Source organism: Manis javanica, chromosome 5 (assembly GCF_040802235.1).
Source record: "Manis javanica isolate MJ-LG chromosome 5, MJ_LKY, whole genome shotgun sequence".
Taxonomy (NCBI): Eukaryota; Metazoa; Chordata; class Mammalia; order Pholidota; family Manidae; genus Manis; species Manis javanica.
This window is the reverse complement of record NC_133160.1, coordinates 163121429-163265607: the sequence shown is the minus strand read 5'-3', so window position 1 is coordinate 163265607 and position 144179 is coordinate 163121429. Positions and strand designations below refer to the sequence as shown.

Genomic DNA, 144179 nt, shown 5'->3' with positions numbered 1-144179 from the left:
CCAGCAACTGTCAGGGTGGTGACAATCACAGCTGGGAGCCCCACCAACTTATGTCCTTGCCAGTATACACACGGGGTGTACAGATCACGTTTCCCGTAGTAAACTTGGTGGGCAGGGTCTGGCCCTTGGGCAAGAGGGGTCACATGGCAAAGCAAAAAGGCCTCAGGCATTGAAATCAGACCCCAGATTGAACCCTACCTTCCTTATCTGGGGAGTCCAGGAAAGTTATTTTTTCTCCTCAAAGGAACCTTTATGTCCTTATCTGTGAAATAAGGTCAATAATACTTATCCTTAAAGGTTTTTATATGGATTTTAAAAAATGTCAAATATCTAGTGCCTAACAGGTGCTCATTGAAGTACCTACCATTATTCTTATATCTAGGCACCTAAAATGAATAACCTTTAAGTAGTTTACTAATTAATACATAGAGCAACTTCAGATTAGACTTCTCTGTTGTCCTTTTCCTGTGGCCTTTGTTAAACATGAAGATGTGAGAGGAGACTAGATGCCATGCATGTATACACATCCATTTTAGCATCTCCTATTGCCAAATTAATGTTTATTGACCAAATGCTAGAAAAAAATGGCATCAGGTAGGCATAGAAAGATACAGATAACCTACCTAAGAGCTTTTAGTGGGTTGAGATTTATGCTCCTGCTGCTACGGGACCTAATCCAGTTATGGGAGATAATCGGAAAGGTTTTGTCGTTCCAAATGATTTCTTCCTCTCATTCAATAACCACTCCTCAAGACAGATTTTGTGAGGCTTCCCTCACCTAATTTAAAAAGAAAAGGTTTTTTCATTAAATTTTCATTAATTTTATCATTAACCTCATGTGAGACACAGTCAGATGGAAGTCCTGGGAGGACACTTTATAGACACTTAATGTCAATGTCCAGAAATGAAGCCAGTTTCTCTTCTAGTGGCTCTTACTCTGAAGTATGCCTCCACCTCAGAGGCCTCATTTCCATTTCTTTATGGCCTTTCCATGCTTAGGACATGTACCAATTTGGTTGGATTTCCTGAAACTGAAAAATGGTGAAGATAAAGAGAGCCCCTCTTGCTGGGTGGAGAGAGCTTAGACAGCCTGGGTACAGAGCTGGTTGTACTGCTCACTAATTAGTCACGAGAACATGGGTGAGTTCTCTTTCCTCTCTGAACTTTTAAAATGGGAATGATACTCTCTCATGCCTCTGGATGCTGTGAGGATTAAGAGAGACCCAGGGAGAAAGGTGTATAGCCAGTTAGTTACCCAACACATACCAAGCATTTTGAGGCATGTCTTTTTCAATTGCAAGTGACAGAAATCTAATTCAAGCCATGTTAATACAAGGTGGAATTGATTTCATGTGGCTCTCATAACCAACAATCAGTCCAAAGGTGGTTTCTCTAGAAGGCTTCAAATGAGTCTTGCCTGATAAAGTCGGTGCTCAAGGGAGGAAGCCGAGGCTGTGCCTTCACTCCATCGCTTAGCTCTACTTGCCTCTACTTGGTTTCACTTCAACAAGGTCCTCTTCACATGACTGGTAAGATGTTCTGACAGAGCCCTGGCCCCACAGCCTTCCAACTTACACATGCTGGGGGAAAGAGGACTTCTCTTTCCTAATGCCCACAGAAGAATGGCAATAAAGACCCTGATTGGCCCTGCTTGGCTCATATGTCCATCTCTGAACCAATCATCATGGCCAGAGAAATTTGGTACTTTGAATGGCCAGCATGAAACAGATTGACACCTCTGAGTAAAGGGCAGGATACCCATACCATGGAGTAGGAATGGGTGATTTCCAAAAGGAAAGGACATTTTACCTTTAAAGGAGAATGGATGCATAGTAGACAAAACTCTAGAACACAGTCCCCTTCCCTAAATAGGTGAAAGAAGCCATTAACTGAGAAAGATTTCCCCCTCCCTCTTTACCCCCTATACACTTCAAATCCCACCTGTAAGAGTGAGTTAAATAAAGTAAATTCATGGAGCATGAGCCACTACCCCCAGACCAAACATAATTCCCAATACAAGATTTGCTGGTAGATTGTCTTGCAATTTTCTAAGCAGCTAAATACAATTTCTTCAGTGACTTGGGGGTTATAACTAGAAAAGCAGGTTGCATTTAGCCAAAGAAAAGATAGGGTTTTCTTTTTCTCAATATTTGAAAAGGAGTGACATGTAATAGTCTTGGCCCACAATCTTATGGAAATTCACGTAACAGTTTCTTTCCTCTCATAAGCAATTTCCTTCCTGACAAGCTTAAATGGATGAGCAATTGTATCCATGCTGTCTTCTTGAGGATCTGAGTGAAAAGTGCCGTGGAACAAGTACTGCAGTCTAAAAATGTTGTCTGCTCGGACAAATTGCAAAGACTTAAAGTCAGTCTCTGATGCAAACCTTTACCAAAAAATGTAAGGCTCCTTAATCTACAATTCAGGCCCTGAGTAAAAGTGTAGTTACAGCTGAGTGGACAAAGGGATTATCAAGTTTATTATGACTAGCTTTCAAGAAATTACATAAGGAAAGCAACATGATACTTTGAGCCTCAAGACGGGCTGCTGGGTGTTCCCTGGCAGGTGAGGCCCAAGGATGCTGCAGGGAAGAAGTACCTGTGAGAGTGGCGGGCGGTGGGTGTTCCCAAGGACTTAGTTAGCGCTCAGCTTTTTCTAGGAGGTCTGGGATGAAAATGAAGGCTGAACCACACCCTAGAGGGGTGACCTGAGTATGTCACCAAGGAGGACGCACACACGTTCTCTGTAGGAGGGGAACATTGTGCCAGTAGGAATGATCGTGCATCTCATTTCCTGGGATGCATGTAGAGATGACGCCCTGAGACCAGTCCCTCAAAATGAAAGGTCCAGACAGGGAGGAGGGAGTGTGTGTCTCATATCGCCCACAGCTTTGTCCATGACGACAAGTCCCAGATTAGTTTTCTCATGATTCTTTTGTGCCCCAACAGCTCTTTGGCATGAGCCTAACTTTACTGAAATAGAAAACTAGGGCTCAGGAAACCAGCCTGGGCTGTCAGTTTTGACTGATGGCTTAGAAAGAATTTTGTATTATCCAGGTTACTGTTGTAATTGAATAAAAAGCAAAAGGCATAGATGGCGTCATTTGGGGCCTGAATTCCCTTCCATAAGTGAACGCCAAGCCACAGATCAAGTGAGAAAAAAGATTTCAAGATAATTTAGATTAAAAAAAATAACATAATGGCAATGATTCAGGGCCTAGAAAATGTCCTTGTACTTGAGGTAGTTTGCGTATGTTCATTAGAGAAGTAATGGAGTGTTGATCTCTTCCCTTTGATATCATACAGTGTCCCAGAATCACAAAATATTTTTGGATTTAAATGAACTGGCCTTTAACAACATCCTTATGGGGTGCCGAAAAGGGCCTATGAAATCCTTTCCTCCTGATAGTTGAGGAATCTGAGATATGAAGAAGTTAAGTGACTTAAAGATAACATTTAATAAATCCTGGATGAGGTAGAGAGAAAACATATCTCAAACTTCCTGCTTCCCCTCGAGAGAATATTCCCATTCTCTCATTTTTTCCACCAGCTTGCTGCTTAAAGACACTCCATGGTACAATAATGCTGCTGATAACCTGGACCTTCAAATGGTGACCTGGAGCAGGGCCTCTCAGCCCATTTAGGGATGGTGCCAGGAGAAGTTTCCTTCCATGTTTTTCGTAAATCGAAACTTCCTCCTATGCCTTCTTTGGAGATTGTTGCATCCCTGATAAAAATTCCTACCAACCTGGCAACTTAGAATGGATTCCTGGCTCAGCCAGGTATGCTGAGCAAAGGCCAGAACTCACCAGTCTAGTCCAGGAACAACCACCTCCCACTCCACACCCTGGATCTGCATTGTATGACCCAAAGAAAGGAGGCAAACAGGGATCACCTGAGGGAAAGAGTCAGGGACTTCAAGAAGACCAGCAGTAGGTGTGACCTCAGGCCTCCCTGCCCAACCCCACTTTCTGCAGACAAGCAAAAGGAGTCTGAAGAGAGGGGAAATGAAGCAACCTCCCACCATGTCTGAAATCATGTCCTGAGCATCCAGCTCACCAAAGGACCCTAGGCATCTCCAGATTCACAGAGATGGCACTTCTGGGGAGCGGTTAGTCATTCCATGGTGGAACTGGTTTCCTTGGGCTGCTTGCTTTGTGAACTTGGACACGTCAGTCTCCCTCTTTGTAGTTGACATGGAGTGGACATCCAGATTAAATGAAGGATGCCAATCTATGATTTAAAATGGAAGCAGCCAAGGGTTTAGCTCTTAAAAGAAAGACTTGGAGAAGAAAAGGAGTGAAGAGAGGGTCTTCTTTATTGTTATAGCAATATTAAACTAATAATTTTTTTCAGCAATTTATTTACTATGGCTAGTGCAATGGTTGCAGTTGGCCTCATGCCAAACAATTGCTCCACCTTGGAAATTTAAGAAGCTCTAGACAAAATAGACATTTCCAAAATCCTTTGGTTCAAAAACATATTAGCTGCATGAGTTTGGGCACATGGATTCAGAGTCTGTATTGCTTCATCTGAAATACGATCTTTTGAGTTTCCTAGGTTTGTTTGAGGATTAAATGAATCAGGTTTGCACAGAGCTAAACATGGTGCTTGGCACACATAAAGTTTCTAAGAGAAGCTGACTGTATTTCTCTTCCATGTCCAGCTGAATTCTTTTCCTTCAGATCTGGTCTTGGGAGAGGTCTGTTCCTCATAATACTCCCCGGTTGCTGTGCAATGAGAGCAAGTCAGCCCCTCTTTGAGCCCTGTTTTCCTTCTTCATAATGACAGGATGAAAACAGGTGGTCTCTGAAATCTCGATGACCTGTGCTGTTTTGATTCTCCCCAGAAAAGATGTATCCCCTGCAATGGTTCCTCATCAGTTTCTGTTCCTTCCCAGGTCTACTCTTGTCCCTCCACATGTGAGGGATGGCAGTGGTTTTTTTTTAACACCTGTGGCCATGGTACTGGCTTTTTTGTCTACAAGGCACAAGAAGGGACCACACTGGCATCTCTTCTTCACTGTATGACCACACAGGACCTCAAGCTGATACTGAGAAAGGGGTCCTGGACTTCAGCTCTCATCTCCAAGGGCATGCAGAGATACAGAAGAAGCTACATTGCTATCAATCCAAGTGCAGAAAACCACTCACCCATTATTTCATTTATATTTGATGAAAATATTTATACCCTATATCATGTCTGGGGCCATAGACCAGAACTGCAACCTTCCAACTGTTCAGCTTTGAGCAAGTTACCTAATCTCTCTGTGCCTCAGTGACCACAAGTGTAAAACAGGCAGTATAAGAGAACTTGCCTCCTAGGGTTACTTTATAGATGTAAAGAGCTTCCGGTAGTCCCTGGCAGGTGGTAGACATGCTCGCTGTTGTGTTTGTTATTCCTTTTGTTTTTACTGTTTCATGCCAGAGCCTTTGCTGTTGAATAGCCAGCAGCTATAAAATCGCTATAGTCCCTACTCTTAAAGAACTTGAAGGCTCACAAGACAGACAGCCCAGTGCATGGCTTACTCCGGTGTGTGACCAGTCTGCCAGTCTGTTCTAGAGTTCTCACCATGTGTCGAGTACTCTGCTGAGTGATCGGGACACAAAGATGGACACTTTACGGACACTGACCCTATGGAGTCTATGGAGTCAGGGGAGTCCTGGGGAGGCCCATGTGTAGTCGTACCGCCTTGACTTGAATCTAAAGTGCCAGTTGCTAACAATGTGTGTGACCTTAAACAAGTTCCTTAATCTCTGCAATCTTTCATTTCCTCATCTGTATGATGAACAGGCCAATGGCACTCACCTTGAGCTTTGCATGAGATCCTATGCGTCAAACCCTGGTAGAGGACACAACCCAAGCAAACCAAAGAAGCTCCCACTGGGTACTGAGAGCAAAGGGTAGAAATGCCATGAAGGCAACAGACCCCAGATGTCATGAGGGCTCAGAGGAGGAACAACCAATTCGTACAGGGACGGGAGGAACCAATGAGGCTTTCTGCAGGAGGAGGTCCTTGGGCTAACTGCTGAAGAGCAAGCCAGCGCTGACCAACTATAGCGCTGGTGAACATTCCAAGAAAAGAAATAATGAGATCCAGAAAATGCAGTGCAGACAAGTTCGTTGTAGTTCTCTCACTGTGGGGATACCTGTGGGGTAAAACAGCTCTCCTGCCTAGTTCAGGTCAAAGGAAGTTGAATCTTGAAGTTTAAAAATGTGATCTTGAAGTAATCACTCATGTGGGACCAGTCTAGCTCCAACTGCTGAGCCAAATCCCCCAGATTTATGTATGACACTGGAACTTAGTGGAGAAGATGGAAGGTCGTCCCTAGAGTGTCATCACCCCTTGCCACCTGCACTCAGTGTGAAGTTCCACATGAAGCAGAGACCTAGCTTGGCAAAGCTAGTTCTGCATGGTTGAGAATTGAGCTGGACCATATCCCTCTGTGCTGCTCCTCAGAAGAACAAAATTGGCTTAGCTAGGACACAGCATGACGAAGGTCAGCACATCCCCCACCTAAGAAATTATCAGAGCTGAAAATTCTGGCAGCCTCTCCCCAGGCCCAGGGGAATCACAAGGATAGACTACAATGCTGAAAGCACTTACATTGTGCAGACATCTACTGCAGGGGGAAAGGCCACTGTGCAACGTGCTTAGGACATCCTTGAAAACAGAAAATAAGTTTTCTGCTACGAATGACCCCAGGAAACAAAGTTACCCCCCATACTCCTAGCCTCTGCAGCTTTAAACTGGAAGTCAGATTTGGGGAGGGTACTTGGGGGTGCCAGTGGGAATACAAGCCCGGGTTCTCCAAGGGCTTACTGGACAAACTCAAGAAAACATGGAGAACTCGAAAAGAATGCCCACTGAAGGAAAAATCTTCGGTTGCTCTTTTCTCAGCCTTAGGGATCCCCCTGCTTAGACAAAAGATAGGATCTGCATTCACACAAGAGCTTTGTTTTATTTTATTTGTTTGTCTGTTTGAGCACTTATCTCTGCATCCTCTCACTGGTTCCTTGGTGAATTCAGCTATGTGGGGTGAGGTGGCCCAGGAAAAACCCCAGCATAGCAGCTACTTTCCTTGGAAGTAGCTCTGCACAGATGAAAACCATAAGTATCATATATAAATTTAGAGAGGAAAAACATTAGAATGTGCAGTTTTCACCCAAAGGTTGGTCTCTACCAATGCGGGTTTCACTAACTTCTCATTCTCCATCAGATTTGCAAATGCTGCAGTTGTCCCAGAATCAGGCCTGGGCAGTCTTTCTAATTTCTTTGGCTTCTTTCCCCAGGTAAATCCCCCACCTTCACAGCTTTAACATATCTCTTCCATACCTGTCAGCAAGGGTTGGGATATGCTGCGATAACAAACAATCCCCCAAATCTCAGAGGCTTAAAGCAACAAAGGCTTGTTTATCTTTCATGAAAAGTGCACTTGGGTCTGGATGACTCCCTGGGCTGGCTATCGCTATCCTCCGTGTGATGCCGCAACGTCACCCATGATGGCTGGGGGAGGAGAAAATTGTGTACTTAAATCTCACACAAGCTGTTAGTCAATTTTCCCAGTAGTAACATGTAGCACTTCTGTTCACATGTGACCTCCCAGGTCCAAGCATATGTTCCTACATCATGTTTGCCCTTCCATCCTCACTCTTTTCTCATTTTTGTCATGCCAGGCTCTGAGAATCTCCAAAAAGGGCTGCATACCGCTGAGGACTGCCCGGGGTGAGGCTGACTCTTGCTGACACTGTCCCCCAGTGATTCACATCTCCCTGTTCTCACTCCCTCAGGCCCCTGTCACACTGATTTTGAGCTTGACCATGTGAGTTGCTTCAACCACAAGACAAAAAGTGTGGCATAAGCAGATACTGGTTCATGGGGACTCTCTCTCTCTTACTGCCCTGTGGGACCTTGGGACCACCATGTGGAGAAGCCTTAACTAGGACAACTTCCTGCTCCCCAAATCTATTCTTTCTCTTTCTCCTCCATCCAACAGCCCCTCCCCACGCTTCCACCAGCAGATTGCCCACAGCATACACACTGTTTCTGTCATTATTGGCTTTATCGCTTATTTCCCCCTTCCTCCCCTCCCCTTATATCATCATATATCACAAATGGAACAACTTGCAGAGGAAAGAAGACCTTCCCAGAAGAGGCCAAGGTGTGCCTGAAGGTGAGAAGCAACTGATGTAGGAGCAGGATGGAGACTGGAGCAACATCTAACTCCCACAGGGATTTACTTGTTAGGCTGGAATCAAAGGTTCGTGTTTGGAGAGCAGTAGGTGTTTGGGAAGCAGTGAGTAGGAAAGGAAGGCTGTGGTCAAACTGTGCTGGGCCTTGAGTAACAGGCTGAGACATTGAGATTTCTAGCCTGAAGGCATCGGGGAGCGTCTGAAGACTTTTCACCAGGTGATCCTGTGCAATGCTTGCTGGAAGGGATAGGGGGTCACACAGGGCACTGGTGTAGACTGCGTGTCACTGGAACCAAGGAAGCTCTTAGCAGAATGAGCACCAGATGAAGGGACCAAGGAAGAATTGAAGAGTGACCCTCGGACGTAAGTGAGGCTGGTTGTACTCTGATCACACGTCAGCTGTCACATAGTGAATGTCGAACAATGGCATAAGATCTTTACACATGTTCTCTCATTTAAACCTCACAATAGCTATGTGAGTTCAATATTATTAAAGGACTAGACATTTAGAGAGTTCATGAATGAGCAAGGTCACACACTGGTGAGGGATGGGACTGGGGTTCACATCGACACTCATTCTACACTGGAATACAACAGGAGCGCCCGTCCAGGCCCCTTAGCAAAGAAGCCTGGCCCTTAGGGGTGCCACACAGCCCTAATTAAGAAAGCTCTTCCTTGTCTGTTCACATAGGAATGTGCGAGGATAGCGTCCATCGGCAATCTCATGTCAAAATGAATTTTTATTTTCTTCATCTCCTTCTTTTGCATTCTAACCTATCTGTCCTTAGTTTTTAATTTTAGAATGACCGCAGGAGGCTCCTCCGCCAGGGCCTCCTCTCTCCTTTTGAACCTTGACTGTGTTGATTTACTGGTTGGGGCCTCCCTGCTGAGAGGAGAGGTGACCTGCCTTCTGGTCCATTAACACCAGGTTATGGAGCCAAACGCAGTTGCGTCCCTCCCAGGATGCTCGCTCTCCCGCACACCTGCAACCACTTTCTCATCCTGTCTGGCCGTGTCTGTCCTTCAGGCGCCCTCTGACCTCCCCTCCATCCATCTGCAGCCAGTCCCCAAGCTTGCCCCCTAGCGAGGATTCCCCCCCACACCCGCACAGCTCTCTCGCTTGGCGCCTGCTCCCAATTTCTCACTCACTTTCTGACATGAGTGTCCAGACTGTCCACTTGCAAGCCCAGCTGCCTCTATTTCCTCTCACACCTGGATCTTCACCATTTCTCCCAGTTGCCCCCTGTGACTTCCTGACACTTCACATGTTGTCACTCAATGAGATTGACAGAATAATGGTACCCCAGAGATATCCACAACTTAATCCCCAAGAAAAAGGATTTTGCAAATGTGATTGAATTAGGGACCTTGAGAAAGGAAGATTAACGTGGATTTTCTGAGTTGGCCCAACGTAATCACAAGAACCCTTAGAAACAGAAGAGAGAGGCAGAAAAGGGGTGACAGTGATGCGAGGTAGAAAGATCCCAGCTGTTGCTGCTGGCTTTGGACATGCTGAAAAGTGGCCTTAGCCGAGGAAAGTGGAGAGCCCTTAAGAAACGAACCCTCTTCTAGAGCCTCCAGAATGGAATGCAGTCAGTCCCGCCGACAGCTTGATTTCAGTCCAGCGACCCTGTGTCAGATTGCCACACCGTAGGACTGTGGAATAGCAAACTTGTGTTGTTTAAGCTACATGTTTGTGGTATTTTGTCATAGCAGCTGTAGAAAACCAATGTGCTCCCTCAGGAAGTCTTTTCAGAGGGGAAATTAGAGCCTGAACCAGCTGAAATTATTCCAGAAGGGGGAACTTGGGGTGTCCTCTGATTAACTGACGCTTTTTACAGAAAATCCTTTTTTAGTGGAAACCTTTCAAGAAATATTCCAGGAATATTGTTTCTCCACACAGTCTACCTTCTTGCTACTCAGTATGGTCCATGGACCAGCAGCCTTGGCAGCACCAGGGAAAGTTCTAGGAAGTAAAAAGTGACAAGGTGCCTACTGACTCACACTGCATTTTCAGTAAGATGATTCAGATGGACATTAAAGTTTGAGGTGTACTGCAGCTCCCCACAATTGAAAATTATTCTAAAATAATGATATTGATTACTTTCTTGCAGTCAGTCAGCATCTGTTTATACTGGTAGAAGAATTCATCAAGCCAAGAGCTGAATAGCAACTTGAAGATCATCTCATCTGGCAGCTTTCAAACATATTCACCAGAAGACCTTCATTTTAAAAGAAATGCTCTCAGAAGCCCAATGTATAAAGGAGCTGAAAGTTCAGCCTGTCAATTAGGGGAAGCGTATGGATCCCCAGAACCTCCCTGCCCCTATCCCTCTACCACCAGCCCTAGAATTACCTCTGAGGCATCTCCTTGGAAACTTAAGGGGTCCACCTCACACAGTTTGAAAAACACAGACTTTAAGCTAAGTACCTCTTGATATGTGTGGGAAAACTAAGACTTGGATAGTAGATACTTGTCCAGGGTCACTGGTATAATTATGAAGTTGCAAAGGTGGACCTAGAAGGTCTAGAAGCTTCTCAAAATGATAGATTTGCTTGTAAGCACACCAGCCTTTGCACAACCACATGAATGTTTTCTCTTTCTAAATGGTCTCTCTGGGTAGCTGAACACTCCTACTGAGGAATGATCCTTCCACCCCTACAAATGTACTTAGAATGCGTCTGTTATCTTCATTAAAGTTCCACCGCTTGTGCTGAGTCTGCTCATTACCAGAAGAGCTTGAAACTCAGTGGGCAAAAGGAGCTCTTTCATCTCTGGAAATCATTGAAATAAGTCACAGCTAAATTCCTGAATTCATCAGTGATTATCACATACTCTGCTCTTCCAAATATCAAGTAGGACTGAAGTCTGATTGATACTGATGAATACGCCATCAGGAGGGAGGTGGCCTCATTGAGCACCTGCTCTCCACCATGATTCCCCAGGATATGTTCACATACTTTGTCTCATTTGGTCTTGACAGCAACCCAGTGAGGGAGGGTCTATGTCCACTGCAGTTGTGGTAGTTTCCATGTTAGTGGTAAAGAAACTGAGGCCAAAGATCACATGGACAATAGAGGAAGAGGGTAGATCTTGGCTCCAAAGCCCACGTTCTTTCTATTAAACCTTACTCCTCTGGGAGGCTTGCTGCTGGGCTTCTCAGAGAAGTAGAAAGCCTTAGGTCTTCTGAGGATCCTTTGTTAAGTGCAAATGCCTCTTCTTGTTGTATTAATATACTATCAATAACTCTTTGCATGTCTGCCTCCCCAGCTCCGGGTGAATTTCTGCATCCTCAAGGCTTAGCACAAGGTTTAGCTCAATAACAGTTGACTGGATAAATTAGTAATGGTAACAGCCAATGGCTAATGCAAGTTCACTATACGCCAAGCATTGCCCACTTTACCTTTCATGGTCTCTATCTCCTGTTTTATAAAATAATGGGTGGATGGATGGACAAGTGGATGGATGAATAGACAGACCGAAGGATAGAGAAATATTTCAATGGATGGTGAGATACTCAGATAATGGGAAATATATCTTAATACCTAGATTTTTCACCAATAGTGAATCTGGATGCAATTCCTCTCCCCTGTGTAACTGTAAACACAATAAGCTGAGTATAGAAGCTGGAAATGCTCTTTGAATGGTCTTGATTCAACCATTCTGGGAATTAAGGAGTTCTTGCCATAAAATACTTCAAAAATGCAGCTAAAGGAAGTTTCATAATGAAATAATAACTGAATTGCTGGAATCTCTCACAGTATATGCTTGCCTTTCTTTTAGGGCTTTTTAAAGTTTTTTTTTTTGTTCAATTTTGTAGGTTTTTTTTAAGTTTATTACGTAGATGACTGGTTTTCTTAATAGCTCTAAGCAAGTAGATTACAAAGATAATATTGTATGCATCCTCCTATTTTTTACTATGATGCATAGAATCTGAAATATATTGTGTTTCAATAAATACTGAATAAATGAGTGAATGAATGAACTTTATTACTATCAACACACATTTGAACAGTGAGATTTTATAGATTTGTCACTCTCTCAACCAATGCTAATAAAATCCTGCTGTCCCCAAGGCCCTCTCCTGGTCCCCCTGAGGGATGCAAGGTGAATGCAACACTTTCAGGGCAGACACTACTTCACCAGGGTGGTGGGGAAACTGAGAAATCAGTTCACTGAGTGAACAGGTCCATTCGTGCAACAAATGTCTGTTGACCACTGACAACGTGCCAGTGTATCATGGCTACCTTGTGAAGGGCCTGGAATACTGTGTCATCGAGTTTAGGCATTATGCAGGAACTATCAAAGGGATTTGCATAAGGTGTTCAAATCAGAGATGAGCTACAAAAAGAAATAGAAAAGAATATGCTACTATCAAACTGAAAAGTAGCTGGGCATTTTCTCCCATAAATGCTGTGTGTCTGCATTGTCTCTGTTGAGTTCAGTTTGGCCTTTTAAATCTCAAAGATAAGAATTTTGCATAGCAGTACTGCATGGTCATGAAGAATATGAAACCTGATGTCAAACAGATCTGATTTTGAGCCCTGGCTGTGCCTCTTCCAAAGTATGATCTTGGACAAGTAAGAATCTCTCTGGGCCTCAGTGTCCACATCTGCAAAATGGGAGAAATAATAGTGCCATTTGTATGGAGTTACAGTGAGAAAAGAAGTAATAAGCATAAAACACCTAGCTCTATGCATGACATACAGTAAACACTCTACAAACACCAGATAACCAGAGCACAGTAGACATTGGGGTGAATGGAACTAGCCAACTTTTTGGACACCTAATTTAAGTCAAGTATGCTACTAGATGTTGGAGCATGCATTTATTGAATGAGCTTTATTAAGCCTCTACTAGGGACCAGGCACTATTCTAAGGGTTGGGGCCACAGTAGTGAAAAAGCAGAAGAGAAACAAAATCCTTACCTCCAGGAAGAGTCCATTGTAGTGACGCTGCTTCAGCCTCGTCATGCTCCTCAGGTTCATCACTTGTGAGACGGTAGTAAGAGCTGACTTTGGTCACAGGATAGAAAAGGAAACTCAACTATTAAATATGAAGCACTTCAAACAGTACCTGCAGCAAAGCAGGTACTGAATCTCATTCGAACAGTGAGATTTTATAAATTTATCACCCTCTCAACCAATGCTAATAAAATCCTGCTGTCCCCAAGAGTCACCCTGAGGGATGCGAGGTGAATGCTGGCATCAGCACCGCCATCATCATCGTCACTGTGGCCGCTGTTATCATAGGAACTGTCATCTACGTCTTCTGCCTCTGGCACCAGCTACAGAAATAATTGTAGGGATTATTACCTGTCTTTTACGAAGAGGTTGAGTAGTTTTATTAAAATCACACAAGCCGTAAAGGCAGAGCCAGAACTTAAACAAAGATCTGTCTCCAAAATTGACATTTTTACCCACTACAAACATTCCCCAGCTCTCTCTCCACCCACCCTTGAGAAAAAGTTATTTTATATACACTGACTAGTATAAACAATTATATCATATGCTTCCTTTCCCAGAGTCATTGAAGCTCTTGATAAATGGGTTGTTCTGATTTTGCAGTGATGAATGAGAAAATTAGCAGCGCTTTGGGAATTTCTACTCCCAGGCTGACCTCATTAGCCTTGTTTATAGACCAGGCAGGGCAGACAATGTTTCGTCCTGTAAAACAAAGAAGGAAGGCCTTATAGGTTGGGGCAGCTTGCTTTGATTACCACTTTTGGACCACGAAAGCCCATACAGTAGTGGTTTTTACTGTGCTTTAATACAAACCAGTGAGATAACTTTGGAGTTACAAAATTCAAGCAGGGATGGCTTTTCTTTCCTTTTTTTTTTTTTTTGAAAAGTGACTTTCAAAAGTCTGCAAATTGGTTGTTCTTTCTTTCTTCTGGTAATGAATATTCTGCACCTTTTGTCTAAAGACAACTTGCAATCCTTTTTAATCTACAGATTAACACCTAGTCAGAAATTACATTCTTTTCTGATAAAAGGGACAAATAAAACAAAGATCGATCTTCTGGGTGGTGGTAATTCTCGAAGAGATAAGTTCAAAGTTAAAGCTGAAAACTTCAGGGGGAAAATATGCAAAGTACATGAGAAGAAAGTTGAATGATAATGAAGAAAAAAAAAGGATTAATAAAATCTATGCCAGGACAGGAAATCAACCTAGACATATTTTATTTAAGCCTTTTGACTTTCTGTTTGGGTTGCATTCCAATGGCTTTGAACTTTTCAAAAAACATCTAAAGATATTTCTTCCTGACAGCGGAAGCTTCAGTGAGATCCGCTAATTATTTTAGCTCCTGAAGTTCTTGTTAAAGTGTCTAGATTCTTCTGGTGAATGAGACTCTCCTGTTCTTTAGAACGCCCCTGAGAAGCTTATTAAAACTACAGGTTCCCTGATCGTATCTAAATTCTACTGAATTAGAAGCCCAGGTGCAGGGCTGGGTGGGAGGAGTACATATTTTCAACAAGACCGTGGGTGACCCTGAAATAGGTCAGGACACTGTATTCCAATCTTTCTTCATTCATCTGGTGAACCATTTTGTGGATGAGAAAACTAAGAACCAAGGAAGGGAAGTAACTCAGCCCTGAACTTTTATTTTTTATGGTAAAATATTCACAATATAAAATTTACTATTTTAACCACTTCTAAGTGTGCAATTCAGTGACATTAAGTACATTCACATTGCTGTGCAACCATTCCCACCATCCACCTCCAGAGCTTTTTTCATCATCGCCAACTGAAATTCCACACTCACTCAATAGTAACTCCCCATTTACCATTCCCGTGGCCCCATACCGTTATTCTGCTTTCTGTCTCTGTGAATTCGACTTTTCTAAGCACCATGTATAAGTGGGTTCATACAATACTTATCCTCGTGTATTTGGCTTCTTCTACTTTGCATAATGTCTTCAAGATTCATCCATGCTGCAGCCTGTATCCAAATTTCATTCCTTTTTAAAGCTGAATAAAATTCCATTGTATATTTATACCATATTTTGTTTATTCAGTGGACATTAATTTTTGATTTTTAACCGTCTTGGACCAAGGACATGACATTTCACTTAGAAATCTTCATTCTTCCATCCCCATCATAGGGTTGCAAGATTTAACAAATGCACAGATGAATTTCAGACATGAAAAAATACATTTTTAGTGTAAATATACCCTCTGCAATATTTGAGACATACTTATGCTAAAAAATTATTCATTGTTTATCTGAAATTCAAATATAACTGTGTGCCTTGTAGTTTATCTGGCAACCTATGGTCCACACTCAGTAAAACCACAAGTAAGGAGATTCCTATCTACGCAGAACCTTAAGTTACCAGAATTTTTGTTTTTGAACCGTATCTTAATCAAGATTAACATAAAGCAAGCAAAAGCATGGTATAAACAAGCAGCATCTGTACACTTCTTCTCCAGGTGAAACCTTTATCTGATATGTTGCACCTCACCCCCTCCTCACCCTGCTACTACCACCTCTGTTTTCTAGATAAGGAAACGGAGGCTCGCACATGGAGATTACCTAAACTGATACAGGCAGTAAGAATCAAAGGTTTGGCTCAAATCCTAGACTCTGTGATTTCAGATTCAGTCTTTTCTTTTTTTAATTGTTTACTTAAAGTATAGAAATGTGGCAGGCTGTGGGGGAGCAGTTACCCTCACTTAATGCTGGAAGGGATGCAAAATGACACAACTCCTGGAGAGGGAACTATGGCAACACCTGGCAAAACAACCTAAGCATGAAGCATTTATCCATCAATCAACAACCCCTTGCCTAGGAATTTATCCCAAACATATGTTTTCAACAGTATAAAAATATATATTCATGTGGTTATTCAATGCTTTATTTCTGAATGAAAAATACTGGAAAGGACTTAGATGTCTGAATATAGATTATTGGTTTAATAAACTATAATATACACAATGGAATACTATGCAGCTGAACAAAAGAATAAGGAGGCGCTTGAAGAATTGATACAGAATGATTTCCAGAAAATGTTAAATGATGAAAGCAACATGCAGAAAGTCTGCATTTTGTGCAAAAAGGAGTAAGAAACAAACATATATCTGCCCATCTTTACAAAAAGAAACAAAAGGATAAACTAGAAAATACTGAAGCTGGGGAAGGGAAAGCAGGGTGGAGGGGACATGAGAATGAGTGGCATTTCTCTGAGTACATCTTTTTCATAGATTTGACTATCAGAAGTTCATATTCTATATATCTTTTTAATAATCTTGAATCAACAAGAGTGAGATGGAGGAAAGAAAACCTAAAACAGAAAACAAACTAAAATAAATAAACCCAAATATTTTAAAAGTGAATACAAAAACCACACTTATGGGGAAGGGGTGGGTAATTAACCCAAGTATCTAGAACACAGTATGTCACTGTGCACCCTTAATCTTGAGTCAGGTGGGGACTGGACACCTGAATTCCTTTTAGTGGGGTTGTTTTGTCCCAGTGGTATGGGTGACGCAATTTTAAAACTACTTTAGATGTAAAATAGGACTGAGCAAATGAATAATATGTCATTAATGTTGTTGAGATCCAGGATTGTCACAAAGGAAGATGATGGGAAACTTAAATATGGAAAAGGGGAAGGCAAGATCAACCACCCAGATTGGACTTAGGGGTTTTAGTCAGTGTCACTCATGATTCCCAAAGCTTACATACCAAAGTGTGCACTATAGGTGCACATGTGTGTGGCATGCTAGAGACAGCTGGACCTACACGTGAGATCCCATTTATAAATTCTCAGGCACTCTGTGAGCCTATTGTTAATTCAACATTTATTAAAATTAAGCTACATTAACTTAAATAAATTATATTAAAAATAAATATAATAAATAATGCAAAATTCCTGACATCTGCATTATTTTACATTTAATATTTTCTGTGCTATTGATGTTAGTTGTGTTTATTGTACTTGTTCCCAACTCCACATTCAGTGGTATCACATTAGTGGTTTAAAATTGGCTATAGTGGGAGTATTTACACCACGGGACTCAGTAAACACTACAAAGCAAGGTCTTGTTTGTTTGTTTGTGGATCTGCTTGTTAAACATGTACTAGGATACACTGTATGTATGTATGTAAGTATGCATATATTTTCTAGTTCGATCATTATTGCAACTTTAAAAATGCACATCTCACCTACCATTCGCAACAACATTGATGGAGCTAGAGGGTATTTTGCTCAGTGAAATAAGCCAGGCGGAGAAAGACAAGTACCAAATGATTTCACTCATATGTGGAGTATAAGAACAAAAGAAAACTGAAGGAACAAAACAGCAGCAGAAGCACAGAACCCAAGAATGGACTAACAGTTACCAAAGGAAAAGGGACTGGGGAGGACGGGTGGGAAGGGAGGGATAAGGGTGGGAAAAAAAGAAAGGGGGCATTACGATTAACATGTATAGTGTGGTGGGGGCATGGAGAGGGCTGTGCAGCACAGAGAAGACAAGTAGTGATTTTACAGCATCTTACTATGTTGATGGACAGTGACTGTGAATGGGGATGTGGGGGGGACTTGGTGAAGGGGGGAGCCTAGTAAACATAATGTCCTTCATGTAATTGTAGATTAATGATACCAAAATAAAATTTTAAAAAAATGCACATCTCAGAAACTGGAATATTGTCTTTGTGGAATATTCCTTTGTCCTCTGGAATATCCAATTCCAAGAGAGTAGAACCTTGTTTATTCTGTTCATCGCTGCATCTAGTGTCGGACAAAGCCTGCCACAAGGTGGGCGGTGGATAACTGCTTGCCAAATGAGTGAAAAGACAAACAAATGACAAATCACTCGCATTTAGAAGTTCAAAGGGGGTCCCTGATTTATCATAGTTATATCCAGATGAGCCTACCAAAGAATCCCAAGCTTCTAGCCAGATGTGAGATAACAAGCTGCTCTTTCCAACAGTGAAAATCAAATGTCACATGCACTCATGGACTTCCACATCCAGGCTGGTGTCTCCCAACTGCCAGGAAGACTTAAGGTACAAGGGGCCGTTGTGATTCCTGCCAAATCCCCAGCTCCTAGAACAGTGTCTGCCTTATTACACTCCCTTGATTAAAAGACATGAGATTTCTTTGGCAGTTCTCAGAGAATGAACTCGAGGCTTTCCACTTCTGGATCTATACCCTGCTCCCCCATCAGCACTTACATACATAACCATTGTCCCTTAATCAACATCCATGTAACTTCAGATAAATAGAGGTAAGTTACTCTCAGTGGAGAAAAAAGTTGAAAACTCAAGTATTTAAACCCAGTGAATACTGCTTTTGAAATCAGAGAGTATTCATTAGAAGCAAAAAAATGGCCAATAGGCAAGTCACCTTGGAGAGCCAGCCAAGTCAGGTAACACCAGAGGCCCCCACCCTATGATGTTATGGTCACAGCGCACTTAAGAATTTGGCGTTCAGCCTTCTTTGGATATGGGCTCCACTACAAACCTGTACAAATGTGGATGTCTAGCCATTCACGTGGGCTCCCTCCCTGTTGATAATCTGATTTTTCCTGTGGCTTTCTTTGCAAATCCTTCCAAGTCTCATCTCCTCCCCTAGGAGTCTAAGGACTTTGTCCAGCGCCTGGACCCTGAACTGCTTCCCATTTGAGAGGAACCCAGACTCCCTATTCCCTAACTCTCTCATTGCACCAAGAGAACAGCACGGTGGAGGGCCCATGCTAGTTAGCCTCACAGCCTGTACCAGGACCATAGGCACAGGAGAAGCAGTGCTGGAAGGGACTCTTGCTGTTTCTTAGCACAATCAGCCCACACCCTGTGCTCTCTGCCGCCAGGAGCATCCCCTGGGAAGGAGAGAGCTTATTTAATAAATACCACTGAGCATTTATGCTATGTCAGGCACTGTTCTAAGGGTGTTATATGTCTTGATTCATTTTATCCTTGTAACAGCCCTAGGAATTGCCTACTAATTATGTTTACCAAATACCTCCAGCTCTCCACCTTCCAGGCACCTCAAACCCCTGAGGCTGGGTAAAGTCATATGACAGGTTCTGACCAATGAGGCATAAGCAAAGGAATATGTGTGCCCCCCAAGCTGAGCACTTGATTGGCAGAGCCTCCAGAACCCTCTTTCCTCTGCCTTGGGTACCAGCAATGTTCAGATGCTGATGTGCCAGGAAGATACAGTTTCTCACACATTTTATCCTTGTCTCAATCCTGTAATATAACCTCGATTTTCATGATGAAACTAAGGTTAAGAGAGACCCACGTGTGTTTCTCAGGGTCACATGGTTAGAAGTTTAACTCTAATCTAGTTTTGTTTCTCTGTTTTTTATCTTTACTCTGTAGAAACAAGGTAAGTAGTTGTAATAATGAGCTTCTAACAGGGCAAAGAGCCCCCAGCCACCCCACCATGACGATGGAGTGTCATAGAGATATAAATCTCTGCTGTTAAAACCACTGAGATCTGGGGGGTGTTTGTTACAGCAGTATCCCCTGGCCTGTTCTGATCCATTCAATGAGAAAGGACCTGCTACATGATTGAGGAAACTGAAGTGATACTAAGTGACTTGCCCAAGGTCACACAGCTAGTAAGTAGTGGAGTTAATATTTGAACTCAGATGTATTTGAAGGGATTTGACCTCATTGTTCTTTCAACTGGTTTATCACCCAGCAGGTAAAGCCTCCCACTTCCCAGGCACCCACAGAGAGACCAGGGCTGCTGCTTCTTAGAGCCATGGAGGAAAGGTGTTTGTTTAAGGTATCCCATTAAAAATTGCTATAAACTGGGGGGCTTAAAGCAACAGACATTTATTCCATCACAGTTATGGAGGCCAGGAATCCAAGATCAAGGTGTCAGTAGGACCAGGCTCTGAAAATCCTAGGGACTAATCCATTCCTGCCTCTTCCAGGTTCTGACGGCTCCAGGTGTTCCTTGGCTCATGGCCACATCTCTCCCATCTCTGCCTCTGTCATCACATGGCCTCCTCCTCTTCTTTCTCCAGGTCTCTTCTGTGTAAGGACACATGCACTGGATTTAGGGCCCACCTGGATAATCTGGTATAGTCTCCTTATCTCAAGATCCTTGACTAAAGTACATTTGCAAATGCCCTATTCCCAAAAAGGTCACATTCTGAGGTAGTGGGAGGATGTGAATTTGGGGAACATTATTGCAGACAGTAGAGAAGGGGAATGTCAGACATCTGCTCAGGAAGCTTCCCCCACTGCTTTTTCCAGAACTGAGTGGACCCTGACACTTCAAGCGTTTAAACTTCAAAAGAGTTTAGAAAATTGTATCCAAGCTGCACAATGTTGGAGATTAGGGCTTAGGGTGCTGAATGGAGGGGGAGAAAAAAGAATCAGGAGTGGAGCCCTGGGCCTTGTGGAGCCACATCTCTAAGACCATAGAGCTGATGGATTCCTTCTTGTGTTGTGCAAAATTCTGTAGCAATGGACATCCTCTCAATGTCTTCCCGCTTAGAGGGGAGAGCTGAGCTTCACCGTGGTCTTCCAGTTTCCCCAGAAGAGCAAACATGCGCTCTCCCTTATGAGTGGGAGGATATAACTCTTTGGTCCTAGAAACAGGGCTGTAGAAATCACTAGTGTCCTCAAGAACGCAGCCTGCAGATGTCTTGTTTGGCTGAGCTCCGCAGCTTTCTGAAGGAGCGTTTGCTCTTCACCCTCTTGTGCACAGCCACCTCCCTCACTTATCTTACTTTCCCAACCCCCAAGAGCATTAGCGTTTGAGACTGTCCAGGATATATATAAAATTAAATGTACTTCACCAGCAAGAGAATTAATTTCTTTCTGAAAATTCTTGTCTGGTCTACATTAAAAATTCATAATCCTGCCCCTACCACAACTGGCCTCATTTCATGAACACTAAAAACCTTAGCCTTGTGATGCACATGCCCGCCCCCTCCTCCCTGCCAACTCCACCCTGTCCTTCCTGCCATGAGTCACATCACAGTGGCTCCAATACTGAAGGGCTGCATGCCCCACATTCCTCTCTCATCATTAGGTCTCTACATTCACCACAAGAGGGAAAATCAAAGAAGAGTTTCTGTTATCCCTGGATGCCAGTGATTTTTACAACCTTCTGGAATGCACTAGTGACATAGTGAGACGGCAGTTGCAGAGGAAACAGATTCTCCCTAAAACCAGAGAGAACTGGGCACTGCCATCTGGCTTGCTGAGAAAGTTTGCACAGAGAAACCCCAAGTCTTAGTGCTTGCACGTCTTCACATCCAAATGAAGACAGCAATACTCTACTTGGGAAAGTTGGATGAGGTAGTGGACACATCACCTCTTACGCTGCAAAAACTATACAAGTACACAAGACTACTGCTATTTTTCAATCCATATACTTCTAGTTTTCTCTTACATAAAGCGATTCTTCTATTCACATCCAGAACTGCCAACCAACCCTTGATTTCTTCAGTTTGCAAAAGCTGTTGACAAGTCCACTGGAAGGCAGCTCATCAGAGACATGACTTCAAAGGGGAAACACCGGCACCATCATCATTGTGTTCCTAGTATTTCAGGAGAAGTGCTTCCTTGCAGCCTGTCCACCCCCAGCAATTGCTTTCAGGTTCCCATCACAGAATGGCTATAACTTGATTCCCAATTTGCTTATGTCAGTGACGATCATCTCCAAAGTCTGTAATGATTGAAACCTGCTCAATCTCCACCACCACCCACCCTTGGAGGAGGAAAAAGGATCCAGTGCATCACCAACAGATGTGACCAAACAAGGGAATGAAATATGGGAATTCTCAATGGGCTTTTCCGCCATGCATTCCTCCATCTGTTTTACAGTGACACAGAAATATGCAAGTTAAAAATAACAATAAACATTTATTCATGTGTCCAGTGTGCCATTGCTTCTCTTAGCCCCTGTCTATCTGTCATGATTCTCTAGAGAAAGTGAACCAAGAGAGATGTATCTGTATTTATATCTATATTTATGTAGATATATTTAGAGTATATATATTCTTTCTATATTTTATTTATTTGTTTGTTTATTTATTTATTTATTTTTAAGGAATTGGCTCATGTGACTTCCTGCCAAATCCAAAATCTGTAGTGTAGACCAGCAGGATAGAAATACTGTCAGGATTTTTATGTTACAGCCTTGAAGCACAGTTCTACTCTAAGGAACCTGTTTTTCTCTAGGTCTTCAACTAATTGGATGAGGGTCTCCCATATTTGAGGCTAGTCTCCCTTAAATTCGATTTACTTAAAGTCAATTCATAGTAGATATTACTCCTACCTACAAAATGCTTCTCCAGCAACATCTAGGCTAGTGTTTCCTCAAACAACGGGCGCATAGCCTAGCCAAGGTGAGACATGAGACTGACCATCGGCCCCTGTGAGGACATCTGTGATAGGTCCATTAAATGTGGGGAAACTGAAGCGTCTGGATGTAGATAATTTATCCAAGGTCACACCATTAGTGAAGAGGGGAGAGAGAACTGGACCTAGGTGAAGGCCACACAAAGCCCTTGCTTTCTCCATGGCAGCCCATTGTACTCTGAAAAGGAAACTGAATTTATAAAATAGGCAAACTACAAAAATGATCCTAGGAAAAAGACTGTCAGGAAAAAAAAGTATGGCTAATATGAAAAATGTATTTATTTTTTCCAAATGGCATAATATTGGTGGAAAAAAGCATTTGACCAACTTTATAGTAATTCTTGTGTTATTTTGAGTCTTGCTATCCGAGATTTAATCTCCAAACCAGCAGCACTGGCTTCCCCTGGGAGCTTATTAGAAATGCAGAAGCTCAGGCTCCCTGCCAGACCTGCTGAATCAGAATGGGCATCTTAGCAAAGGCCTTGGGGGTATATACGTTTTTTTTCTATGTAACAAATTACCATAATTGTAGTGACTAAAATATCACTCATGTATTAGCTCACAGTTCTGCAGGTCAGAAGTTGGGGTGGGGTAAGGTGGGCAAAATGGATTTCATACTCAGAGTCTTATAAGCCTAAAATTAAGGTGTCAACCAGGCCACTCTTACCTGAGGGTTGTGAGGAAGAATCTGCCTCATGTCCATTCAGATCGATAGCAGATTGCTCCCTTGCAGTGGCAGGCCTGAAACCCTCGCCTCCCTCGCTGGCTGTGAGCTGGGGCAGCCTTCCTCTTCCTGTGACCTCCCCCAGATCCGGAGCAGCAACAGCGCATCGAATCCTTCTCACTGCTGGCATCTCTCTAACATCCTGTGTTGCCGCCCACCAGCCAGAGGGAGCTCTCTGTGTTAAGGCTCCATGTGGTCAAATGAGGCCCAGCCAGATAACTTTCTTCTCTTAAAGTCAGATGTATCTCATAAAACCCAGTCACCAGAGTGATAGCTCATCACATTCACAGGCTCCAGGGATAAGGGTGTACAGTACGTGTTTTTTCCAACAACACCACGGAATTCTCCAATTCCCAGTGGTTCTCAAAAATTTAACTCAATTCTGACACACGGAGATAGAATCAGATCCCACAGGTTAAGGGCTCAGCCTCACAGGACTGCCCCTCTAAGCTTCAGATACCAAGCATAAGTCCAGGTTGTGAGCTGTGCTTCCGACTGACCAACCAGATATTAGAGGTTCTCAGGACCCGTCCTCTTTGTGTCCCATTTATTTGCTAGACCAGGCCACAGAACTCAGAGAAACATCTGATTTACTACATTAATTATTAGGAAAAGATACAACTCAGAAGAGGCAGATGGAAGGGGCACAGAGCTTCCATATGCTCTCCAAGTGAGGTGCACCATTCTCATGTTCATCAACCCAGAAACCCTCCAAATCCCATCCCTCTGAGTTATTTTGAGGCTTCTTTACATAGGCATGCCTGATTAAATCACTGGCCATTGGCGACTGATTCAACCCCCAGCCCCCTCGCCCCTCCCTGGAGGTTTGGTTAGGGGGCAGGGTGACATAGCTTTCCAACCCTCCAGACACAGGGTTGGTTTTCCTGCCAACCAGCTTCCAAAAGTCACCACCTAAGACAAACTCAGGAATGCTTCAAAGTGACTATGACTTTCAAGACAACTTGTCTCCCTCACCCTTAGGAAATTTCCAGAGTCTCGCAGCTCTGTGCTAGAAATGGGGACAAAGACCAAGTATATATACATATCTTAATGTAGAGCACAACGTCACAGGGTGGGAGGTTGGGAGGTCACCCGTGAGTCAAATACTCTACCCCTGAGCTACACCCCTTGCTTGGGAGGTTATCTTTGAATTCTACCTACCACACCAGTGTTCCCAAGCCCAACACTGAAGCTTGAGAAACACTAGTGTGTGCTTAGAATTATGATTCACACTGTCAGTTGTTGCGTGTATGGCACAAGAGAGTTGTTAACCTCACAACTTGGTTATGAACAAAAAAAATTGGTTATGAAAATGTTCATTTTAGATTGCACTTGAACTATCTCATAGTTCTTCAAAGAGCTTCTGTATGGTAGTGATACTTCCCTGCTGGGAATAAAGAGACGGAGATTTTCAGAGAGCCTCAGTGCCCACCCAAGCTTACATGAGGAGTGCACAACGTCACTGGTACTTGAACCTAAACTCCTGCTTAAAAGTTAAGCGTGATTCCTACCCCTCTCCTGTCTTCCAAAAATACTCCCATATGTTAGGCTAGTTTTTGTAGGCTCAGGAAATCCTTCCAGAGTTATTAGAATAGCAAAGCTTGTTTTTGCTGAGGCACAAAACACTGATAGAATGACTAATGAATTAGCTTAGTATTCAGTTAATGATTTGTTAATGTGACAGGCTTGTCTACTGGTGATCAAGACCCACTGTAAGCCCTGTCTTCTCTAGAGTGAGTGTCAAAACCCTTAGCAGACAGGGCACTCCAGGAGCTAATGGCTTAGGGTGATAGTGAGGGGCTCTAACCTGGTCTAGGAGGTGCAGGAAATCCTCCCAGAGTGTGCAACTCATGGGGATCAGTCCAAAGAGAAGACACCCAAATAGCATTTTTGAGGAGGAACTTTTGGATGAGGAAATCCTCTGAAATCCTTCAAACCACACTGTGGGGTTGATGTAGGCATATGGCTGAATCTGTGCATAAGGTAATGAATATTGGCCTCGGAGGAAAGTTCAAGATCTAGAACACAGGTTCTCAACCTGGCGTCAGCAGCCGTCACTGGGAATATCATGTACTAGCTGTGAACCTCAGTTTTTTAATAACTTTGATTGGCTTTTTAAAAATCTTGGCTGGTAAAAAAAAGAAAAGAATATAACTCTACGATCCTTCTGTTGAAGGATGCTGCCTTAGAGACAGCAGTGAGGTATCAAGGTGGAGCTCATGAAAGGAGGGGCCCAAATGCCTGGAAACCGTTTCTTAGCCTCCCAGCCTTGGTGGCCCCAGGCTCTGCTCTCAGTCCACAGGACTGGCTGGATCTAAATCACTGAGCGAAAGCCAGGAAAGCGGGTGGTAATACAGGGGCCAAGAAGACACGGCCCGAAGGAACACTCTTGCTGCCCGCTTTCTGCATGGTCCCACCTCAGGCCTGAAGAGCCCCTGGGTTCAGCAATGGCATGGACCTCTTCCAGCGATGGGGCTCAAGTCCTGCTGAGAACCCCGGGCCAGATACCTGAGCGCCCACTGTCAGCTACTCTCTCCTTTGACATTTTAACAGCCCAGACAGAAACCTCTTGGCGACCCATTTCTGAAGCAGAGTGAGTCATGTCATCAAGTTAAATGATGCCACCTGCATACTTTGTTTCATCTGGAAGACTTTTAAAGTCTGTTGTTTTTTTAAAAAGAGCCTGAACAGCTGGCCACCAGATGCCAGTCTCCATCCCTTGAGTTTTGTTGGCAGCTTGTAGTTGGGATAATTTAATGGCCAATCCCCACTTACATTGGTGCATAGTTACTTCCAAGCTGGGCTTTCATTCTTACACGGCATGTAAATCCAGGACTATGGAAGGCTTAATGGGAAGAGGGTAAAGGTGGGTCAGGAAAACAGTCCCAAGAAGAGGGTGGCTGGAGCCAACAAGAGTTTTAAATATTTTAGTTTAGAACCTTGTGCCTAGATAAGTAAACACATGAAAATAAATATGTAAAAATAAGGTCAGCTTACAGGTAGTATTCAAAAGAAATACAAAAGCACAGTACGTTTCAAACTTTCTAATATATATCAGACACACATCTGTGATACAATGAACTAAAGACAACACAAGGTATGTTTGAACACCCATAGTCATAACTTTTGCCTTACTACTGTAACAGTAAATTTTCTGCAAGCTAACGGGAAGAGTATAAATTCTCAAGACCATTGCTGATGTTATTTTTAATATTTCATTTTAAATCAATTTTATTTGGTATAGTTACATATAATAAAATGCAATTCTTTTTCTTAAGGCTTGATTTTTTTATTAACCAGTTTTTTTTTGTTAAGAATTCTTTTTTTTATTAAGGTATCATTGATATACACTCTTAAGAAGGTTTCACATGAAAAACAAGGTGGTTACTACATTCACCCCCACCCCACTACTACATTCGAGTCTCCCCCCCCACCCATATCCCATTGCAGTCACTGTCCATCAGTGTAGTAAGATGCCACAGAGTCACTACTTGTCTTCTCTGTGCTACAGTCTTCCCTGTGACCCCTCACACCATATGTACTAATCATAATACCCCCCAATCCCTTTCTCCCTTCCTCCCCACTCGCCCTTCTATACCCCTCCCCTTTGGTAACCACTAGTCCCTTCTTGGAGTTTGTGAGTCTGCTGCTGTTTTGTTCCTTCAGTTTTGCTTTATTGTTACACTCCACAAATGAGGGAAATCACTTGGTATTTGTCTTTCTCTGCCTCGCTTATAAAATGTAACTCTTTTATGTGTCTGATTCAATGAGTTGAGGTTGCCACCGTGACCACAGTCAAGATAAAGAGCATTCCTGGGACTCCCCAAAATTTCCCTGGAACCCTTCTCTTCAGCCCCTTTGCTTTCAGCCCCACTCCCAGTGCAGGTCCAGGCAACCAATGATCTGCTTGACCATTATAGATTAGTTTCCCTGTTCTAGAATTTCTTATAAATGGAATCATACAGTATATTCTTTTTTGTGTCTGGCTTCTCTGGCTCAGCAGTGGTTTTAGATTCATTGTTACATATGTCAGCCCTTCTTTTCCTTCCTTTTCATTTTTTCTTCTCTCTCTCTCTCTCTCTCTCTCTCTCTCTCTCTCTCTCTCTCTGTCTCTCTCTCTCTTAGGCTGAGAAGTATTCCATTGTATGAATTTACCATAATTGGTTTGTTCATCTACCTATTGATGTATATTTGGGTCATTTCCAGTTTTACTGATTAATAGTGTTCTATCATATGGATACACCTTGAATTGTTTATGAATCCACTTAGAAATGGATAATTTGTTTCCATTTGTTGGCTATCATGCAATAGGATGCTATGAATGTTTTGTATTAATTTCTTATAGATATATTATTTCATTTATCTTGTGTAAGTAACCTAGGAATGGAATTGCTGGGTTTCATGATAAGGGGTTGATTAACTCTCTGTGAAGGTGCCAACCAGTTTGCCCTCCCACTAGCCTTGTATAATATTCTAGTTGTCAACTCTTGGCACTGTTAGTCTTTTACAGTTTAGCCATGAGAGGGGATGTGTATTGTCACCTCACTACGTTTTTGGTTTCCATGTCCCTGGTGACAAGAGCATTTAAGACACCTTTTATGTTTGGAAGAGAGAAGACCTGGACTCAAGTGCAAGGAGAGAAGGTTGTCCCTAGCATTTCATCTTGACCTTTTGTGAATTGAAAGATTCATAACAGTTACACTTCACAATCAGGTCCAAGTTTATCCGTGTAGGCAAAACAAAAGTTGAGCCAGGGATTCTGTCCATCCCTGAAACCAAATCCATACAAAAATGTTTTCTTGACTTCCTTCCATTTCCTCTTTGATTTTGACAATAAGCTACCATCAGAATGTAATAATTTCACTTTTACAGAGTCTGTCTCTTTCCCGTCAGAATTCATAATATAATATCCAGTCCCAAATATTGTATCTGCTAACACTTCATGACCCTTTGAAAATGGATGGAAGCACACCTACATACCTTACATTTGCTTCATGACTCCAAACATATTTTCACAACGTAACTTCTCAAGTGGTTTTGCCTTTGTTGGATTCACTTGGCAATTTGTTTTAGATGTGCAAACACAAGATAGTATGTGAGGCACCAGGGATCATAGAAAATCACAAAGAAAGCTAAAGACATAACCCCAGCTTTTGAAAAACTTAACACATTCATTTGGGAGGAAAAGGCATTCACAAATAACTAGGGCATAATGCAGAAAGGGATAAGCACCCTGTGAGTGGGAGGAACGACTGCAGCTAGAGTGCATTCACTGAGTGTCCCTGTAGGCAGGGCTTTGCAGCATCAGGAGCTATACTTGTAAGAAAGAGTAGCCAACTGAGGAATAAATAATGCTTAATAGCTTTGCAAGCCCCCATTCATATCACCTCTGGTCAGGGAGAAGCTGGTCTCTTCTGATGTCGAAGGTTCAAGCACAGGTTTTATGCTTTGAATTCAAAGTGAGCTTTGCTACTCCCCATCTCCCAGTCCAAATCCATAAAGCCAAGGCTGAATCCACGTATTTAAACAACTGTATAGACCCAAAGTCTAAAACAGAGGGAAAGAACAGGGGCCCACCTTGTGGAGAGATGACTTGTCTGTTACTACACAGAAACAGGAAATTAAAAATCACACACCTCCCCTTGGCACAGGAAGTAAATGGAAGACAAAAGAAGCATTGCCCAGCCCTGAGGACACAGGCCATTCCCCGGCTTTCACAAGATCAGAAAAGAGCTCAGCCAGAAAAGCCCCAAGTTGTCAAGGCTGTGTCTCCACCCACTTGTAAACTGTGGCCTGTAAATTTCAGTCTTGGACCAGATTATGACACCTCCATTTGAGCGAAACTAGACAAGAAAAGGAAGATTATGGAAAGGGAAGGTAGTGAGATTTTCTCTTTCTTTCTGGTGGGCTGAAGATGAGATGGGAGGAGGAATAAACACATTCTCCCTCTCCCCTCAAGTATCATGACCTTAGAACACCTTCTTCCTAAATGTGTTTTGCACAATATTTGTGCCATCATGTGCACCTCAAATAAACATTGTTGAATCAAGTGTTTCTTTGGAAAGCATGGGCCATTTTACTCCCTAGTAGATTGACTGCACCCATGGAACAGATTTTTCATGTTTTCTCCATGTCTTTTGGTAGACCCTCTCACACTGACTCTGGGCTCTAGCACGATCCTTGCTTTGGCCAATAGGTCAATAACAAACTTGGTGCAAGCAAAAAACTTGAAAAAAGACTTGCTTATTTCTATTTCTACTCTTGGAATCTTATAATTACCTAAGGACATGTCCAGACTGTCCTTCTGGAGAATGGGATGCATGGATCCGAGTCAGTTGCCCCAGCCAAACCCATTTCTAGATAAACCAATAGCCAGCAGATCACAAGACATGTGAACCAGTGCCCAACATTCTAGAACTGCCTAGCCAAGGAGATCCAAGATCCATGCAACTGCCAATTGACCCACAGATTCATGAAGAAAAATAAATTTTTGTTGGTTCAAGTCACTTTTTTTTTTAACATAAAGAGCTAAATGGCATACTCTTCTTGGAGATTGCTATGGATTGAATTGTTGCCCCAGAACTCATAAGCCAAAGCCTAACCCACAGTGTGACTGCATTTAGAGATGGGACCTTTGGGAGATAAGTAAGTTAAGATGAGGCTGTGAGGGTGGGGTCCTCAGATGGGATTAGTGCCCTATAAGAGGAGGAAGAAATGCTAGAACTCTCTCCACCTCTCCATATGAGCACACAATGAGAAAACTGCCACCTAAAAGCTAGGAAGGGAACTCTCACCAGAACTTGACCATACTGGTACCCTGATATCAGATTTGCAGCCTCCAGAAGTGTGAAAAAATAAGTGTCTATTGCTTAAGCCACCAGTTTATGAGATTTTGTTATGGTAGCCCATATTAAGACAGATCTGGGTACCAAGAAGTAGGATGCTGCTGTACCAAATACTTAAATGTGTGGAAGAAATTTTGGAACTGGGTAATGGGTAGAGGCTGGGAGAGTTTTGAGATACATGCAGAAAATGGACATTGAAAGCAATTGATAGGTCTAAGACAGAAATGAAGAACATGTTATTGGAAACTGAAGGAAAGGTAATACTTGTTAAAAATCAGCAAAGAACTTGGTTGAACCATAGGCTAGGGTTTTGTGGAAGTTAGAACTTGTGAGCAAGGAAATTGGGTATAGAACTGAGGAGATTTATAAGAAAGTGTCGGAGAAGTTGGCTCAGTTCCTTGAAACTACTAATGGTGAAATGATAAAAGAGACATTAATTGAAGAAGGAATTGCTAAGCAAAATGGAATCAGAACTTGAAGATTTAGAAAACTCTCAGACTATCATACTTGTAAAAAATGAGAATGCTTGTTCTACAAGGAACTCTAAGGGTGTAGCTGTATAACCATTTGATAAAGATATTGTGGGTGGAACTCATGAACTTCATCAGACATCTCAACAGAAGCCAGGAATAGAGATGGGATTATATTAGTGGAGACACTGCCTGTTTGAACTGAATGGGCCAGAAAAGGTGAGAAGAAATGAAGGAAGGCTGTCAGACTTCTTGGATTTTATAGGACGGGACCAGATTGCTGCTATTTGGCTGTAAACATGTGCTGTCTTTCAAGAAAAGGCAAGAAGGCTCCCCAAAGCAATTCAGAGATCACCAGGGCTGCCAGTCTTACCACTCCACCTTGGATTCAAAGGGTGAGACCACCGCCCAGCAGAGCCTCATGGGTGGGGTTCCCTGCTAAGCTGTGGAGGGGATGATACCCCCCCAGTGGGTAAGAGGGCAGAGCATCCAGCCAAAGGGAATCATTCTCAATACTTAAAATCTAATGCAAATCACTTCGTGCAGTTTTGGACTTTCTTGGCACCCATCAGCCCTTCCTTCTCTCCTATTTCTTCCTTCTAGAATGAGAATGTGTATCCTATGTCTGCCTCACCATTGTGTTTTGGAAGCACATACTTATCTGGTTCCACAGGTTCACAGCTTGAGAGGAATTTGCCTCAGGAGGAATCATACTTTGAGTCTCATCCACAAATTTATGTGATGTTTAAATTAAGATTTGAATTTCAGACTTTAGAGTTGATGCTAGAATGAGCTAACACTTTTGGGGCTGTTGGGATGGAATGTGTTCTGCATACAAGAACAACATGGATTTCAGCAGACCTGGGTCAAAACGTTATGGGTTGATTTGTGTTCCCCTAAATTCATATATTGAAATCCTAACACTCAGTGTGATGATATTTGGAGATGAGACCTTCCGGAGATAATGAGGGTTAGATGTCACTAGGGTAGGGTATCATTACTGCCCAATAAGAAAAGGAAGAGACAGCAGAGCTCTCTCTCCCTGCCACAGTGAGAAGGTACCTTCTACAAGACAGGAAGAGGTCTCTCACCGAACCCAGCCATGCTAGCGCTCTGATCTCGGATTTCCAGCCTCCAAACTGTGAGAAAATGAATGTCTGCTCTTTAAGATGCTAAGTCTATGGTTTTATATTATGGCAGTCTGAGAAGACTAAGAGGGAGATTCCCATATAAAAATAATATCACCCAAACTTATTTTACTATTATGTCTCTTTCCATGGGACATTTCAGAACATGATTCCACAGACAACACTCCAGGAAACACCGGGATAAATATGTTGTCTTAGATGAGTGCCTTAGGATGCCAGATTTTAGAGACATAATGAAAGAAAGGACAATCAAGGTTTTATGACAGAATGTTTTGGAGAAGTAGAGAGAGAGTAAAAGCAATGACATGTGTTAAAAATCCTGAGAACCTGAGATAATTGTAGTATTAAAGACATACTTAGGCAACTTAAGAGGAATGAGTTTGAGGATAAATAGTTTTGTTTTAAGATATTAAACCAGGAAGTAAGATCCAGCAAGCATTTGGAAAACAAGAATGATGCCAGGGAAAAGCTGGAATGGTTCTATGGATTCTACATTGTGCATGACCAACCCATGACGGAAGATCCTGCAGAAGAAAGAGAACCAAGGGCTGAGTGGGGCACCTCAAGATGCTGCGATGTAGGTGGGTCATACAGACAGAGGCCAGGGTGGGAAAGTAATTTCTCAAGGCCACAGCAAGAGTTGAGGCTGTAACTAACTGTTGATTTGTTAACCTTACCACAGTGCTCATGAGTCATTTAGCCATTAATTGGATATTGGTTCACTGAAGGGCAAGCAACCAAGTGGGTGACCTAATTGAAATCATGTTGCATGAAGAACAGTTTGAAAGAGACAGAATCATTGAACTTGGAAAAAGGGAGATGAAGTTGGGTGAGAGGAGGAAGCCTAAGAGTTATCTTTGGATATTAGAAGGCTTTTCTGTGCAGGAAATGGAGCAGAAATATTCACTGTTACTCACAGAACTCTTCTTTGCCTTGTGAAGTCATGGCCCCTTTGCCTGGGGGCTGCCAAGCAGGAGGGGAGTAGCTGACTGCCAAGGCAGTGCAGATGAATCACGAATAGAGAGAGAGAGTGAATTAGGACACTCTTGAGTCATCTTCCAAATCTGTGGCCCTCTGGTCTACACAGAGACCATATCCTTTTCTCCTTTTGGCTACGTGCAGTAAGTTGATCTACCATCTTAAACCGCCAAGGAAGTTAAAAGGGCTTTCATATTTGTTCACCATGACCAAAATACTTGAAAGGTGATCCATGAAAGGTAAGTTCTTTGCAAACTCAAAGAAATAGCTCCTGCCCCTTCTGTGTCTTCAATATAATAGTGATGAGCACACAGGAGGCATCTATCTACCGCCTGACAGTTTGGAGGAGGCTCAGTGCCTCCTGAGTGGCCTCCTTGTAGTTGGGACTGGATTATTTCCTACCAGCCTAAATATGTCACTTGATCTCTAATCTCCAAACTTTAATAACATCTTCCAAGAGGAAGATGAAATTTTCCAAAAAGCTTCATTTCTCCTTTGGCCTCTTCTTCAACGTCTTTGCACGTTTGGTAGTACTCAGCAAACACTTTATTATAAAATCCAGATGAAACCACCTGAGTTTTAGGATATAAATTGAAACTTGGCTGCTACATACAGGCAAAGGAGAAGAAATAAAGTCAAGTATAAGAGCACAAAGCTTAATATATGAAAAATATTCAAACTGTATAATTACATGCAGATAGGGAACTGCATGTTTTCCAATAATAACAACCTGCTGCCTCTTAGAATCTAGAGTGCCTTTCAGAAGTAATATGTGCTCATCTCAAATGCAATGCATGCTAAGGAAAATACGTGGTAAGCATATGCTCTTCATTTGGCATGGAGAATGCATTTTAATCAACATTTAAGAGTTCAGGAACTAGAACCAGACATCTAGGTTCAAATCCCAGCTTTGCTACTTATGGGCTGTGTGGCCTTGAGCTAGTTGCTTAAACTCTCTGCACTTTCTGTAAAATTAAGATAATATTTGTACCTACTTCATAGGATTGTTGAAAGGATAAAATGAGTCAAAGCATTTATAGACACATAAAACAGTGCCTAGTACAGTCAATGCTCAACAAATGTTTGGAATTATTGTCTCTGTTGCCTTAAATGGTAGAAAAGGATCTGACCCTTTTTTAAAGGTTGTAGAATTTCTAGTGGGAAGTGCTCAAAATGCCTGGGGTAGAAACAAAATGTATGAATAAGGGCCTTTTGTTCCTCTGTTTAGAGCAGTTCAAAGCCAAAGGAACAATATATGGCCTGAGTAGAGGGCATTTTTAGAAATACCAGCTCTCACCTAGCAATAATGAGATAGTTATCCCACTTCTGAGGAGCAGCCTGGAACAGTCAATGTCAGGATGATGGCTTTGTTCTGTATACACACTAAAACAAATATTTGGGCAAGTATAATTTATACTAGCAAATGCTAAGAAGAGTATTTAACTTATAACTTGGAGTTTATAACTTTCTTTACCCCCTGACTTGAAGGTTGTTTGTGAAATCTGACAGCAACCCACTGGACAATTTTCTTAATATATGCATATACTTTTTAAAGATGGGGAAATAAACTTCATTTTTCAAAATCTATTTCTGTCACTAATCTTTCCATGGTTTCAAATTTACTTAGCTCCGTAGCACAGAATTCATAAACATTGAATTTATAGAAGCATTTCCAACTGGCATTTATCTAGATTAGTTTACAAAAGCAATAAAATGGGAATTTATGGTTAGTATAAAAATAACTATCATTTGTTGAGCACTTATTATTGTATCAGGCTCTGTTCTGAATTCTTTACACATACCACCTCATTTAATCTTCCAAGAATCTTTCAAGGAAGCTATCTGTAGTAATGGACACTAGCTAACTCTGACATAAACCTCAAAACTCAGTGGTGAAACACAACATAATTTTGTGTATTATTCAATAACATCTCATGTAGGTCAGACAGTTCTCCTGGGCAGCATTTTTTAAGAGGTGCCTCAGGGCAGTTCCCTCTATTACAGAGCTCCAGCACCTCGGAGTCTACTACACAGAGGCAGCACCTCTGAATCCCTGCCACGTGGACAGACGAGATGTGGAATAGGTACAGCATATCCTAACTACTCCAGCCCAGAAGTATCCCTACCTTTCTTCTGCTCGTACCGCGTCACACAGAAATCAGTCATGTGGTCAACTGAACTACAAGGGAGGCTAGGAGATGGTGAGGAACATGTAAGCATCACTAAACACTAGAAGTATCTGTCATAGCTCACCCTTCTGTCACCAAGTATCTATTTCTTTCCCTCTTTCCAAACACAGAACACACTTTTCTGTCTCTAAAGGAAACAACCTCAAATTCCATCTGGTCCCTGCATCCAAGTCCAGGACCTCTGAGTTGTGTGGAGCTTGGATGTGAAGCTCTAAGTCTGAATGTGCCATCTCTGCCTCCAGTGGCCTATGAATTGAGAGGAATGTGACATATAAACCAAAAGGACTCTGTCTCTGTCTCTCTTTCTCTCTCTCTCTCTCTCTCTCTCTCTCTCTCTCACACACACACACACACACACACACACACAGTATAAATGAGTTAACAGTGATAAGATAACTTCAGTAAAAATTCCCACTCACAAAAGGAAAGAATGGGAAACACACAGCAGCCATTGCTGCCATGTCCTGCCAGGCAGACAGAATAAAAGCCCTCCGCCTGTGGCTGGAGTTGTTTCTGGGTAAGACCCAGCTCTGTTCTCTGGGGGAACTCTGCTGTCCATTTTTCTTTATAGCCATGAGCTCTTCCTTCTGAGAGGCTCCCCTTCCCTATCTCTGGGGAGTCAGGCCTCCAGGAAGCTAACAGTTCGCCTCCTGCTAGTGGGAGAAGTTGTTTCCAGCCTTGAAAGATGTTTTAGTACAGGTTTATCGTTATTTTTGCAATGAAAGATTCTAAAATAATTGGTAGGCTCCCGCAAGCTAAAAAGTGCACTCTCTCTCCAATCCCCTTTATTTCTATTTGTAATTTAGTCATTTATTTCCTAGGTTCATCTCATTCTTGAAACACCTTGCCAAATGCAGTCAATACTAGCCAACATGCACAGCTAAGGTTTTGCCCCTTCTTCTTCTCCCAGAGCTACGAGGTTACTTGGCACATAGGGCCTTCCAAGCTGTTGCTGGTGATAGTTTCGCCAAGTGTTTTGCCCCTGCAAAACACGGCACTCTGCCTTTCCGGCTTCTAGTATCAGTTTCCTTGCCACGTACCTCCTGACAATTAAGCCAATGCCACCAAAGTTAGGTTTTTGTTAGAGCAACAACCCATGTCCGTTACCAGCTTCCTATCCTCGGGAGAAGTAAAGCTAGCTGCCATTATAAATCAGTGACTCATGAAAAAGCTTTGTTAAGTACCTGCTACACAGCAAGGTGCTTAATTAATATTTGTTGAATGAAGGCAGTATTATGTGTATATACACAAATCAGTTGTTTTAACATATGTGTACTTAATCCTTCACAGTTAAGGAAACAAATGCTGTAAAATATTAACTCAGCACTGAGGTAACATAATCAGAATGTGGTAGACCTGGGTCTGGACGCTCCATGTGCTTGCATCTCTAGAGTCTCCTCGTAGAAGCCAGAGCAAAAATAGACTCCACCTTTTCGCCTGCTTACATTGCAAAGAAAATCTGAAACCTGACCATTTCCCTGTAATTTTTAGATCCTTTTTTCCTTTGCCCTATTTCAATCATAGGTATTATCCTCCGTCCATAGCATAATAGTTACTTTAGGTGACTCAGAAAATACAGTGAAAAATAATCTAGTCTTTCAAATAATGTGTGAACTTTTAGTCCTTAAACTTGTCTGCATGAGTTCACATGGTAGGCATACTTAATGGATTGTGCCTGTGTCAACATTTCTATTCTCCACCAAATGGTTTATTTATTTAATAAATGTTTTCTATAGCCATTTAAGGGATTTTATTATATCATAACCATTCATTAAATCTGGCAAGGACACATTGTCCTAAGTTTACTCGCTGTACAAACTTTTGGACATATTAACCTTTCCTAATGGCAATATATATATATATGTAAACCAAATTGTCAAAACTGCTGACTGGTCTGAACCTATACAAAACACTATTTATTCAGTGAGTATTTATTGAGCACGTATTGTTTATCCAGTGCTGAACAAGACCTGCTTTAAGATATGCTATAAATATTTTTAGAATCACCTTTTTCAGCTGACCACACTATAAGCTGGCTGCAATTTAAATTCATGAATGCTCAAGTGGTGTGTGTGTGGGGTGTGTGTGTGTGTGTGTGTGTGTGTGTGTGTGGTGTGTGTGTGTGTATGTGTAAGAGATTAATATCAATTAGAAAAGGTGATAGAGAGAGTAAAATTGACATCAGTGGCAGATAAAATGTCAGCTACACGGACAGACTGCAAACACAAGTATCCTTCCTAGGGTTCATGATTCCCATACAGAATGAAGGTCAAAATAAGACCAATGCAAATAACATCACTTCAGGTATTTCCCCTTTTATGAAAATGTAATGTACACTAATTTTACATTTTCAAACACATAAGTTAGGGAAGAGTGGCGTGGAAATAGTTGTGTTAGCAAAAGTACTGTTTAAACACAATTTCACCAGTACCCTAAGTCGGGATATACACTCTTCTAGGTGCTTTTTTGCGCGAGCTGAGTGACGCCCTTTGGTGTCAGGCATCCCTTGAAAAGGCAAAGCAAGTTGAAGTAATACAGTGAGCAGAGCAATAAACGAAAGAGCCATAGAACTTGAGATACCTGAAACCTTTGCTCCCCATTTGCCTCAGTCCAGGATTTGCAGAAGACCATCACCCACTCCTACTCATTCCTAACGAGAGTATATATTAAGCTCTTTGAAATGTGAGTATTATGGGAAGGATCGCAGTTGCTTTAAATTATAGAAGTTGGCAAGTGCCTGGGAGGAGCGGGAGGTCGTTTAAACTGAGAAAGACAGTTGCAAAACTTCGTACAACAGCATGAGCTCCAAGCTTCAAACGCATTCTTATGCTCAGACGGGCAGTTTATTTTTCATCAAGTTATTTTTTATACTGTTTTGAAGCCGCTTTGAATAATAAACACGTATTTCTGCTTTATATTTTTTAATGGTTTCTAAATTCATGGAACAACCAAAGCAAGAAAGTCTCCTGTTTGGGGGTAAAGTTTGATATCAGCAATGCCTAGAAAAGGTAAGTAACCATTTTCACTGCAGTTTTTCTCTTTCTTCCCTCCTGTTTGGCCTTCGTCAAAAATACTTACTGGAAGAACTTAAGACAGCTACTTGTAAAGAAATGGGGTACTTGTAGAAATGTCAACAAATGATAAATCAGAGGTTTGGAAACCTCAGCAGTGCTTTCTCCTACTTTCTTAACTGCCGGACACGCAAACCGCTGTGAAATATCTTTGACTGTGAAAAATGCCATGTCTCTCAGAAAATGTGTGTGGGTCTTCAAAATCTCCAGTCTGATGCGCCTGGCATTTGCTAGAGTGGTGACGGGCTAATTTATTTACCAAGGTCAGAGGATCTATGTTTTCTTATCCCGTTATATGCAACTCATCTTCCGGAGCTATGATCTTTCCACTAACTCAGAGATCTTTCCCACGGAAGAGTTTCATCTCATTTCTACAGTTCTCTTACATGCAGTTACTATGACTTCTTATAAATTTGTTTTGCAGAATATGTTTTTAAAAGTTAAATAAATCAATCGACTTTCCCCAAGAGGATGTTACAGTGAATATGTCCTGGGGTGGGAGGTGGGGGAGTTCAACTCAAAGATTGTTCATTCAAGTCGCTGTTGACTGACAATACTATTTTCTGAGCAGGGTAGCTTTACCTTCTTGATTGTACCTCAGGAATAGATAGGGAGCAGAAAGGTTAACATATTCCTTGTTTTTCTATACATTGCTCATAAGAGACTTATCTTGTGGTTTTAGGTGGAAGGGCACATAAATGTATGATGTGTGGTTTCTATTTCCCTGAGAAATCTCTGTTATCAGTGTTCCCATCTTTCCAAGGCAGAATTCCAGGTGCAAAAAAACTAGATCTCTGCAGAGATCTGCAAATTCTTTCAGCAGACTGCGATTTTAGCAGAATCCCACATTCATTCCTCTACACACACGTTCTCGCAGGCAGGGGTTAAGAATCCCCGTGGGTCTGACGGAGCTTGAGTGGTTTGGGACAGCTAGGCAACCCCAGTTAGCAAAACCACACACACAGAAACACCAGCAAACACGCCCGTTAGGCCCTGATGAGAGCGTGAGACGCCGTGCTTGGGTTGAGAAGGATTGTACCTGCCTTGCCGTACTAGCAGTTGCTCTATTTCTGGGATTTATTTACCTTCTGTGTCAAATTCTAATTATATGAAGTGGATTATAGTGGCTTCCTGTGCCTTTTGTGGTCTCCGTGAAAGGAAAGAAATCAAAGTCAGAGGAAAGACATTGCTACAGAAAAGCGGTAAGACTGCTCAGTCAGTTCGCTGCAAGGTGGTCAAGAGAAACTGCTGGCTAGTCTCTGCGTGCCTGTTGTTAGCGGAGGAAGTGAGGGACCTGCCTGCTGGTGCAATTCCTTGTCCTTCTTCCAGTACCTTCTGTGCTCCCCCTGCCTCCCTCCACTTCGATCCAGCCCGGCCATAGACCATCAAGAGAGAGAGAGCTGGTTTGCACACACAAGATTTTTACCATTTCCTCCTTCTCGAACTCTCGGCCATCTCCGGCCCGGGCCAGTTGGGGAAGCCCGCCCCCCGTTTGGAGGGGGTCTCCAGGTCCCCACCCCATGACCTCACTGCAGGCAGCGGGAGAGCTGGGATGGCTGGCGGTGGCACGGCGCCTGAGTGCACCCCGGGGACGGGTGCGGCCCAGAAATGCGCAGTGTGGCATGACGTGACTGCTGGTGGGGAGCGTGGCCTTCCACCACCAGCTCCCATGGAGGCTGGCGGCATTTCTGGAAGCCAGACCCACCAGGCCCCACCTCTGGGTCCTGAGAAGGCCCCAGAGAGGACAAAAACAAAGAGGCAATTAGAGCTGCTAATGAAGCCCCAAGCCAGCTGACTCATCGGAGGCACAGCCACTGGGGGCTTTGTAATGAAACCTGGACAGCGCCCTGGAAAGGACAGGTCAGGGTTGTCCCAGAAAGGACACTGATGAGAGGCCCCATGTGACCTCAGCGCCCCTCCTTACCTCAGAGAGGCGGGAGGGAGGCAGCATCTGCGAAGGACGGCAGGAGGCGCGTGTTAACTACTGAGCTGCCAGGGGCTGCGGACCGAGCCGGGGGCACCTGAAGAGCCTGAGCCAGACTTAGCCCCGCTGACAGCTACACTGCACCCCAAGATTGTGAACCAGGACCTCCAAAGCCCCAGGACGGGGAATCAACCCCAGAGGGGCTAAGGAAGTGACACCACTGTCAGGGTCCTGGGGCTGCCCTTGAGGTTTGTGGGCAACGCGAAGAGCACGGAAGGCAGTGGGAGTCATCACGGAGGGCGCTCGGGAGAGGCCGCTTTATTCTGCATAAAGCCTTACTTGTTATACTGCTACAGTGCTAATTCACGGTTGCATAAATATTGAAGACGCGCATGCGTGTGGCCTTCATGGCCGGTGTCTGACCTTCAAGGCCCCTGTCTAGCTCCTTACTCACAGGTACAATCACAGGTACAACACGCTGTGTTTTCAGGTTTCTCAAGGCCAGACATATCTGGGGTGAAGCAGCAGACAGCTGTCTTCATAGAATAGTAGGGAAAGTGGCAGGGGAGGCTTTCCTACAACCACCCCCAGCTTTAATTGAGGGTCCACTCTGTGCCAGAAACTTTCCCAAGACTCTTTGCACATGGCCCTTGACAGAGACACTAAATATTAACAACAGTGGAGAAAGTATATGGGAAACACAGAGGGGCTTTGCAAATCAGCCTGCTGAAATCAAAGACAGCTTCTCATAAAGTTGCATTTGAAGTAGACCTTGGAGGAGAAGTAAAATATCACAAGAGACATACGAGGGGCAAGAGCAGCCAGCCAGAGGTCTGTGAGCAGAGGTGCAGAGGTGTGAGGACTGATTGTGGCTGCTCCTGTGAGCCAGGTCGCCTGGGGTGGGTGGGTGGGCATGCATCCTAAGGAATACCAGCTTCATGGGCTATTAATTAGAGGAGAACCAAAAGTATTTCCTGGGCAGGCAAATTTGGGAATGTGGAAAGTTGCACCACAGTGGGTCAGAACTCAGGTTCCAGGGTCACAGACATTGACTCCAAATCCCATCTCTATACCTTAACTGCCCTGCTAACATGTACACATTCCAGCATCAGTTTCTTCATTGGTTAAATGAAGATGATAATTATATCCATTCTCAGAGGGGCACTTTGAGGATTAAATCAGAGAATTCATTTAAAAAGCCTAACATCCAAGGGTCTGCCATGTAAGAGCTCAATGAAGTTTAGCTATTCTTAGAACTACTAAATGCTGGTTTCTTCACTGTAGAAGTTTTCACACATTTCAGTTTCTTAATGTGTCCTCTGTCTCTCCATGAGTGTGGGTCATTAGAATCTAATGTTTTCGAAACTCATTAGAACAGGAAACCATTTTTTCCCAAGGAGTATCACACAAATCATGGAATGTGGAATGCATGCTAGAAAATACTGAGGTTTTTAGTTGGCCTAGTGAGTTGAAGCCACAAGGCCTTCAAATGCATGAAGTTTTCCAAGACTTAATTGAAATTTATCAATCTCCACCAGACATTTCATGCCTTGTCTTACATATTTTGAGATTCTCTTGGGACAGAGGACAACTGAGATCCTCCTATCTAAGGAAATTGACTTTTGAAAAAAACTGTCTTTCACTTTTAGAAGGAAGAGAAAAGTAACAGCAAAGCCAATTCTTGACAGTAATTTCACACCCAAAATGCCAACCTATGCCTATGGCTGGAAGGTCTGTGAATAGAAAGCAACGCAAAGGTTACAAGCTAGAATAAAACACTATTTATCAGTCAGATGGGGAAAATGAGACATGCATTCTAATACCTAAAATGCAAAATTAGGTTTACAAGGAAGTCTATAAGAGTCTCAAAGTGAATGAAATTTCAGACAAAAGAGGCTACAGGTCTGGGGAATAATCATAGTAATATGTAAGAGTCTTTCACATTTACTTTGTACAAAGAACTGTGCTAAGTACTTTACAATATGACTGACCCACGTGTACTTTGAAAGCTCCAAGGTGGGTGTTGAATTGCCCATTCCACAGATGAGAAAACAGCCCTAGAGAAATTCAGTGACCTGCCTGAAGTCTTCCAGGCAGTAAGGGGCAGTGCAGTGTCAGACTCACCTGATGCTCTGGATCCCTCCAGCCAGGGAAGACTCCTCAGAGAACATAGCATGTAATTTGACCTTGCAGGATGGGTAAGGATTGGTGGAAGGGGCATTCTAGGCAGCGAGAAGAATACTAGCAAAAGCTTGAAGGAGGACAGTGCTGGGAGCAGCAAGAAAGCCACCCTGGCAGAACAAAGTGCATGCACAGAGAGCAAAGGGAAATGAGTGCTAAAACTTGGTTGGAAAAGAAAAGAGAGAGAGAGAGAGAGAGAGAGAAAGAGAGAGAGAGAGAGAGAGAGAGAGAGAGAGACTTGGTTGGAATCAGATCATAGAAAGCCTTGAATGCTAAACCATAAAGTTTGGGTTGTTTTAATGGAGTAATCACCAAAAGTTTGAAAACAAGAAAGTAACTCCCTGGCAGTTCATTAGAACAATGATCTAAGATGATTAATCAGTGTACAGGAAGGGCAGATACTTAAACCTCCAATTAGGAATTGATATCTGTCCAGGTAAGAGGTAAGAACTGAAGTTTCTCACACAACAGTTAAGTGGTGGAGATGCACGCTGGGTCCAGTTACCTAAACGTGCTACACCAAGGCCTTGACCATCAACCCTGCAGAATGGGAGGTCATGGGGAATGGAAGGGACAAGAGGGGATAGCTGAGCTCTGAGGGCCTTCTCAGCTCTCAAACTCTGTGAAGATACAACTCTAAGCAAGTTTATGGAATTCATTACCTATACAGTTCCCTACTCAGTCGTGTTTCCAGACTTCTCCTTTACATCAGGCAGACATGTATTTCCAAAAGAACTTTAGGTCTACAAAAGTTTTATGAGTTTATAGCTATGAAGCTTGAAGTAATAGTGGTATTGGCATGTAATAGTGGTATTGGCATGCAGTGATGAGGGTAGGGTGTCTTTTAATATATTCCTTTAGAAGAAATTTCTATCCATCATCCTGGCTGTCTGCCTTGTGCAAAATTCATCTGTCTACCTTTTATGACTGAGAAGTCTTACTACAGTTCATACTACATCAGGATCTTGTCACACTCTGAAGATAGTTATGTGTACAATGATAGTTATTGTGTAAGTGTCTAGCTCCCAAAGAGGTGGAAAGTTACTAGAGAGTGAGAAATAATTCATCTTTAGATTCTCCAGTGCCTTCCAACTATAGCAGGCCTGATCAATCTACAAACATAGGTCTGCAAGAAATATGACATATCTTTTTCTTTAGTTAAATTCGACTCTGACTCCAAGAGACCATGACAGCAGAAACTTCAGTTTCAGAAATTATCAGGCCCCTACCCTCATGACCTCCAGTACTTGGGAGATGGTCTTCATTCATACCAATTATGCCTGGTCTTATAAATTGCTTGTCCCTTTGGTACCTGTGGATTCTGCTTTCAAACCCTGCTTGGGAACTGGGATCAATGTCCAGGCCAGGGAGCTGGTGTCTGAGCAATCCTAGGCAGCCCTAGAAGGTCTGGCCACACAGAGTGAACACTTCCACTTCTCTCTGACCCCCCAACCCCCGCCATGCTTCTCCAGGTCTGGGGAACTCTCCCATGAAAGGTCCTAATTCCCTACTCTCAGCACATACTCATGGACCTGGACTTACAGAAAAGAGAGAAAGAAATGTTATTTTCAAGAAACTTCTGCTTCTTGCTCTGTACAATCTTGAAACAAGGACACATAAGTTGGGGACAGAGAACACAAAAAATTATTCTGTCACACACCCAATATGTACTCAGTAATTGGAGGGAAATATGTGCCCCAATAACTGATGAAACGGCTCCTCCAAAGTTGCTCAACTTGCCACCAGAGGAGGTTTCATTACAATCATCTTCGCAGAGCCTTGTTATTAAGCACCTACCATTAAGCCAAAACTTTACATATACTGTCTCTCTATCCCCGTTCTTCAAATGAGCAGTAGTGAGTAGCTTTCCTAAGGTTCCACAAGCACTAAGAGATGGAGAGGGTATTTAAACGTTTAAGTTATGCCTGTCTCCAAACCCCACACCTTTTCCTCACTGCCACGTGGACCCCTGGAAAGGATTCCTTATTTTCTATCTAGCAGTCCAGAGAGCTGCTCTTGTGTGGTCTGTCCATTTCCATTTCTAATTAAAATTTTTTTTAAATAGAGATTTTTTTCACCATGAATATAGTGATGACTTAGCTCATCTCATCATTCATCAACAAGGCAGCAGGGAGGGAGATTAACTCCCTTTGAAAAACAAGAACAAAGTAAAATGACTTATCCAAGGCTGCAAGCTGGAAAAGAGCTCAAACTCCAGTGTGTGCTTGTCTGTCTCCGTCTCCATGGCCAGGGGAGAGAGTTAGTCCTAATTCATGAAAGGCTAATTACAGAAAATATTAAATATTTGCAGTGTTAAGGCCTTCTCATCTACCAATACCAGAAAGCCACAGCTTACGTACTTGCCTTAAGACACATCCTAGCAGGTGCATTCTAATATCTAAGAGCTGTCACCAAGACATCAGTTGGCACCTTGCCAATCGCTGACATCCCCAAAGCAGCTTATTCTCTTAAAATGGTACATGACTTGTTCCAGTTTCTTTCTTGTACCATTCATCTTTTTTAGAGAAGATGTTTTACGAAGTTATTTTTATCACATTCCACTCCAAAATTTAATTTGGCATCAGTGGAATCTGAGTTCAGGGGTTGTTCGAATTCATCAGAATTACCAACCCATTTTATCACAGGTGGTCGTTTCAGATCCTTGGATTGTCAGCAGCTCCTCTTTTCCTTCACAATAAAGACCATACTCCTTGGCATGGTCTTAGGGGGCCTTTGAACATCTGTCTCTTGATTACCCTCCTTGTCTACCCTGATCTCTACGGCTCTCCTCCATATTCCCATGTAGCCACATATACCAAATATCACAGACTGGGCGGCTTAAATAGCAAATTACTATCCTCACAGTTTGGGAGGCCAGAAGTCCAAGGCCCAGGGCTCAGGAGGGCGGGTTTCCTCTCAGACCTCCCTCCTTGGCTTGCACTGTTCTCACGCGGTCTTTTCTCTGTGCAGAGCACCCCTGGTATCTCTTTCTGTGTCCAAATGTCCTCTTCTTATAAGGGCCCCAGTCATATTGGATTAGAGCCCCCCATCAGTGCTTCATTTTAACTTATTTATCCCCTTAAAGTCCTTGTCTCCAGATGCAGTCAGATTCTGAGGTACTTCAATATACAAATTCGGAGGACACAATTCACCCCAGGACAACCCAACACCTTCGCACCATGCGCTCGTCATGGTGTCCAGAGCATCCTTTTCTCTGTCACATAGGTCTAAAGAGTTGAGTCTATTCCTTTTCCTTTGTTTGAATTATGTTGAACCATATAAAACTGCTGACCTTTTAGTACAGCACAGAGAAAACAAATAATGACTCTATAGCACCCTTCTACACTGATGGACAGGGACTGCAATGGGGTGTAGGGGGGGGACTTGATAATATGGGTGAAGTAGTAACCACAATGTTGCTCATGTGAAACCTTCATAAGATTGTATATCAATGATACCTTAATAATATATACATAAATATAAATATATATATATAAACATACATATATAAACTGCTGACCTTCAACCATTTTCTCACCTACCCCCAAAATGGTAGTTTTATATGATTCTAATGTGTTCTGGAGACTTAATGAAAACTCTCAGTTCTTGAAGACAATTTATGTTCCAAGCCCTTAAAATACCACAGAGATTGTTGATCATCCTCCTGTTTGTCCCTGAGGCTGAGATAGAATGGAATCCAAACAGATTTTAAGAATTTATCTGCACTACAGATCTCACCTTCACCTTTGGTGCCAGCAGCAGCAAAAAGCTCCTTTTTAATAAGGCAGTCCCTCCCATTAAAACACGCCTAGTTGCAGAAAGTTCTCCTTTATTATGCCAGATTAGTGCCTTTTTGGTATCTCTCAATTAGTCTTTGTTCTGTTTTTTAAAGTAGCAAGAAGTCTACCCCTTCTCTCATTTTAAATACTTGAATATGCTACCATCTGCCTTCTACCCTCTTCTGGGTCCCCCTGCATTTACAGGAAGGACTTTCCCCTGAATGCCATGTGGTTCACTGGGTATACCCCTCTTGAAACAGCTATCCAGATCTGAACATCAGCTTCCCGATGATTTTACATCTAGTGCTAACTCTGTACAATTTACTAGAATAGACAGAGGCTACCTGCAGCCCTATATTGAGAAAGAATCGAAACCCAATCTAAGCTTAGTAGAAAGAACATAGAGCTTCATTAGTGATACCTAAAGGAGAATCAGATAGTTCCCAGAGCTGCTCTAACCACTGGTCTTGATGTTGTCTGGCAGTCCAGAGTACAAAGGAATTAGAACTCACTCTGATTTAAATACGCTATTTTCCTTAATACTAAATTTTTTAATATTTTTGCTAGTAAGTCCATCTCATGAAAAGACCACGTAAGATTATTTTTTAAACCTAGTTGTAGCAAAATCTATTATCACCCATGTATGGCGCTACTCTTCTTCAGAGTTAACTAAAAAGAATGAAGACTCGGAATTAGGATCCCGTTGTGTGCCAGTTCACCCCTAACCCTTCCTGGTTGTGCGATGTGAGCAAGTTATTGGAACACTATGAGCCGCTGTTTGCTCAGCATTGAAAGTGGGAATTCCATACGCCTAATCCACTGGACCCATTGGAAGTCTTAAGTGAGATAATATATAAGAAAAAGGATAGTATGGAAGCTTGAAGGTGAAATAAAACATTACTTATTGTTAAAAGTCTGATATTTTTGGCTGGCCTGCTACTCTCTCCCTCAGCCTATGTCATGGACTTTCTTTTCACTGGACAAACTGACATCTAGTAGGGAATGAAAACAAAAGTACAAGCAAGAGAAATGAATGCACACCAGATACTCAGTGAACACACTTGCACGTGAAATGTGTCAAGGGAAAGATTTTCAGCCAAGAACAAAATGTTTGCAAGATATTGTCAAAGAAGAGTGACAAACAAAATCCAGTCTGGCTCTCCCTGGCTTCTTTTGATTTTTCAAAGCCTCAGATATTTGGTTTGGGGTTATTTGTGATGTTTGCCATTTGCTCACACAATTCTACATTGCCGTCCTAGTGCTCTTTCCTGCAGAAGAAAATATACCCATTTCTCAGAGATATGTTACCAGCAACACATTAAATAGCCCTAGGGAATACACTGAGTCAGGGGCCACAACCTTAAATCTATGAGACCAAGCAGGAAATGCGCAGGAATGAATAATCCTGTGGTGGACGAATGACCCCAAAGACCTAGAACCCACTGCAGCAGGTGTACCCATGGGACATTGTGGCCCAAGAGGGCCAGGTCTTCAGATTGTTCAAGAAAATCCACATATCTGGAATTTATGTGAAATGTTCCTCTTTTTAAAACACTTAATGTGTTCTTCACGGATAGAAATAGCAATTTTCATATACTCATAGACACTGAGAAGTGACTGGTGGTTTCCATGAGGGAGGGGTTGGGGTGGGTACATGAAATAGGTGAGGCGGTAAAAGGGCATAAAATCTCAATCATATATAAATTAGTTATGGGGCTGAAAGTAGAGCATAAAGAATATTGTCAATAGTTCTATAATGTGTCTATGTTGACAGTAACTATGCTACTTTTTTAGGTGAGCATCTAATAATGCCGATCACTATTAAAAAAAGAAGAAAAGAAAAAAAAGAAATGGCAATTTCATATGGCTTAACCCAATTTGACCTAAAGATGCAAAAAGAGCTCCCATTTCTTGCTATGTGAGAAATCTCAAGAGCCTTTACCCTTCAAAAAAATGTCCTGCAGAAACATGAACACACCACACTCCTAACACTGACACTGAGCAGAGTCTACACCCTCCACATGCACATAAACCCTTACTTAATCCACTCAGCACCCTATGAAGTTGGTACTGTGTTTATCTCTATTTTACAAATGAAACCCAAAGCCTCACCATCGGTCAGTAGTGACACATAGGTACATGAATATAAAATCCCCTTGCCAACAGAGCTGGTGTCTTTCTGGCCCTTGGATTGGAGGAGGGAATTTAAAATGCATGTTACCACCCATTCCCCTAGAGGTGAGCACGTTGGAGTGAATGATGATTCTGCTGGTCTCTCTTGGTAACTTTGAATCTCCACACCCCTGGTATTAGTCCACTCAGGCGGCTATAATGGAATAATGCCACCAACTGGGGGCTTAAACAACAGAAATTTGTTTTCTCACAGTTCTGGGGGCTGGAGGTCCATGATCAAGGTGCCAGCAGGGTTAGTTTCTGGTGAAAACCCTCTTCCTGGCATGCAGACAGCCAGCCGCCTTCTCACTGCATCCTCACATGGCAGAGAGAGAGAGATGTCTGGTATGTGTTCCTCTTCTTATAAGGACATCAGTCCTGTTGGATTAGGGTCCCATCCTTATGCCCTCATTTCACCTTAGTTACCCCTTAAAGATCTTATCTCCAAACACAGTCACACTGAGGGTTAAGGCTTCAGCACATGAATGGGAGGGACCCATTGGGACCATAACACCCTGTCCAGTCCACGGAGAAGCCTCTCCTGCCTCGCTGTCCATGCCTCGCCCTCAGTCCTCCTCCCGCCGGCCCATACCACTCGGCCATCCCCCTTTCTGCCCCATCTGTGCCATGCTCTTCTATCATCCTGCACTCTCCAGAACCCCTTCTCTCATGGTTTCCTATTTCTCTCTCCCTCTGCTTGTCTTGCCCTTCACTTTTGTTCCAACTGTCACCTTCTCCAAAGTCCTGTCCTCTCTCTTCATTTTCTCCATGCCCCCCTTCTCCACATCTCTCCCTGAAGATTCCTTCTTTCTTTATACTCATGCTTCCCACCCATATAAATGACCCCAGATAACCAGAGTGCCTAGCACAGTGCCTAGTACACAGTGGAAACCCCATAAATGCCAGCATGCCCTGGATTCCAGGCAAGTTCAAAGAAATGTGCAAAATAAAGCAATGTAAGTAGAAATAGAAAATCAAAGCCACAAGACAGAGGAGGAACGAAATATGTGAAACACAAGGACCAATCGGATTACTGTGATTGAGCATGAGATTTCATTTCCTGACAGCCAAACACAGAGACTGTGGGCTTAACATGACCTGGGTGCTCCCGCCGTGATCAGGGCAAAGGCCGCGGGACGGAGGGGAAATGAATTCCCTTTCTTTCGCCCTGACCCGGGTCCAGCCTTGGCACAGATGCCTCCCCAACATCTCTGCTTTCTTCCAGCATTCCCTTGCTCTCTCACTGGCCAGCCAGTGCTGCACTGTATCATTGTCTCACTGAAATCCTATTAGAAAGCTGTTTGTGGTGAAGAATGCAAGTCTTCTAATGCAGGCAGTTGGTAGTCAAAATTGTAGCTAGGATGCTGCTAAAGTGAACTTGCAACCCCTGGTTAATGAGAAAGCTCACCAGATGCAGTTTCCAGGGACAGCTGCATGGTTTATGGGAGAAAAGGATCAGATAAAGGGGGAAAGAAGGAAGGATTTGCAGAATTATTTTCTCCTTTCCTCTAACAATACTCATTTTCTTCATCTTCCCTTACATGGTGCCCGTTCCTCTTTCCTGTCATCATCGCTGTCCCCCTGAAGCCTACAGAGAAACCAGTAGCTCTGTCTTTGGCTACATCCTCTCAATGAAAACCTGGTCCTTTATTTCCAAAACTTTCTCCTGCACATAGAAAATCTGACCATCATCACAAACTTTCTGTGTTGTGATTGAGCCAGCCACTCTCCCAGGCTAACACTCCCAGCTGCTAACTGGTCAGCACACGGAAGACCATCACTGATACGTTAGCCTCTACATGTCGACGGGGCTGTGGTCGAGCGGATCTAGAGGTGGTGTGGGTGACCAGAGATGAGAAGTATTAAAACCAAAGCACATAAAGAAGGATCACAGGGTCGTGCCTGGGGAAGGGGCACTGCTGGAGGAGATGAAACTGATTTCAGGTAATTGACTGCTTCCCTCAGGTGGGACTCCTGAAGCACTTCTCCGAGATTCAGCATCAATTACTGAGGATTCTAATCCAGAGAGGATTTGACCTGAGTTAAAATCACAGCTCTGTCATTTTCTCGGCTTCTGTCCTTGGGCAACTAACTTCCCATCTCCATTTCCTTGCTGCAAAGAAAGTAAGATAATAGTATCCACTCATGGAGGATGCTCTGAGGATATAACGTGGTGCTCAATCAATCATAGCTAAGATTAATATTCCTGGGACTCCGTTAAAATGCAATGAAAGAGAAAGCATTAGGCATACAGATGATTAAATTGTTTGGATTATGAAATTTAAGATTATCCTTCCTTACTTCTTTCCTTCCTTTCTTCCTTCCCTCTTTCCCTATAGCCATCCAGCTGTACCTTGAACCTGAATTCAAAAAACATCTAATTAACCAAGAAATGCAGGTTTCTATACCAACAACTCCAATTACACAGTGCCTTAACCATAACCCTTGCATCCTTTACTACACAAAACCACATTCCAAATAGGATTTGAGTTAAGACCCGAAAACAGATTTAGAAAAACTGTTCGGCAAGTGGGAGAAAACAGAACCTTGAGGTATATACATAAAGGAGAGAGGGCATCTTAGCTATGGTTCTCATCCTTAGCTGCATCTTAATAATCCATGAGGGAGCTTTGAAAAACCCCAAAGTTCAGGCTGCACCCCAGGCCATTACATTAGAATCCCTGGTAGTGGTATCCAGGCATAAATAATCTTTTAAGGTTCACCAGGTGATTCTAATGCGCAGCAAGGTTGAAATCTGCTGCGTTAGAGAGAGCGCTGGCCGGTGGTGTGGAAGCTGCAGAGCTGCCAAGGCTGTGCGCTCTGTGCACAGTGGGAGCACGCTGAGAACATTCTAGACTCTAGAGCGACCTTTCAGGAGAGCTGGGGAAACGGAAATCAGGCTACGAAAGGAAGAGTGGGTGGTCAGGAACTGTCTACAGCACGCGTAGCTCAGTCAACAAATGCGGCGCGACCCGGAAAGGAGGAGTGAGGAAAGATAGCTTGAGGAGTTAGTAAAAGCAAAATGATTTATTTTTAGAATATGGCAGACCTACACATATTTGAACCAAAGATGAGTCTGCCACATCTCATACACCTACAAGAAAATAGTGAAAAAATGTTTGCATGGACCCAGTAGATTTCATCTTACTGATTTCAGATTCGTCCCAGGATCCTGACCAAATATCCTGTCTGCTTTACACCCCACCATTGAGCTCATTTTAACTGCCATTTGTTAAATGTTCTGCTGTGTGTCGAATATGTCACTTGATTACCTCTTTAATCCATACAAAATCCTGTAGAGGGGCTGCCTCCTATTTCACAGATGAGGAAATGTTGCAGATGAGGAAATGAGATTCAGAGAGGTTCGGTGGTTTGCCCAGTCAGTAAAGTGACAAAACCGGGATTCAAACCTGGATCTTTTCACCCTGACCCTGTGCCTTCAGATAAAGCACACATTCAACCCTTGGAGAGCTGCATGTTTACATCAAAACCTGTAAAACGACAAAAATTATACCCTGAAAGGCAATGCCCAGCCGTAGGGTAGGGCCTCTGAATGAAGTGAATGAAAAGGTAAAACTGCATCAGAGGCTGCAGCTACTACTTCAGGTTGCAGAAGGGGTTAAGTAAGGACCAAAGCATTTTAGAGAGGGGTGGGCATGAGGTCTTTGTTATCACTGACCCAGATGCCCAGGAAGTAGTGTGGAAGCAGCTGGAACGGAGACTGCCCACAACTGACGCTAACTGGAAAACGCAGTGTCCTGAGCAGAATGCTCAAGCATGCAGGGTTTAGAGGGGAACAGTCACTCTCAGCACTGCCCCTCTTCGCCATCTGCCCTCTCCTTCCTCCTTCCCTGCACACGTAGTCCTTGCTGACTTCTGCCTGCCAGATCACCAACAATGCCAGCTCGTTTGGCCATCTTCTCTTACCAAATCTCCACATTCCTTGATTACCCCTGAAAGCTGATTAGGATCTATTTGCAGGCAATATTTCCCTCCTAGCACATCCATCAGTATATGGTCCAGAGGACTACTTTGATTCCTGGAATGTTAGCTTAGAGGAAAATTAAATCTAATAAAAATATAATATTAGGTTTAAATAGTGGCATGATCTGTATCAAGAAGATGATTTCCATTTGGGCTGCCATCTGTCGATATTATTGTTAGTTACCCCTGGCACTCAGATTGGGAGTGCACAAAGCATTGCTTTCCCTCCCAAACAGTCTGGAAATTGCTGATGCAATGTGCACATGAAAAAGCCAGTGACATTCTGTGTTGCTTTTTTATTTTAATAGTGTATTTTAAAAGAAATTGGCCAGCAAGGTCACCCCAGGACAAGTTTTAGATTCTTGGAGAATCAAGTTGGGTAAGACCGTAACAGACTGTTTAGTTTGGACAGACAAATTGCCAACATGCCCATAAAAGGGAGGATTGGCTGAGCATTTTTCTTTTGGCTCTTATTTTCAGATTTTCTTCAAAAGTTAGTCTATTAAATTTAAAAGAAATCATGGGATATACCCATAAAATACAACCACCTCAAATCAGTCCAGGGAGCCTGTGTCTCAGACCAAGTCAGTCAGGGGAGCCTGTGGCGATGCAGATAAGGTTTCTGTCTGTGATGTCCCTAAATGATTAGAAGAATCATCAGAATAAAGGACAGGGAGGGCATTTGCTGAGACCCCCACTGGGTGTGTGCCATGAACCTTACATCCTGACCAGGTGCTGGACAGACACCCTCATTCAGCCCATCCAGTGACCCATGGAGATTGGCACTCTTACCATTTACCAAGAAAGAAAGGAGCTGGACAACATGGCACATGCATGGGCAAGATAGGAGTTAGAGTATGAGATTGAGATTATTCATCCAAAATGTGTTTGAATCAATGAATGAACGAATCTTAGAAGATAACAAAAAAGAAACATACCACACGATGAATCTGGAGGCTCTGTACCCATTCTAATCCTTAGAAGGTCGAAGCTGATGTTTTGTGTGTCTAAAGCTTCAAGGCACATTCCAGTATTCACGGATCTCTGTGAGGAAGCACCTTCTCCTCCCCCCCCCACAGCTGCTTTGTGGACGGCTGGCTGTATGTGCTTAATCCTCATCAAAACCCACTTTCCAACTAGGAAAAATGAGGCCCAGAAGCCTCACATTTTAAAGGAGAGAAGGACATAGTCTGGAAGGAAGGAGTGGACCCACACAGCCAGCAGAGAACAGGGGAAAGAGATGCTCATATGCAGCCCACCTTGAAGGCCAAGTAGCCCTGTTTGGTCAGAGAAAAGTGTTCCGGAAGGAAAGGAATTGGATCGATGTTAGATAAGAGCTCAAACCGTGAAGGCCTCAGAATACAGGAGAGATCATTTTTACTTCATATTCAATGAAATGGGAACCCATTAGAGGCTCCTGAGTGAAGGACGCACATGAGAAGCAGAGTTTTAGGAGGATTGTGCTGGTCAGGCACCATGTGGGAGAGAGCCTCGGAGGCGGGCGGCCAGATGGGGACTTGCCTCAGAGGAATCCCATGATGTGCTGAAGGCCACAGCCGCTCCAGGGCCCTGCATGCTCCTGGGGCTGTGCTGTGTCCTGCTGAGATGAGGCCAATATCTTCAGGCTGTTTGTGCTCTGCCTGAAGGACTCCTTTTGACTGAGTGAAGTCCTGCAGCCTTTGATGTGGGAATGTCACCCTGACAGTGAGTGAATTCCAGGAACTCTTCCAGCAGAGAACACCCACAGGAGGCGGCACACACTACACGCATGTTGACCTTAGGAAGCAGAAGGCATGATGAAGGGGAAAGCCACCAGAGGAAAATCGTCTTTGCCTTTCAAATAATTTTCTGCATCACTGTAGGGACACAAATTTACAATATGGGCCCCAGAGCAGAAATGCTAGAATGTGAAAGGCTCACTTAACTTTGTTAATAGTTAAAGAATGATTTTCCGTAAAGACATTGTTGCCTTCCCCACCCCTGCTCATGTACGTACATGCTGCACCGCCACACAGCTAGATTCTTGCTTTCATCAGAGCACCTCCAGAAATCAATGCATTAGGAATATCCTAGCTAGACCCTGCTTTTTGGGGGGAAATGGATCTGTGCTTTTTACAGGTTGTAAAAATTCAAGAAGACTGTATGGGAAGAGGGGCTGGAGAACTAGGATTCACTCTCAGTTCACATAGCCATGTGACCCTGGGCAAATTCATTCAGCTGCATAATAGTAATAAAGACATTAGGATCAGAAGAAATAATATAGATGGCAGCATCATATACTCAAAGTAAGGAGCGGACACAGAGCTGAGCAGGGTCCTAACTCCATGCCTGCAGGGCTGGGCAGTAGATGCAAATGGATGCAGACGGCTAGGTGAAGACCTGAGAAACTGCAGCCTACGTGCCCCACCCAAAAAGGACACCATTTACTCCATCCAGACCCACTCACTTTATCTTCCAATTCTTAAATAAGAGTAACTAATTCAGATCATTAGTTAAACCCCAAACAAAGCAGTGGATCAAATCTGGCTGCTAGTTTGCAAACAAGGACTGGTAACTTGCAAACTGCTATGCTTGAACCCCAGTTCTGCCACTTGCTAGTTGTGTGTGCTTAAACAAATTCCACACCTTCTCTGAAGCATACTTCTCTCATCAAAGAAATGTGGATTCTGAAGACAATGCAGAGACAAGTGGTGGAGCTTAGCTGAGATCAGGGGCCCCCAATCAGGAGCCTAGAACAGGTGATAGAAACCAGACATTAACCCTTTAGTTACTGGTCTGCAGAGAGGTCTGGTATTTGGGTAGTTGGCACAAGAGCTTCTACTGAAGCCCTTCACCCAGTTCTCAGTCCCCCATACGGTTCAATAAATGGTCACAGATTTTTTTTTTTAGGCTCATTCAAGTTCTGCCTCTTGTGCCTCAACCATCCAGAACGGTTTTTATTCTACTCAAAACTGTGTTCTGTGAGAAGGGGGTTAAAATATGAGAGAGGCCTTGGCTATTAGAGGATGTGTAACAGTTAAATGACTGAACACAGAACAGAGCAATGCAGTTAGACATGGGCTGGGCTCTGTAGTCTGCAGCCCCCTGATGTGCATGGGTTTGGCCTCCTCCGTCAGGGGTCTGGCAGAGGTAATAGCAATGGCCTGTCCCATAGAAAAGGCCTCCAGGAACCTCTGCTTGGACAACCAGCTCTCCTCTATATAACAAGGGCTTTGGGATCAGAGCAAGGGACCAGGCATTTGAGAGCTGGGTTCTAAGGGCAAAAGTAATCCACCAGTCTGTTTAAAACACTTACAGGCAGTTCATGCTATTCTCAGTAGTTATGTTCTATTTAAAGTCATTCCAAAGACTGAATTCATAAATATTAAACCATTGCTCCTACCCTAGGAGCAATGGTTTAGTATTTAAACCATTTAACACAGGGTTAGGAGCCTGCAAACCTCTGGTCACATTTTTGACAACTAATCAATAGAAGACCTGGTTCTACATTTTCTGTCTGAAGACATTTTTAATGCACTTCATTGATTCATTAACATTGAATATATGGCCAACGGCTCCGTAATCACACCTGCATGAAACTTCTCTGTTCTCTCCAAAAGGCACTTCCAGCCTTCCTGTACTCAGGAACACTGCACAAGCATGTCTAGGCTTGGGGGTCATTTTAAACAGCAAAACTAACAACAAAAACCAAAAATGAAAAAACCATGGCACTAAAAAGACTGTGAGAAGGATACTCGTTCAGAGTGTGAGAGCTGGAAAAGGCAGGCAGGGACCTCACCTGGGAACACGCATGTCAGGCAAGTCACACTTTTTGCTTCTCTGTTCATATCCACAAATGACCATGAAGGAACCATGGGTGTTGACTTGGGGACTGCAAACAAACTTCAGTGAACAGGCGAATTTGCAAATACAGAATCTGCAACTATCTAAAAGTCATTCGTATCTGCGTATCAGACATAGTAACTCAGTCTGGCAGGGCTCTGGTTAATTCATATCAGCCTGATTTATTTGTAAGACCTCCAAGTATTAACTAGGTCAGAGTACACTGGGACTGTCAAAAGAAAATACAATGTTCCACTGTAAACTTGTTTTTTTTTTTTCTCGAAAGGACATAGACCCTAAATGGAATTATTCCAGAGACAGTGTTCTGAAATACTATGTCAGCCCCTTGCACATTTTAGCATTAAATTCATGGAAAATCTTCTTCCTGTTAAGTCAGACTCTCTTTCTCGAAATTCTACAAATTGGTTTTAGTTCTGTCCTTGCAAACTACACAGGTAGTCTCTCAAATATTTGTAGACACCACCAGGTACCTCTTCCAAGGAGGCAATTTCCCATGTTTGACATCCCTGTCCCTCCTAATTTACCCCGAATTCACCATCTTTGCCATTTTTCTTGAAACACATTCTAATATGTTATAAATCAAGTACTGTCACCTGCTTAGGCTGTAGAATAAAATGAGTAGCCTCACATTCTGCTGGTAGGACAATTAATTTAAGCAATTTTACTGAGGAGTAATTTGACAGTATATACGAAACTCCTTGAAATAAGCACATCTTCCACATCTTAAAATTTATTCTAAGGAAATAATCATGGACATGTGCTAAAACTTAGTTATGAGGATATCCATTACAGGATTTTTCTATTATTCCAACATGTGGAAACAATCTAAAACTCCAAGAATAGAAAAACAATAAAGAAATTATGGCACATCCATATAGCCATTAAATACTATGTAGCCATTAAAATCACAATAAGAACAAACATACATTGACTTACATAGGGGTTTATATCATCGTAATGGAAAAGCAGATTATACAAGAGTGAGTGCAATCTGATTACATTTTTATTAAAACATCCAACTACAATAAAGAAAAGCAATCCCAAGAGGTTAACAAAAGCTCTCAGAGGTGGATTCAATTTAAAGTGTTTCCCTTTTTCTTTATCGATTTTTTCTACAATAAGCTATTTCATTTGTAATAAGGACAAACAATTCTGTTTAGTGTTTTAAAAGATTGAAATTAAAACAGCTCTTTGTTAGTTCCCTGTTGCTTTTGGGAAAGAGCCCAAACCCCCGTAGCTGAGGATCCTAAGACTTTTTATGATTTTACCTCAAGCTGCATCTCCTAACAAGCTTCACACTTTCCATTGTGGCCATAATGAACCATCTTAAATTACCCAAATTTGTTTCATTGTTTTCCACCAAACACCTTGTGCTTGAGATATCCTCTAGGTTTAGAAACTGGTTTGGAGAGATTGTCCAAAATTACACAAGCAATAAAATGGCAGAACTGTCTGCCCAGGCTGTCTGCCTCTGAAGCCCTCGCCGTGTCCACAGGATCAGAATGAAAGATGGGGACAGTCAAGGTGATATTTTTCGAATTATCTCTGTGCCATATTTAATCTTAGCATAGGCAAGTTAACGCTTGTGCTGTTCACATGATCTGGGGTTTGAGGAAAAAGCCCTGCAGTATAGTCCTTTCCATCATCATAAATGCAAAGGGTCAAGATGATTCTAGAAATGTGTTTTCCCCATTAGACAGAAATGATCCAGGATATTTGAGCAACATTTTAGCCAGACATTAAAGGCCAGTTTGCAAACACATGTCCTGTGTAGTCAGATTTCACTAATATAATCTACTCTGACTCCTTTGTCTCTTCCATTATAAGAATTTGAATATTGAATTTCAAAATCCAAATGGCATAAATAAATTCCAGATGTCATCCCAAATCCCTAAATTGCACATTAGAATAGAGAGACATTGCTGTATATGAATAAATGGTTACATTTTAATTCAGAAAAGTCTAAAGGATCTCTGGGCAGTTCTTCAGCCTTTTCTTCCATGAATGCTTGTGTGTTTCTTAAGAAATTGAGTCCTCAAATATGCAGCCCAGTTGTTTGATGTGTTCTACTTTATTTCTCTTCTCAATGGGTAAAATGCAGGGCTGGCCCCAGGGCCAGGCTGTCTGGATTCCAGTTCAGCTGGATGACTTTGGGCAAGTCACTTAACCTCTCTATTGCTCAGTTTTCTCATCTGTAAAATGGGTATAATCATAGTACCTACTTCATAGAGTTGTTATGAGGAGTAATGAATTAATAATTTGAATCGTTTAGCACAGATGTAGCCACACAGCAAAATGTCTGCACTCATTACGTCCTAAGAGGTGCACGTATGAAGAGCTGAGCAGGAGGTCCTCAGCAACTAGGAAATTCCTTTCCCCTTCTTTCCCTCCAGATACACAGGGCTAAGTCTTCCGAATTTTGGATTAGGAAGACACACATTAGCACATCCTTCTGTGAGTGGCTGATAAACCCACTTCAGGTCGCAGATCCTGCCCCCAAGCCTAGTCCATCTGCCACCTGAGTCAGTTTCTGATCCTTGCGCCTGAGCCCTGTCGTCCCACCAACTAGGCATCAGAGATAACTGCAATTACAAAATTATAAACGCTCTTTCCTCAGAGTATGTGTAGATGGAATTTCACATCTCCAATGAACCAAAGGCGGTCATATATGTTAAGACACCCAAGTGTCACAATAAATACTCAAAAATTTCTTCCTTCTTTCCTGCACCTCCATTAATGATCGGTACATATGTTTACAAGAAACACTTACTTATAACCATGAATTAATAACCTTCATTGCTATATTAAGTATAACCTTTACTGCTAACCTTCAACAAAGAATTTGCAGCCCTTACATCCTTCAGCACCTCAGTTTCATACATCTAAACCATGCATCCATGCCAGAGGGCAACCAGACAAACCTGTCACCATTCACATTTGACATCTGTTCATGTCTCAGTAACAATGAAAGTTCATGTAATATGGTAATATTGACAGATCCCTTTCACATACCTCACCTTACTTACTCTGCATAGTAACTCTGTGAGTTGGTATTATTATTGTTTCTGTTGTTATCATCACCACAATTTTGCAGTGCGGAAAACTACAGCCTAAGCAGACAGAAAGACTTACCCATAATTATGTAGCTGGTAGTGACTCTAGGGATTTGAACCTGGATTCTCCACCTTGAAATTCTGTGCTATTTTCCCACCAAACTTCACTGCTGAAGTTGGAGGATTAAAGAATACAAACCTTACAAGAAGGCTCATTAGTTCTTTGCTTGCATCACTTCCGCTGGATGTTCTTTTTTATTTTATGCTGATTTTTCTGCTTTATCTGATGGTGCACGGTTGACGAGATGGAGCTCAGCACAGTCATCAGTCAGGTTGGAGTTGTTTCTGCAGGCTCCGATCATTGTGTCCTAGATGGTTGGTTAAAAAAAAAGACACATTTAGCTGGTATTTCCTTTCAAGCAGAGTTTTGTTATACTGTAGCCAAATAATGCCTCATCTAGAAAGAAAAAATGAACTCTTCCAGAAAGTTCAGAAAGAAGCCTAATCTTTTGCAACAATGAAGCATTATACACAACTCCGAAAGTACTCCATCTTGAGAATAGAATGCAAATGTGGAGTAAAGCTGTGTCAGTTAGGGAATGTGTTTGACCTCAAGTGATAGAAACCCATCTTCAGTGATCTGACCAAACGGGCATTATGTTTCTCATCTAAAAAGAAGTTAGTTTGGAGATAGGCAGTCAAGGGTTTCTGGGATGGCTTGATGTCATCAGGGACCCAGGATCCTTCTACACTTCTGCTCTTGCATCTTGGTATGCGGCTCTTTTTGTTATGATCACAAGGTGTCTACTCCACATTAATGTCATGACTGCATCTTGTGTAATTGGCAACCTACAAAGAACCAAATACAAACAGATGACACCAGCTGCCTCTCCCTTTTTGGAAGCTCTTGAAGCTTTCCCAGCAACCTCTTCCATTAGCCTCTGCTTACATGTCATTGTCCCTAGTGGGCAGGTCACAAAGCCTTCCCTGGCCACAGGGAGTCTGGGAAGGTGGGCATTTACCTGGTCATATTGCCTCCCTAAATAAACAAGGCTTCTGTTAGTAAGAAAGAAGGGCAAGATGGACTTTGGGAAGCAGCTAGCAGAGTCTGTCAAGAGCATTGCCATTTGTTGAGGACCTGCAATATATTAGGCACAAACTAAGACAAGGCTAAGAGAGAAATAACACTATCCTTGCATTAGATATAAAGAAAAATGACATCCAGAGAGATATTAACATGTGCAATTAGTTGTACTTTTCTCAGAAGATCACTATGTGGATTTTTCTCACGTGACAGTGCCTGGCTCCGAATAGACAACTCAAAAACAGTTTCTGATGTTTCGCTTCTCTGTCATCTCTATCAAATGAAATTAGAGATGCAACACCAGCTTCCACTTGGAATGCCGTTATATTTGCATTGTCTAATTAATCTTATGATCAAACTATGGCTACTGTCTGCCATTGAATCCATATCCCCCAGCCTCTGGCAAGCACAGTGCTGCTGACTTTTTTAGATCAGGTCACATGGTTTCTGCTTGAATAGGCGCTTTCTTCATGATTGACTGTAATGATACTGTTTTGAGCTGTAATGTTTTGACCAGAGCTGTAATGATACTGTTTTCATTTTTAATTTCATCAGCTGAAACTTAAATAGTCTTTGGTTTTGTGGTTCGTCAGCCTCTTTATAATACTTAGCACTTAGAAGGAGCTCCATGATATCTTCTGAATGAATGAATCTCAGTTTCATCACTTACCAACTCTGTGGTCTTGGGCAAGTTGCATAGCCTGCCACTAATGAGAAAAAATAAATGTTTGTTGTTACAAGCCACTGAGAGCTGGGAGTTGTTCACTGCAGCTGCAATAGCTGATGACTACAGCCAACCACCCTGCAGCGGGGAGGGAAGCTCATAAAAAGAGATGCTCAGCAGATGACAGCAGAGATATTTACAGTGTAATACTATCTGTGACAAGGCACGTTGTTTCTCCGGCATTCCTTAAAATTAACAATCTTCAGTTGAAATAATCTCACATACATTAAATACTAAAAAATTATACACAGACTTGCCAGATTTTTAGAGTGCGTAAAGAACACCACCGTGGAAAATAAATGTTTTCTGTGAAAGCATTGTTCTGCTGCGTTAGTGGGAAAGCACCTGAGATGCCAATGATAAAAGAAAATACCCTGAATGCTTATCTCACTGACACAACTATATTACAAATGTATTAGATTTGCATTATGGGAAACAATTAAGCAATTTTTGTGTACAGACAGCAGAATGGATAAAGAATCTCTCCTTTGTGAGGCCAAAAATCACATCTCTTAATCGTCAGTGAAAACCAGAGCTAGAGTAAATTTGGAAACCTGACATGTCATCACCTGGAGCTTTGCTCCTACCCAAGCGTAAATACACACCAGGGTAGAATGGGGTTTTCCATCTTGCTTGACACACTCATATATCTGACTTATTTTAATGAAATATCCAGTGAAACAAATTTTAGAAGCAACAAGATGTCTCACTACACATATACACTCATACGTAGGATGTGAATCAGAACCTAAAAACTTTTCAAGGCATTTATCAAATATCAAAGGATAGCTCTCAAGAAGTTTCTTTCATTCAGCCAGTGTAAACAACTGGAGGTGTATTTGTATACCTCAGAATCAAACAGACCTGGGTTTGATTCTCAGGTCTGCTATCTAATAAGCATGCAGTGTTACCCATACTACTTATCCCCACTGAGTTTTTTCTTCATCTATAACATGCAAATAATAATACCTAAATTGAACAAAGTGAAATTGCCAACTTTATACTCAAAAGGAGTCAAATGTTGTTGATTTCATATGGTTCGACCTGTACCTGTTTCGCAGGACTGAGCCCAGGATGCAGGCTGAGTCCATGTGTATTTGGCAGTTACAGATCTTTTGTCGCACATGACAGGCAACCCAACTCAAGATGACGTGAGAACAAATGGATCAGCTCGTGTAAGTTGGCAGTTCAGGAATGGTGTTAAGTTCAAGCACGGCAGGATCCAGGGGTTCAGATGATGTTCTGGATTCTCTCTCGCCTGCTTTTCCCCTCTTTTTCATTCCCTCTCTCTCTCTCCTTCTCTCTCTGAATTTTTCTTTCTCTCCTGCCCACTTTCTGTGTCTGTTGACCTTGCCATACTTGGTGGACAGGATGAGCAATGATAGTCTTCACTAGAAGCAAAAGGGACTTGTTCCCAAAGGCTATCTTTCTTGAGTTACATGTTGCCCCTCAAATAATCACTGTTTTCAGGCATGTCAGATGGCCTATCATGCTTGACCCAGCCTGGTTGATTTTCTTACCTCAGCGAAGGTGCCAGGAGTGAAGGACACTATACATGATAGCCCAGTTAGAGTCACATAACACAGGGAAGGGGTTACCCAAAGAATATCAGGGTACCAGGCAGGCAGGAAAAAAAAAAGATATCCACTACAGTGTATATACAACACATAACACAGATCCCAACACACAGAAGCACTAAAATCAGCTGAAGAGTTTCTTACACAATATTCAAAGGACATCAGAGGTAAGATTTACTGTTTCACCCAAAGAGGAGATGACCAACTTGTCTCAGTTTGCCCAGGACTTTCCTGGTTGGCACAGTAAGTCTCGTGCCCTGGAAAACTCTTCAGTCCCAAGAAAGCCATCTTAGTTTGTCTGGACTGTTCTGGTTTTAGAACTGTTAAGTCCCACATTGCAGGAACCCCCTCAGTCCCAGGAAAACCAGGACAGCTGGTAACCCTGGCCAAAGGTGCACTTACAAGTGTAAATCTTGGGTACAGTTGAGTCTTGTTAATTCAGTTTATTCACTACTGCATTAGTAGGATGATGTGGGCTTGTACAACCAAAACCTTAGATAGCCCCATAGAAAGCTGTGTAGACCGTGCCTGTTGTAGTTGGAGGTGCGGGATTCGTCCATTTGCTTTGCCTTCCTCCCCTGCTTTCTCTGGTTTTCTTTCACTGTTTCCTTCTCCTTTTAACTCTTTCCACCCTTTCTTTCCTGCTTCTGCCTTTGTTCCTTCTTTCTTACCTTTCTCCTAATCTGCCTCCTTTGTCTTATATTCTTCTCTCTCTTTTACTTTCCTTTTTGGGAACACATTTCTGTTCACATAACACGTGACCTAGATCTTGCTTGCAATCTTCAAAGGAGTTGTTATGTGTTATTTGACTGAAACAAGCAGGATTCAGGAAATGAATTTATCCTAGATAATCCACCATGTAAGTGGAAACCTCGTTGATTAGAACAAGAAGTGCATGCGCAGTTACTGTGAGTTTGCTGAGACAGTATGGCCCTGATGCTGAGCATGAACAATTAAAAAACTGGGGAGGAAAGAAAGCAAAAAGATGGTGATAATTGTGAAATGAGGAGATTAGAAGATTCAAGGGTTTGAGATTGAGTTCTTTCAAAGGATGTTTTGGTTTAACTGTTTACATAGAGGTGTCACTATTACTAATGGAAATTGTAGGGATTTGGGAACTCCTTCTGCTGCTGAATCCATATTTTCACTAATTAAGCAATGTAAAGCAGGAAATTCTTCTTGGTTACAAACTGTGCTTTGAAGCCAGGCCTGCATGTGAGTGTTTTCAATCAAAATCTTAAAATAAAATCAGAAAGAAAGCAATTTTCCAGTCTTCAAAGGAGAGCTATCATTGGGGAAAACAGAGTTTTCTGAATTACGCTTTTGAGAGTAATGTGAATTGTGTTGCCTATATTCAAGTTGTAAAGTTCTAAAGAATTCGCTCCACTTTCAAGGCAACTTCAAATGCTTCCTCATAACAAGGTTTTCATCTACAAGTCAGAGTCCTATACTTGGGACTTCCACTAAGTTTAGGTTTTCCAAATATCAGCATTTATATCACTTGCACAATTTTTGTCATTACATTGTATGACCTGTGCCACTTATTTACCAAAAGTTTCCCTACAAATTTACTTTTTCATTAGACTGACTAAGTTGATACCCCCAATGCAGTCATTAAGGCTCATGTATAATCTTTTGGGGAGAAAAATAGTGCTGCCAAAAGACAAGCAGTATGTCATGGTGGCATTGAGGCAAGGTTCGGAGCCTCACTTCCTGGTTCTTATCTTCGTTCTATCTTTTGGGAGCCTTGATATTTTGGTTAAGTGGCTTCAGTTTTCTGCCCACATGGTTGTGAAGATCAACACAGACAATGCCTAGAAAGAATCCATGAACAATGAGGGTATACAGTAAATGCTGGCCAGTGTTCTCTTCTTATTTTATTACTGGAGAGAGAGAAGATTCATACTCCTGTAGTACAGACAGTTTATTACTTCAGGGAAAGGTAACTGAGTAGTGAATGTAAGGCACATTCTGAAATAGGTGGTTTTAAGTTACCACAATGCCTTTGGGAAAATAACATAAACAAATTTTAAGCTGGAACCAGGGGCCATCTCTGCACACAAGGGCATGTTGGGAGGAAATACGTCTCACCTAGAAAGGGACAAAGGAAGTGTCGTACTTCTTTCTAAACTGGCTTCCCCCAGACCACATTTTTATCATTTGTGGCTGGGGAATCAGAAGGTGGAAAAAAATGCTTTCCAAGATTTTGTGAGTTTCTGCACACAAGTTGAGCTAAGTAAGGAGTCAAGTGAGAGAAAAATAGCCCAGAGTTAGAGACAGGCTAGTCTCCCCTTCCTCTGCAGAAAAGCCAGAATCATTTTGCTTTCAAAATTTTATATGATTTTTAAAAATATTCTATCCCCTGTCTGATTTTTTGGGCACATAGGAAAGCTATTCTTGGTGTATTTTTATCTAGCAGCCATATAGAACATATGTATTTCTAATAGCCTTTTAAATGTGCTTGCATTGTTTAGGTATACAATTATATTATTTGTCAATAATGATAGATTTACTTCTTCCAATCCAATTCCTATACCTCTTACTATTTTTTGTTTCCTGTCTTATCACATGTAAATTATTTTGCCATTAATTAGGAATGATTAAAATAGTATTGCATTTTTGTTCCACTATGGCAAGGATGATTTGAAAATGTAGAAACTAAAAGCCCAAGAAATAACTAAATATCCGTTGTAGTAATTTACATTTGATGTGACAATGCCCTGAACAGACAATGGGAAAAAAGCAGGTAGGGACAAAATATTGATGAGCAAGAGTTTAACTGAATAAATGAATGAATGAAATGGACATAAAACTTAGCTACAAGGCTTCAGTTGTGAGATAACACCAGGAAATTACCATGTCAGTCAGGATTTAGTTAAGAAACTCAAAATCACTCTAGGTAGGGATTTAAGATAAGGAATCAAGCCCTTAAACAACCATGGAAAGAACTGTAGAGAATCTCTACATAGGATCAAATGGCACTGCACTGCATAACGTGCTAGTGAATCTATGCAAGAACTGGTGGGCCCTGAATAAGGTCTGCAGTCTAGTAAACATTATACAGTATGCCACTTTCTGGTTTTGATATCATATAACAGTGATAAGATGTCCCCACTGAGGGAAGTTAGCCTGTTTTAGCTGCTTTTTATGCAACTTTTTTATTACAACTTCCCTCGAGTATATAATTATTTCCAAATAAAAAGTTTTCTTTTTAAAGGGGGCTGTGGAACCAACAGTTGATGAAAAACCATGCTGTTTGCTGGGAATGTAGAAGTACAGGACTGCTGGGAAGCCACACTAGAGGGTGTGACTCCAGGATTTCACCCAGAAACTCCTGCAAACCTTGCACCAGTTGACTGTCCTCACTCTGGCTGCAAGTACCACCAAAGAATGTCCTTCATCCTTTTCTGCCTTTCACATCCCTGAAAGTGCTGCCTGTACGGCTGACCCAGTGCAAGAGATTCTGGGAAGTGTAGTTCTGGGCTTTCAGTACCTGTTCTCCAAGAACAGAACGTCCAAAGATAACGCTAAGTTGAAAACTTATATCCCAGCTCACTGATATTTAACAGATACAATAAACTTACGATCTAGCCTTTGAAAAGGAGATTAGGAGAAGGAAATATGTCCCAGTTTTGTTTTTAAATAAAAGAAATTTATAAATAATTCAATCCGCATAGTTCTTTGATATGTCTTCCAAGGGAACTATCTCCAATCCAAAAGTATTTATGGTAAGCAAATTTTTATAGGGTTTTCCAAGGTATAAAACAATTCCACATGAGCTATCTCATTGGCCCACCAAACAATACTAGGAAAAAGATAAGAATAAAAACACTTAATAGTTACCTAGCACTTTGATGTACATTATCAGGTTTTCTGGCAACCTGCCATCAAAACTGTGCTCCTTGTAGTTCTCTAAACACAACACACTGTCTTTCCATGTCTTTGCACATGTGGTTTAGTTAGCTGAGAATGCCTTTCCCTGGTACAAATTCCTCCTGGCAGACCCTTTATTTCTTCACACCCTGTTCCACTAGGGTCTTCCTTCACCTCTTACTGGAAGAGACTGAGGCTGATGACATGTGAAGAGGCAGCCCCAAGGAGTCCGGGGGTCGACCAGCAGGCCAGAAGTATGACAGCAGATCTGTTCCTCAGCTCTTTCCTTTCTCCACAGGCCTCATCCTTGATTAGCCAAATCTAGTACCCCATGGAAAATAGCAAGAAGAATAAATTTGGTGGTAAACAGAGGACTTAATAAAGGGTAAAGGGACCCCACTAGACTATGCTCTCAAGCATATGTTTACCAGTCATGCTTCTGCAAATGAGTCGTGTAGCTCTGTTCTGCTACTTATGTTCCCTGATTCTCCTTCCTTACTCCTCCGTGCCTGCCTGGTGGGTTCTCGTGTTAGCGGTCTCATGGCTGCAGATACTTAAGTGAGCAAAACATCCCTTCCCTCAGGGGGCTTACATACCAGTGAGGAAGACAAACATTATGCAGAGTATCTCAGAAATAGAGTTACGTATTATATACAGATAGAAATACAGTTACGTAACTGTACTACAACTACTACAGCCAATAGGCAACACTGTGAAGTTTTACAAAAGGAAAAAATGGTTATGAAGGGAAAGTATAGGACAGTATAAAAGAGAGCAGGAGAGAGTTAGGGCAGGTGAAGGGCAGATCAAAGAAGGCCTCCTTGGGAAGAACACGAGTTGAGTTTGAACTGATGAGGAGGATTTATCAAAATAAGGAAGGCTGGGAGAGACTGTTCGGGGCAGGCTCTCCACAGCTGTCAGCCCAGACTCAGCGGGGACCCAGAGCGAAACCACGGAGCTTCCCTCTGCTCCCGTTCCCCCCCTAGTGCTCTGGGTAACAGTGTCCCAACTCGAGGCGGCTAAGCTGCGAATTAGCAGGAAGGCAGAGAGGTTCACGGCTCAGAACCTAGGGCGGAGGGAGAGGTGGAGGCAGACGAGGGGAAGAGCAGGTTCCGTCATCACAGCTTACATTTGGCGCTGCCACTTAGGAGCTTTGTGACCGCAGAAGAGTCTCTACCAACCTCTCAAAGTTGTTATGAGGATGAAACGAGAAAAGGAACGAGTAGGGCCTTATACCTAGTAAGCATTCAATCAGTGTCAGCTCTCTTGTCTTACTTTCTCCAGGTTCATTATGGACTGAATTGTGTCTCTCCAAAATTCAGATGTTGAGCCCTATTTATGGAGGTAATGTGACTATATCTGGAGGCAGGGTCTTTAGGAGGTAATGAAGGAAAACTGAGGTCATAAGTGTGGAGCGCTAGTCCAAAACAACGTGGGCTTATAAGAAGAGAAAGAGCACAAGAGAGATCTCTCCCTACCTTAGTCATGTGAGAGGACAAGAGACAAGAGTAAAAGGAGGCCGTCCATAAGCCAGAGCAAGGGCCCCCACGCAGCCCGCATGCAGGCACCCTGCTCTCAGGCTTCCGCCTCCAGAACTGTGAGAAAATAAATGTGTGTTGTTTAAGCCGCCCAATCTATAACATTTTGTTATGGCAGCCCCAGCCGGCTGAGGGTCAATTAGAAAAGTGCTCTTACAGATGATAGAGTGCAAATCTTAACTGCAATGACATTTAAAGAATGAATTTATGAAAGGTCAAAGGAAGCGAGTGGAATAATTAAATATGAGCTATATTTGGGGCTTGAGCATTTTCAAAGGTGAACCGATACATTCGGTGTGTGTGACTATTTCCAGAATAAAGATGGTCCTGAGAGTGTCAAAACTCTACAGAGGCTTTTCTATGTGGTTGAGCAAAATGCTCTCCTTGTTGTTTTCATTCTTAACTGTTGCATGATAAACAGAAGGACACTAAACTCTAAGAAATCAATCCAGTCATGGCCAGCATGGGGAGACCAGCACCAAGAGATGGGATGGCAAGGGAAGAGAAGTGAAATATACCCCTTAAAAGGAGAAGGAAAACGGGCCAAGAACCCAGGAGCCTCGGCAGTAAGTGGTGTGACAGAGGAAAGGAGAAGTGGTAGTGGTGCTACCCCACCAACAGTGCTCACTGGGAGAAATGCAGGCTGGATGCTGGATAACACAACTTCGCAGTTTTAACACCTGCAAGTGCTGATAAACACTGCCTCAACGAAGACCTCACTGGACCATCATCACAGCAAAATGAAGCAAGCATAGCAGGACAGGGATTTTGTCCCCAGGGAGGAAACTGGTTTGGAATGTTTAAGTGGGGATCCCTTGGCTGGAAAGTGCTGGATGCAGTCATCGAGCCTTGATTTTCTGATTCCAGATGCAGTGTCCTTTCTGTGACAAATGTCAAAATATGCTCCCCCTTTGCATCTGATCTTGATGTGGTTTTGCAAGGTCAAAGGTTTTCTCCACACCCCATCTCATTCCCTGACCAATATTCTTCCCCCCACAAAAAGTCACTAGATGGTCTTTTCCAGCATAGAAAATAACACTAAACAGGCTATAGGAATGGACAGAAGAAAAGCACGTAAGTCAGGCCTTACTGACAAAATCCCTTCATCCGGTGTGGCTGCTTTCAGCCTTGATGGAGCTCTTGGGCATGCGTCACCATTCCACATGACCCTGCAAAGGGTAACTATTCTCAGGACTGCCGTCTTGCAGCTGTGAGAACTGAGACTGAGAAATGTTAAGGACCTTAGCCAGTGACATGTCTCCTACAGACTAAGAGCCAGACCTCAGACCTGCATGTCCTCCTCCCCCTCCCCATAGGGGACAGAGCTCTGGTTTGACAGCCACAGGCTCTTTGGTTCCCGTCCTTTCACGCACTTCCCACGCGATCCTGGTCGAGGCATGTACAACCCTGGGCTTCCTTTCCTCCCACCGCAAACTGAAGGGGCTGGACTGGGTGGTATCTAAGAACATTCTCTTAAGTGGCTGGTAAGAAAACAATCACAAATACTAGAACAAATATTGTCCAGACTCTTTGTGTCGCCTCTCAGATGTGCTTCAGGGAGTGAGCCGCCACAGAGAGGAGGCTATTTATGTTTGTTCGTGAGGTCGACAAATACTTCTTTCAAGCTCCATCAAACCATCAGGTCTGCACGGGCCAGAGGGTCATTGCACGTCGTGGGCCTTGCCTGCCGTGCTCCCCTCTCTGTCACTGCTCGAAGCCTGGGAGGACGCTTTTGAAAGGAATCAGGAGATTACTTATCAGTCTGAAGCCCTACAGAGTTATGAGTACTGCTCACTGCCAAAGGGAAGGGGATTTTGAGTGAAAGTCCCACATCTGTGCACAGTAGAGTTCAAAGATTCCAGCTGTCGGAAGGTCTTGCGAGCAATGTAAGTAAGCAGCCCTCTCTCCCGATCGAAGTGAACTTCTTGAGGCTTTTTCCTCCCAGAGATGAGTCTTTTGGCTCACGTTGATGTTGCTCTTTCTCTGTTTTCCGTGAGGTTTGGGGGTGTTTACTGCCTGGGGCTTACTCAGTGAAGTATCTGCTCTGGGGGAATGCTTCTGCTGCACAGAGGAGAGAAAGCGAAAGTCATCAGAATCGGCTTTCTGCTGATTAGTTTTGAAAACAGCCCTTGACTAGGCAATTATGCACTTTATTGGCTATAGATATGAATCAAGAGGAATGGTCAGGCTGACACGGACATTTGTGGGTGCAGACAGAAGAGGCTCCATAGCCTCGCCCTGAAAAACAGAATTGCGCCTACGTAGTTCAAGTTTAAGGTGTTTCTTCCATTTTGATATCCTGTAGGATTTTAATAGAGGAAAAGGAAAACATTAAAGCTAGTATTGTTCTGTGGAGATTTCCCTGTAGTAGTATAAATCTTGTGCTCAATTTATTTTTGGTTACGGGTGCTGATTTATTTACTGTTTATTTTATTAAACAAATGTGCTCATCACTCCACATGGCCATTATGGGAATGAAACATTCATTGCAGTATATGAATGCAAACATCTAGACTGTGTTGGCAGACTGTGGGTTTGTATTAGTAGTAATCACATGAATGGATTGTATAACTTCATACATAATGCATTGTACTAGAGTATGTTTCTTCTACAGGTATTTTAAAGCAGACTGTGGTTAAAGACAAGGAAGTAATTGTGGGAGTATGACTAATTTAAAGGGAACAGTTTTGTTTTGATCAACCTTTATTCCATGGGACCTACAGTCCCTTGACCTAGCCCCAGGGACCCAAGGGTCCTTTTCCAGGGTCCCTCATCAAAACCCTCTAGCCGCAGAAAACTTATGTCCCAAGATCTACATTCTGACTGAAGCTTCTTCAGACTATGCATCCCCCAATGTGTCCTGAGTCCTAATTAGAATAGTAAGACCTTATATCCTCAGCCTAGGTTGTGTCTCCTGACTCCCTAGAAAGCTCCCTAAATCCAAGAATAAATGCCCTCAGTTCTAGTCGGTATGTGACTTCCTTTCTTTTTGAGAAAGTTTGGTTCACGCTTTGAGGTTCTGTGAGGATGACTGGTCTTGTTCCTAATAGGTTAATAACCATGAGCACATGTGTAAGGCAGGCACGCTAGCAGGTCAGGAGGTCCAGGAGGAATGGAATTTTAGGAAATAGGAATTCATAACAGCCTGTTACCTGTGTAGCCCTCCGTTGAGCAACTCATCTCTGCTTTTAGTCTGAGATGATCGCTAACCTTTCACCATCACTTAAATATAAATTATATGCCTAATGTACTGAAAGCAATTAAAAATCAAATGCTTCTTTTCTGGTATTAACATGTTTGTAGTGTATGCAGCCCACGCGAGCTTTCATTTTCATGCGACGTAACTAAATAGGCCAGGGCACTGGCTGTCGGCCATGTGCGATGCAATGGGTTATAAAAGGGAGGGATCCATGTTCAGGATGTGAAAGGAAATTATACATATATTGGGAAACATTTACTGAGCTTTTGCCGTGCACTTGGCCCTCTGCCACCATGTCTCATGTGATCTTAGGGGCAGGCGACTCACTGGTTAGGAGCCAGGACTCTCCCTCCAGCCAGAGCCCCTGGGGGCACCGCCCAGACTGGCCTCTTTGTGATCCGGGGTAGGTTAATTAACTCCTCTGGGCTTTGGTTTCCTCACTATGAAATAAAGGCAAAAATAGCAGGGTTCATGTGAGGATTGAGAGTTAATGTAAGTAAAGAGTTGTTTTGTTTCCCATATGAGAAACTGAGTCTAGGGATAGTGAAATAATGTATACTCAGCCCTCCCAGGGATGGCTGGCAGGGCTGGGATTTGGGAGTAAATGATCTGGCTTTATCATAATGGGGAAAGCCCACGTTTGTAGCCCCTGCTGCCTTCCCCCATGTCGCTGGGTTCTTTGCCATGCACCCCTTGACCCTGCCCACATGATGGCCTTCTAGGTACATAGCATTAGCCGTTGACGGTGAAGATTTCAGACAAGGAAACTGAAGCTCAAAGGGCGTGAGCTAACCAGCCCAAAGCCACATCCTTAGAAATTAGCAGGGCTGGGAGCTAAGCACAGGCTTTCCAAGGCCGGTTCGATGCTTTTTCCAAGCCCCCAGCTCTGGAACGGGTCAGGCCTGTACTGCCCCCTGCAGGGGAGCGTGAGCTTGCGAAGGACGACTGCGCCAGCCATCAATTAGCTTCCGCGCCCTGCGTGGCCCAGCGCCTCATTAATGAAAGCAGGTACCTGGGCCCTTTGCGTGATTCTCCAGGGGATTTAGATGTGCATCAAAGTTTGACAGTCACTATCGTCAGCCTGTTCTATAATCTGGGGAAAAGTGAAGATTGCTGCATCCCACAGAAGAAGCTGAAAAGTTCCGTTAAGGATAAGAGATTGGGCATTTCCCCCATTCAGATTTTTGGACTACCCTGTGGTCAAAATCAACACTAGTTCAGAATTATTTACTGTCATGTTTATATCTCAGTGTGCTTTCTTCATCTTTTGGCATGTGCCGCCTTCTAAGCCCTGTGACCATCTAAACTTTCTGTCACCAAACCCTTTGATTGCATCAGGCTTCAGGGATCAGCAAATGGGTAGATTTGTTTCCCTTTGCAGACTTTTTACTCCCTAAATCCGTACAACTTAGTGGGATTCACCACTACATTAGAATAAAATGAGCTGTATCTATAATATGAGACATTTACTCCATAAACTTTACACCGAGAAACCAGCACCATGGAGTATTTACTGTGTTGAATAAAATATAATCAGACTGATTTCTCGGGAGATCACTGCAGCACCACAGAAACACGCCAACAGGGGCATGCCAGACCATGTGCTGGGGACTTCAGAGGCCTCAGAAAGAGGTCATGGAGGGCGTGGTGGAACAGGAACCACTGAATGTTGGAAATAATTTCCTGTGGTGGCAAATGTCAGCATTTGAAATGAAAATATCCCTGGCTTTGAATTCTCGCCTCATCACTTTCCAAATATGGTGCTGGCTTCTCCAGCGTATGTAAAAGACATAAACAACTCAGCATAGCACCTACCAAAATAGGTGTCCGATGAACAGGAGTTCCTTTCCTCCTAAGCTCTGATCCAGAAATACTTATAGAGTACCTACTATGTGCTGAGGATTATTCTAGATAGAGCAGAGAATAAGAGCCAAAGTCTCTGCCTTCATACCTGTAGAGGGAGAGACGATAGAATCATAAACCAGGATATAACTTCAGAGACTAAGTGCTATAAAGAAAATAAAATATGGCAATGTGATAGAGTGACTAGCAGTAAAATGATGGAACTTCTTTCAGCACTGAAAGTCTGTTTGCGATTGTGTTTCCTTGTGCTAGTATCACATGCTGTGAGGAACTGTATGAAGAGAAGAAAAAAAAATCTCTGAACGAAACTATACTCAAGTTATTTCATTCTTTCATTCCATATTCTGGGTTTTCTCAAAATGTTCTTCCTCATCAAAGATAAATTCATAGGTCCTAAGTGAATGAAAATTAATTAATGATTGTTTTTAAAAAGTTCTAATCATCACAATTTCTAGGGATTACACTGTTGGAGAAGACAAGAATCACCACATGGCAGATTTTAGGGATGAATTGGGAAGCTTTGCAATGACTTCATGTGTGGCTTCGAGTCTGAAATTGTACATATGTTAGTGCAGCCAGCTTGCAAGCTGCCAGAAGTCGGCCGATCCAGCACTCTGCTAGCCAAGAATCATGTGTGTGGCTCTAAAAAATAATCTGTGGTCTGAAATGTTTCCTTTCTTAACATGGTGCAGCAGATCTCACTTGGGTCTGAGACAGCGTCTCTCCAAAGTGAAGGTCACAATGCAGATAACTTGTACCAGAGGAGTCTTGGTCTCTCAATCAGCCAAATATTTGCGGCCAGAATATTCTTGGCTGTAACAATCCAGATGATTGTCTCATTACTCCATTTTGCCTTTATCCTTATAGTGTAAAGTCCAGTGAGGGGATCCACGACTTAGAATGAGAATTTTGTGTGCATGGCCATAGAAAACGCACAAGTCATTGTTTTCGATTTTGAAATGATGGCTGTTTTATGCTTAATTTAGAAAAATGTGATCTCTCCAAATCGCAAACACATTTTTAGAAATTGCTTTGAAAATAAGGTCCAAAGTTAAAATCCAAGGACTGAAAAGTAAGAGCAAAGAGAATGAGATTAGGACGTTGAAGTTAATTAACCAGTAGTAGGGAGAGTTGTAGGGGAAGTGGATGGTGCCCCTTGAGCTCTAAAGGCATTCCTCCCAGAGAGTGGTGGCCACCTGCTGCCCAGTGGGGAGACCAGGGAGGGGAACGCCTGTTGTGCATTTGCTTTCATGGCAAGTACAATTCCCAGCATCTTATATACATCAGCTCCTCACTGGGGCCCTCGTGTGGTGTGGCTGTTACTCTACTTATTTTACTGATGAGGAGCTGAGTGGGACTCACGGCAGTTAAGCAACAAGGAAGTTCAGTGAGTAGAGAGCTGCACCTTGAACCCAGACTGCCTGACTGTGTAACCCACTGATGTTCCACTCTATCACTCCACTTTAGAAAAATATGGGCTGTTTTTTCCCCCACATGCAATATACATTCTATTCAATTTAAGAAAAAAATTGCAAGTGTTTAAATGTTGAAATGGCCTCCTGAGGGAAACGGCTGAGGAGGTGTCTAGTTGTCTTCTTTGGAGGTCTATTAAAACCAGATCGATTATCATATATGTCTGGTATGACTTCAGTGTGGTCCTTCCCCAAGGCGGAAAGATAAACACAATGATTCCTCAAGTTCCTTCCGGGTTTCCCCCACCAGTTGCCAGGTCTACATCCATGCAAAGCAAAACAGTGTTGGTGCAGGGATCCTCCATCCTACTGTCCCTTCCCAGCTCCACGCTGATCGCTTTGACTGACGTGATGTGGAGGCTTTCTGGGGGAAGCACAGTGGCTCAGATCACAGGCTCTGCTGACCATTCTCCTACTGCCAGAAAGGGGACCCACCTCAGTCCTAGCGTGTGCCCGACCAAATAACCACTGTTCCAGTGAATCTATTATCCAATCTGATGGCTGTACTTCCAGTGTTTCAGAATTGCAAATTGGCACCAAAACAGCTTAAAAAAATGGAACACTGCTGGAAAATAGGAATGCCTTTTAAAACTGTGCTACTCTGTATATCAGTTAGGGTTGCATTTGTCTGTGAGTATCAGAAAACCCACTTCCTTTTACCTATAAGGGTTTATTTTTCTCACATAACAAGAAGCCTGGAGGTAGGTGACCAAAGATGATGTAGTTAGTCAGACGTGTCACCAGAAAACCAGTCTCTCTATCTTCTTTCTTCACCAGCATTTGTGAGCATGTGGCTTTCATCCTTATGGTGGAAAGACAGCTGCTACACCTTCAGCGTAGATTTCACATTGCAGGCAGAAAGCAAAAACCTTCTTGTCAAACTCTGCCTTTTTATTTGGTAAGGGAAGCTCTCTCCCAGGAGTTCCATGTGCATCTTGAACCCAGACTGTGTCATAAAGCCACCCCTAGCTGCAAGGGAATCAGGAAGTTTGTGAATTCTGTTTTCCAGTCCTTAATGTAGAAAAAGGCAGGGGAGAAGTAGATTGGGATGGGTTTTCAGTGAGTCAGACCTACAGTACTTGTCAAACTATGCCATAAATACCTATTTCAGAAAGCAATAAATTTGGAATTTGATTCATAAATAAGACAATATTACATAAACACATTCTAGTTGCAACTATGTTAATAACTGTGAACATGAAAATATATTTTAAATAAGTGACAAGAGGTAGGTAAGGACAGCAACCTACCTGAAATGCCACAGAGAAGTGGGAAGAAACAGGTTTGGGTATCAGGTCAAAGTCTGAATTCCAGGTCTCTACGTAAGTAGGTATGGGATGTGCCTAGACCTCAATTTCTTTATATTTAAAATAGGGGTAATATTAGCTACCCATGTAATTGCTTTAGAATTAAATAAGATATACATAAATTTCATATGTATATGTACCATGTAAGCATCTGGCACATAATAGGCATTCAAGAAATGGCAGGTGCTCTTCTCTCTTGCTCTGCACCTTTTATTCAGCAAGTGCATAAACCTTCCTGAAACCTGGCCCAGCCAGAACTGACAGCTGAAGAGTCCACTCTTTGACTGCAAGAAATTAAAACAAATTCGCTGAATGGCGTGTAGCCTTTCTCTGTCGGGGCATGACAAGATTCCTCCATTTGGGGCTTCATCACATTATCTTAGCAAATCAGACAAAAATGTTTAAGCAGTTTTGTCTTGCAAACTGCTTCATATGCTTCAAAGTGCCGTCTGCTTGTGACGTGTTACAAAACAGTCAACAGAGCCATTTGGTGACATTTTAAAAACTGACCAGTGTTTGTTACCAAGGGATGTAATTCCTGGAATCTGTGCAATTTGATCCGTGCTGCTGAGATGTGGAATAAAGCTTTCACAGAGACTCTCAGCTATCTCAATACTTTTTTTCTCATCTTAACCCAGGAAGCCAGGTTTTAAATAAGGTCTCTTTCCATTTTAATTATCTCCCCATGCCACCCCCACCTTTCCAGTCAAAGATGGATGTTTAAAGCTTATCACCTTCTGGTCACCATTGCAAAACTTAGAAAAGGAAAAGAAACAAACCAAAAAGAGTCCACAGATTTACAGTGTCTAAGTCTAAACCCTCAGCCAAAGCTCATTTCTGCACAATGGTTAAAGAGAAGAAAATGATAGAAAGCAATTCAGAGCCATGGTTCTTGCCCATTTATGAATTTTGTGACTTTTAGCAAACAATTTATCTTTATTCTCTCAAACCATACTTTGGAAATTTAATGAACATACCTGCTCTTCCCATCTCACCTGGTTGATACAAAGATCATTGAGATAATGTGCTAGATGTACCATTCAAAATAAAGTACAATATACTCAAGTCTATTTTGATATTTCCATCTATTATAGTAGTTTGTACCACATTGTAGGACATAGGGAGATGCATTAGCTTCTCAGATTCCCCTCAGATTTCTCACCTTATTTTTATAGCCAAGCCTTTCTTGACAAGAGGACATTGCTCTTGCATCACTGTCTCTCCCATACCTTAGTCTGAATTTAGCCAATCTTCCTGGGTTCTACCTGATTCTAGCTGTTCAAACTAAATATCCAGCCCTCTGCAGGCTGACCACTTCTTCCTGGTGTGAATGCAGTCAAATGTATCTCATGTTCATTGAATTTGTATTTATTTATTGGATTAGGAATGATCCAAACACACAAAGATCCCTGCCCTCCAGGTTACCTTTCAGTCCTCTGGCCCCACCAGCCCAGGCGTATTGATAAGGACACCCAAAAGTCAGCAACCCAGTGTCATGCTCCCCTCTCACTGAGCGTCTCCCCGAGGTGTCTGTGTTGTGTCCACGAGCTCATGCATTCCTACACAGCCATCATCATGTAAATCCTGGTCCAAATCATAGGCCTCAGTGCCAAACAAGGACCTCATATGAAGAGAATGGTAACATTCCTAGGAAGGATACACTCGCCTGACTTCCCCAGAGTTGATCATCTTCATGCTGCCAGAGTGTTGCTGAGTTCTGGGCAGGGATGGGGAGAAAGCCACCTGGCCATAGTGAGTCACCTTTTGTGAGCCCCAGTGTAGTTGTGCTTGTACCCCAAGACTCAAGTCTTTATTGGAAATGTCTTCCTGGAAAATGTCGTATTGGAAAACTTTACCTGTAAACATGTCTTTCTGCATCTGACTTTAACAACCCTTTCCATCAAGCCTTAATACCAGTCACTGGTCAAGAAATAGGAACAATTTCTACCCTCCACTCTTCGTATGTATCTCCATCCCAGTTCAGAATCTTGTGCATGCCTCACCCTTACTGTTGTATCTCCAGCTTCTAGTTGGCCTTAGCTAGAACACTCTACAAACCAATGAAATCTGGGCAATCTATCTAAAGTTTTGTTCCTCCAAATTGGTAGAGTTTGGAAGTCATTATTACCACATACTTCCAAGAAGGGAATGGCCAGGTACCTGAATGCCTTCAGGGAGCAACTCCTCAGGTATCCCTGTGAAGAACTGATTTGCTTTCTTCACCCCTTATTGGTCTTGAAAGGTGCCTGCAACTGACCAGGTCCACTTACCTTGAAAGGACAGAGATGCATGGTAGTTAGAAGTGGGTCAAGGGGGCCGCATCAAGGTTATTTCGGGATGGAAGACTTGAACATTTCTACAGGCTAAGAGCAATCAGTCAGAGGTAGACCTTGAAGACACCAGAGAATGAGAGAAGGTGATTGAGCAGGGTAATCACAGAGAGGTGAGAGGTGGGTCAAAACAACCGTCCAGCGGGAGGCTTGGTCTCAAACCAGCACAGGTCCTGACTCACACCTGAATCCATTGAGACAGGCGGGAAGCAAGTGTGAATGGATAGGAATGTGAATGCAGGAGGGATGATAGGGAGGTTGAAGAGATCATGAGGATGCTGTTTCTGTCTAGGAGGTGAGAACTGGTATCATTGCTCTAGAGAAGGACAGTGAGCTGATTAAATGTGTGTTGCAAGCATCCAGCCCAGTTATTGTTACAGAGTGAGCACTTGAAAACAATTACATTAACTTCCTTCCCTCTTGACAGATTGAAATTTGCAGCAAATGTTTATCTTTGCTCGTATAAAAATAGCCACCATGACACTGCCCATATATTTTGTGTTTTAAATGAAACATATGAGCCTTCCTGAAATTTTATTTTAAACTCTGAACTATAATGACCTCACTAAACTCATCTCAGTTTTGAAAATAACTTGGCCCAAGTGCTGAATGTGAGAGCCGCCCTCTAACCACACATACTCTCCTTTCATGACCCCACGAGCCTGGAAAAATGGTCTGGAACCTCGCCAGCAAAGAGGTGTGTGCAGGAAGGAAACTCATGCAGCTTTTGATTTAAGTGTTGTAAAAATGGTTCCAGACATGACAAATGAGAGGGAGATAATCTAAAACATGGACCATTTGCATGTTTGGCCTTTGAAGATTTTAATAAGCATCAGCTTTCTTGGGCCAAATCAGGTTCTTAGCTTCCAAACGTTTCATATTTAGACTGTCTTCCTTTGATTATTTGAAACCATAAGGGTCAGTTGGGGGAAGTTTTATGCTCAGACTTGAGGGCATCTGGCAGACACACCACAGCAGGTAGAGGCCTCAGAAGGGATCTCAGGGTTCCGTTCCCCTTGTCCTCCCACCCCTCAGCCTTCCCATCATGGAGAGGGGCACAGATACGGATGGAACAAAACCAGATTCAGCGTTTCAGGGCTCCCAAGAGGAGAATTCTCCTCTGACAACAGGCTTAGGGGTTTGGGATTTCTCGAACAACACTGGTTTTTCTCAACATCTCTCTGTCTCTTGTAAGTTAGTAAGTACTGGTCTTTTTGGCTTATCTTTTAGGAATTCTGGTCACCCACCAGTGACCAGAGCAGTCATAGGGAGCCAGGATTAAGGATCCACAAAGTACCTGACACTATTTTAGGTACTTGGGACAGAGCTGTGATCAAAACAAACTCCCTCCTCACTTGAAGGGTAGATAGACAAGGACAACAAAAGATGGGTGTGTCCAGAGGCGATAAGGTCTATGAAGAAGGAAGCAGGGTAGCAGTGGGCAGGCGAGCTGCTGTAGGCGGGTGGGTCAGAGAAGGACAGCCAGCGTTCGAGCAAGGACTTGAAGGTATGGAGGAATGAGCCGCGCCAGCACCTGGGAGAAAAACACTCTGGGCTGAGGAGTAACAGGCTGGAGAGAAGGCAGGATGATGGTGCTGGGCTCGTTCCAAACAGGAGGAAGTCAATTGGCTGGAATGAAGTACATGAGACGTGAGGTCGGAAGGCAGTGAGGATCAAGTGTTATCTCAGGCCTTGCAAGGGCTTTGAGCTTTATCCTGAGGTATGTGGGAAGCTATTGCAGCATTTTGAGCATGAGAGTGACTGACAGGTTCTGACTTAAATTCTAAGACCAGTCTGACTGCTGTTTGAAAACTGGACTGTCAGGAGGCAAGGCCAGGTGGATGATGTCATCCGTGCTCTAGCTCCCAGTAGGTCTGCTAGGCTTAGTACTGTTTCAACCATAACAGCAGGCTAACTCGATAAAGGATTTGCAGGCCAAAATAAAACAGGCAGACACAGAAAGTTTGCCAACAATCCACCTTACAGCTTATATTTTACATTACATTGCTCTGCTTGAGGACAAACCCTCTCACAGCACAATGATAAAACACCTATTTGTGGCAGTTTATTTCACCAGTCAGAAGGTTCAAATACCAGGCTACTCTGTTCACAGCTGGACCTGGATGCCAAAGGAAAAGGCTGTCTGTCCTTGTTCCCCCGGGCCTGCCTTTCCCAGCAATCAGAGTGATCTCCCCCAGAGGGCAGGAAGGGTGTCCCTGCTACAGCCCAGCTCACCAGGGTTCTGGGGTCCTATTTAGGTGTGTGTGACCCAAACTCCAGCTGTAACAAGATGTGTCTTCACATGGCCTTGTCTCTTGGGCATGGGACTCTTTTGGGGTCCCTGTGGAGCAGAGCTAATACAGAAACCAAGTAATTGAAGACTTAGATGTGAGAAGTCATGGGTCCCAATCAAATACTGTTCATCAACATTGGTAGCTTTTGTTGAATTATTTCATCAACCAATATGTGTCCCTAACATGCACCAAATGCTATTCTAGGTGCTCAGGACTAAGCAAACAAAAGCACAAAAATCCCTATCATCATGGAGCTTACATTTCATAGGGAAAGATGGATGATACAAAATAAATAAGTACAATACTTAGTATGTTAGATAATGACACATGTAATGGAGAAAATAAAGCAAGGAAGAGGGTGTGGAATGATTGGATTTGTCATTATAAGAAAAATGGTCAGCAGAGGCCTCAAGGTAAAGTGAAATGTAGTAAAAACCTGAAAGTGCTGACACAGCAAGAGTTAGAGAGAGAAACATAGAGGTATATATAGGTAGACAGAGATAGAGATGTAGTTATAGGTACAGATACAAATATATAAATAAAGAGAGATATAGATATATAGATTTAAGTGTAGGTATACATATAAGTATAAATAATATAGATAAAGTTGTAGATGATAGATACAAACAGAAATATAGACAGACATCCTAGGGAAAAGCTTCTAGGCAGCAAGAACAGTGTATGCAAATATCCTGTGGCAGGGGCATCCTTGAGGAGCGGCACAGAGACAGTGTACTTGGAGCCAAATGAACAGAGAGAGAAGAAGAATTTGAGGTAAGATGGTGGGAGAGAGAGGGCATGAAGACCTGGGGCCCACCCTTTAGTTTTGAAGCCTTTGATCTTTACTCTAAGTAAGCAAGGAAGCCGTCAGAGGGCCGAACCAGGTGGCTCTGCCTGCTGAGTGGCGCCACAGGGCAGGAGCTGGAAGGCCAGATGGACACAGTGGCAACTGTTCATGCCGGGGACTGTGCTGAAAAGACAAAGTGGGCACAGTGAGATGCCTTAGGGAATGTTTAAGGACGGAATTCGTGGGGAAAAGGAGCATCAAGGGGAACTCCAAGGTGTCTGGTCTGAGTACCTGAAAGTCTTGGTTGCCATTTAGTGAGATGAAGTAGAGCCCAGGCATCAGGAGCTCAGTGCCGGACATGTCGGGTTCACGGTACCGTTGGACACACACATGCAGATGTCTAGCAGGTGGCTGGGAGTGAGTCTGGAGTTCAGAGGGTCTAAGCTGGGAAATCGACATTGCGAACATGTGACAGGACGGGCTAAGGGAGAGCAGAGGCCAGCAGAGAAGAGAAGCGGTCTGAGGACTGCAGCTGGGCTTCCAACATCTGCAGACTAGGAAAAGAATTACAGTCCAGGAAAGGACACAACAAAGGAGACAAAGGGGCAAGAGCAAAACGAAAAGACAGCAATTTCTCAAAAACAAGTCAAGAAAGAAGAGCAGTAGGTCAAGTACCAAGAGGACTGAGAAGAGACCACTGATTTAGACACATGGGGCTTGTTGATGGCCGTGTTCATCACCCGTGTTGACGGCCTTGATGAGGGTGTTTCCCCTGGAGTGGGGGCATAGAAGCCTGACAGGGGGGTCTGAGACAATGGGAGAGCGGAAACGGTAGATAGAGGAGCTTTGCTGTAGAAGGGAGCAGCAAAAGGGGGCAGCGACTGTAGAGGGAAGTGTCTGGAGAAGGTAACATCTTAGTAATGTGTATAGTATATACAGTAATACATATCACTACATATATAATTTACTATATACGTGGTATTTCTATACCTTATTATGTTACTATATTTGAGTGTATTTACTACATATATAATTTCTATATATACAAATATAGTACATATAATGCATATATCCTATATATACATTACTACACTACTCTAGATTAGATAGATGAATAGATAGATAGATGGATGGATAGATAGATAGATAGATAGATAGATAGATAGATAGATAGATAGATAGATAGATGGATAGATGGATGGATGGATGGATGGATGGACGGATGGACGGACGGACAGATAGATAGATAGATAGATAGATAGATAGATAGATAGATAGATAGATAGATAGATGGATGGATGGATGGATGGATGGATGGACGGACGGACGGACGGACGGACGGACGGACGGACGGACGATGGACGGATGGACAGATAGATAGATAGATAGATAGATAGATAGATAGATGGATGGATGGATGGATAGATAGATAGATAGATGGATAGATGGATAGATAGATGATAGGCAAATGACAGACAGATATGACCCATTAGAGAGGGAAAGCTGTGCCAGACAGAGAGAGAATTGCTGGAGTTACGCCACTGCGAAGGCAAGAAAGGGAGAGGGGAAGGCCCAGTGCAGGGGTAGAAGCTTGACCTGGAAACGAGGCAGAAGTAGTTCATTCTCAGCAACAACAGGGATGGCAGAGGAAACCACCTGTGAAGCCACTCAGCAGCAGCAGGCGTCACACTGGCATGGTGTAATAGAAAAGGGGTATCACTGCGCTTCTGGGAGCTTATATGTCCCCTGATTACTTCTGTTTCCTCAATAAGAAGGGAAATAAGGCCACTCATGGAGGAAGAGTGTTGGAATTTTAAGACAGAGGAGAGGTATGAGAGAGTTTCAGAAGGGAGTAGGATGGTTAGTTAAACAGGAAAACGTAGTATCATCGATGAGCAGCATTAATCAAGGGCCCTTTTGAAGTGACCAATCACATATGCAGAGGAGCACAGTCAGCAGGGTTGTGTGTGTTTCTCTAGTGGCATCTGACCAGTGTAGCGGTTTAGCCACTTCAGGCTCAATAAACCAAAAGAGGGAAGGAGTTAAGGGTGTGTTCCGGAAAGTAATTATAAAATCTAAGCAGGTAAGGAAAGCATTGAAGACTTGGATAAAGTTTAGAATGAAAGTGGTAGTACCCAAGTCAGGTCAGAGAATTGTTGGATTTGGGGTACTGTATGGAGTGAAGGGCAGAAAGAAAGTGGGGGTAGGACAGTGGGAATCTTGAAACCGTGGTTATAGGTAATAATAAGGTCTCTGGTGTGATCACATGAGCAAAAGGCTGAGATTGGGTGGGAGACAAGACCATCAGAAGAGCAGAAGTCAAGCACCTGTGAGGCTCGAGCACGTGATGAGCTTTCTAAGTTGATACTAAAATCACGTAGTCATGACAGTGATGTTGGAGAAAGCAGAGGCAGGGGCCAGGAGCTGCGATCTCCAAGGTGTGAGGGGAGTGATACAGATAGTAGATGGCACAGCCAGGAAAGCTGGTGGGTGGCACAGAGGGATGATGTGGGATTCAGCCCTGGAGGGATGCAAGGATGCAGGAGGATGAATGGTCTGGACAGAGCAAGGGGGACAGGGAGGTCACCTACCCACTTCCAGGGCCCTCAGAACGAGGAGTGAGAGGTAGACAACAGCAGCCACCACTCGAGTGTGCTGCAGGGAAAGAGGAATCCTCAGGGCACAGACCAGCAGCAGTCAGCACAAGATGAAAGGGCATTCGGAAGGAGGCTGAGGATACAGGGATTCTGCTGATGAGATCTCTTGAGTTCTACAAGGCACCAGGGAAGACCTGTGGAATCAGGAAGGGGTAGGAGACAAGCCGGTCAAAAGGCCATAGTGATGAGAGCCCACAGGGTGGGCAATGGCCTGAGAGTCTGGAAGAACGTGAACTGGGACAGAGAGTATGATGAGCCTCCCCTGGCGATCACAAGATAGAGTAGGAAGGAGAAGCAGGTGGGTGACAGGTCCGTGAATCCTGGGGGCCAGGGAGGGGGCAGAGGACCCCAGAAAGCTGTGGGGCTCCTTCCTTGCTCCTTGTAGAGGCCCAGGTGCATTGATAATCCTGGATTATAAAAATGCTGGAGGTCAGCAGAGACAGGTTATGGAGAACCATGCACCATTTTAAAGACTTAGACCTTCATCCAACAGATGACAGTTCTTAGTCTGCATGATGTGACAGGGGTCCTTTGAGACTATTAAAATTTTGGTCCTACTTTCACTCCCACATAACCCTACACATCCATTCTGTCTGCAATTGCAGGGAGTTAAGGATTTGTCAGTTGTATATGTTAGTGTTCAACCAGAGAAACAGAATCAGTAAGAGATAATGTATATTAAGAGATGTAGTTTAAGGAATGTAAAGGTTGTCTAGAGAGTCTGAAATCCACAGGGGGGTCCTCCAGGAAGGGCAGACTGGAACTCTTAGGCACAGGCTGACGCTGCAATATATAGGGGGAACTTCATCTTTATGAGGGAAGCCTCAGCTCTGCTCTTAAAACCTTCTAGCTGATTAAATCACACCCATCCCGATCACCCAGAAAACCTTCCTTACTTAAAGTGACTGGTCACAGATTTTAATCACATCTACAAAATACCTTCCCAGCAAGACCAAATGAGTGTTCGGTTACAAGAAAACTGGGGAATGAAGCCTAGCTAAGTTGATACATAAAACTGACTGTCACATCAGTGTATTTTCTAAAACCCATAGCTCCATGTCTCGGAGCACCTTTTGTGAGCAAGGAGTCTGTCAAGCATTACAGGGAAAGGAATAAGATGGTCCACTTTGCATTTCAGAAAGATCAGATCTTCATGCTTACTTGGCAAAAATTCTGTAACAAATAGTGCTAAAAATAGAACATAACTTTCTCCAGTGCAAATCCATGTGAATTACAGTTCATCTCAGTGGGAAATTAAGTAAGTTGGAAAGAACCGGAAAGTTATTTCCAAATTTCCCTGGATGTCCAGAGAAGAAAGTGTTGCTCCAATGTGCAAGGATTTTTTTCAAATTTCCCTTTTTCCAAATTTTTATTAAGGTATTTTTGATATACAATCTTATGCTCAGGTTTCACATGAGCAACATTATGGTTACTACATTCCCCCCTATTATCAAGTCCCCACCACACACCCCATTGCAGTCACTGTCCATCAGGGTAGTAAGATGCTGTAGAGGCACTACTTCTGTTCTCTGTGCTATACTGCCTTCCCCATCCTCCCCACCCCTTATTATGTATGCTAATCATAATACCCCTTAATCCCCTTATCCCCGCCTTCCCACCCACCCTCCCCAGCCCCTTTCCCTTTGGTAACAGTTAGTCCATTCTTGGGTTCTGTGAGTCTGCTGTTGTTTTGTTCCTTCAGTTTTTTCTTTGATCTTATACTCCACAGATGAGTGAAATCATTTGGTACTTGTCTTTCTCCGCCTGGCTTATTTCAGTGAGCATAATAATACCCTCTAGCTCCATCCATGTTGTTGAAAATGGTAGGATTTGTTTTCTTCTTATGGCTGAATAATATTCCATTGTGTATATGCACCACATCTTCCTTATCCATTCATCTACTGATGGACACTTAGGTTGCTTCCATTTCTTGGCTATTGTTAGGATTTTTAAATAGTTGAAAATTCTCACAAACTATCCCATCACCCAATGAATCATGATTAATGAACTGACAGATATGTATGAGTACCTAAGCAGTACCCATCATTCTAATAAAAACAGGAAAAATTATTAGGTACAGTTCCTGCCCCCTGCTCTCTGCCAAGAGGAGTCTGTCTGGGGAGTCCAGCAGTCAGTGCTCTTTCAGTAGAAAGTACCCAATTCAAGATGCTTCCAAGCAGGAAAGGGGTAAGTTTGGGGGATGTTTAATACATAGAACCAAAGTCTCGGGTAGATCTTCTGGCTTCAGATTCTGTTAGATCCACATACTCCAAGGATATGCTCTGAACTCTGTCTTTCCATATCTCTTAGTTCTACTTTTCTCTGAAGTGGCTTCACTGCTGATCAGGTCTCTCCTTGTCGTGGCAGAGAGGGTCACCAGCAGCTCCAGGTCTACCTCCTTGGAGCTCAGCCATCCCAGCAGGGAAGTCCCACGGTTGAGTTTCCCTGGACTTACTTAAGTCACTAGCCCTCCAAAAATGAGCATTGTGACCGGAGCAATGTAACACCCCAGAGAGGCTGGACCGTGAGTGGGGACACCACACCTGAACCACAAGTCCTGAGTGGAGGAGAGAAAAAGACCCCGAGGGAAAACCAACAAGCCATTCCAGAAGAAGGAATAGATACTGGATAGACAAGAAAAGTTAGGGTCCCCTACAGCCACACCATAATTCAAGATCCAGAAACCAGTATAAGCCAGGACAGAGCTGAGAATTCCCCTGGGCAGCCCTGCCCCTAACCATGAGGCTGTTTCCTTATCCCTAAAAGGGGGAATAATAACCATTCACTATGTCTCACAACTACAGTAAGTATTAAAATCTGATTAAAAATCAAATGAGATATATGCAACTATGCCTTATAAATAATAAATGTTATATCCAAATAAGATATGACCATAACTTTATCGATGTGGTGGGGCTTGAGTTTGTGCTGAGAAGGGGAAGCAGGAAGTAGTATAGTTGACCCTTAAACAGTGTGGGTTTAGAGGCACCAACCTGCTGTGCAGTCAGAAATCCACACGTAACTTTTGACTTCCCAAAAACTTAACTACTTATAGCTTACTGCTGACCGGAACTTTATTGGTAACATAATCAATCAATGAGTACATATTTTTTGTGTTAGATGTGTTATATACTGCATTCTTACACTAAAGTAAGCTAGAGAAGAGAAAATGTTTTTTGAAATTGTCACCAATCTCCAAAAAGTTTTCAAATATACTTATTAAAAAATATTCACATAGAAGTAGACCCCCCCCACACAATTCAAACCCATGTTTTTCAGGCATCAGCTGTACCACTATTTAAGCTAAGTTCCTCACAGGTAAAGAGACTTGTTCTGTTTTGTTAGCATAGTCAATGCAGGTGATCCTTTGTACTCAGAATTCCCATCTGCAAGAATGAATTTGAATAAGAGTGACAGTTACAGATCTGTTCCTTTCTAGTTGCGTGACTTTCCACAAGTTAATATTTCACTGTCTCAGGTTCCTCATCTGTAAAGTGGGATAATAATAGTCCCTGGCTCATAGGATAATTGTGAGAATTAAATATGTTAATATAGGTAAAGTGTTGGGCATATACCAAGTGTTCTATAAATATGAGCTATTGTTATTGGTCTCCAAAACCATCTTCTCACCCCATTTTTTTGTATTAAAAAAGTGATGCTAAAACAATTAAGGACATAAGGTAAAATTTGAATCCAGGTCTGACCAATTCCAAATCTCATGTTCTTTCTGTTGCAACAAGGACTTCAAAAATAACAGGCAAGCAGGAAGGGAGACATGAAGTCAGGGAAGGAGGGAGGGAGGGAGAAACGCATTCATGAGTATCCAGGTCCTTAACCCTGGATTTTCTGTAAGCAAGAGTTAACCAGATATTCTGATATATTCTTTTAGCCTTAGATTGAGTGACATTAATTTGAATGGTGTTATTAGAGAAAATTTTAGCCAGCACAAAATGAACTGAAAGTTTTAGGAATGTGCCATAGACACCATGCTGAATTGAAGTGGTCTTTTATTGAATTCCTTACACTCTCCACTCCTCCAGACACTGGAAAACTTGACTGCCTTTCTTGCCAGATTGCACATTCATCTGATCTGTAATCCACACCTGTGTATATCAACAGGCACTTACCTGCATCCCTCACTGGCTCCTCACCACAGGCCCAGAGGGCCTGACCGTCCTCTCAGTCCCACTTTGCAGACAAGGACCTAGTGGCAGAGCGCATAAGGGAACCAGAGCTTCTCATCCAAGCCCAGAGCCCCTTCAGCTCCACTCAGGCATCTGTCCAGGAGAGCAGCCCCAGCCCAAGGGCGTTAGCCTTGCCTTCCACATCCCATAAACCCCGCAGTATGTCCACGTCCACCTGGCCCAGCCCCTTCAGGGACGCCAGGCGACAGCCCTCCTCAGAGCTTGGAGCGATGCCAGGAGGTTCCCAGGTGCCCACAGGGGGACGGGAGGGTGTAATGAGAAGCCTTTATGGCCAGAAGTCCATGTGAGTTGGCTTGCCTCCCTGTGCACCCATTCCCTTCCTCCATCTCTTAGCAATAAACAGCAATAATTACCATATAAAAAGAAGCGCCTACATGGTTTTCCAGAGGAATCTGAGTGATGGAAAGTATAAGGATGAGAAAAACCAGGAAAACAGGTGAATTCGAAAGCCTGGGAGTTTGCTGTCTCCTGACAAGGCAGTAATCATAACAATTGCAATTAAAGCCCAGAAAAAGGCTCAGTTTGCCTGGGAGACCCAGAGCTCCTAACCGCAAACAACGTGCACCCTTTGCTCCTCCCTCGGGGGCCCTTGGGCAGGAAGCCGCCCGTGGGTCAGACCCCACCGTGCCTGGGCTGCTGCTGAAGCTTCGAGGGAGGCAGGGGGCAGACCTGGAACTGCTTCACCTTCCTGTTCTAGGCCAGCAGGTCCCACCCTGGTCCATCTCTGAATCACCTGGGAGCTTGTCAAAATGCAGACTCCTGGGCCCTACACGTAGAGATCCTGTTTCTGAATATGTAGGGTAGGGCCCGGGGAATGTGTGGTTTTAAGAGAGTCCCTGGAAATTCTGAGGACTAGATGGGTTTGAGAAGCACTACACCAAGTAACTTGTTTGCTATGTGACCTGGGGCAAGGAAGGCCACTTCTCGGAGCCTGTTTCCTCAGCTGTAAAATAAGGCAAACCACCTATTCTACAGGGCGGCCATGACAACCACACGGGGGCCCCCGGGAACCAGCAGAGCTGTTCACAGACAACACATTGTTGAGAGCTGCTGTGTGCCAGGCCCTGTTCTAGACATGGGGGACACAGCAGTGCAGAAGACAGGCACTCTGTACCAGCCTGGACCTTCCAAACAACAGACCAGGAACCATTCCCTACCTCGGGTGATAACAGCACTTAGGGAGCAAAATAGAGCAGGAGGAGAGGCGGGCCTAAGAAGGAGGGGTTCTGTTGTTTCATCCAGGGGGTACTCAGGGTTCACAGATAAGTGACGTTTGAATAGGGTCCCGAAGGAGGTAAGGAGGCAAGCCCATAAGCATTCTAGGCAGAGGCAAAGTCCATGCAAACGCCCTGGGGTCTGAATATGTTTGGAATGTTTGAGGAAGTAAGTATGGTAATGTGACTGGGGCACACAGAGACAACAGATAATGACAGGAGCTCAGGTCAGGGAGAAATCCAATGGCAGATGGTGGATGGCCTCACCAGCTACTGTTAGCCATAGAGTGAGCTCTCAAGAAATAGCACAAAATTAAAATTGACACAAAATTAAAGACAGTCTAAATGCACTTTAATAGGGAAATGCTTAAATAAGTTATAGTCTACCTGTACTGCTGAACCCTGGGCAGAGATACACATGCACCAAACACTTCTGGGTGAAAAAACATGTCACAGAAATAGAAATGTTTGAATCTCAGGTTTTAAAGAGATTTATCCCAATATGCGTGCATGTTTCTGCAGAGTGAAACAAGTATGGGAGAATGTGGCCATAGACCAGTCAGTGGAAATCCCTGAGGTTTAGGATTTAAAGGAAATTTGTGGAGGGGGACTCTCACATTTTATTTTATATATATATTTCTATATGGTTTTAATTTTTTACAATAAATAGATTTATTTTTTAATTTTCAAAAAATACAAAATATGTGTTGGATCCAAATTGAATTGAAATCTACTCTTCACATTATAGGGATTAGGTGGTGAGATCGTAAGGAGTCTCACAGATCTCACAGTGGTGAACTGTGGTCCTGGCACTTTCTCACCCAAGGGGATTCTAATCATTAATAACAATTTAAAGACTCCATTTGTTTCCCCAAAAGGATTTGAGCAGCAGTGTCTCAAAATGTACCCTCGGGATTTGAACTTCTGGAAGTATCTGACTGACGACACAGAGGAGCTAAGACATTGAAAGATTTTTATTCCTTACATTTGTCAAGAGGAGGGGGCATTCGAGGACACCCAGGGCCACATGGGGAAGCAACTGGTGTGGTCGTTAAGACTGAGAGAGAGAGAGAAAACCTGAGGCCAGAACCTTTGTGTTTTCCATAGGAAAGGTGACGTAGGGCAGGGTAAACAGTTGGAATTGGCTAGCTTGAATAATTCTGGCAGGCTCTGGACCATAGGACTGTCCCTAGTTGTCTGGTACCTGGCCCTGGGGTGGTTTAGGGCAGGGGGAATATTGGCTTGGTAGATGAGTTTGTTGGGGTCTGGGCTGTGGATTGGACTTTGCACATGAAAGTCATGCTCCCAGGCAAGCCCTTTGCCATCCCTAACACTGGCCAGTCCTGCCAGGGGAAGTCTCTCCCCATTCCATGAGGTCATACATGCCAGAGTGGTGAGAATACAGAAAACAAGATGATTAAGTGAATAAAACTGGCCCTGTGATGAATGAATGTCAAATAGGTTCAGAATCTAAGAAAACACAAAACAATAGCGCAGTTACAAGAAGCCAGTATCCTGAGTTATAAGAGACATCTCTGCCAGGACACATGAGGGGCTGGGGGTTGAGGGGGAGAAAACGGAGGGAGGCAGGGCCAAGACCGGGGGACCAAAAGCAGGGCCAATAATCCAAATGGCACTGAAAAAAACAGCAGAAAATCATAGGACCTACACGTGCTGAGCAAATGCAGAGTGCCCCAAATATATTCTCTCTCATAACCCTTTGAAACAGGTACTACTATCGCCATTTTACAGATGAGAAAAACAAGGCTCAGAGAGGATAATTAGTGTGCCCAGAGTCATCCAGCCAGTAAAAGGGGGAGGTAGGATTTAAGCCTCAGTCCATATGACTCCAAATTTAAAGGCTGATTCCTCAGTAAATTTGGGCTTAGCTCTGGATAGATGCTGATCTCTAAGGAGATTGATGGGGTTTGTCAGGGAGAAGGAAAAGGGCTCTAAGCAACGGTTGTTCCTGGTCAGGGCACTGCACGTGGCAATTCCAAGCAGAGCTGCCAACCAAGTAATTTAGTGCAACTGAGACTTTTACAAGGATGCCAGGGCAGATGTCATTCAGAGCCTAGCCAGGCAGCAGGAAGCATGAATGTTATAGTCTGAGCATGCGCAGATGTGAGGACTTGGCCACTGACCCTGTGTGCTGGTCCCCATTAGTCCAGATCCCCACTGAGGTGGGCCTGAGCCAGCCTTAGTCAGATTTGCTGATAAGACTGGACAGAAAGGGGCTGGCTGAGGGTGGGAGGGGAGCAGAGCCCCAAGATGGGAGGCCCGGGGCTGGTGGGGGCTGACACAGAGGGTCACGGAAAGCATTTAGCAGGACCAGAGCCCCACCATCGGGCGTCAAGTGAATTCACCTAACTGAGCACTAATGCTTCTGTGAGCTTCCAGTGCTAATGGTGATCTGGGTGGTGCTGAGCAGACTTCACGTATCCCACCAGCATTTATTGAGCACCAACCACGTACGTGACACAGCGTATCATACCTTGTTTTTCCCAAAACAAACCTTAAGACGAAGACTTGGGGGCAAGTGGTTTGTGTGCATAAAGCAAGGAATGGGGAAAGTGAGACAGAAAAGGGATAATAAAGCAAAAAAATGGAGGTGTGATTATGGATTAACAGAGAGCAGCTGAGGCTCTGACCCTCTTAGGACCCTGAGGAGCCACTTGATCAGAGGTCCTACCAAAGATGGGGATGCTGAGGTTTTTAATCCACCAGCCCATGTTCCTCATGGGTTGAGGGTCGCCCCTGGGGCTTCCCATCTCCAGCACTTCCGGGCAGCCCACACTCTGGCTGAAATGGATCCTGGAGCTTCAGAGAAATTCCCCGGGCAGGGAAGCAAAGGGCCAGGGCCACTCAAGAGGCAGGTGTCAGTGTGGATGAGGGCTCCTTTCTGCAGCTGCAAGTGTGCTCTGCAGTGGAGGAGGGCCATGGAGCAGGGCGACCAGAGGTTCTGATCCATGGAGGGCCCTCGCAGACTGTGCATGTCCACACGGAACGGACTGCAGACACTGGGCACCTGCACTGCCACCATGTGAGCCCATCCTCAGGACTCCTCCATCCGATTGGGAATCCCTAATCAAACCCCAGTGCTGAACACAGGAAACTCCTTTCATGACCCACCATCCTTAGGTGACAGTCCGCTTCTAGCAGCTATGAACAGCACCAGAGACTCCACAGATAGCAGGTGAGCACACACATGCACCAAGCCACACTGAGCATGCAGACAAGAAGCCATGCCTCTATTCTGTTCTTTAAAGGGGCCCACAGTCTGAAGAGCTAAATGATCTCAACATTCTCCAGGCTATGAACATTCCCTAGAGTTTTTAGGGCTTCACTTAAAAACATGCTTTCTGAGAAATGAAAACAAGCAACAGTTTTTGGAATCACCTCCACTCGACCCTAAATTAGTCACAGAACACCTAACAGCTCACCTAAAAAGCCCCACCCACCGCCAGGGAGTCTCATGAACCAAATGCATGAAAATCTCCCCCTTGATGCTGGTCATACATAGTTCCACTTCCAAGAATCCCAAACTATCCAAACCACGTCTGAATTGGCCAGGCACCCAGTGAGGTAGAGCCCGTCCCCCTCCCCTCCCGTTCCCACGTGGAGCACACTCTCAACCAGACCGATACACGAGCCTTCCTTGCTTTTGTTCTCACCTTGGCTATCATCATCAATCTACTTGTTCATTCATTTATTCACTCACTCAGCCAACAATTTATTGAGTCCTTGTCATGGGTCAGATGTTGCATTTGGTTCCAGCTGTGCAAATATGAATGAGATACGGCCCTAGGTAAAAAGTTGCTTACAGGCCATGGAGAGGATGGCAATTTTATTCTTCCACACACAGCTGGGAATTTTAAAACATTGGGGTTACCAAGATTTCTGATGAACCCCAGCTAGAATCATTTACCCAACACTAACAGCAAAGCGAGTCATATTCAGCTCTTGCTTACCATCTGTCATTAGTCTCCCATCAGTGTCCAAGTTCGTTTTCTTCACATCCAAGCTTCTTGATCAGGTTCAAGCCTTGTCCTTCCAACACTGACAGTCACAGACTCTGAGTTTCCAGGATTTCTGTTCTGTGACTATCTCCGCCCATGCTCAGGGCTCCTGCACAAGCGTCAAGGCTGAGTTCAAGAATCCTTGTCTCCAAAAGGCCTTTTGTGTCCATACATCTAAGACAGCACTCTGCTCCCAACTCCTCTGAGTATCTACAGAGGTGCTAGAGATAGTGGTTAAGCCATGCACTTTGCACGTGAGTCACCCTGCCTGCCATGCCCATTCCAGCTCTGCTGCTCTGTGACCTGGGCCAGTTCCTTCAGCTCTCTAAGCCTCAGTTTCCTTCTTCCTAGAATGAGGATGACTGTGACATATATAGAATTGTTGTACAGATTAAATGAGATGACCCATGTAAAGACAGCACAGTGGTTGAGCAAATAATAGGCACTCAAATGTTAGCTATTATAATCGTTACTTTAATTTGACTATCACCTCCTTGTGTATGTGTTGCATAACCCTCAGCGATTGTATGCGTTAAGTACATGAATGAATGAACTGACATGCCACTCGCAAAATTTGCAAGATGCTTTCACGTAATACAGACTGAGCACCCATCTGGGACCAGGAGCTGCAGCAGAGGCTGTCCTGTAAATTAGCTCATCTGCTCGTCCCAGTATTTCTGTGGAATTCAAAAATCTACCATTATGTTTTTTACAGATTTTAAAAATCCATTATCACTTTTTTACAGATGAGAAAATAAACTCAGAAAGATTATATAATTCTTTCTGGGGCCATGTCATTCAAGAATGGCAGGGCAAGGACTTAAGCCTGGGTTGTCTGGTTTCAGAGAAGAGATGTCAGTATGCATGCAAATGTACAAGCTGGACTTTAGAGATATGGGATCAGAGCTAAGACATCTTCAATCGTCCCTATGCCCAACAGGAATTCAAAGACCCAAGTTTTATTCTTAGGAAATATCTAGGCTTGTACACACATTTTTTAATTTTAGAAGAGAGAAATAACATGATTGAAATAAAGAAAAAGAAAAAGCATTTATGGACTGTACATTGCAAGACCAGAAGACAGAAGCTCCCTTGGCTTTTTGAGAGATAGATAATCAGTATGACCTACCAGGAATCAGCCAAGTTTGTTCAGAGGCAGTAAATGATGCTATCAAAAGCACTAAATCTGGTGCAAAAGAAGATATAGGAAAGGAAGCAGAGACACAGAAAAGGGTTAGTTCCCTTTGTTTTGTTTCCTGTTGAACACAAAAAATCTGAACCCCCCTGCAACAAGAAACCTTAACTCCGCAGATTCTACTGAACTCCCCCTCCAACCAGGAAGTCATTGCAGCTGGTCACTGTCCTGGCTGTGCGATGAATGGTCCACTCTGACGCACATCTTCCAGCCAGCCCTGCCGACCTCCTTCACGGCCAGGCTTCCCAAGGTTTGAGACAGAAATTCCTGGCTTTTCTTGTCCTGTATTCATCAAAGAGGCTAAGTTACGCAGGAGTAATAAATCCTAGATCTCAGTGACTTAAAACAGCAAAGATTTACATGTGGTTCATCATTACTATTGCTACATATTACTGTTGCCATAATATTGTTATTGCCACGTGCTTAAAGTGGGGCCAAAGAACAGGCATCAGGGACCCAGCCAGCTTCACCCCCTTCCTGTACCACCATCATGGCCTGAGGCGCCAGAGCTGTCTATGGAAAGGGAAGACAGCATGCAGGTGGTTCATGCTCCTTCCAGTCACATGTCACTGCCCAAGTAATTCCCCTGGCCATGCGGAGCATTGAGGGGTGACGAAGGGTGTTGTCTCAGAAGAGGAGATAACCGGAAACACTGGTGGGCACCAGCGCTGCACACCACACGCAGGATAAGTCAGGGTATGGCCGTAAAAGTCTATTTCCACCCTGCTGATAGCCAGAGGGGACAGGCAGCCGAGGAGGGACCAGCAGCACCACGCTTGTGGTTTCGGAACAGCCTCTGGCTGGAAGAGCCTGCCGGGGTGAAAGGGGAGAACCGGGCTGAGGAGGGCCAGCCCTGGAGTTACAACTTTAAATGTTGCCTGAGCCACCTGGCCTCCTGGACAGCAAAGCCTGAGAGAGACCCTTCACCCCGGCGGGCTGAGCAGGAGGGCAGAGACCACAACCTAAACTGGAGCCCGGTTCGCCTCATCCCTCAGCCCCTCACCCTTTAGGTGCTCAAACAGCTTGGATGCGCCGATTCATGTTTAAGAAATATTACCGTGGGCGGAGGGGCAGCAGGCAGCGTGGGTGCTGCAAGAGAGGGAAATAGGGAGAAAAAAACAAATGCCTAAAGCAGACTGTAAAAATACACATCATGACTGATCGATCCAGAGAACAAAGAGATTAGTTCTCTTCAGTTTTGAATGAATTGATAACATCGTTTTTCAGAAAAGAACGTTCAAAGAAATAGAAGTGATCAAGAAAGAAATAAGAAAACCAGTTGAAAAGTGAACTGGCAGAGCCTGGGAAATAAAGGGAAGATAAAAATAAAGCAATTATAGAGATGAAAGCCAACTTAGAAGCAACGAAAATAAATAAATAAATACTGTGGAAAACATAGGCCAAGCTTAAAAAATCACACAACGTGAAACAGAAAGGAGCAATGAGATCAAATTGACTATAGACAAGACAATACAAACTGAAGTAAAAGGGAGGCTGACACACACAAATGGGTATTTGGAAGAGAAAAAAAGGAACATAGACTTAAAATTCAAAAAAAGTTTCTTGAAGTAAAAAATGCAAGGTCTCTCTGGATTTAAAGGACTCCCTGTGTCCTTGTGATCGGCAGCATCAGGAGATACACCATGAAAATACTGAAATTCAGGGGGAAATGTCCTGCCTGCTGTTGTGCAGAGATCACGGATCACAAGCTTCCTCTCAATCGCTGCCTCACACTCAACACTAGAAAACAGCAGAACATCTGCCACGTTCTAAGGGGGAAAGAGTGACCCAAGAGTTTCCTACTCAGCCAAATTACGCTGCAACTGTAAAGGAAACAGATAAACATTCTTAAACATGCAAGAATTCAAGGACTATAGCAACAAAGCACTTCTTGAAAAAGAGTTGATGATTGAAACCAGCAGAAGGAGGCACGAACCAAAATCAAAGACCCAGCGATGGAGAAGCTGCCCTACAGGAACAGCAGGCATCGAATCCACTTAAACATAGAACCGCAGCTGAGCAACAGTGGGAATAAGATGACAGAACAGAATATAAATATAATTCTGAGCAATCCAAAAACAGTAATGTGACTAACAAAAACTGGAAGGCTGCAGAAGTAAAGGAAAATCAATGTCTATCATATAAAATTGAAATATACAGAGTTTAAAAATAATAATAATGCCAAACTTAATATTTCTTACATGACTGTCTTTTAGCCTTGAACATATCTTTTAGGAACGAGTATCTCTTGTTATGAACAAATATTTGTCTAAAGCTCAACAATTCAGTCTGATACTGGTTTCTTTTTTTCCTGGTAAATTCAAGAAGACTTATGTTTAGTCATATTTATACAAATAGCATGCTGACTATGAATTCATTTTTGTAAAATTATATTGGCCAAAGCTACTGGCTAAATATGTGTACCTAGAGAGAAGTCCAGGGTAATGTTCATCAATGTTGGCGAAATGGTTTCTGAGAGGGGTGGAAGTTTTACACACCTGAGAGGTGTTGCATTTTCCTTTGCTCTTTTCTGAAATTCTTTGAAATGTTTATAATAAGCAGCTACCTTTCCACAATTACCACCATCTCAACAAATAAGCACTTTTCTTTTCTGCAGATAATATCCCATAGCCAGCGAGTCCCAGAGCCCCATGCTTAGCCCAAACTGTGCACAAGACTGGACCAGCCTAAGGCTCTGTTCAGGGATGATGACAAATGCTTGTCATGGAGTGATAGCCAGATGGCTCTGTGTTTGAGACATCACCCCTGTGTTAGTCACAGGCAGAGAAGGAGGCAGGGATGTGCCATTTGTGATTGTGTTGTTTCATGGGGAAAGCAAAAGCCTTTCCAGAATTCTCTATGCAATGTTTTCTTAACCCTGATTGGCTAGAATTATGTCACATGCCTCCCAAGGCTCCCTGCAAAAGAGGCTGGGAAATGGGCATGTATTGCCACCGGCCAAAATTGGAATTCTGGTTAGCAAAGACAGAGAGAGAACGGATAGCAATAGATAATAACAGCGTCTGCCACAAAAAAAAAAACAGGAAAGCAAAATTCAGAAAACCCTGTCCCTACCCCCTAGCCAATAGGGAGATATCACTGCCTGCTGTTAATCATCTGGATAGTTTGGTTTAGAATAAAATTTGAGCAGACTGATCTTTTAAAAATGAAAACCAGACCATGTTCCTTCCTGCCTCCTTCAAGATTTTCCCATTGAACTTCAGATAAAATCTAAACCCCTCCCCATGGCCTCTGAGACCCAGCCTGATCTAGCCGTGTCCAGCCCCTGGGGGCTCATCCCCAGCACCCTTGCCCTTGCTGTCTCCTGCTGTCCCAGGAACAGCCTGGGTGTTCCTGCTGCAGTATCCTGACAGAGGCTACTCCTCTGCAGGGACTTCTCAGCCTTCCATACACACTTTTGTACCATTTAGATCTCTACCCAAAGGCTGCCTTCTCAGAGACACCTCCTCTGACATCCTCCCCAAGGTTCACCTTCCTTGTGGCTGCATCCTAGTCCCCCAGCACTGACGGCCATTTGACATTATCACCACACTGGCTCCCTTGGGTGATGTCTGCCTTCCTTTCTACAGCATGGCCCTGAGGGCAAGACAACTTTGCGTCTTATTTGCCCTGTGTTTCCTCAGGGCCCAGACCCATGCTTTGCCCACCATGGCCTCTCATACCTCTCTGTTGAGTAAGTGAGGGTATGGTCCAGAGTTAAGAACACAGATGTCAAATATCCAAGCAGAACAAACAAGGGGATGCAAGTTCAGGGTAACAGGGTGAGAGTAGAAACACACAGAGGGTTCCCCACAGCCCTCCATGTTAGACAGGATGAGAAGGAGATGAACGTGCGCTCACTGCCCAAAGGGGCACACAACACACCAGGGGATTCTGCAAAGGGAAGTAAGAGGAAAGGAGGGCGTGGGCAGAGTGTGCCAGCTGCAGCTTCCAACTTCCAAATGGAGAAGGGTACGCAGAGGTTTCATTACAGGGATGTGTATTGCAATGCTTTCGGCAAAAGCAAAAATGAACAGCCAAGCCATCCCTCAACAGGGAATTTATTAAGACTATTCCAATACAGCCACATAATTTATATTTTAAGTTACATTGCAGAATGATATTTTATTGTCTGGAAATATGAGTAAACATAGAATAAATGACAATAGGATTAAAAAAAAGTGAACTCATAGAATAGTGCAATTTTAAAAAGAAGAGAGAAAGAGAATATGTCTCTTTCCAGATGCAGATCCCAAGATGATAACAGGGTTATTTCTGGGTGGTCTGATTACAGCTGATTTCTATTTTCTTCCTTTTGTTTATCCATATAGTCTAATTTCTCTATGATTAATATGTATTAATTTTGTCATCTTTTTCCACTTTGGAGCAATTGAATTAGGATGCATGTTTTAAATGCCATCTCAACAGTATGATCAAAATACTAGAAATCAGAGGGTCTGTCCTTGGAGAACAGCCTGCTGTTAAATTTTATTCCAGCCATATACAAACGTTTACAAGGTTCAGCTGGACATGTGCACAAGTGTGCCTGAGGGCAGCACCCATGGTACAGCCTACAGCAACCTTCACGTGAGGGCTGGTAGCACCATATGGACCTGGAAAACAGCCACCATAGCCGAAATGCCTCTTAGATTTATACCTTGTACCAAACTCACTTTATCTTCAGAACAGGAAAATTAGGCATTATTCCCCCATTTTACAGATGAGAATCCTAAAGTTCAGGGAGGCTCTATTAATTGTCTGATCTCCTCCAGAGAGTACAATGTAGACCAGCTCTGCCTGATTCCAAAGACCTTTTTTTCTTCCCCTACATCACAGTTAATCCTCATACATAACGTCAGCCATACAAGTGAAAGACAACCGGCAAGCACTCAGTCCAGTGGATATCTAACATTTTTTTGTTGTTATTCTTAAACCTTGGTTTGAATTAAATCTTAATCAGAGGCAAAATGAAATAAGACACTAAATGCAATGTGATATCCTGGATTGGGTCCCAGAAAAGGCAAAAATCATTAGTGGAAAAGCTGGTGAAATCTAAACAGTCTGGATTTTCACTTATACTAAAAAGATGATAGACAATAGAGATAGTAAATAGATGATAGTTTAAATAGATATAGATAGATAATAGATGATAGAAGATAATAGGTAATAGATCAACAGTAGATAGGTATAGATAGGTAATAGATAGATGATAGATTAGATTTAGACAGATGATAGGTAGATATAGATAGATAGATAGATAGATAGATAGATAGATAGATAGATAGAAAGATAGATAGATAGATAGATAGATAGATAGATAGATAGATAGATAGATAGATAGATAGATAAAAATGGAGCTGCTCTTGGGGAAAGATGAAGGTAAGTGGGGTGCTGGCTTATTAAGGTAGAAACCTGCCTTCTCAGTCACCAACACCTCCTTCTATCTCAGCCCTGAAGAGACTGGTAGGTTCCCCCAGAGATATCTTTGGCTACCTCTTGAGCTGATGCAATCAGCTTATTTTATAGTTGAGAAAAATAAGCCTGACAATCGAAGTAAACAGTCGAAGTAACTTGTCCAACCCAGCTGGCCATTTGCAGAGTGGACTAGAAGCCCAGCACTATGACTCAATGTTTGTGCCCCTGCCCCCAAAGTTTCATGTTGAAGTCTTGGTCCCCACTGTGATGGTGTTTGGAGGTGCAGCCTCATGATGGAAGCCAGGAAGAGAGCTCCCACTAGGAACCGAATTTGCTGGCACCTTGATCTTGGACTTTCCAGCCTCTAGAACTGTGAGAAAGAAATGTCTGTAAAACCAAGAAAAGGTGAACTTATTTTATCAAACATCTATATTCCTGAAAGACCATATATAACTGAAATACTGGTGGCATAAAAAGCATGAATTTGCTATTTTTTATTCAGTTGGGCATCATTGTGTCAGTAGTCCTCAGCCCCAGATGATGCATCCAAATTATCTTGTTACAAGTCCAGGTTCCTGGGCTAACACAGGGGATTCTAAGTCATTAAAACTGAGAATGGGTCCCTGATACCTGTATTTATTTAGTGCTCTCCATTTACTGTGATTTTTCTCAAGAAAGACCAGCTGGGCCATGAGGGACGGGTGTGGAAGAAGGACTTGTTTTCACTATATATGCTTTTTATTACAGGAATTTTTCAAACACTGTTAGAATTTCCCATGGGAGGAAACCACAGATCTAGTGAGAACTGTTGGGTCTCTTAAACATAGAACATTACACAGATCAGTTTGAAGGGCTCGGGACCGCCCGGTTAGCTGGAGTCCTGTTTGAGATAGTGGGCTGCGGAGTCCCGTGGCCCAGGGTCTGAACCTGCCTCTACCCCAGCTAGTGTTCATCTTTCCAAGCATGTCCTCCATAAAATCATATAATAACACCAACCTAACAGACCCCCAGGAGGATGAGTAAAGACAATATGCATAAAACACTCAGCACAGAGCTCGGCATATAACGAGGCCTCAATAAATACTAGATACTCTTTTTTCTCCATAGCCCCCACCCTGGAATGGAGGTTACTGGGATGATTGGAACTGAATTCTTTTAGAAAGAAAAACTTTTCTTTGTTTCATGAAACCAAATCAATTGGCTTAAAACAGGAAAGGGTGATGTGCTAAAATGGTCTCCACATGCCCTGCTAAGTGCTGATGGCCAAGATTTGTCACCCAGATTTTCCTGCAGTCAGCATTGATCTGGGATATTCATATTCCTTGTGTGTTTGCATTTAAATTATAAATGTGTGCACTCATAATTTCCTTGGACTTTTTCCACACTATTTTGACTCATGGGCTTATTGCTTAAGGGTTTTTTTTTTTTAACTTTTTTCCCTAGACTTGTAAATAACTATATTACTACAGAGAGGAGAAAAATAATTCATAATTCTACCACCTTAACACAGTGGGTGTCAGTATTTTGGCTTATTTTCTGCTAGGCTGTTAATATGTGAGTTACAATCATTATAAACATTATAGTCACACTGAACACAATTTTGCCTCTCGATTTTTCTCTTAACAGTATATGGCAAATATTTTCCCTGTTATGGCAAAGTAATCATAACCACGCCTTGAACTAGCTGTATAATATTCCAGAGGGACTACACCACAATATATTTAATTCCCCTGTTGTCTAACATTTCAATTTATTCCAACTTTTTGCCATTTTTAATAATGCTGCAAGTGAACATTTTTGTATGTTTATTGATTTTAAAAGTATTTCCTTAGGCTAAATTCACACAAATGGCAAATCTTCTATTTTCAAATATACAATTACATTAGAGAACAGTTCTACCCTAACAAGATAAACTTAGAAAAAATCACAATGATTTCATGTGAATGTGCCTTCTCCCTGGTTTTCAGAATTATCAGGGGAATAACTTTTTGCAGAACAGAAACAATGCGGCCTGTGATCTACCAGAGACAAAACAACTGCAAAGATTCCAAAGGGCAACACTTGAGTTGGCTGTCACAGCTTCAAATCAATTCTGAGTTACAACCAAGAGATTAAACAGAGTTTTGAGATGCATCAGTGCTTGTCATCCAGTTTGCACCCCTTTTTCCACGTGTGAACAGAAAGGGAAAGAAGTTGCCATTGACCCCCTGAAGGAAACCCTCTAGAAATATACATGTATACTAATTAAGATAATCCTTTGATACCTATGACAACTATCTAGTGAATTTCTTTCTCTCAGTGTCTTGACAGCAACAATTCATTCCTCTTCCCTTATACGGGGACACTGTAATTCATTTCAGTAAGAACAGATTTATATAAATAATTAAGTTATGTTTATTGAGCCCTTTCCACATGCCAATGTCCTAATATGCATCCTAAAGGCATCCTGACTTTCATCCTTTTTACACTGAGGTACAGAGAAGCTGTCATTTTCAGGATCACACAGTGAGTAGGTGGTAGGCTGCAAATCCAAGCATGCTGGCTTTCAGAATAGTTATGTTAACCATCCCCAGAGACCCCTACTCTCATTGCTGCCTGGGGCCCAAGCAGGATCACCTGGTTTTACCTGTAGTTGTTTCCCATTGCTGTTATAACAAGTTACCACAAAGTAAGCATCATAAGACAACACAGTTATCACCCTCCAGTTCTGGAGGCCGGAAGTCTAGGTGGACTCGCAGGGCCATGTCCCTCCTGGAGCCCCTGGGGGAGAAGCTGTTGCCCTGCCTCTTGTCTTACCTCGAGGCCACCTCCATTTCTTGTCCCATGGCTGCTTCCTCCATCTGCAAACCCATCAGGTAGCATCCTTTCTCTCTGATACCCTCTGTGCCTGTGCGTGCATCACCTTTCCTCTGTAACTGAACCTCCTGCCTCCCTCTTGGAGGGGCCCTGAAGATTACACCAGGGCCCACCTGGATAATCCAGGATAATCTCCCCCTCTCAAGACTGTTAGTCACATCAATAAACTTGCTTTGTCACATAAAGTACATATTCCTCAGTGCTGGGGGTTAGGATGTGGACGTCTTTGGGTGGCCACCTGGGAAGTAAATAAAGCTAAAAGACAACTTGAGAAGTCACAATTGTACCTGCACAGCTACTTTTCAGGAGATGACACAAGAGGGAAAAGCAGCTAGACTGAGAATTCCAGCAATTCCAACCAAACCAGCAATAGGAGACAGAGATAGAAAGAACAGGTATCAACCCCTCTGTTTTGAGCCCCTTATATGAGCCACATACTCAGTTACCTTAGTTCACTGCATCATCCCCACTCTTACAGGGAACATCCCCAAAACAGAGATAAGAAAACTGAGGCTCCGAGTAGTTATATACTCCTGAGGTCACACAGAGAGCAAGGCTGGAGGGCACTGGCCTGTGACTAGGACCCGGGTGAGTCTGACTCCAAAGCCCAGGTGTTGTCTGCCTGCCCAGGGCAACTGACACCAAAACTTATCAAAATGAACAGCACCAGCCATGCGGGCCCAGATAAGAGGAGGCAGCCCTCCGCACATGCTCCCTCCAACGCCATCCCCTTCACAGGGTTTTATCACCAGTTGTCTAATTTACTTGGTTGTCTCTGTGTTTGTTGTGTATCTGCGCACAGAGGCAGGGATCTTCTTTGTTGCTGACTGCTGGCACCCAGCTGTGAGAACAGGCCAGGCACATAGAACACACTGAATGTTTGTGTGGTAAATAAGTAAATAACACTCCTTTGACCTGCCAATAACCAAAGTTGGGCAAGACAACCACTTAAAATATGGATGGGATGCTAAAAAGTAATAAACACCCCAAAAATACTTCCCAACAGCCAAAATAAACAACCCTAAGTCCCAGCTAATGCACCCCCTCTTGGGAAAAGCCCCTGAGACAGATCCAGAGCCTGTGTTCTCTTTTTCAATTTGTTGAACTCTCACTACTTCCTGCTACAAGGAATGTGCTTCAGTTACAGTGAAAATTAAAGAGGAAGGCTTTTCCATCTAAATCACATGATCCAAGGAAGCAAAGTAGCCCACGTCCAGATTTTAGAATCCAAGAAATGCATCAGTGAAGTTACTGCCTCTGTAGACGGAGAAAGGATTCAGAGACTGATTCACTACATTTCTCAGCTCAAGAGTTGCAAAGCCCCAATCCCAGCGCTTGGGGGCGCCTCACTCAGCCCCCTGTGAAATGGATCATCTCTGTCCTTAGGTCCCCTCCTCTGAAACACTCATAACTAGACAGGACACCTAGACTCCAAGAGACGATACTCTTTCACAGACACAGAACGTTGTTACTATAGACAAATGCACTTAATTGGACTCTGCACATAGGTCTAATGGCCACTGCTTTTTGCTGCACACTTTGACCTCAAATATCCCTCCCCCATGACATCTGTTCCTGTCCTATCTCTTTGTCTCTCCCGGAGAGAGCTCTGAGCTTCTGATGGCAGAGAAGTAGTATAATCGTCTTTGAATCTCTAACTTTAGTGATTGGCATCTGCATGTTGGATGGATGAATGAGTCTTTTATTATAAAAATAATGCATGATCCTTAAGAATTCCAGAAAATAGAGAAAGGTAGAGAGTAATAAACAGTTCTATGATCATTAAAAAAAAAGACAAAAAAAACCCCCAACACTTTGTTATATTTCTCTCCGGTCCTTTTTATTTTTTAAATGTAGAGTGTTTTTTCTTTCTTTTTATTTTCCTCCTTATAAAACCCTATGCACACATTTCGGTGTTGGGACAGTTTCACTAAACATTCTAACATAAGCTTTGTCATCTCATAGTTCTGACGATTGATTGAAGATAAGTTCTCACGTGGCTCGGAGGCCATAAACAAATTTTATGCCGTTGGGCACATTATTAACCTCAACCCTGGTGTGGTCCGAAGAGAATTCTGCCTGCATCCCAGCTATTATAAATCAGGCTTCAGTTCCCAACTTGGCTAGAAAATCCTTCGCCTTCCTTCTTTGCCTTTCAGAACCCACAGCCTAAGAGGAGACGCCCCCATTTCTTCCCAGCGTGACCGACAGCCATCCAAGCTATCCCCGCAAGCTTCCAGCGGGAGTCTGTTGGCAAAACGTGGTGTGGGACATTCTGGTTCTAGTGCTGTTCTAGTGGGTCTTTTTCTATTAAAATAAATGTTTTCATAAACTTAGAAAACGGATTAGTCATAACCATCACAGAGGTTCCAGATGATGATTTTTAAAAAAACTAGGTTTGGGACAAAATTCAAGTTGCTTTCCATGCTCCAGATTCGTTCCCAGTCAACAGAGGACAGGCGCCAATGCCTTGAAACCAAACATGTTTTTATGAAACCAAACATTGTAGAACAAGAGCGCACGCGCCCTACGTCACTCAGGTCGCTAAGATCGATAGGCTGAAAGCACGTGCTTCACACTTGCTCACCTGAACTCTTCTTTTCCCAAAACAAATAGTGGCCATTCCCAGACGCCTAAAATCCAAGATCCTTTTGCCTCAATGAGAAATTGTAAAAGAGGAGCATTTGGGACTGGAACCAAATGTTTAAATCTGGCACCAGGAAGAGGAGCTAAAATTGTACACTGAAGGACAAAAAAATAAAAAAAGAGAAAGAGAGATACACTGGGATAAATATCCATATATCCATAAACAACCTTTTATATTATCAATGTTGTACTTCTTTGAGAAAAAGGACATTCTTTTGATCTATACAAGGCATTGTCCATTGGGTGGGTAGAATGAATTTGTTTTATTTTTATATAACATTTATTGACTTTTTTAAGGAAGCATACTTGATGCGCAATACACCCCATCTGCTGCCCCGTGGCAACCACCAGTTTTTTTCTCTGTGTTTATAAGTCTATTTCCATTTTGTGTGTTTATTCGTTTTACTTTTTAGATTCCACATATAAGTAAAATCGTATGGTATTTGACCCTTTCTAATTTATTTCACTGAACATAATGCCCTCTAGGTCCACCCATGTTCTCACACATAGCAAGAGTTCATTCCTTTTAGTAATATTCCATTGTGTTTGTTGACCTTTTTGAAATTAAAAGTAGCATGCTTATTGCCCTTCATAGAAAACTTGGAAAACACAATAGACTTGAAAGGAGAAAGTAAAAATCACCCAAAACCCCTCCACATGGCAATATAACCACATTAATATTTTGGTACTGGGGCTTCTCATCTTTTTGATACATACATGTATATTTTTTAAGCCAAAATGAACATTCCAACAGTAGAGACACTATTTTGGTAGCCTGCTTTTTAACTTGGTAATGTGATAAAAATTATAGGTTCAGTCAAAGCTCCATTTTGATCCTTTTCTTGCTCCTCAGTTAACCACTAGCCTGAAGCTGGTACATTTCATTCCTATGCATATTTTTTAATGAGTTGAAATTTACACAAAAAATTCACCAACTTAAACAGTTCAGTAGCATTTAGTACATTAACAATGTACAGCCATGCCTCTATCCAGTTCCAGAACATTTTCATTCCCCCAGAAGGAAACTCTGTGCTCATTAGGCCATCACTCCCCAGCCCCCTCCTATTTCCAACCCTCAGCAACTGCCAGGCTGCTGTCTGTCTCCAAGGATTTCCTATTCTGGATAATTCATACTGACGGACTCATTTCATGTCCGGCTTCCTTCATTTAGAATAATATTTTTGAGGTTCATCCATGTTGTAACATGTGTCAGTACTAATTCCATTCCTTTTTGTGACTGAATAATACTCCATTTATGTCTATACTGTCTGCTTAAGTTTGGCTGAATTCCAAGCACACCTACATGCTGCTGCTACTGAATTGTCCTGGGATTTCTAACTCGGGGGTGTTCCACACAGGGACCCTGCTTCCCCTAATTCACAGCTCTGGTGGGAGGTGTAGGCAGGATGGTAGTTGCACATTCACACTTGGCCTTTGTCACCAACAGACCTTGATTTGAGCCCCAGCTCTAGCGCTGTATAGTCCCATGAGTGTGATTAAGGCAACTGGCCCTTTGGGCTTTTGTTTCCTCATCTGTAAAATGGGGATAAAACAGTAATCACCTCATACGACGTTGCTGAGCATAGTGTACAAGACATAAGGAAGTACATAAAACTTGTACCAGTAACCAGCACACAGTAAGTGACCAAATCAACACGTTTTTAAAACAGCCACCAAGCCCCCCATGCAGCAGGCGCTACTGTGAGCAACACAACAAACAAGGGGCAGCTCAGACTCAGAGAGCAAGCAGACAAGATCAGGTGGGGGCGGCCGCCCATGCAGCACAGGGTGGGGGAGTATGGAAGAAGAGGTGCCCTGAGACTAGCTGGGGCCGAGGCGAGCAGAAGGAGCTTCGCACAGGGCACTGTGTCTGATCCATGGGGACTAAAACAGAGATACATTCAAAATCTCTCCATTTCTCTCTTGACCTCCTGCCACCACAGTGACTAAGCATGATCATCTCCGACCCACTTGGTTGTATCAGCTTCCCAACGGGTCACCCGTCTCGCCCCTGTAGCCGTTTCTATCCCATTCTCTGCACAGCAGCCAGAGCATCACTTTAAGCTTAACAAAGTAATGGTTTCTCCTGCTCGGTGGTTCCCATGGATCTTAAGATAAAATCTAAACTCTTGAAGCCCTGAGACAATTTGACATTGCCTATTTCTCGTACTGACTCTGTTACAGGCCCCCTTGTCCTATAAGCTTCAACCCACTGTCTATTCACTTGCTAGAATCCCCAAAGCCCTCTCCAGCCACATGACCTTCACGCACGCTGTTCTCCCTTCCTGGCGGCAGGCCTCCTCTCCTGTCTTCACGGGGCTAAGTCATCCTCAAGAATCCCTTTAACCATCCCTTCCTTAGAGTGGCCTTCACCTCAAACTAAAGTAGGTCTCCCTTTTTAAACTTCTGTCACCGACCCCTCATCCTTTTCTTTGTAGCAATTGCTGTCTTCAGTGTGCACAGAGCTTACTGAAAAGAGATGGTAGAATATAAAGTGGCTAAGAGTTCATACTTGCTAAGAGGTTAGGTCAAGACAGTGTAGGCTCAAGCAAAATACTTGCCTCTTGTGCCACTGTTTTTCCATATTGAAATGAAAGTAATAGTAGCAATTACTTTCTGTGAGTCACTATGTGAGTGGTGAGGTCCTGACTGCTGTCCCAACTAACTGCAGATGCATCATGTCTGTTCACCAGTGTTGGTGACCAGTACCTGGGCACATAGTTGAAGATTAATGAAAGTTTTCTTTTTTAATATGTGTGAAGTTGAACCAGGTGAAGAAACAGAGAAAGACCTTGCAAAGGTGTAGAGCTCCAAGACAATGAAATGTGTATAGGACTACACTGGACTTACCTAACTCTGCACCTCAGCATATGGCCAATAGCTGGAAGCTGCTGGGATGCTGGATAAATCTCAGGGAAATGAATAAACTGTCTGGGGTGAGCAGAGCTGGCTTTTGGCTAAACCTGGAAAAGTGGTAGGTTCTCTACAGCCTGGAGGGCAAAGGAAGGCCAGACCACAGGGCAAAAGTAGGCCTGTGACAGAGCAAAGCCTTGGGGACAGGGTCAGAAGGGCTTGATGCCTGGGGTGCAGAAGAGAGAGAAATGGAGTCTACCTGTCTGGTCACATGACTCCTTCCTGGTCATATCACTCTATGCTCTTTGAGCAAGAGTGCCTGGAAAGCTTTTAAGGGTAGCTCACATTTCAAAGACCCCATAGAAGAGGAGCCCTGGGGACTGAGGGCCTCTGCTGCCCCTGAGCCCCAGCCATACCAGCAGGTGACTGTTCTGTCCCAACACAAAGCTGCCTATTATATCCCACCAGAGTTGTATACCCAAGGAGACAATAAAATAACTTCAACCCGGGGAGTGTGTCTCATCACCTGTATCCAATCTGCCAAGGTAGTCTGAGCACCTACTATGAGTCCAGCACAATACTAATTCTGTGAAATTATGAATGAACTGGGCTGAACCCCTCACTGAAGTTATGTAGGGAATTTGATGCTACCCAACCCAGAGACGGTACAATTGTCAATACCACTGTGGAACAAGCTTTGGCGTTTGCTTCATAAACACACCTTGGGACTCAAGCAGCAGTGGAGGTCAGTTTTGCTGATCTGTAAAGTTACTCCCAAATCAAAGATTCTGTGGCTCTGTCTGTGTTCCAGGGACTAATGGTGCCTGATTGTTGAGGAACTTTGATTCCCCTGGATTTTGTTTTCATACAGAGATGGAGAAGAATAAATTCACACAGCCTTTTGGAAAGCAGTTTGGCAGCATGTACTAAGAGAGACATAAAACATCCAAATCTTTTGACCCAGTAATTCCTTTTCTGGGAATCTGTCCTAAGGAAATAATCTTAAATATGGATAAAAACATATGCACAAAAATTTTCAATGTAATCTCATTTATAATAGGAAAAACTGGAAACAGCATAATTGTCCAATCACAGTGAGGAGGGAATTACATAAATTATGGTACAACTACTTGATGGATATTGTTTGGTCATTAATTATTCCAAAAAATAAAAGAGGATAAATGCTTATGATGTAATATCAGGTCAAAGAAAAAGCAAGCAAATGATACAGGAATTCCACTTCTGGGTATATAACCAAAGGAAATGAAAACAGGATATTGAAGAGGTGTCTGCATGCCCATGTTTACAACAGCATCACTCACAATAGCCAAGATATGGGAACAACGCAGTGCCTGTCAGTGGTTGAGTGGGTAAAAATGGGGTACATATAATGGAGTATTATTTAGCCATAGGAAAGAAGGAAATCCTGCCGCTTGGACAACATGGATGGACCTTGAGGACATTATGTTAAGTGAGATAAGTCAGACAGAGAAAGACAAATATCTTTCTGCGTGATCTCACTTATATGTGGAATCTAAAAAGCCAAACTCGTAAAAGTAGAGAGTAAAATGGTGGTTACCAGGGGCTGGGAGGTGGAGGAATAGGAAAGATGTTGTTTAAGGGTACAAACTTCCAACTAGTAAACTAGTCCTAGAAATCTAATGCACAGTATAGTGAACATAGACAATACTGTATTATAATCATGATACTTGCTGAGAGGCTAGATCATAATTATTTCCACCACAGAAAAAGACATGATAGTTATGTGAGGTTCTAGAGGTCTAACTAGTGCTCTGATGGCATAGTGCTTTTTGGAAGACAGAAGATGTGGACAGTCCTGCTAATTTATCCTGTGCTGACATTCCACCGCTTTCATCTCTTTTTTGCCAAAACCACTATGCTCAACTTTCATCCCGGGCATAGTGTGAGTCACTGTGGGATTTCCAGCTCTCTCTGCTGAGATGGAGTCATCGAGAACATTATTTTGGCTGGAAGGGGAATGAATGTGTGTGCGAGAGGTACCACCTGCTGCTAAATCTTTCCTTTGTTGGGTCCATTGTAACTCTCAACTCGGAACCTAGTTCATGTCCACCAGTCCCCCAGCGTGACTTCAGCAAGAAGCAAAGCAGAGAACAAGGGTCTTCCATTATCTGGGTAGACCACCAGAAAGTTTGAATAGACCTAAGGTGCCTGCAAGAAGTGAGTTTAGGGGTTTTCAATAAATATAAGCTATTATCATTATTATTATCATCAACATCATCATCACTATTTTTATGCTTAAAGAATATCAAACATATTTTCAAAATCCTCATGAAAGTGAGGTTTGCATCACTGAATGGCCACATTACCTCTGCAACTAAGGATAGACCTCTGGATGGTTTTCAGATGCAAACAAACCAGACACAGAGATCAGGGGACAGAGGATGCGTTCAACAATCCATTAAAGAAAAGCATCTACAGCTGCAACAGTGACAGCATTGTTAACCCACCTAATAGTTGTGGAAGACCTGCAATGTTCTACGCAACACGTGACTCATTTTCTATAGATTATTTCAATTAACCTTTACGGTAATCATAGGAGCTAAGCACAATCATGTCTTCATTTTAAACTAAAGACTTGGATTTTGGGGTCCGACAAATCAGTTTGAATGCCAAATCCATCACTTAGTAGCTGCATGACCTCTGCAAATTCTCTCACTTGGGAGCCTCAGTTTCCACAGTTTCCACATCTGTAAAAAGTAGATAATAAACCCTACTTTACTAAATGGACAGGACTCACTGTGTAGAACATACAGTAGGTGTTTAATAAATGGGTGCTATTATTTGCTGCCTTCAAATTAAAAGCCCCAATAAAAGGTGTTGACTGTTAGCTCCTTGAAGAACTTCTTCAGGCTGCCAGCTGCAACCCTTCAAATAGGTCTCTTATCCCGGCCCACAGGCTAATGTCTTGGAGGCCAGACACGTGCACCTCAGTGACCACACCTGCCCAGTGAAGACAGAGTGGCTCTGTGCAGCCAGCTGGAAGGAAGACAGATGTTTTTGGCCTCCAAGGTGCTCTCGGAATCCAAGAACAAGGTGGTCTCACCATTCCAAACAATGTCACCCCACGTACTGGCAAATAATCCCTCTTCGCATTTGCACTTCCTATGATTTTCCTTCGTATGTGCCCTGTGGCCAAGTTCTACATAATGGATGCCTTTGAGCTAATTCTTTATTGTTCTTAACAAACTGGAGGTTATTTTTAGCTGGCTGCCAGGAACTGCCGACTTCCTTCCCGGCAAGGAGAGATTTCAGGTCCCTCTTCTCTTTCAGTTTCTCTCTTTCCCTGCATGCGGGGGTCCGGGGAGATCTGCTCCCAGGATCAGGGCTGTCTCCCGAATGTGCCACTCTGACTCCAGAGCTGACCCGCTGACCCCAAAAGCTCTCCTCCTCCCTCTTTGCCTAAGTTCAAACCAGCCCACCGGGCTCCAGCCGGAGTGAAACTCCCAGCCGGATTTCTTGGCTCCTCGTGCCCCACCCACAGTCTAGCTGGACATTTTCGGAGCACAGTTATTGTGGTTAACTTGGGACCTTAGAACATTCTGCTTGAAACCGAACACTTCACATCTTTGTTCCAACAATTACCAACTATGTGACTTGGGACAAGTTCCTTCCCCTCCTGAAGCCGTAGTTATCACATAGACGTGCAATGGGAATAATGTTATGCATTCAACAGTGATTGTTGAGAGCCTCCTGTGATCTGGCACAGTTCTAGTAATGAACAAGTCCTTGTTCCCTGTCGTGGTAGAGTTTAGGACATATAGCATACCCACCTCATGCAATCGTTAAGTAGTTAAAATAAATGTTAGGTGCTGGGATGCTGCCTGGCATGTGTTAAACATTAAATCCTAGTTAGCGATCTTCTTTATCCACATTATTATGATATCATCATTGTTGTGTTTCTATTCTTTTACAATCCAGTTCAAAATTCAAGTACTCAAAATGTTTTCAAATCAGCATCTAGCTTTAATCAATTCTTTCACATGATAACTACCCATGAATGAGGTCTAAGTTCAATTAATATTTATTTATACCTCATTTGTAAAGTGCTTTGCAAATAGTAGCTGCTCAATACATGCTTGTTTACTGTGTATTCTCTGTCATTGTAGACTGATGTTTCTTTGGGTCATAAAATTACAGAGTGGATTTGATTATAGGAATGGTTTTAAATAGGACAGTGCTATTATTCATTCATTTAGCAAATGTTCATTTATCAAATGCCTGTTATTTGGGTGCCCTTTAGTAGCACACTAGAGGCTCAACTTGAAGGCAGAAAGCTGTAGGGGTGGAGAGAGCAGTTAAGAGACTGTGATAAGAGACCAGGTAAGAGACATCGAGGCCTAAACCCAGGTGGTTGCTGTAGGAAAAAGGAGTTATCTACATGGGTGTTGATTCATACCTAGAGGTGGTAGCCCCCAAAACCCAATCAGCATTGAAAACACCCTTTCCTGCTCTTTTGGCCTCTAATTAGAATCAGTCATTATCAGCCAACACATGTTAAGCATTTCTAGATTCTAGGCTTTGGCTACATGTGGATGACACAAAGATAAATGAGACAGGGTTCTTGCCCATAGGAGCACATTGCAAGGTGTACATTCTTGTACCTGACCCTGTAGTGGTGTAACTCCCATACAGAAACCATGATTCCCCTGATAGATGGTAAACCCCTTAAAAGTAAGGGTTGGGTTGGCTTCCCTACATTTATTGGGGGCACCAATAATAGTACCCCTCTTCTCTGCCAGAGCTTTATACAAATTGAGAAATAAAATAAAGGACTGCGGGCATCCACATCACGCAAATAAATGAAGACAAACCAAATGAGAATGAAAAAAAGGCTAATTACTCAGTACTTCCATAGCAAGGGGTTCGGTCTTCACTTGCATTTTGGCAAAGACTCAAAGGCAGGCAAAGTGGGAAAGCTTTACAGTGAGAACAGAAGGCATCACCTGTGCCCTGGATGGAGACTGTGGGCACAGGGAAGACGTATGCAGGTTAGCAAGAAGCAGGACATCTTAGAGGACAGGTTAGGCACATATTTGGCTTTCTCTGGTTGGCCTTACATTAGAAGCAGGGACAAAAATTAGGGAAGCTGTCAGTTATTAATCAAGTCCTGACTGTTTGGAGCTGATTACTGCAGAGGCTGACTTTGTGGATTTAATAGACAGAGAAGTCAAACTTCCTGTAAGACTAAATTCCAGCAGGCTTGCTTCCTGGGCTGGTTATGGTAGATAAGGGGGTTAGATTCCTGGGGAAGGTTACTTCAAGTTTTGGGTCAAAGTCTATTGTAAATATGGTCTGGCCATTGTCCAGTTGATACAGTCTCTAAGCATGCAAAAAAAAAAAACAAGCCTTAACCCTTACCTTATCCCATACTGAAAGGGGTCATGTACCTAAATATAAAACCTAAACTATAAACTTTCCAGGAGAAAATCTTTGTGACTTTAGCTTTGGCAATGATTTGTTAGCTAAAACACAAAAATGCTAACTATGAAAGAAAGTAGTTAATCAGTTGGACTTCACCAACTTTAAATACTTTTCAAAAGACAACTGTTAATAAAAAAAAAGTCAAGTCATAGACTGGATGAAATATTTGTAAAACACACATCTGATATATATACCTAGAATACACTAAGAATTCTAACCACCAATAAGAAGCAGAAAAACAACCTAAATGAGCAAAAGATTTGAACTGATTCTTCACCAAAGAAGATAAACGGATGACAAATAAGCACATGAAGTGATGCTCAGCATCATTAGGAAATTGCTGATTAAAACCACAGTGCAAAACATCACGTATCAATTAGGATGGATATGATATGAAGGCAAAACTAATAACACAGGTGCTGGTGAGGATGCGGAGCAGCTTGAACTTTCAGATATTGTTGCTGAAAATGAGAAGTGCCATAGCCTCTTTGGAAACAGTTTGGCAATTTTCTGTGAAGTTCATATACACTTAGCGTATTACCTAGAAATCCCCCTCCTAGGTATTTACCCAAGGCAAATGGAATGCTCACCCAAAGACCTGTGCATGAGTGTTTACTGCACCTTTACTTTAGAAGAGCCTAACTCTGGAAACAAATCTCATGTCCATCAGCTGGACTATGGAAAACAAACTGTATTTTTACATACAGTGGAAGACTGCAGCAATCAAAGAAACACGAATGACTCTTAAAAGCATTTTGCTCAGTGTAAGAGGACAGACTCAAAATCTCACATACTGTATGATTCCATTTATGTGACATTCTGGAAAAGATAAAATTATCAGGTCAGAAATAAGATAAGTGGTTGCCAGTGGCTGGGGTCGGGGGAGAATTACAAGTACAAAAGGGTAGGAGGAAACATTTTGGAGGAAATGGAAATGCTCTGTGTCTCTATTATGTCATGGCTACGCAGCTAGATATGTTGGCTAAAACTCACTGAACTAAACACATAGAAAGGATGCATTTTATTCTGTGTAACTTAGACTTCTTTTTTAAAAAAGAGAATATTGCTTAGGTGTGATGGCAAAGGGACTTCTTAATCCAGATTCCCCGAAATTAGTCGGATTTTCATCCCCAGTCAGCTGAGCTGAAGAGATCCAGTTGTTCTCTGCAAAGTTCTCAAGTTCATCCATCCCACTTTCCCTGGACTAGAATAAATAAAGGAATGCTGTGCTTAGGAAAAATCTCTCCTCCCAAAGACCAAAGGAGCAGGGAGAAGGTGCTCTGGTGTTATTCCCAGTCCACCCAATGCTAAACTTCCCACAGCCGTTTGAACTGAAGCTTCCCATTCTCATTGCTATTCAATGTTGTGAAGACAGAATCCTAAGCCGAAATTTGAAATGGTGCTTTGATTTTCCCCATATGGACAAGGTGATCACCAGCGAAGAGGCGAGCTTTGGAGTCCAGCTCTGCCCCTTAGCAGTGGTGCCAGTCTGGCCCTAACCTCAGTCCCCTCACTTATCTGAAGCTACCTCATGGGCTCATCTTAAAGAATAAGCAAGAAATGCATAGCAGGTACTTAGGACAGCTCCTTGCCATAATAAACTCTTGACAAATGGTGAATTTTTATTTTCCATCATTCAAAGATACGGTGTCTCTGAAACAGCCTTAAGTGTCCATGGATGGAGAATGGATAAAGAAAATGTGGTTATATATATACATATTCTGGAATATTATCCAGCCAAAAAAAGGAGGAAATCCTGCCATTTGAACAATATGGATGAACCTTGAGAGCATTATGCTGAGTGAAATAAGTCAGACAGAGAAAGACAAATACTGTTATGAACTCACTTGTCTGTGGAATCTAAAAAAACAAAACAAAAACCAAATGCACAGATGCAGAGATCATGTAGGTGGTGGCCAGAGCCTGGGGGTTGGCAGGGGTGTGAAATAAGTGAAAGTGGTCAGAAGGTACAAACTTCCAGTCATAAAACGAGTAAATCCTGGACATGTAATGTGCAGCACGGTGACAGTTGTTAATACTACCGTACTGCATATTTGAAAATTGCTAAGAGTAAATCTTTAAAGTTCTCATCACAAGAATAAAAAGCAATTTGTCACTTATGTGCCTGATGGATATAAACTACACTTACTGTGGTGATCATTTTGCAACATGTCCATATACCCAATCATTGTGCGTACACCTGAAATTATGATAATTATACCTCAATTATATCTCAATTTTTTAAAAGAACACATACATGCAAAGATACAGCATCTCTCACATGCCAAATATTTCTCAGGAAAGTGTGCAAATTGAAGGCAGTGCAATCCGGAGGCGTGGAAGTGGTGACGCAAACGCAACAGCAGTTTTGCTCTTGTGATCTGTGTTCCTGGCTGTTGCTCCATGCAAGTTTCACCTAGCCTGTCTCTCCTGTGTGTACCCTACTGGGGATGGAAGCAGGGATGCTCAGCCTTGCAGAGATGTGCTCCGGAGCTGAGGCAACTCCCAAGCTCTCAAGGCAACTCAGATCACCCTGGTAGCCTTCCCATTCCAAGATCCTAGGATTACCTAATATTTTTTAAACAGCGCCAGTTCTCCGTCATTCCCTAAGCAGTCTTAGGACTGAATGACAGGTTTTGTTAGTAAAAGCCAAACGCTGGAATGCCTGGCACCAGCGCCACTCACTGGAGATGTGTGGTGGAATTAAAGGGCACTTCCCCACCATCTTGTTTCCCAGGACACAGCCTTTAATGAATTCTAATCTTGGGGTTTCTGTAACAAGTCACTAGAGAGCTCTCCCCTGAACTCTGAAAACCTCACAGAAAAATCTTGACAGCCACATAAAATTACATTTTGGAACTTTTAGTGCACCATATAGCAGTCTGAGAGTAAAGTGCTTTTAAGACATTTTGACTTATCTAGAGTGTGCTCGTTTTTGGTTAAAAGGTCTCAAGGGCTGATGGAACAGCATAGTGTCAATCACTCTGTTGTTTATTACCTAAAATGATAAAAATGTCCAGGTTTTCCTGAACCAGTTATGGAACACATGATATGATGTGCAGAATTTTCTTCAAAAGATAGAGAATGCAGGGCTAGGGGAAAGAGGGATAAGTGGATGGAGGAATTTCCCTTGGGTAACTGGGTGAGGAGTACATGGGAACTCATATCCATTTGGTCTCTGTGGATATTTGAAATTTTCTGTAAGTTTTTAAAAAATTTCTTACGATTTAATTTGTGAGAAGTGATGTTTTGGAATTAAGCATGAGGATCAAGTGTCATGCTCTGGGATAATGCTATATTATTAATTCTCAGTTTTCCACAAAATGGGTATTTATGTATATAAAAAATACTGCAGTGTCTTCTCCATGGGAAATTAGGAATCAGGTCTCAGTGAGTAGCTATGCTACACAGAGAAGAAGATCTTGGAAATAATACAGGGATCCAGATTTTAATTCTGATGTTATATATAAATGTGACCTCTGGGCAAGTCACTTCTCACTGAATCTATTTCTTCATTCCTAAAATGGGGGGTCAGGCGAATGCCCTCCCAGCCTCTTCTTTCCCTAATGACATGAAATTCCCACTGGAATGTTAGCTCTACATGCGTCGGGATCCTGTCTTCCTCTTTCAGCTCCTTATTTCCGGGGCCTGGGGCAGCACCTAGCGCACGGTAGGGGTCAGTGACATTTGTTCCTTTGAGGAGGGTTCTGAGTGAGTGACTTCTTAAAAGTATACAAATTATTTTCTTTGCAAGAACTCACTTCTTTCCCTACAATGAAAGCAGATTCAGTTCAGAAACCAAACTGTCCTGTGTCACTTGTTGAACTACCTTGAAAAGCCAGGGAAGTGGCAATAGAAATCAGCTGTACTTATATCATCTCATTGTTATAACTTACCTGGGTTGACAGCCTAGCCCATAAAACCCTGCTCACAGCCCTTCAGGGGCTCCTACCACTCCCAGGATAGGGACCAAACCTTCCACGGCCCCAGAGCCCTTCCTGGTCCAGGCACCTTGTCCCTCCAGCTTGATGCCCCTTCACTCCTTCTCAGTGCTGCGTTTCAACAGCATCCTCTTCTCCCAGAGCGTTTGTGCAGGGCACTCTCAGCCTGGAAGCGTTTTCTGCCCCTCTCCCTGGTTACTGCCCACTCCTGTTTCATATCTCAGGTCAGGTGTTATATCTTTAGGCAAGGCCTCCCTGACCCATGGTCTCAAGTAGGTCGCCTTGCTAAGTACTCCCATAACACCCTTGCCTTTTCTCAGGATACCCCAGTGTTCACTGAATTCTTTAATGATCCTATCTGTCCTGAATATGATATAAATTAGAAACAATTTCATTCTTCTCCTATCACTTCTTCTTGTCAAATTCTGTGGGATATTTCCTGCCTGTTCTTCCATGACTTCAGGCAAATTCCTTAGCTTTCTGGTCACTTTCAGTTACATGAATAATTTGATTTTTCAATCGTGACTCATTTTCAGATATTAAAAACTCAAATCAAAATAAAAACTTCCATTTTACATCCAAAACAAAGCGTTTTCCATTTCCATGGCTTCAGCTCACACTATACTATGTTTTGTTTTGTTTTGTTTTTTAATGTTTCCCCATTTCCTACCCCTCCTCCCATTTGAGGCCCATCTAGAGTCAGACCAGAGGATACCAAAAAATGATCAAAGTATTTCACTTAATAGGTGCTGCTTGCATGGTTCTCTCTTGGTGCACACGGGTGTGCCCCAGGTCTTCCAATATTGGCTCTCTCTGACTGGACACGTTCCCAGGATCACGGAGGCTTTCTGAGGGCCCTCCACACTGTACAGTCCCCTGGTATGAGGGATTCCCTCCCAAGCTGACACCTTGCCCTGCCCCCCACACCGCCCCTGGCTGCTGTTCTCAGCAATATCCTCAGTGGCTTCCTACTCGCTTCCTCACCCTAGGAAGACTCCTTCCTGGCTCAGGAGAAGCCATCCAGACGGCCCAGCCCCGGCTGCCGTCCTCGGTACCATCAGCCTCTTGGGAAACTCCTAATCCTTGCTTGTCCAGTCGTGAGCCATGCGCTGCTCTCTCTTCTGCAGTCAGCCTCTGCCTTCAGAATTCTCTAGTTTCTATGATCACGTAAGAAATCAAACTCCAGGGGAGGGCCAAGTTCACCCATGATTTGTTTGTCACATTTCTCTGACGCCATGAGACTATTGCTGCAATATTTTCAGTTTCACAGTTCCATTAAACATCAGGTGGAGAACAAGAGAAATAGTTTCTTTTTTGCAGGAACTTCTAATACAACCAGTGGTCTCTTGCAGTCCTTGCCACTGGGCTAAGGGTGAGTGGCGTTCCTTCCGTCCATCCCTCATAGGAAAGGAGGGGAGAGATCCTTAGCACTCCCCCAACAGCGAATAGCTCTCTACTTTGATGGCTTTCTTCAACTATTAATCCTTTTTGAACTTCCAGTTTTCTCTTAGGTGGACTGAAAGTGGACAATGGTCAGTGTCAGATCCAGCTGCTTTTTAGCAAGTGCTAACTGGAGATGTGGGCATTGATTGCCCGTTATTCTCTGCTTTGGGGCCTCGACTGAAACTGCAAGATGATGAGAAGCCCTAATCAACATCTTGTTAAACATAGTTCTGTGATTATTTGATGAATATCTGTTTCCTCCTCTAGGTGATTCCTCTAAAGGGGTTTTGTGTTTATTCTCTATTGAATGGCAAGACCGAAGGTTCAGCACCTAACATACATCAGCAGTTTAATAAATATGTGAAGAGGTGATGAATAAAAGAACAGGGTGAACAAGGGAGAAGAGTAAATTTGTATCCCTAGAACTCCCTGGTTTAGGACTAAGAGATCAGCATCTTTTGAACAAAAGCAGATAAGCCAGATTCCCAAAGCCTAGCTACCCATCAGAATCACCCATAGAGCTTTTGAAACATATAAATGCCAAGACCTGGTCTAGCCCACTGGTGTGCCGACACACAGATTCAGCTGAGAATCAGCGAGCTAAGGTGCATGACTGAAGTCCAAATAATGTGCTAGGAGGGCTCAGTGGAAGGGAAGACCGTGCCTGGTGCAGAGCGACAGGAAGATTTTCTGGAGAAAGTGATGCATAAGGACAAATATGAACAGATACAGAAAGGGGCATGGGAAGGACGTGGCTAGCAGGGACTAGCAGGCCAGAGGAGATGATATGAGCTGGGCACTGAGGCTAGGAAGAGAAGATTGGATTCCTGACAAAACCTAGTGCTACGGGGAGGAGGACTCAGGTGTGCCTTCCACCTGACCGCAAGCTGTTTGGATGCAGAAACCAAGGCTTGTAAACTTAGCGACACCCTAGGGAGGTGTGTGGTAGAGTGGCTAGGTGGGCCAACTGTGGTCTCAGACTGCTGAAATTCCTCATCTATACATGGAGGGTGATAACATTACTCACCAGATGAGGCAACGGTGAGGATTAAAAGAGGTAATAATATAATGTCTTAGCACATAAGTGCTCATTATAAATTAGCTAGAACTTTCTTTTTTTTAAATAATTCTAGTCCCTGGCAAAATGGCTTATATATATTACCAGTGCTGTGCTGAGTCATCTTAGACCAGCCGGCAAGGGCCATTTCTGTACATATCTCCCCAACTTTGCATTCAGTGAAGGTCAGATTGGAGGCTTGAAATTAGCCATAATGGGATTATATACACAGAGGAAACTGACAAAGTTACAAATCCGAACCTTCGGGTGAGAGCTGGTTTACCAGCACACTGTCAGGTGCTCCGTGAACACTGAGTGGATTGGTCTAGATGGAACTGAGCTCAGTGGGACAGTGACAAGGCTGCTGAGGAACAAAAACCCAAGCTTAGACAGAAAACAGACTACCTGCCGAGGAAAGACAGAGTAAGACCTTGGCCTTGGCCTGAGTGGCAGGTAGAAATGGAATCTGATGTCTTACTCTAAGCCAATTAATATTCCCTTAACATGTTTTTCTACCCATCACTTTCTGCCACTGTCTCTAAAGTAAGTGTGAAAATAACTGAGTGAAACAGGCACTAACAAGTTTTAGCCACATCTGAGATCAGAAATGCTCTGGGAGAAAATTTCAAAGGTTTGTCCTCTCTGTGAAGAGGAAGAAGTCCAGGAAGATACAGATTATAATAAATTAGCTGACATGATAAATAATAAGGAAATCAAAGAATCAAATATTTCAAAACAGGAAAAAAATACTGTGATATCTTAGTGATGCAAGAAACATTATCATCAAACTGTAAAGAGAAGCTAACGAAGTTGTGAAGGACAAAAGAAGCAAATATGAATACCTGTAAATTGTATTAACTCCTGGCCAACAGAAGGAAGAAAAGATAAGACTGCATCTATCTCCTCTGGAGGTCAAAAGGCTCCATTTCTAAGCTCTTTGACAGAGACTGTGCTATTCCAAGGAAGTATGAATGAGAAAAGCTCGTTAGCAAGAAACCATCACTTGTACATACATAAATGAACATATTCAAAGGCTGGAATATCTGAAACTGAGCTTGTAAGGACAGATATTCTAGTTCAGCCTTTAGAAGACCAGTGTTGAGTGTGGGATGATTCCTTCAAGTCAGGTAGTCAGGGCTCTCATACGAAAGACAAAGGGCTGTTCTGTGATGCTCTATTAGGGGTGATCTGGTAAGACCTTTTAGCCTCAATGACCTGCTCTGCCAGTTCAAGTTCAAATATAAGCATGACATTTTCTTCTTGCAATTGGTAGGATTCGTTTGCTTTTATCAGCAGATGGCCTAGTTGAAATCTAGCTCCTCCTCTCCATGAATGATCTAAGAAACCTAGGGGCTTGCTTGATTCAAAAGGTGTCATCCCTGCTTCTAACCCAGGGAGAAAGTAAAAAGCAGAACCTTTGATGGTCCACTCTCCCTGTTGATTTTAGCCAAATGGTGACACTGTTGAATACTAGTCATGCACATCTAGTAGATATGTGTCCATTTGCATGGGATGCTCTTGCTGACCCCATGTTATCCCCTTACTAAGCTCCAGTCTAATGACCCTTTGAACTCACCATTGTATGTTCAGCCATTGCATCAAAGGACGTCCACTATGACTGAGTAACTGAAAGCAGACAGACTTGCAGTCTCATTCATAATCATACCAAAACCAGCCACCCCAAAATCCTTTAGGCCTTTTGGCCCAGACTCCCACTTACCTCCTTGTCAATTCCATTCTGTGGTCTACATTGTCCTTTCCAGGCTTTGGACCCGACTAACCCTACACTGCATGACTAATTTCCCTAAATTTGTGTCTGGGAGAGGAGTTGGACCCTTGCTTTCTTCTTTTCCAGAAAGGAAATAATGACCTGGGTGTTTTAAGCAAATAATTTCAATTCCTCTTCAGCCAATGGTCCCTGAGAGGAAAACTTCCAAGCCACTACCAAGTGCCTCCTTTTATGTCCAGTACTAAGAGAGTCGTTTGAGTGACTTCTCTCAGTAACAAAAAATATGTCCTCCACGAAGTGACTCGATTCTCTACCTATACATATAGAAGTGGCTAATGTCATTTTTTTTACTCCATCTCATCAGGGATCAGCAGTTTGTTAGAGTATATTAAGAATTATTATAAACCTTACAAATAATCAGGGACAACCATTTTACTCTGAGGATGAGAAGATAAACCCAGGGACTCTATCTGATTGAGATCCTCCTCCATAAAACGGTGGCTACCAGGGACTGAGTGTAGGAGAATATAACTGAATGCATTTAAGAGAACAAGCTTGGAACAAGTAGTAAACAAGCCATGAGGATCTATTGCACAGTATAATGAATATAGAAAATAATATTGTACTATAATTATATAGTGTGATAAATATCACATTGTAATGGCAATCATATTACAATATATAAATATATCAAAGTAATACACTCTATACCTTAAACTTACACAATGTTATATGTCAAATTTTTTCAATGAAAAGAAGACATTACTCTAATTTAGCAAAATACTGTGACTCCCTTCTGTGTCCAAGGCGTGGTTTTTACTACCCGATGACAGCATTCAGATTTTGGACAGCCAACACATTCAAATGATCAGTTCCTCCAGATGGGAGAGCACATAGCTACGGCAAAATAAAGCTCATTGGAGTGGGAAGCCCACCCACCTTCCTGGTCAAGTTCGTGGTAGGTGTTCACTTTGTTAACTTTGGAAATAGTTCTTGCAATTAGCATTCTCAACTACTTGAGAAGAATGTGTGGAAAAGCCAGATACAAACAAGATTTTTTAGTTGCTTAGTCTCCGTAAATGACATCATGAATGTTATATTGCTGCTGCTAAGGAGACTTAAGAAGTATGTGTCAGAAGGAAACAAAGACATTGATTGCATTGAAAATGAGCAGTCATAGGCTTTAGAGAACCATTCTGCCTTCTGAGATGTTATGATCAGTTCTCTACAGTAACAAAGACATATTAGTCTTCTAAAAATACCCAATCATTTATGCATTCAGCAGAGAACAAAGAAAACACCAGCACAGTACACATAACCGTCTTTCATTTTATAGCACTTTCCTGCTGAAAATGGTGAGGGGCCACTTTCCTGCCACTTTTACCAAGAAGAGGGACACCTTCTCCTGGTTATTCCATGAGACAGGGCCCACTGTCCGGAATCTGAAGATCTACACTGAAAGTTCTCAAATAGGAAATGACTCTTTTCTCTAAGTTAACAACTAATTTCCAGCCAGTGAGTAATTTTTTTCCTGAAACATCCACTCAGTGGAAAACAAACCAAGAGGGAAAAAGTGAAGTAAACAAATCTGAAAAAGAGGCCACGACACATAGAGATGGAGGCGCCCCTGGATGTAACAGTCAAAGAAGCAGGCGCTCACAGTTTATCTCGAACAAAACCGTAATTTTAACCGGCCCCTGACTGAGCCTCACCCGATGAATGGCTTCCAGGGCCTCTGGCTTCATTGGGACAAAAGAAGAAAATTATTTTTAGCACAACTATTTGGAAACCTCTGAGAACTTGGATCTGTTTTTCGGTCTGGTACCAAAGCAAGTTTTTCGCTGAAGCTCTCATGAAAGCTCCTCGGTCTCTGGTGAATGTAGAATCCTGGAGCAACTCACCAACCCAGAACAAGGTATGGAGTTTACTCTTTTTTTTTTTTTAGAATTTTGGCAAATATTGAGGCACTGGCCCATTTCAGTATGGTAGCTTTTGAACTTAGAGGGCTCTGTAAGAAGAATCCATGAAATTGAAGACCTGGGTTCAAATCTCTGGTCTGGCCCTAGCCTTGTGACCATAGATCAGTTACCTGACTTCTCTGGACGTCGGCTCCCTGTCCAACCTACCACAAGAGTCTCTGGGAAGATGATATGGACTTAACATTGCTCTGCAGACTGCAAATATTTGGCAGATGCCAGCATGTGTTACTGCTGTGCATCCTAGCACTTTACATAAAGCAGCCAAAGCTTTCTAAGTCACAAACTGTTGATTGAAATAAATAGGAATGATAAATATTTTTCTTCATTCAGCCTTTGTTGAGTCTCTATTATAGTCTAGTCTTTGCCCTAGATGTTGGTATACAGTTTACATTTGGGTGGAGAGGACAGCAGAAAGCCATAGCCCGGTGGGGCTGTGTGCTCCCGCTGGGTGAGCAGGTGACAGGAGAAGGGAGGTATTTCATGGTCAATGGGAGAAGCAGTTCTGGGCAGGAAAGCTGGACCCCCAAGGCAGAGCTGAGGAACCACAAAACAGAAGGAACTGGGACGTGAGCACCCAAGGTCCCCATCCAGTCTTGCTCACAGTGCCACTCCCAGGGCAGCCAGAAGGACAGAGCCTGCTATTGAGGAGTCTCTTCCTCTGCAGGCCAAGGATTTGTCTCATTTTGGCCACCCCTGGTTACCTATCCTCCTCCTAATGATTTCCAGGCAAAACACACTATCAACTTGAATTATTAATCAAGTCCAGCCCTTTGTCACGAAATTAATATTAGTTGCCCTCACAAGATGCAGGGGACAGTGAAGTGTTTGGTGACAGAAGTGCTTGACTCAAATCCTTCCAGCACCATGTTTATGGCTGTGTGGGCCTGAGCCCTCAGTGTCTTGATCTTCTCACTTGTAAAATGAAGATAACAGCACCTGCTTCATTAAAGTGGTGTGGGGATTAAGTACATGATGCCTTGAAAACACCTAGCACAGTAATAAAATACTAATATGTTCCCTGCATCCCAACTCATCTTTTTTTCTATTTTTTATTGTAATAAACCATGCATAACAAAACTTGCCACTTTGAAGTACACAGTTCTGTGACATTAAGTACACTCACAATGTTGTGCATCACGGATCATGCACCTGTAGAATCTTTGCATCTTCCCCAGCTGAAACTCATTCTCTGTTTTACACTTCCCATAGCCCCCAGCAACCATCATTATTTCCTTCTCTACAATTTTGCCTATTCTAGATACATCATATAAGTAGAATCATACCATTTCTGTGCTTTTGTGATTGGCTTATTTCACTACGCATATGGTGTTCAAGAATCCTTCATGTTGTAGTGTAGGTCAAAATTTCCTTCCTTCTGAAAGTTCAGTAACTTCCCATTGTACAGATAGACATTTTCTTCATTCATCTACTGATAGACACTTGAGTGGCTCCCACCTTTTGGCCATTGAATAACGCTGGTATGAACATGGGTGTCCATATGTCTGTTTGAGTCCCTTCTTCACTTCTTTGGGTATATATTCAGAAGTGGAATTGCTGGATCATATTACGATTCACTATTAAATTTTCTGAGGAATCACCATACTGTTTTTCACAGCAGCTGAACCATTTTACATTTCTACCAGCCATATTTTCTATTATTTCCAGCTTTATTGAAACATGAATGGCAAATAACACTGTGTCAGTTTCAGGTACACAACATGACAGTCGGATATACATGTACTGTGAATGATTAGCAAAATAAGATCAGCTAACATACCCATCACCTCATATAATTATCATTTTTATGCGTGTAGTGAGAACATTTAAGATCTACCCTCTTAGCAACTTTGAAGGATATACTACAATATTGTTAATGATAGATACCATGTTATGCATTGGATTTTCAAAACGTTTTCATCTTATAACTAAGTTTGTATCATTTGACTATCTCCCATTTCCCCCTCTCTCCAGCCCCTGACAAATCCCATTCTACTCTCCATTTCTTTGAGTTTGGCTTTTTTTTAGATTCCACATGTAAGTGAGATAAGACAGTATTTACCTGTCTGACTTATTTCGTTTAGTATAAAGCCCTCAAGGTTCATCCATATTGTCTTGAATGACAAGATATTCTTCTTTTTTATGGCTGAATAATGTTCCACTGAATATATATATACACCACACTTTACTTATCCTTTGATGGACACCGGCGGCTGCTTCCGCGTCTTGGCTATTGCAAATAATGCATTAGACAGGGGGGTGCAGATATCTCTTGATATCTTGTTTCATTCCTTTGGATATGTCCACAGAAGGAGGTTTGCTGAATCATATGGTAGTTCCATCTTTTTTATTTTTTTACAAACCCCCTATGTTTTCTTCCAGAGGTCTTACATTTAAGATTTCAATTCCATTTCAAGTTAATTTTTGAGTGGTATAAATTAGGGGTTTTTACAGCTAATATTGTAATTCAAAAAAGGTGAACATGCATGTGAATGTCCACATTTTCCTAACACCATTTATTAAAGGAACTTTTCTTTCCACATTAAGTATTTTACTCCCTTGTCAAATATTAGTTGACTGATGCATGGGTTTATTTTATTCCTTGAGTAAAGAAAAAATGTGATATTTACAAAGAGATCTCAATCAGTGGACACATTTACTAGAAGTTAAATTTTTGCACTGATTTATTCAGTATTTCTCCAAGTGTTTTCCATAGTGAGTTAAGCAAGGACAAAGGTTTTGTCACTAAAAAAACTTACAAAATACTGTGTACCAATTCCAGCCTCACAGATTCAAAAGGCCATTAACATGAAGGCTCTGAAGTCTACAATACGACAAAGTAAGTAGGTGTTTAAAAACCTAAAACCTATCATTTTGTAACCCCTACCAAAAAAAGAAAGATACAATTAGCATCCCAGGACACATCAGTTCAGGACAAACAATATTTCCAAACCTTTGATTTTCTATTTCCAGAGGAGCATAATGGTGGGAAAAAAATACATTTCAGCAAATATTCTACTTAAGTTTGCATAATTCAATGCATTCCTTTGAAATATTTTGCATGAAGAGTGGCTGCTAATGTGGATGAGGTTTCTTTCTATGGTTTCGGAAATGTTTTGAAATCAGATTATGGTGCACATTGAGTTGCACACTTTAAACTGGTCAATTTCATGGTGTGTAAAATCTCAATAAAGCTGTGAGAAAATACTGTAATGTTTATAAAGCCATGACTCACCTAATTCAGTCCCAGCCCAAATAACCAAATTCATTGCAAATCACTGGGGCAGTGGGTGAAGGATGGGTCATTCAACAGAAGGTGCTGAAAATATAAAATGGGATCCCTACCTCACACTTCCCACCAAAAAAATTCTAATGGGTCAAATTATAAATGTGAACAAATGAAACAATGAAAGAACTGAAAGAAAAGTGGGAGGGTTCTTTTTATTATTTTAAAGTGGAGAAGGCCTTTTAAATACAATGAATTGAACCTCAAAAAAATGTTTTCAATAAAAATATCTTTAAATGCATGAACACAACACAGATAACAGACTGGCGGTTGCCACAGGGGAGGGAAGTGGGAGGACGGGTGAAATAGGTAAAGGGAAAAAAATCTGTGAGGATGTTCAATCCCTTGATCTGGGTGAGAGTTACATGAGTATATACACACATCAAAATTCATCAAGCCATACACTAAGATCTGTGCATTTTAGTATCTTGATCAAAATAAATAAATTAAATTAAAATGCATAAACAAAGTTAAAAAGCAAACTGAGAAAAGCTATTTGCTGCTCATGTCGAAAAGCATGTGCAGAGAATATATATATGGAGATACTCATTTCACTATTATTTATAATAGCACAGGAATGAAAATATCCTAAGCATCCATCAACAGGAATCTTATTAAATATAACACATCCATATGATGGATATTCTACAGCTACTAAAACAAAGAATGAGGCAAGTCTGTATATACTGATATATATATACCTGAAAAAGCACGGATCAGAGAGTTGTATATGGTTTGCAACATGGGGAAGGAGAACTCACAAGAAACTAGCAACAGTAATTGCCTCGACAAAGGGGGACTGCGTGTCTGGTAACGGGAAGGAAGGAGAAGAGACTCACTTTCATTGCATACCCTTTTTATTTAATTTTATGAATGTGCATGTTCTATTTATACAAAATTTTGCTTAATATTTTTAAATACTCTAGAATATGCAAAATTAAAATAACTCAAGTCTTTTATTTGTCTTTCTCAAATACTGCCAAAGGGACCCTGGGACCCCAGGAGTATTTCTTTAACTTATCTTTCCCCTTTGTCTTGTAATATTCTCCTATTCCACTGTCTCTAGCTTTTCTTCTTTCTCACAAAACTCTCACTTCCCCAAAAAAGATCTTCTCCCCAGAGCCCAGCCTGAGTTTTTTTGTGTGTGTCGATGTTCCTGGTGGTTGGAGGATTCAGTGACTAAGACAAATATTCCTGCCTTCATCGAGTTTACATTCTATCAGATGGAGATAGACAATATTAAAGAAAAGCATAAAAAGATAAGAATTACCTGGTGAGATAGAGTATAATGGATATTAGAAAAAAACAGAATGGAATGAGGGAGTGTCAGGAGGTAGGAAAAGGGGGATTGCAACATTAAATAAGGTGGTAAGAGCTGGCTTTGATGAGAGGGTGGCATTTGGGCAAAGACTTGAAAAAGGAGATAAGAGAATGAGACAGGTAGACATCTTGGGGAGGAGAGCTCTGGGCAGAGGGCAGAGACAGTGTGAAGGCCCTAAGGCAGAACAGTCCTAGTGTCTCTGAGAAGCACCAGGGAATTCAGGATGTGACTGGAGGGAGAATAGTAGAGGATGAAGTCAGGAAGTAAGGAGGGCGGGTGCCAAATCAAGTAGAGCCTTGTAGACCATATGTCATGAGGCTTTCTGACTTAAAGTAAAGAGGACAAACCATGACAGGGCAATGCCACGGTAGTTTTCCAGTATGATCCACACTCCCTTGTCATTTGGGTGAACTGAGTCCCAGGACCGGACCAGCCACTGACCACTGGCCATCATCAGGCATCAGGCACCACACACACTGTTCCTAGATTCTAGTGATGAGTGTTAGTGGATAATCACTTTGAGTGTCTTTCAAAAAATTCTAACTGGATATACTTCTAGCATTAAGGCTACCATACAGCCAATATTCTAGTACATTTGGTGATGAAAGGCAAACCATTTGTTCAATGAATATATGTTTCCATTACCTTAATTTATTCCTTTTTTGAACATCTTTTTGCTTGGCTATTGGAAAGATTCATATCCTTGCTTCCAAGACCACCTTTACAATTTCTGCTTCCTCTCTCCATCACAAACTAGACCCTCACCACAAGTTTCTCTATAACCTACTGGTGTGTTTGTGTTTTTAGCATCTTCATCACAGCATCTGAGATACCACTGCCCGAAATGCCTTCTTCCCAGAAAATTTCAAATCCCTCTTTGAAGCAACTCCCAACCTCAGCTATAGCACTGCATTCCATGTCTGGTTACAAGCCTCCTTATGAGTACTTTCTACAAGCAGGTTTTTTTCAAATCCCTTCTCAAAGCCTGCTCTAATCAGTATTTTACAAAGGAGAACTAACGGTTTAATCATCACATTTTGTTCTGACAGTAGCAGAGTGTATGGATAGAATGTTCTTTAATTTTCTGTCATCTGAGGCCCCTTTAGAAGGGCTGGTAGCTTTATCAGCTCCTCTGGGCTTTTCAGTAGGCACCTTAAGCCTAGCTGAGCACTAGAATCAGTAATTTTGTGTTTGTGTTGTATTATAAGTCAAGCACAGCATGGCAAAATGTTCTCCCCGATTCTTTCTTTTTCCTTTTTTTTTTTTGTTTTTTTTGGTGGGGTCACTGATCACAAAGATTTGGTCAAAGATACAGAGACTATATTTGGATAAGTTGCTTCAGTTTGTCACTGATAAGATTTCTAGGAATCAGACTTATTTTTAAACCACACGTGCACACTATGTTTTCTCAGTTTGACATTACTATGCTCTGGCAAATTTCTGGGTCTAATTCTAAGATGTTGTAATTTCCCATGGGTACCATAAAAGTGGTACAGTACACCTGGTTAATTTTCTGATGTGGCTGTCAAATAAACAGAGAAAGTCTATCTGATTGTTTTCCCCACATTTTATTATTATTTCCTTTGGGCAAGAATATGCCAGGCATATACATCAAGCATTGTGCAGATTTCTTATTAAAGCACAACTATCCAAAAACTGCTCATTTACATTGCTGCAGAACCATGTATATATATCCCCCCATCCAAGAAGCTGCTCCTCCTAAGGACCATTTAGCCTAGAAAATCAGGTATCCCCAGCCTACACTGTCCACCCCTCAGTTTATATGCCAAATGTCATGCTAATAAACAATTCATCATTCTCAGCTACCAGGCCGCATGGAGGGAAAAACCAAGCCCTATTAGATCATAGTTGAGATGTGTCGCCTGCTTTACTCGGAGCACATGGCACCATGCATGGTTTAATTTCACTCAGCTCTTTAATTGAGCCCTAGTGCGAATGGCTTAATGGGACACAATGGCATTATATCCTGTAGATTTTAAATTAAAGTTTGAGAACCCCCTCAGGATATGCACAGTACTCCAATTAACACTAATTGGCATTCTACATGATTATCAAGTGAAAAACATGGTTTTCCTGAAAATGCCACTTCCTTTCTCCTGCTTTAAAAAGCCTGTAAATTCTTAGAAAACAATCATAGATGCATACAAAGCTTGGATATATGGATGTCTAGTATAGTGTTTATATTGGCAGAAAGCTGGAAAGAAATGTCTCTAATGGGGAATCATGTCTGTAAAGGGTGGTAGAGAGAAATGCAACAACTTTTTTAATGTATGAATAATTTTTGACATGGACAGATGCTCAGGATATACTGTTGAGTGAAAAATATTAAAGAATTGCAGGCGTGATGTAATATCACTTTCCTCCATAGAATAAAAGACTGGAAGAATGTGTATATGAAATGTAAAGAATATCTCTGGGCAGTGAGAGCAATGTTGATGTTTATCCTATTCATTTGCATTTCTAATATTCTAAGAAAAAAACATACAACTTTGGTAAAAAGAAATGGTATTTTCAAAGGCCATCATTGACTCCTGCAGAAAAACATATACCACAAATGGATTAATTTTGAAGCTTTTTTTCATCCCTCCTTCCTCTCCATCAACCCCTGTGTGGGGGCACTGAGAAGTCTCTACCAGTAATGTGTTCAGCATTTCCAGTGAAATTCTGAGGGTAAACAGGTTTTTCTACATGCGTGGAGAGGTGAGCACCAGAGCAAACTGTTGCAGATGCCCATTCTCATGTTCAGCTATGCCAAAACTCCCACCTGGAAGGGTGCATTTATGTCCGTGTGTTTCTCTTTCAGAGCCAAAGATGTTTATCTTGCTCTATGTTACGAGCTTTGCCATTTGTGCAAGTGGACAACCTCGGGGTAATCAGTTCAAAGGAGAGAGCTACTCACCAAGGTACATCTGCAGCATTCCCGGCTTACCTGGACCTCCAGGCCCCCCTGGAGCAAATGGCTCCCCTGGGCCCCACGGTCGGATCGGCCTTCCAGGACGAGATGGCAGGGACGGCAGGAAGGGAGAGAAAGGAGAAAAGGGGACGGCAGGTAATGGACGCCGGTGTCCCTCCCACCACTTCTCCCCTGCCTCAAAACTACTTCCTTCCTTTGCGGCTTTTTCGAATGAGAATTGCTCCTTAAATGCCTTCCCTGCTTCACCTCCGTGCTGTAGATATTGCTCTAAACTTTTTTACCTGCATTCTTATTTCATTGTAATGACAACTCTTTCAGTTATCACATTTTATAGATGAGAACAGAGCAATAGTGTGTGTAAATGGATCACAGAAGATGGACGTGCACTGCTAGTGACCGGCAGACCTGGATTCAAACCTTTAAGCCTGTGAGCACTGGGCTGTCAAAGCTGGCAGGCAACGGCTGGACGTACAAAGGCATGGATGGACAGGCAGACAGATGGCAGCAAGGGAGATGGACAGAAGGAGCAGAGACAGAATGTAGGAGCCCAAGGCGCAGGTGCCACCCTGCTCCACACTAATACTCTGAGCAGAGACACATAAACGGCCTCTAGATTTTATTTTTCACAGATGAAAGCAACCATATCTCTGTATGGCTTACCTTTCCCAGCTCATCTCTTTCCCACCTGTCACATAGCAACTCAAAAAGTCAATTTCTTATAGCTCTTTACAGCAACACAACTGTTCTCTGGTTGTTCTGTAACTTCGGCTTTTTTTTCCCCACAAATAAGTTGGCCAGGGAAGCTTGCCAATTCTGCAATCATTCGGAGAAAAACAAATTGAAATTCTAGAGAGGCTGTGTTAACTCTAAAAAAGGAAGTGATTTGGAATCAATCTTTGAAAATAAGTTTCTGAGTGTAAAAGCTGGGACAAAAGATAGGAAGAACGAAGTCAATAGTTCTAAGAAGCATGTCTATCTAGTCATAGCGCCTGACTTATTGGTGTTATGCAGAGGCATAATATATATTCAAATTACTGGAAAATAATCCATTTCTGAATTTGTCATGCAGAAAATACTTGGCAAATCTCTAGCTACCAAATCTATGAACATTAGATAAAGAACTTTTACATAGGTTTCAACATCAGATAAAGACCCTTTAATTTGGAGTTTGAATCTCACCTTTACAAGCCTTCTGTATGGTTACAACTATGAATACATCTTACTGCTGCGTCATGATCATGAATATCCTTGCGATCCTGTAAGAACACCAGGATCATAGTTACATATTACCTGGTCCCCTTAGTTCACTGTGTCTGGAAGCAACAATGTGAGGGCTGCCTAAGCATGCCTCAGGGTCAGAAAGACAGGCTCAGACCTTGGCCCCTGCAGTTACTATGTATCCTTGGGCAAATAGCCTCTTTGAGCCTCAGTTTCCTCATTTGTACATTGGGGGTAGTCAGGATGACAGTGAAGCACAAGCCCAGTAACACATGTACAACACTCAACAGAACCAATGCCATGTGGTGAGCGCTCAGAGAATGGTGGCTGCTGTTACATATTACATTGTAAATACACTGCAAATTTGGGTCATGGCAGAGTTTGTGAATATCCAAAGCCACATGATAATCTAAAAATGAGTGACCTGAGATGTTTCTAGTATTATTTAAAGATAAGTTTTCAAATTAAATCAAATGTTCATAATTGCTATGATTTCACCCTATATGAGGCCAATAAATCCCTGTATTCATCAGTCTATTCATTCATCCATCTACACATACAGTCTTCATTCAACAAGTGTTTTGGGCACCTATCGCTATTCATTATTATTCTAGACTAGCGTTTCTCAGCCTCCACACTAATGGTGTTTTGGGCCAAATAAGTATTTGCTCTGAGACGGTGTTCCTGGGCCTTGCATGACATTTAGCAGCACTAGATGTCATTGGCACCCCCACCAATTGTAACATTCAAAAATTTCTCCCAGCATTGACAACTCTCCCGTGGTGGGCAGTGTACAATCACCCCGGGGTCACGTTCCAGACACTGAGAACACAAACATGAATAAGACATTGTTCTTGCCTTGACAAGCAAACATGTGGGAGCAGAAGACCAATATGGAAACATATCATTACAATATGTCATGATTATCACCATAACCATTTATGAAGAACTTACTATGTGTCAGGAATTTTACATTTAGTACTTAATGTCCACCATAACCCTATTAGCAATAATTAAAGTCAGCAATAATAATAACAATGTCATAAATGAAAATATTGAGATTCAAAAATAAAATGACCTTCCCAATCTGAAATTAAATCCAATATACCAATAGGGATATATATCAGCAGCTAAGATAGGCTAGAAGGCCTTTGTGATCCATGAAGAGAAACACATCTCGTTTACAAACAATAGCAACAGCCCTGGCACTGTGGGCATAAGCTCTAACGTGGCTGGAACTGGGTACAACACGGCTGGGAGCCTCTGTTCCCTCTTTTCCCTTTCATGAACCACAAATGTCTCCTCTTTTATATGCCCTTAGTGAATGTCCCCACCACATGGCACCTCAACCCTGTGCAAGCAGAATTAAGCATATTTTTTTGTCCAACTTCCTTACCCTAAATTACAAACACAGAGCTTATAATGAATCATAAATTTTCTGTAAAAAAATACCTGTCTCCCTCACTGGTCTTTAGCAATTACTACTGTAGCATGTTTTTAAAATTTCATTTTATCGGAATGCACATCCGTATAAATATCTGCAAATAACACTAGAACCACCTCATGAAACAGATCACCTTAATTTATCATATGGCTTTGAGATTTCCATGAAGTTGGCTATGACCCATATTTGCAGATTACAAAGTAACACATAACAGCTAACTTGAGGGTGGGCCACACTCGGTGCCTGGCTTGTAGTGGATGTTCATTCAGTACCAAATGGTTTAGACAGATGTATTCACACACACATAAATTCATGGTGGGATGGACGGAGGAATGGGAGAAAGAGATGGCACTGAAGAAGAAATCTTTGTAAGCCCATTTCAGAGAACTAAGAAATCCTTTCTCCCCGAGGGTCAAGTACCTAAGCAGCGTAGACTAACCCACCTTCCCCTCCCCAGTTCTCTACCCAAACATACACCTGACTGAATGGGGAAAGGGATAATGACATCTCTTCTTTCTCTTCTTCATTAATGGGCCCCTAACACAGGGAAAAAATGCTTTATGCAAACAGTAATAAGTACTATAAATTATTACAGCTAGTCCCTGATTATCTAACTCTCAGCAGTTCAGAATATTCAATAACTATAGAAAAATCCAAACTTTGAGAGGGTAAGGATTTTTTACGGCTAGCATTATAAAACTGCATCTTAGGATTGATTTATGGTTTTGTCTCAAAGAATTTTCAGTATGATGAGACCTCAAGAAACCTAGTCCAACACCTTCATTTCAAGGACCATAAAATCAAAGTCAGAGAGATGAAAATCCTCGTTCAATTAATTACCTAACCTATCCACGGTTAACCTAGGATTGTTTCCTCTGGTCTGCTGAGTCACTGTTCTCTGATTTTCCCACTGCGTTTGGAGTGGATTTAAACTCAATTCTTCATATTACAAATGGAGCACTTGAAACACAGAGAAGAAGTGACCTACCCGAAGTCACAGAGGCAGGAAGATTTGAGTACGTAATGAAATTTAAAGGTCAAAATTGTTACTGCTGCCAAGTTTTGTTAGTAATGCATTCAAGGTCACTGATAAAGATGGCAAAAGTTAAGCTCCTATTGAAGATAAACAACAATTTATGAGTTGTAGTCCTTGATTCAAAAGTTAACAGTAAAATAGTATCCTTACTCCATTCCTGTCAAAAGGAAGCAAACCTAAGTTCAGACTTTTATGGCCTTATTTCAAGAAGTAAGGAGCAAACTGGGTTTCGGCTGCAGCCAGTGGAATTTTAACTCAACAACAAAAGCCATCTAGTGCTAGAGACAGTCCTGTGATCAGTAATGACACTGAACCCAGTCCCCCCAAAAAAAAGTTTGCATTCATTATTAGCATCTTCTGTAGATCATGAATTCTTAAACAGCCCCTTTCCCAAAGTATTAAAACAAAATACTTGACGTTTCAAAGGTAAAGCTTTAATTCTCCTCATATTTATATTATCCAAATCACTTCTTTGCTGACTTTGTCAAATAACCAAAAAATGATCAAACTCACATATTGGTGTGTGTGTAATATTGAAATAAATGATATCAAAGCACTATCAAGATAAAAAGGCCTAGCCTAATAAAAGTTTCTGAGAACAAATACATAGTTAAGAGTGAAACTACACAATATATCCATTATGTATTTTCCCTGACTACAAAAGTCCATGATGAATTACCAATAATTTGGATACTTTTCAAGACAGTATCAGTCAGTGTACAAGCACTGTTTATGGGATGCATTTGGCCATTAAATTGAATGACATTTTTTATGCTATTTAGTCACTGCTGTTATGTATATGGTTTAAAAAACAAACAGATGTTGTTTATCATTTTCAACTCCATGATCATAATTTCTCTGCATTTAGCCTATGGTTGACCTGTAGATATAAAGATTTGGACAAACAAAATACTTCACTGTGGTGATTTTGAATTTGTTGAAATCCTTTCACAGATATTATGTCTTTTCTATATATAAGGAGACCCAGAGAAATTAAGGGACTTGCCTAAAATGATACAACCATTTGGCTGCAGAGCCAAACAGAATTTAGGATTGATTCCAGCCCCAAAGGTAAGAGACGTTTTGATGGAGGGGAAGCATCATTAGGCTTAGACTAATGAATTCAGTCCTCACCTTGGTACTGAAACAAGTTTCTTCACCTCTTTGGAACTCAGTTTCCTCCTCTGAGAAAGAGTCACTGCACACGGTGACAGTCACTAATGTTTTGTTATTGTAGCATATCAAGCCCTTGCTATGTGCCAGGTGCACTTTACAGTTTGCACTCTAGTCACTGCCCCTGGAGACACTCAGCCTCCAGGTTAGGCAGACCTGCATTCAGGGCACAGCTCCATCACTCCCTAATTCTGTTCTTTTGAGCGAACTGTCCTCTCCATGGGTGAGTTTCCTCATCTACAATGGAAGTAATAATAATTCCTAGTTCATAAAGTGGTTGCAAGACCTAAAGAAAATAGCACCTGTAAATAAAGTGCTATCATTTGTACCTAGTAAATGTTGAATAAATGAGCTAATCTAATTTTGATTAATTCCTTATTATTGACACTAACAGAAGTAGAATGGAGCGTGAGGTTAAACAGCCTCTAAAGACTTGTCTGGTTCTGTCTGCCCTCATGATCCCACCCTGGGGAATAGTATCATCGTGCTCATTGAATTCCTTCTGTAGTAATGAGTATCTGTATGTGACCTATTTAGTGGCAGGTGATCCATCTTCAAAATATGATTTAAATGATTTCCCACAGACTCAGGAAAATTGACTTGAAATTCTGATGAAAATTTCCTATTTCCATTTTAGCCCATCAGTGATTTTTTTTAAAAATATTCATTAGTATTCAGTGGTATACTGTTGAAAGTGGACTGCAAAGACACATGCAGAGCATGATGGCACTATGTGGACATGCTCTTTGCAAGTCTGTATTTAGAGGAACTATTAATTAAACTGTAAACTCTTTCTAAAGGTTTAAGAGGTAAGACGGGACCCCTGGGCCTTGCTGGAGAGAAAGGGGACCAAGGAGAGACTGGGAAGAAAGGACCCATGGGACCAGAGGGAGAAAAAGGAGAAGCAGGTCCAGTTGGGCCTCCTGGACCAAAGGGAGACAGAGGAGAGCAAGGGGACCCAGGGCTGCCTGGAGTTTGTAGGTGTGGAAGCATCGTGCTCAAATCTGCCTTTTCTGTTGGCATCACCACCAGCTACCCAGAAGAAAGGCTACCAATCATATTTAACAAGGTCCTCTTCAATGAGGGAGAACATTACAACCCTGCAACAGGGAAGTTCATCTGTGCTTTCCCAGGGATCTATTACTTTTCTTATGATATCACATTGGCGAATAAGCATCTGGCAATTGGGCTGGTACACAATGGGCAGTACCGGATAAAGACCTTCGACGCCAACACAGGGAACCATGATGTGGCTTCGGGGTCCACAGTCATCTATCTGCAGCCAGAAGATGAGGTCTGGCTGGAGATCTTCTTCACTGACCAGAATGGCCTCTTCTCAGACCCAGGTTGGGCAGACAGCTTGTTCTCTGGATTTCTCCTGTATGTTGACACAGATTATCTAGATTCCATATCAGAAGATGATGAGCTGTGATCAGAACTGCTGACTTCACTTTCTAAGATCTTTGTGGTAAATACTTTTATTTAATCTGGGGCCCTAGAAAGTGGAACAAGCAGAAATGTGATCCAAAGAGACTCCCGCTCAGATTCCAGAGTATTTACACAGTTGTAGCAGAATCTATTAAAACAAGATGAACCACCAAATGGTTCTAAAGTCATTAAATCTATTAAAACAAGATGAACCACCAAAACGAATTACATAAAACAATAATCCCCAATACAAATGGTTTTAAAAGGGATGGTCATAAATATTTAAACAACATAAAGACAATGTTAACAAATTTTCTCTTAAAATCCCTCAGTGATAAAACCCAGTTGGCAACGATACTGTCTCATTAAATTTTCATAAAATAACATTTTGCCTGTTATTTAAGAGAATCATAATATCCCAGACAAAGTCTTTGACAATTCTCCAAAGGCTATAGTTAGTCAAAAACCAAAGGTAAGAGATATTAATTTCAAGCAAGTGAAGTGATAATTTCCTTTGTTTTATTATTCATTCTTTCATGCTTGTATATATTCACTCGACCACTCTTTAACCAGCCTGTATGATGCTGGGTCAGATTTAGAAATGAGTCGACAAAATCTCTACTTTCGTACAGGCTAGTGTGTGGTAAACATAGTGTCACAATTCAGTTTTTGAGCACTAATGGCCAACAGGCTGACTAAATTCTGGAGGCATAGGAGACCTCCAGAGGCCTTCCTGGAGGCGGGGGCCAGAGAAGGTCTAACAAATGGAAGAACACTAAGTAGGCTAAGATGCATGTGTTTAAGTAGGTGGGAGGGATGGAAGGACACAAGGAATTCAGCAGCTGCATTCACTCCAATCCCTTCCTCACAACACCATTGGTACTTGCAGTCAGGAAGGGGAGAGAAGCCTAGAGATTGGGGGGCCTGGGAGGGGCAGTGGGAATGAAGAACAACAAGTCACCGAAACCGGCCAGTAGGTCATTCTTCTAAATCCTTTCACGTGATTGTTTCCCAAGACGAATAGCCGTCCTCTCCTGTTCTCACAACTCAGGGCGCTGCTTTAACATTGCAGGAAAACTATTTCTCGTGGATTTCCTAGGTACTGAATTCAAATAAAACAAAGCACATATCCCCTGATTTATGAGTGAGCGGCTGGGAGTGATCAGGAGGAGGAGGGTGAGGGAGCAGATGTCTGAGCGAACAGCTGTGCCTTCCAGGCCCCACACCTCCCGCAGCCCCACTCTCCCTTCCTGTCGGCATCTTGTTCCGCACTGAGCTGCAGTTCCTCAGTTACTCTCACCCATGATTCTCGCTCACCTGCCAATCCCTTAGCTGATAGGAAGAGTATTTCCCTACCCTCCCATTTAGTAGCTTCTAATCCTCCTTCTAAGCATTCTGTCTGCTCGGTCTTTTAACCAATATTGTGTCATACCTGCTAAACGTGAGTCGCCACACCGAGTTCCGTGTCGGTGGAGGAGCACCAAGATGAATGTGACGCAGGCCCTGCCAGCAAACTTCGAAGGATGCACGAAAGGAAATGACATGCATTTACCTACTCAAAATATCAAGAATTATGGAAATGGACATGCTAAAATATGTCAAGTGCTAAACTGGAGATAGAGACAAAATGTTGTAGAAGAAATGCTGAGGCGGAAATACTTACTCCCAAGTTTGGGGTGAGAGAGGAGAGCTAGGTGAGTCTCCTCTGTGCCCTGGGCTGCAAGTGATAGATGGGACTTGGCATAGTCAACGTGGGGGCAAGAGCACTTCAGACAGGCGTCATAATGGGGACAAAGCTTAGAAGAGAGACAGAGACCCAGAGGAGGAACCCATGAGCCGTATTTGCAAGAGCCTCAAATGTCAGCCTGAGGACTGGGGACTCCATTCATGAGGAAGGATAGAGCCCCCATGCGTTCCAGAGCCGCGTGCTGTCATTATCAGAGGTGACATTCCCAACGATCAGGCAGCTAGGTGCATGAGCAACCCTTGCTTCTCCCATCTGTCAGACCTATCTGGATCCCATCATCTTCTTCCGCCTGCCCTGCTTTGTCCACTCTTTCTCTCCTTCTGAATCAGGACATGGGTCTAGAGCACCAGGGGCAGCAAAGGTTAGACAAAAAAGAAAGAGCAAAAGTGCTTTGAGATAGTCGCCTAGATAGCAGCTGAACCTGGAGCGCCAGGCCATACAGTGTGAGAAAAAACAGTCAACAGAAGAAGCTCATCTGGAGAACATGAAACTATGCGCCCTTTGAAGACGATGGGATTTGCTAGAGAAATTGCAACTGGAGAAGTTATTGCAGACAATCACGACCCACAAGATTAATGTGTAATTTAAATTTTCTTCTGATCGTGATCCATTAATGCATTCATTTTGAGGACATTGTTTACTTCTCTTTGAAATGTTTCTTTCATTAAAAAGCCTATTTTAAGTGGTTTGTTTAAACTAAAGTTTCTTTAGCTGGTCCTAGGCCCAGAGATTAATTTTATTTTGAAATATCTGGGGCAATGGTGATGGGAATCAGAGAACTGAAGTGGGAGAGGAAAGGCGATTTGGGCATTAAAAGGATAAACTCTAAAGCAAATGCAGGTGTCTTTTATTCCTAAAAAAAATGACAGATACAACTTATCCACATTTAGGGATATTGTGTGAAGAAAAAAGAAACATAGTGATTTTGGTTTAAAAAATTCCAAGTCTTGTTCTAATCATTCTTTGTAAGGGCTGACTTGTAATGAATATGTACTAAGAGATATTTATTGACTATATAGCATCTTGTTTCAGATGGATTTAAAACCACTTACAAAGATAGATAATACACAGAAAGAACACTTTAGTCAGAATCAAGTGAGAATAAAAGGGAAAACAAACAAAAATGGAAAGACGAGGCTAATGCCAAACTGTGTGGATGCGAATTCACATGCACCTGTGCTATCCATGTACAGGACACACATACAGGACATATACTTCCCTGTACCAGCACATGAAAAAGAGCATTTGCAAGTCATTTATCATTGCACATGATGTTTGTGGTAAAAAAAAGATTCCACAAACTCTGAATATACTACTTCTCTCTCTGCTACCCTGAAAGAGAGATCATGGATATTTTTCCCTTTTGTCTATTTCACCCATCCTCCCATCCCTTCCCCAATGCCAACTGCCAGGCTCTTCTCTATGTTTCAGTATATTTCTGTTTTGTTTGTTCATTTTTTTGTTTTTTAGATTCCACATGTAAGTAAAATCCTATGATATTTGTCTTTCTCTGTCTGACTTTTTTCACTTAACATAAAACCCTCAAGGTCCATCCATGTTGTCACAAATGGCAAGATTTCATTCTTTTTTATGGCTGAATAATATTCCATTGCATATATGTACCATAGCATAAATATATTTTAGAGATTGGCTATTTGTTGTTTCATACCTTCCTCTCTGTCACCTTCTGTAGCTTCACTTTCAGTAAATGGCATCCTGACCCACCCTGGCACCAAAGCCACAACCTAAAGTGAATTTCAGCCTTCTTTCCCTTCCACACTGAATTTTGTTCAGTATAAAATCCTTCCAGTTCTAGCCTTTGCATGCACATTCTGAGTCATTGCACCTTCCCATCCCCAATAACAATGTTTCATTAATATACTCATCATCGCTTCCCTGAACTAGTAAACTTTTTAACTGACCCTTTGCCTTCAGCCACAACTCTAATCCATTCTCCACACTAGACTAGATCTATCTTTCTAGAATACAAACATGGTTATGTCACTCCACAGCTTAAAAGCCAGCAATAGCTCTCCAAACCCTATAGAATAAAAGTTGTCTTGAACTTCTTTGGGCTTTGCTATCCAGCATGAATTCCATATCCTTTTTGGGATATTCATACCATACTTTCTTTTGAAGGACCACCCTTCTTTATATGGTAAGCCTTTGAGCTTCTAAATGGAATTGTCTCCTGCAGTATATAAATCTCAGGCCTGAACAATCAGAGCATACATTCCACCCATACATTCCAAAATCATTCGTTCTGGGGACTCATTCAGAGCCAACAAGACTTTGCTGTGACTTCTATAAAAGAGAATCTCATTCTTTCCCACTGGACTTGAACTTGTGAGCCTCTGTCAACCATCTCACCATCACAAATCAAAAGTACCACTTGAGAATGGAACCACGCACAATTGCAGTGGAGAGACAGAGATAAGGGAGAAAAATAGGTCTTGGAGTCATTGAACCCTGATGTAGACATGCCTATGGCCAGTTCTTCCTTTGGGCTTTCTGGTTATGATAGACATTAAATGCCATTTTCACTTAAGTCCTTTTAAGGTGGGTATTTTATCATTTGGAAAAGATGTCTTCTTAACTAATAAACAAACACCCTTTAGCAAGACATATTAGGCCCTTTGGGATCTAGCCTCTTCTTACTTTTATAAACACATCTCCAAAAGACACCACATGCAACCTATAATCACACAAATGCAATAAATTGGTGTTTCTAGGATGCCTTGCTCTTATGTACCTCAGAACCTTTGCACATGCTGTTTCATTTGTTCATATTGCCACTACAGTCCTTGTCTGCCTGGCTAGCTGACTCTTTGAGACTCAGTTCAAAAGTTACTTCCTTTTCTCTAATCTTCCTCTTCTGCTGTGACCAGATGGAATCATAGGAACCTCAAAGGTCTTCTTTACCATTTGGGATGAGGGTAGTCATGGTAGCAATAGTGAATATTTACTGAGCACTCTTTGGCATGCTTTATACATACAAGCTCACTTGGTCCTCATAACAATTATTCCCTTCACTTCACAGATGAGAAACTAAGAGAAAGAGCTGTTAAGAAGTGTGTTAAGTAGACAGTGACACAATAGACCCAGGCAGTCTGGCACCAGAGTCCACTGTTTTCATTGTCACGCTGCATCCATATCCTATTTCACACTCATTCCACAGTGGTACCATCACTGTACTGCTCATATGTTTCTATGTGTATCTACCTATCCTGTTAATCTTTGTATTTCAGGTCTGTACACACTGCCTGACTTAATATGTGCTCAATAAAAAGTGTGATGAATTAATCAGTGACAAGTTGTTCTCAGCCACAATTTTTACAAGAGAGAGAGAGAAAGAGATCACAACAGAAAACCTGCTCACCCCGTGCATTAGTCAGGGCTCTTTAAGATCATAACTGCTAGAATCCAATTCAAACAGGCTCAGCACAAAGGAAAGTCCCTGAAATAACATACAATTAGAGAACCTGATCTGGGAACTCACTCATTATCACCAAGATTTTCTCTCCCATCTCACAGACCGCTCTCCCCATTCCAACTTCACTTTTAGGCAGGTTCTTGCCTTTGTGCGAAGATACCCACCAACAGCTCCATGCTTGCATTTGTGGCCTCAGCAGAAAAAATATATATATGTATTTCTTTTTCTCTTTCTCAAGAGTCTCAACAAAAGACCTGGGGATGACAGCCTTTGGTTCTGACTGGTTCTGCATGGGTCATGAGCCTATCTCTCAATCAATTAGCCAAGGGGATATGGTGTTCCTACATCTAGTGTCTACCCCAGAGCTAGAAACAGAATCAATCTCATATAAATCACGTGAACTGAGTGTAGCAAAGAGGTCATTTCCTAGAGGAAAATCAAGGTGCCTGCTCTAGAAAAAGAGAGTTTGATTCATGGACAGTTAAGAGCAGCAAGTAACCTCTGCAGGCTGTTGCCATATAAAATCAAAACCACATTTATTTTGCCTGAATGATGCAAAAAAAGATATGTTACTAGAATGGTTTTTCTCTGAGATAATTTAATTGTTGATATTATTGTGTCAGACTTGACTAAATATTTTGTACTATTTAAACCTGGCATCTGTGATGATCTCATGCTACAGGCCATCATGATGCTAGGTTCCCAATCAACACTTAAGGTAAGAATGTATTTTTCTCAACTGAAATCTTCTTCCCCATCCAACCTTATGATTTTTGACATCAGTGCCCTAGAAAATGCAACAATCTATGCAATTACTAGATAATTAAAAAAAGAGGGGAAAAACATCCTTGAATTTTAGTCTCTTTGCAGAATCAAAAAAAAAAAGGCCAGTAAATCCAATTCATTCCCTCGCCCACATAATGACAGCACTGAAATGGGGGTTGAAAAGCCTTCCTAGGTCATCAACGACATTGCTGTCCTCTGGTTTTCCTTCTTGTTTCTTGAGAGATCATCAAGATATCAGAAGCTCCCATTTGCTCTGGGCCTTTTTAGTAGTCAGGCCCGTGCTGGGTCCTTTCAGCGGGGTACCTTAGTTTGTCCTCTGGAAAAAGAGAGCTTGGTTCATGGGCAGGTAAAAGCAGGAGGTGACCCTGCAGGCTGTTTCCATATAAAATCAAAACCACATTTATTTCATCTGAACGATGCAAAACAAACATGTTGCTAGAATGATTCCTTCCTCCCTCTCCTCCAGAAGGAGGAACATCTCAGGACCCAGCAGAAAAAAAATATATATGTATTTCTTTTTCTCTTTCTCATTAGTCTCAGCAAAAGACCTAGGGATGACCTGGGGACGTTGCTTAAGCATGACAGGTGGGGAGCAAAGTGAAGTCAAAGTGAGGAGACATACCAAGGCCCACATGGGTTCTGTTCTCCTGGGAATGTGCCCCTCGGGGTCCAAGCAGGAACAGCAGAGGGCACGCAAAAGGATTTCTCTATACAGAGTTGAAGAACTATATGCAGAGGTGCAGGTGGGGCTAAGGGAACCAAGCAA

The 144179-nt window shown here is 42.6% G+C and overlaps 1 protein-coding gene across 5 annotated transcripts; it reads left to right on the top strand.

The window, feature by feature from the left end:
- Positions 1-37423: 37423 nt before the first annotated feature.
- On the top strand, positions 37424-142498 carry C1QTNF7 (C1q and TNF related 7). 5 transcript variants are annotated; one of them, XM_017670572.3, is made up of 4 exons: positions 122718-123545; positions 126389-126445; positions 131038-131283; positions 136820-142498. In XM_017670572.3, exons 2-4 carry the CDS (start codon positions 126415-126417, stop codon positions 137449-137451), a joined length of 909 nt encoding a protein of 302 aa, XP_017526061.2. In that variant the 5' UTR covers positions 122718-123545; positions 126389-126414; the 3' UTR covers positions 137452-142498. The 5 variants fall into 5 exon arrangements, with proteins under 5 accessions (XP_036846538.1, XP_036846530.1, XP_017526062.1 ...); XM_036990643.2 differs by lacking the exons at positions 122718-123545; positions 126389-126445 and adding an exon at positions 37424-37564; XM_036990635.2 differs by lacking the exons at positions 122718-123545; positions 126389-126445 and adding an exon at positions 37574-37890.
- Positions 142499-144179: the final 1681 nt, after the last annotated feature.

What these genes read in the sequence shown, in the direction of transcription:
- C1QTNF7 (XM_017670572.3), top strand. Translation starts at nt 126,415, where the DNA reads ATGAAGGCTCTGAAGTCTACAATACGACAAA. An exon ending in GAAGTCTACAATACGACAAA is followed by an intron (nt 126,446 to 131,037) that starts GTAAGTAGGTGT and finishes TTTCTCTTTCAG; the next exon opens with AGCCAAAGATGTTTATCTTG. An exon ending in AGGAGAAAAGGGGACGGCAG is followed by an intron (nt 131,284 to 136,819) that starts GTAATGGACGCC and finishes CTCTTTCTAAAG; the next exon opens with GTTTAAGAGGTAAGACGGGA.